This window comes from Schistocerca americana, chromosome 1 (assembly GCF_021461395.2).
Source record: "Schistocerca americana isolate TAMUIC-IGC-003095 chromosome 1, iqSchAmer2.1, whole genome shotgun sequence".
In the NCBI taxonomy this organism is placed as follows: Eukaryota; Metazoa; Arthropoda; class Insecta; order Orthoptera; family Acrididae; genus Schistocerca; species Schistocerca americana.
The window spans coordinates 683026416-683170594 of NC_060119.1; the positions used below are offsets into that span (position 1 = coordinate 683026416).

At 41.9% G+C, this 144179-nt stretch overlaps 1 pseudogene; it reads left to right on the plus strand.

Moving 5' to 3' along the window:
- The first annotated feature begins 34608 nt into the window (after window positions 1-34608).
- Window positions 34609-100214, plus strand: LOC124591264 (annotated as a pseudogene).
- Window positions 100215-144179: the final 43965 nt, after the last annotated feature.

The window sequence follows — 144179 nt, forward strand, 5'->3', positions numbered from 1 at the left end:
TTCGCGTCTATAGCACGTCATCTCCTTGGTGTAGTAATTTTAATGGCCAGTAGTGTATAAGGGACAGATCTTGCGGTCTTGCTGGTTACGAAAGTACCGCCACGTCACGCAGACAGTTCATTGTCTTGTAGACAAATGGTACTACCATACTGTCACATGAAAGGTAACACATGAGGACGCACGGTGTCCGTGACGTACCGCTGAGACGTCAGAGTTCCCTCGGTCACTAGCAGCTGTGGTCTAAAATCGTATCCTATGGCTCTCCACACCGCGACAACAGCCTCACTAAATATTGCAAGAATGTGTCCTCTCCCCATATTGCCGTCATACTCGCCGACCACAGTCACCTGGGATAGTGCCAAATCGCTATTCATTGCTGAACGCTATGCGATGTCATTCATTAGCAGTTCATACTTCCCAATCACATCATCACCCAAACGCAGCCTTCTGTATTGTGGCATTCACGGCAGCCTACACATGGGGCAGCCGCTGCTAGTCTCCGTCCAATGCCGCGGAACGACACAGAGTGTTGCCAGGAGTCCATTCCTTGCTCTCAGATTGCAAAAGTAGATGTGAAGAGACCGCGATACGCTTGCGGTACCGTACGACGATCGGTTCTTGTAGCGATCAGATGTGGCCAACCGGAACCATGACGAATATGAGTATACCTCCCCTTAGGTTCCCATGCAGTCCAACATCGGGCAACTCTCATATACGAATGCACCACAAGTCTGTATATTGCACTATTCGACCAGCAGGACAAATGGAGATCCACATTGGAAGCCCTTTCGAATTCTAATAATTCTGCTAGCTCTGTCTCACATGAGTACACGGCATCTCTGTGTCCTTTACAGTAGTCACTCAACATCGACTCTGTTCACGCTCGGCATTTACCCTACCAGGTTTTGTAACAACAGTAAACAGGAACAACACTAGTGCACTGTGTTGGCCATAATACATGTCAGAGAAGTACAGTTCTAATCTCCTGGTTTTATACACTGCCTGACAAAAAGATGAAGCACCAATGAGACCTGATCGCGTGCCTACACACCATCGTACAGCGTATCAAAACGGTTATGATCCAGAATTTGTTGACGCAATTAATATAAGTAAAAAATGAAAAAGAAAAATACTTCTTCCCTTAGCGGCTCAAAGGCAGATTTTATAAAGCGTAGACTAGGAGAGCAGACAAAGGAACGCTCCATTGTTTGTAGATGACCATATCTAGTTGGAGTATATGAAAAGTTGACAGGCATTGTTGGTGCTGTGGTCTTCAGTCCAGAGACTGGTTTGATGCAGCTCTCCAAACTACTCTATCCTGTGCAAGCGTCCTCATCTCTGAGTAAATACTGCAGCCTACATCCTTCTGAATATGTTTAGTGTATTCATCTCTTGGTCTCCTCTACTATTTTTACCCTCCACGATTCCCTCCAATATTAAATTTGTGATCCCTTGATGCCTCAGAACATGTCCTACCAACCGGTCCCTTCTTTTGGTCAGGTTCTGCCACAATTTCCTCTCTCCCCAACTCTATTCAGTAGCTCCTTATTAGTTACGTGATCTACCCATCTAATCTTCATCATTTTTCTGTAGCACCACATTTCGACAGCTTCTATTCTCTTCTAGTTTAAACTATATATCGTCCATATTTCAAATCCATACATGGCTGCTCTCCATGCAAATACTTTCAGAAAGACGCCCTGACACTTAAATCTATACTCTAAGTTAACAAATTTCTCTTCTTCAGAAATTCTTTCCTTGCCATAGCCAATCTCCTTTTCATATCCTCTCTACTGCGACCATCATCAGTTATTTTGCTCCCCAAGCAGCAAAACTGGTATACTACTTTAAGTATCTCATTTCCTAACCTAATTCCCTCAGCATCACCTGATTTCATTCGGCTACATTCCATTATCCTCGTTTTGTTTTTGTTAACGTTCATCTAATATCCTCCTTTCAAGACACTGTCCATTCCGTTCAACTGCTCTTCCAGGTCCTTTACTGCCTCTGACAGAATTACAATGCCATCGGCAAACCTAAAAGTTTTTATTTCTTCTCCGTGGATTTTAATTCCTACTCCCAATTTTTGTTTTGTTTCCTTTACAGCTTGCTCAATATACAGATTGAATAACATTCGGGATAGGCTACAACCCTTTGACAGACTATGAGAACGAAAAACATTATTCCAGCGTATTTTACATTTTTGGATCTAGGCATGAAACTCAAGCACATAGAAAAAGCCTTGGTAAATAAAATTAATGAAGCATGCGTACACTGCATTACGTGCAATGATTGTCCTAAGAAAAATACAGCGTGGTCCATTGATCGTGACTGGGCCAAATATCTCACGAAATAAGCATCAAACGAGAAAACTACAAAGAACGAAACTCGTCTAGCTTGAGGGTGGAAACCAGATGGCGCCATTTTTTATTACATATTCGTGTAGTACGTAAAGAAATATGAATGTTTTAGTTGGACCACTTTTTTCGCTTTGTGATAGATGGCGCTGTAATGATCACAAACATATGACTCACAATTTTAGACGAACAGTTGACAACAGGTAGGTTTTTTTAAATTAAAATACAGAACGTAGGTACGTTTGAACATTTTATTTCGGTTGTTCCAATGTGATACATGTTCCTTTATGAACTTATCATTTCTGAGAACGCATGCTGTTACAGTGCGATTACCTGTAAATACCACATTAATGTAATAAATGCTCAAAATGGCGTCTGTCAACCTCAATGCATTTGGCAATACGTGTAACGACATTCCTCACAACAGCGAGTAGTTCGCCTTCCGTAATGTTCGCACATGCATTGACAATGAGCTCACGCATGTTGTCAGGTGTTGTCGGTGGATCACACTTGCAAATATCCTTCAACTTTTCCCACAGAAGGAAATCCGGGGACGTCAGATCCAGTGAACGTGCTTCGACGACCAATCCACCTGTCATGAAATATGCTATTCAATACCGCTTCAACCGCACACGAGCTATGTGCCGGACATCCATCACGTTGGAAGCACATTGCCATTCTGTCATGCAGTGAAACATCTTGTAGTAACATCGGTACCTGTAATACACAGCAGCACGTCCTCTTGCATTGATGCATGCCTGTATTCGTCGTGGTGTACTATGCCCAAGTTGGCACTGTTGGTCCAGATTGTGCTACTCCTCAACGGCGACTCTGCGAGTGTCACGTCGTCCATAAACTGTCGTTTTCAATCTAGCCCAGGCATGTTCGATAGGGTTCATGTCTGGAGGACGTGTTGGCCACTCTTGTCGAGCGATGTCGTTATCCTGAAAGAAGTCATTCACAAGATGTGCACTATGTGGGCGCGAATTGTCGACCATGAAGAGGAATGCCTCGCTATTATGCTGCCGATATGATTGCACTATCGGTCGGAGGATGACATTCACGTATTGTACAGCTGTTACGGCGCCTTCCATGAGCACCAGCGGCGTACGTCGGCCCCACATAATGCCACCCCAAAACAACAGGGAACCTCCATCTTACTGCACGCGCTGGACAGTGTGTCTAAGGCATTCAGCCTGACCGGGTTACCTCCAAACACGTCTCCGACTATTGTCTGGTTGAATGCATATGCGACACTCATCGGTGAAGAGAACGTGATGCCAATCCCGAGCGGTCCTTTTGGCATGTTATTGGGCCCATCTGCACCGCGCTGCATGGTGTCGTGGTTGCAGAGATGGACCTCTACACTGACGTCGGGAGTGAAGTTGCGCATCATACAGCCTATTGCACACAGTTTGATCCGTACCACGACGTCCAGTGGATGCAAGAAAAGAATCATTCAACACGGTGGCGTTGCTGTCAGGGTTCCTCCGAGCCATAATCCGTAGGTAGTGGTCATCCATTGCAGTAGTAGCTCTTGGGCGGCCTGAGTGAGGCATGTTATCGTCAGCTCCTGTCTCTCTGTATCTCCTCCATGTCCGAACAACATTGCTTTGGTTCACTCCGAAACGCTTGGACACATCGCCAGGAGCGATGGGTATGGCTATGACCCTTTAACGCTGTGAGTATATTTATACATTCTATTATTAATTTTAATATCCACAAATTGTGGTAACGCTGAACTTTGGTTTTTACCATGCAGATTGCACCTGATGATGCAGCTTTTGGCCACAAAACCGGTTGTGTTTTGATAAACAATAAGATTACCAGCTCTTAGTGGAGTTCTTCTTAACATCATGCGTGTGTAATGTCAATACTCTTCGACTCCTTCACAAAACATTGCTCATGGAACTGCAGTAACTAAGAGAGTAGTTGTAGAGGTGTAAGGCTGTGGAAATACGCAGTCCTGAAGGACCGTTCCCTGAAAAATTTTATATCGGCAGAATAAACTCTAAGAAAATCGACTCTTTCACCCAATAGAACTTCATTTCCCCCACTGAAAGGTATCATTAAAACAAAAGGACATACATTGCTGCGGTTAGACTGGAAGGGGGCCTCATATCGGAGACTTTCATTAGTGCAAGGTTTCATTTCCTTAACGTGGCTAGCCGCGCGCCTTAGACAGACACGGTGGGACAACTCCAGGATATTGCCTATAATTGGCCGACAGGCTGATGCTAGGAAGTGAGGTAGGCTGTCACTGACCTCGGGATTTAATTATATCTGCAGACAAGCCTTCACACATTTAATTAGAGGATCCGCGGCGCTCGTCGAATCTCCGGCCTGCAACAGTCCCGGCCGCTTTGGCATTCCTCGCGAACTCAGATACCTGTTTGCCTGGCAAAATCTTAATTAAACGCGGCGCGTCACAGGTTAGTACGTGCACCGCGTGCCACCCACCTAACCAGACTCTCATCTGTATGCCGGCGGGGCGGGCCCGCAGCTGCCGACACAGCTCTAATTTACGGCACCGCTCACCTTACCCTGCAGACGCTCCTCACATCTTTCATACTGCGCACTAAGCTGGGACACAAGCTCTGACATTCTTAACGAGGCCTTTTATTTAACTTCGTAGCGCAGGATTTGACTGGAGTGTATGCAGTCATGGACTCTATAAAACTACTGAAATTTTGTTTTATAAATAATATGATAACACAATTGCCAGAGTGTGTGGCAGGAGACAAAACAAACCAGTGCTCATTTTTCCAAGTGACTTAATACGTGCTAGTATAAAATTCGGCAAAGTGATCTCCTGACCCCCAGTAAGAATAAAACCATAATGGAGCACCAATGAATATACACTACTGGCCATTAAAATTGCTACACCAAGAAGAAATGCAGATGATAAACGGATATTCATTGGACAAATATATTACACTAGAACTGACATGCGATTACATTTTCACGCAATTTGGATGCATAGATCCTGAGAAATCAGTACCCAGAACAATCAGCTCTGGCCGAAATAACGGCCTTGATACGCCTGGGTATTCAGTCTAACAGAGCTTGGATGGCGTTTATAGGTACAGCTGCCCATGCACCTTCAACACGATACCACAGTTCATCGAGAGTAGTGACTGGCATATTATGACGAGCCAGTTGCTCGGCCACCATTGACCAGACGTTTTCAATTGGTGAGAGATCTGGAGAATGTGCTGGCCAGGGCAGCAGTCGAACATTTTCTGTATCCAGAAAGGCCCGTACAGGACCTGCAACATGCGGTCGTGCATTATCCTGCTGAAATGTAGGGTTTCGGAGGGATTGAATGAAGGGTAGAGCCACGGGTCGTAACACATTTCAAATGTAACGTCCTCTGCTCAAAGTGCCGTCAATGCAAACAAGAGGTGACCGAGACGTGTAAGCAATGGAAACCCATACCAACACGCCACGTGATACGCCAGTATGACGGTGATGAATACACGCTTCCTATGTGCGTTCACCACGATATCGCCAAACACGGATGCCACCATCATGATGCTGTAAACAGAACCTGGATTCATCCGAAAAAATGACGTTTTGCTATTCGTGCACCCAGGTTCGTCGTTGAGTACACCATCGCAGGCGCTCCTGTCTGTAATGCAGCGTCAAAAGTAACCGCAGCCATGGTCTTCGAGCTGATAGTCCATGCTGGTGCAAACGTCGTCGAACTGTTCGTGCAGATGGTTGTTGTCTAGCACACATTCGCATCTGTTGACACAGGGATCGAGACCTCTCATGTGAGGTGATCACAATCAAATGCCTCACTGCTCAACTGGACGTCTCTGTCGGTAGTACTAACACGCTCGTCTACCAGGTGAGGTATTCATAGGTGCGTGCCCGCTGGGTTCCCCACCAGCTAACAGAAGACCGTAAAGAGCCACGCAGGACTATCTAGGCGAAGTTACTTGAGTGTTACGAGGCCGATCCAGACACGTTTTTGTCGAACATCTCACATGCGATGAAGCACAGGTTCATCACTTCGAAGTGGAAAGAAAATGGCAATCCATGGAGTGGCGCCTGCGATGCCACTACCAGAATTTACTGTATTATTATTAGACCATGCGGCATCGGACTTCCGGAAAGCGGCTCGCGCCTGTAATAGGTTTGAATAGACACCCTATGGTGATCCAACTACTACACGGAATTTTTGGAATAAATAATAATAATGGTGCGTAACAAACTTATTTTTACGTCTGTATTTGACTATTAGTAGCACTGATAATCTCTTTGAGGTGACTGAACATGGAGCACTTAATTCTGTATGTTTGATATTGCCTAACAGGAGGACATTATTCATTTAAAAGAATACCACAGCCTGAAATCATTTCACAATACATAAACACACATGATAAACACTTGAACTCGGAGGAGGAGGAGGAGGAGGAGGAGGAGGAGATTAGTGTTTAATGTCCCGTCGACAACGAGGTCATTAGAGACGGAGCACACAAGCTCGGGTGAGGGAAGGATGGGGAAGGAAATCGGCTGTGCCCTTTCAAAGGAACCATCCCGGCATTTTGCCTGAAGCGATTTAGGGAAATCACGGAAAACCTAAATCAGGATGGCCGGAGACGGGATTGAACCGTCGTCCTCCCAAATGCGAGTCCAGTGTGCTAACCACTGCGCCACCTCACTCGATCCCTTGGACTCGTTTTAGGTTAATGTAAACTACACAAATTGTAATTACTGAATTTAATGTTATTGAGCTTGCATTGTGCTGAAGGCACAATGTGTACTGTGGTGACAGCAATTTCCTTGAATGCTTAATTAAAGAACAATATAGATCTGCCTGTCAATACAGTTACTGAAAACACTAATTGAGAATCATATTACTCGGATGGAACCGAATAATTTTTGACTATGGCAATGTACTGAAAAGCCACCACATAGAGCTGGATAGTAATTAAGGTGACACACCACCTGGCGTCTTCCATCCATTGCATGAAGCGGCGTCTGCTGGCAATTTCGGCGTTGATTCCGACTATTTTCTCTTGTAATATAGCTAAGCCGATACTCACACACCATAACTTTTCACTGATGTTGCAGCACATAGAAATCACTGGGTATGGGGTAGTAATGAACTATTTCCTTAAAATAATTGATTACACTTGGGGAATACAGTTTAAACCACAAAATTATTATTGCTTCCAATCTTTACACACTGTGGAGAACTTGGTTTGACTGTTACACAAACTGATTCACAAAATATAAATGTACTGGTGATGGCGTCGGTATAACAACCACTGTTCATAATAATACTCTTGTAAGATAACTTCTAGTTCGTTGCTACCAAGGTGAGCTCACCAATGGACCTCATCAGTTATTGAGATCACAATACGCCGATGGATGCGGCTACTGGTCCCTTCACACCTCGCCGTTGGCACAAGCAACCAGTCGCAATTAACACAGCATTGCACCATGTACCTCAGAGCAGGAAACCATACTATTTTGCCGCTCACAGCCCATCTACGTCGAAATACCAATTAGCTTGTAGCTATACGATAAACGAAGTCCATCTCTGTTTTCAGCTCACTTCTGAATGATCTGTTAGCAACGTTACTGTAGCACACACTGGCAGTCACTTTTACGCCACTTAACACTTGTTCTGCCTCAGAGCTACGCCAACTTACTTCTACCGCCAATATTACGCGCCAACCTGTACACTGTTCTCATTCTCGGGGATTTCCCCCACACCTAAACATTATTTTACATTACGCCAAGTTCTCTATTTACAATTAATCATACCATAGCCTTACAATATTCAATTATAGTCATTTTCATATATTAAAGTAATATTGCGTTTATATTTTTACTACACATAACAATATTATTTAGTGTAATTCTTTTGTTATTTCACTGTCAGAGTGCAGCACAAGCCAGACACTGTCTCCCGCATAGTGTTCTTTAATTTAGCTGCCACCAGGTGGAAGCACTTCCGCTTTGCCTTCAATTCTGGCTCACAGATGGCATAAGCGTCCACTTTCTCTACCGTTGCGCCTTGACTATGCCTGGCATTCACTAGACAACACGTTGTCACATTACACGCCACACCACCTCTCCTCCAAAGTTCAAAGCTGCGCCCTTGGCCATAGAGTCATGGTGACGATCTTCTGTAACTCTGAAGGTGTTATTCTGTTTGATGTCCTCCCTCATGATGCAACGGTCAACACTGAAGTGTATTGTGCTACCCTCAGGAAATGGAAGAAAGGACTTTAGTGTGTTCGTCGCCACTTAAATGCAAACGAGTATCTCCTTCTCCATGACAACGCACACAGCTGAGAGCAGCCCACAGAACTCCATTGGACTGCTCTTCCTCATCCACCGTACAGTCCATATCTCACACCTTCTGACTCCCATCTCTTTGGCCCCACGAAGAATGCGCTCCGCATGGATTGTGAGGAAGTTACTGATGCAGCAAAACGTTGGCTCCGACGTCGATCAATAGAGTGGTCGCAATGGGTCAACACAAGTATGCATCTATCCTTGGAGATGACGTCCACCCCTAACTGCAGTTTGTTTTTCCTTGACACGATGCTTCTACCAGCAGGCTAATGCAATGTGTCACACATTACACAGTCAACATGCATGCTTCGATGAGAACTAGAATTAGTTCACCATTCTCCTATGACCACTAAACTCTCCAGATTTAAAACCAATCGAGAATCTGTGGGACTACCTCAATCAGGCTGTTCGCACCATGGATCCTCAACCAAGAAATCTAGCGCATCTGGTCACAGTGCCTTCCAGAACCTCATTAACTCTCTATCTGCACGTCTTCGATGCAAAAGGTGGTTATTCAGGCTTCTGACTGGTGGTCACAATAACATGACTGCACCGTTTCAGTGACATTCAGAGTCTCTCACAAACTGACGGTTCTGATCGCAACTTGTGCCAATAGTATATTGACTGAACTGAGTTAAAAGGGGGTGTAAAGGCTAAAAACATATAAAATCAAAAACCACTAGGAAAGGACTATGCCACTGAAATTGGATTTTATCGAGGCAAAATATTACAAGAGCTGTCGACGTACGATTTTCGATGCTTTACACTACTGGCCATTAAAATTGCTACACCACGAAGACGACGTGCTACAGACGCAAAATTTAACCGACAGGAAGAAGATGCTCTGATATGCGAACGATTCGCTTTTCAGAGCATTCACAGAAGGTTGGCGCCGGTGGCAACACCTACAACGTGCTGACATGAGGAAAGCTTCCAACCGATTTCTCATGCACAGACAGCAGTTGACCGGCGTTGCCTGGTGAATCGTTGTTGTGATGCCTCGTGTAAGGAGGAGAAATGCGTACCATCGCGTTTCCGACTTTGATAAAGGTCGGATTGTAGCCTATCGCGATTGCGGTTTATCGTATCGCGACATTGCTGCTCGCGTTGGTCCAGATCCAATGACTGTTAGCAGAATATGGAATCGGGGGGTTAAGGGGGGCAATACGGAACGACGTGCTGGCTTCCAACGGCCTCGTATCACTTGCAGTCAAGATGACAGGCATCTTATCCGCATGGCTGTAATGGATCGTGCAGCCACGTCTCGGTCCCTGAGTCAACAAATGGGGACGTTTGCAAGACGACAACCATCTGCACGAACAGTTCGACGACGTTTGCAGCAGCATGAACTATCAGCTCGGAGACCATGGCTGCGGCTAACCTTGACGCTGCATCATGGACAGGAGCGCCTGCGATGGTGTACTCAACTACGAACCTGGGTGCACGAATAGCAAAACGTCATTTTTTCGGATGAATCCAGGTTCTGTTTACAGCATCGTGATGGTCGCATCCGTGTTTGGCGACATCGCGACAACGCACATTGGAAGCGTGTATGATATGGGGTGCCATAGGTTACACGACTCGGTCGCCTCTTGTTCGCATTGGCGGCACTTTGAACAGTGGACGCTACATTTCAGATGTGTTACGACCCGTGGCTCTACCCTTCATTCGATCCCTCCGAAACCCTACATTTCAGTAGGATAGTGCACGACCGCATGTTGCAGGTCCTGTACGGGCCTTTCTGGATACAGAAAATGTTCGACTGCTGCCCTGGCCAGCACATTCTCCAGATCTCTCACCAATTGAATACGTCTGGTCAATGGTGGCCGTGCAACTGGCTCGTCACAATACGCGTCACTGCTCTTGCTGAACTGTGGTATCGTGTTGGAGCTGCATGGGCAGCTTTACCTGTACACGCCATTGAAGCTCTGTTTGACTCAATGCCCAGGCGTGTCAAGGCCGTTATTACGGCCAGACGTGGTTGTTCTGGGTACTTATTTCTCAGGATCTGTGCACCCAAATTGCGTGAAAATGTACTCACATGTCAGTTCTAGTATAATATATTTGTCCAATGAATACCCGTTTATCATCTGCATTTCTTCTTGGTGTAGCAATTTTAATGGCCAATAGTGTACTTAATCAACAGTAATTAAAACGTCGTCTTTTAAATGAAACTCTGCTTTCCAGTAAGGTGGTGTAACGCCGTTGTATTGAAAGGAAATTATGTTGAAAATTAGGGCTTTGTAGCAAAAAGAGTGGGGAGTAGTATGGTGTATTGGAATCCTGAATAGAACCTACACGCTTTCAGGAAGAAAATATGTTGCGTTATGGATAGCTCCTCGTACCTATATCATTCTGTGTCAGTACTTTGGCCCATTGAGAGCTCAACAAGATAGTACGAGGACACCCACTATGACTGACATCTTAAGCAGACGCATACAGACAACACGGATAACATTCGGAGACTATAGTGACACAATAACCAGACATACGTCAGTTTTCAAAGCGCATAAAAAGGCAACATGAATAATTTTAGTCCAACTGCTAAACATTATTTTATTTCCGTCATTGCTTCTTCGGCGTATTGGTTGAATAGTAGGGGTGAAAGGTACGATTCTTATATCCTTTCTAATCCAAGTACTTCGTTCTTGATCTTGTAACCATGTTATTCCCTCTTCGTTCTTTTCCTATAGCATATACTTGAGAATTTCGAACATCTTGCACCATTTCACGTTTTAAAATGCCTTTTCCAAGTTGACAGATCCTATGAAACTCTCTTGTCCTGCTTCCATTATTAGGCGCAACATCAGAACTTCCTCTTTTGAGCCTTCATCTTTCCTCAACGCAAACTGATCACTATTTAACATATCCCTAAGTTTCTGTTTGATGTTTCTGTATATTATCCTCGTCAGAAACTTGGCTGCATGAGTTTAAGCTGATTGTACGATAGTTTCACACTTACCTGCCCTTCTTGCTGAAACGCGTACGTTTCATATGTATTCATTACCAGCGATGGCGAGGCATGACAGAATCTCTGACCAGAGAGTTATTTATCGTTGCTAGTCTGCGCTTGACCGCACGAGAGTTCAGTAGTGTGAGACGAGTGGGCAGAGAGAGTGGTTGAGTTGCGAGTTGCACTCTGTCGGCAGTAGTTGTGGCGAGTGGAAGGTCGTACTGAGCAGCCGTCGGCATGCGTCGGCGGCGTGCTCTCCTTGCATCTCTGGTCACGATTCAGGACGAGGTATATTGTTTTATAAGATAATGAAGCAGCATTGCGCTCAGCTAATAACATATGTTAATTGTAATTAATTTGTTCAAGGATTACGCCAATAATAATTTTCTTATAAAGTAACTGTTTTAAACAAAAAGATTCATTTCAAGTCAAGTAATACTTCCTATGCGCTCCCTCCAAGAATTAAAATTAAACATGGGCCAGCATTGCACGGAGCTGTGCCGAAAAATAAGAGCAGATATTGATGCAGTTTACTGATGTAAGAATTTTGGTTTTTGTGTTCAGGTTTAATTATTGCACAAGGCCGAAGGTCAGCGCCGCTGCCCTTATAAAATTTGTCAGGTTTAATTATTTGTGTTCAGATGTTACACATAATTTATGCTTCATTATTTAATTAATTTTATTGTGGGTTTAATGAGCAATCTTCATTAGTTAATGTTTGTGGGGAGTTTACATTTGGGCCATTATTATTCTTAATTTTGTAAGCAGGTTACGCTTGGCACATTTTTATTATTAAGTTTTGTGGCTACACAACAAATGGCTCATTTTCATTAACATTGACTTTTTATTATTTTTGTGGGGAGGTTACACTTTTCACTAGTATTGACTTTTATTATTTTTGTGGGGAGGTTACGCTTGGCGACCCTGCCAGGATCGTATTTCTTTGAGAATCTTCTGATAAGTAGTCAGATATCTGCTCTTATTTACTTAAATATAATTAGCATTTGGCGCAACGCTTTTACTAATTTTGTGACTTTCTCTCACAGATCATCGGCTATTCGTTGCTCTTTGTTATATTTGTGTTTGTTGCTTTTTGCATTATGCTTATTTCATTTGTGATTAATTTGTTCTGAGGAAAACGCCGCGAAAAACTGTTAATAGTACATCGCGAGGTATAATGAGTGAAATAACTGACTTAAATAACTTCACCGATAGTACTTGCGACACACAGTGTATTGATGACAATCCTCCATTTACTAACAATCAGTACGTAGCGACCACTAATAATGATTTTGATCTTAGTGATGAACAGACGAATTCAATTGTGTCCTCTGTTAATTTGACGACAATTGAAGACGTGGGGCGTTCTGTCGCAATGAGCGCTGCCCAGCTTAACACACCCGGTTTGCAGGATTTACGTGACGAACAGACAAACCTTTCTAACGAAAATGAACAGTGTACTTAAAGCACGACAGAGTTATTTAAGTCTGGTGTAGTGACCGATAGTGCACATCCGATTGGCAAACCCTTTCAAAAATCACAAAATGACCGAATGGTTACACAAAACGTGACAATTGTAGGCACGTCATTAAACAGCACAGAGAATAGAGTAGGTAATATTGGCTCGGATGACATTATGGCACTATTGCTACAACAATTTGATGAAAAATTCAAACAACTTAGTGAAAAGTTAGACAGCAATTCCAAACAACAGAATGAAAGACAAGATTACGATCACGAACAACTTAATGAAAAACTAGACAACACTTCCAAACAGTTAAATGAAAAATTTGACAACAATTCCAGACAGCTTAGTGAACAGATTAGAACCGTTGCCGCGCAGTGTCACGATACTAAGGAACAATTACGTGATGAAATTGAGACTTGTGCTAGGAAAAGTAGTGAGGAAATTAGATCTGTTGCTCAAGAATTAAGGGATATGCAAACAGCTGCAACAGATACACTTAGAGACGAGATTAGTGCAGTCGGTAAACAACGCTCTGAGAAGGAAACACAATTACGCGACGAGTTTAAGTTAATGACAGCAGAACTTTCGCGCACAATGGATGCAAAGATAGACGCGAAATTTGAACAACAGAATAGTCAAATTGACGAGCGTTTTAATGACCACCTACAAAACAGTGATACGCGTTTCCGTAAATTTATACAGGAACAAAATAAAGTAAAACGACAAGTCATGGAAACGATCACTGCACAGAGACTGGAAGACAAACGTAAATTGTTCGCGAAAGCAAAAACATACGTAGACAACAATTTGCTACAGTATCCGACGAAATTAATACCATTAAACATTTGAACACAGAATTACGTGATGAAATTTCTGATCTTAAATCAAAAACAGATACGCACACAGTAGATATTCAAACAGTGACCGACAGACTCGAACAATTAGGACTGACACAGGATTCTGATGACATCAAAGCTGACGTTAAAAAACTGAACGAAAGCACACGTAAAATACAAAAACTAATTAATGCCTCTGACACTAAAACCGATGATCAGGTAAAAATACTGACTGAAAAATATGATGAATTGGCCAGTCGTATTGACGTTATAGAAAATAATAATGACAGCAAATCAGACGATACTGCACCGATCTCGTTTAACCAAACACCTGAATTTCAAAATCGACAACAGACAATCAGTGAGATAGATTCGTCTAATAATACATTACGTAGAAAGTTGTCAACCTTACAGCAAGAAGTAACAGAGATGAAAAATATTTCAGTTAATAACACGTCACAGCATACGGCGAATTCCGAACAATTATCACACTCACACAGCCAGTGTAATTTAAGTAATTTACAAAAAGTACATGACTTAAAATCCGAAAAGCTACGCGACTTAAAATCCGAAATGATATAGACAAACAAATTCTCACACGAACCTGAATGTGTTCTCAAATTCAGAGACGATAACGCTGATTATAAGCAATTTGTATGTGTAAAAAAATCTAAGGTATTTGTAAATGACGGAGCACAGGTACACGCTTTGAACCGTATTCGACAATTTATTTTTGTACTTTCACCGGCATTGCCTGTAACGCAAAAGCTAAAGTTTATCTGCAGCGCGTAATTGACCTCAGGGGATTCATTACGCTTTAATGAATATGTGCCGTAGCGTGCATAGGGCCCCGAGCTGTAGTAGTGCTGTTTCAGCTTTAGTTTTCTGCACTGCTGCCTTTTCTTCTACTATCCTTTATATCTATCAAAACAGCTCTTTAACTATTGCTCTACTTAGTATTAAGAAAAGTGAGTAAAGAAAACCTGATACGACAAATTTTACCGAAAGTGACAATTTTCATTAGACACTCTCGAAATGACAACTACCGCCGTAATTATAATAACAGATAAAATTTTAATCATCAGTATGTACAAAATTTTAAGCAACAGCGAACGCATTTTGGTAACAATACAGGTTTTTCACCGCAACAGCATGAAAGTCAGCCGGTTAGCATACCTAACCAACAATGCAGTCTACAAGGTCAACCAAACTTTAATGTTTCGCCGCGTGCACGTATAGCGGCAGCCTCAACAAATAGTAACGCAAAGCAACAAGGAAATAACAACGTACAGAAAACACACTATTTCAATCCCTATCGCAATGCGCCGTATAGAAATGACTATCACGACAGACGTAAAAGTAATGAGCACAATTTTCAGCGTACATTTAATAACAGTCTATCTTATCAGTAGCAAGAACATCCGCCACAACAAATAATCATGAATGAACCAGACAGTAGGTATCATCCAGAACGTAAGACGTCAGGAAGAAATAACAGAACAGTTCAAATAGTCGAAATGCCACAGGATCCTCCCGAAAGTAATAACACGTCAGATAGAATTTGACTAGATACAGTACAGGTTGTATATTCCAGTAACGCAAGCAATACTTTTGACACGCAGAATCTTGTTCACGAGAATGTCATTTGAAACATGCTTTGTTGAATGCACCACTTTTATCGCACCCAGATCTTACCAGAATTTTTTCCATTGCGACCGACAGTTCTAACACCGCTTTAGGCGTACACATTTTTCAGGAAATTGAAGAAGATGGCTGTACAGTAACTAAAAACATAGCATTTGCAAGTCGCATTCTGTCACCTGCTGAGCGAAATTATTCTGTTACAGAACTTGAAACATTATGTGTTGTTTGGGCTTTTATGAGATTTAGGCATTTTCTTTATGGAAGACACACCACCGTTTACACAGACCATAGGGCGATACAATTTTTACTTTCGGCTAAATTTACACACGACAGATTAAGCAGATGGAAACTTTATCTACAGGAATTTAATTTTACAGTAGTTCACATTCCCGGCACACAAAATATTGTAGCAGACGCACTATCCCGTTCTCTCAACAAGACATCGCAACCAACTTCTGCAAAGCAAACTTCAGCGTCATGTACATTCAACAAGTTGCATTTGAAAATTTCATTTCTTCGTCATTACAGGACATAGCACAAGAGCAGAGTAAAGACAACGTATGCAAAGAAATCAAACACCTTTGGCAAGATAGGAATAATGTTACCATTAGAAACCATTACATTGTACGCAATGACATTCTGTTTCGCCACTCTCATCCTGACAGCAACAATTGGTTATTATGCATTCCTGACGAGCTTGTTAACAAATTAATCTGGTATACTCATTTAAGTTACGCACATTACGTAGCTAGAAAATGTTTTCTTCTACTGAGACAGAACTGCTATTTTTCCAACATGGAGAAACGTATACGACGAGTTTTAGCGTCATGCAAAATCTGCCAGAAAGCTAAGTCAGACACAACTTCTCATATTCCTCCATTATATCCCTTTGTACCTGTTAAATTGAGACATATGGCCGCTGTAGACATCTTTGGTCCGATTCCCAGAACTAATAGAGGTTTTTGCTACATCTTTGTCGCTGTTGAACTCACTTCAAAATTTGTTACCTTCACCCCGTTACGCAAATCTATTGCTAAAACTGTCTCGAAAGCATTTGTAAAACATTTTCTATTTCATGTAGGGCATGTGATGAAAGTAATTTCCGACAATGGATCACAATTTGATCTGCTATATGGACATGTATGTTACGAGCTAGAAACATTTCTCCGATCTATATATCCAGGTACCATGCTTCTTCGAACCCTTGTGAACGATTAATGAAAGAAATTGGTAAACTGTGTAGAATATACTGCCACAAAAGACATATTGATTGGGACGCACACATACACTCATTCCAGGATGTAATTAATTCCATACCAAATGAATCCACTATGCTATCTCCGTCTGTTATACTGAAAAATGCTGAACCACCTAACAAAATTAAAGAATTGCTAACATTTCCTACATCTCGTCGACTACGACACCATGAAATAATTGACATTGTGCTGAACAACATCAAACGTGCCGCAGAGCGCCAAAGAAGACAACAAAAACAGCTTTGTACACGCCGTGACTTTCACATTGGACAGAAGATATTAGTACGTACACGCTATTTATCTAATAAAGGAAAAGGTAGGTGCAGTAAATTTGAACTTCTATACGCAGGTCCATATCGGATTCGCAGCATTCCTCACCCTAATGTTCTACACGTCGAAACTTTGAGAACCAGAAAATCTAAAGGAAACCACCACTGGTCAAACGTCAAACCTTTTATTGAATGAAGATACTTTATGATTTAACATGCTATAATGCCATTTGCTAATTTTATGATCACTTATGCAATTATATTCACATGACTACTTACTGATGACTGTCGTATTTTTCCTTGGCAAGTGCCCGGCAAGGTAAGGTTAGCAGGTCGCTTTTCTTGTCGTTACGCATTAGACAGTACACATTTTCCAGATAAAATTACGTATGTTACGAATAATTATGCAATTCTATCTAGTGATATATTAATTTTATCAAATTTTTCTCTATTAAAGTCTTCAATTCTCGCCTCTATTAACTACACAACATACAAGCTGAACACAAAGAAGGTCACATTTCTTGTCATCATTTTTGTTTGTTTGTACGATTGTTTTCATATTTTGTTTGTATGCACTATGAAATAGTTAAAATATAACAAACACCAGTTGACTTTGACATTTTGCCTTATGATATCTCAACATCGTGACTACTTTACTGCTACATTGTGATACTCTGGGTACATTTTTGCCTCTGAACACTATCTATGTTTTTTCATATGTTACGTTTTCTGCCATTTTATGCTGTATGCTTAATTATGTTACCATAAACCAGTCATTATTTAGTGAGTATATGATGTAAATGCAAGACATTAATCTTTGTTCATCAATTTCAGAAAGAAATGATGATTGAAAGAAACAAATTAAACAAAATGGGAATTTCACCTTAGGAATGAACGAAAGAGAATGCAATACTTCGTGATGAAGAGTAAATGGATCAGAATTAACAAGCATTAACAAGAATATACTATACACATCGTAGAATAGCAGTCTTAACTAATTTTTTCTTTCAGAATACGAGGCGATTGATGCAGGCTGTCAGACAGAACTACACATCTTAGTTTTAGTGATGAAATATGATAGAAATAAGGAATAGTTGTATAATGAGTAATGAAGTGATTTTTTTGCAGACAATAATGAATGTTGATGAATAATGATGAATAATGTGCTACTATGGATAATGAAGTTTTTCTTTACAGGTGATGATAATAATGTAGTTATGATAATATAGATAATGAAGTGATGGATAATGAAGTTTTTCTTTACAGATGAGGATATTGTTGAAGTTATGTATTTATGTTATGTAATTATTTAAGTATTTGTTGCAGTTCGCTTTTTACAGTAGGTATTATATTGCATAGTATGATGACTGAAGGTTTTGGAAGGGACAGCTATGGAACACAATTTTATACACATTTCATTACCTGTTAATTCGAAGTTCACTACTTTTCAGCATAAAATGCGTTTCTTCTTTCGGTTTAATAACCCATTTTTGTATATTTTGCAGGAGAAATTATTTTTGAAATTAATGTGCTATAAGCAGTTGTTCATTAAGTCTATGTCATTTATGAAGGTGATTGGATATACTCTGCTTGTTTCATAATCTGCTGACTCATGACGAAGGACGTTACACATTTTCATTTACAGCAACAACCCAAAAGCAATTTTTTTTCTTTCCCCTGTAATTACCCAACGCAATGCATTGCTAACACAAAAAAAGGGAAAGTATTACTAGTCCCAAATAAGGCTACCAATTTAAAAGAGTTATGAATAATACTGAATGATGTTTTCCAACCACAGACTTTGAGTAATAGTTACAGTATAATAATAATGCTTCGTAACTGGGAAATGAATGCTACTGATTACTGTATTGAGATGACCAATGATTAATTATGAACATTATTCTGTAATACTATGTTATTGACTACCTCCTGTTTTATGCTTTGTAACTGGGAAATGAATGCTACTGATTACTGTATTGAGATGACCAATGATTAATTATGAACATTATTCTGTAATACTATGTTATTGATTACCTCCTGTTTTAAGTAATGACTTCTGATGATTTGTAATTAGGAAATGAGTGCCAATGTTCTCTGTAAAACACCACATGAATATTATTATGTAATATAATTAGGCAATGAGTGCCAATGTTCTCTGTAAAACGCCAATCTATGAACATTATTCTGTAATACTACATACATGGTACAGAAATGCTCAATAACTGGACAATGAATGCCGCAAACTACTAATGTAATTCTCAGTGAAGACTAGTATGTGACTTAATGTCCTTCACCTTCTGACCTAACTACCTTGAATTACTGCAATATCCATTTGTCCTGTATATCCTCTTGATCATGGAGCACTATATTTGGTTTTTGCACTAATTCTACGTTGGTGTACCTTACAAGAACGTGGTGTTGACACGACATGCTGTCCACCACTGTAAGCGATGGAGATGTTATTATGGTCCCACTCTTTGGTGTACCTAATGTACTGCCAAAATGATAACATGGAATATTACTACGACATTTCAGTGTCTTGGCTACGCTTATAAATACTTCTGGGAAAAGAACTTCAGATTGTTTCACTTGGTGTTGTGCTCCAGTAGAAAGATATGGACTTTCAGTGCAGCTGCGTGCAACCTAAAGTGCTACAACCATGATGCAGTCCTTCCCTTTCCTATCCTAATTCTTGTAACATAGTGAAAATCATTTTTTTGCTAATATGATTTGTATTCATGACCAATACATTTTTGTGATTTGCTGATATATTCTGAATTATAGTGCGTGTGCACTTTTGTCATTTTTCTAACATGATTTCTACTCATTGTATGTACATTTTTTTGATTTGCTTATATGTTCTGAACTACAGTACATGTGCACTTATGTCATTTGTCAAGAGATTTGTACTCATTATGTCTATTTGTTGTGAAAACTTTGAAGAATTTTTCAGTGCATGTGCACTTATGTCATTTGTTAATATGTTTTGTACTCACATTTTGTTATTGCCTAATATGTTTTGTACTCGATGCATGTGCACCATATTTACTTCATGTTATATATCTGTATATATTCTGTATTTGTAAAGTTAATTAGTTAAGAAAAAATTTGTTGCTCATGGCAAGTCCAAATGACCCACCATCGCTGCCAAATTTTTGCCCCCCCAGTGGAAGGTTATGAAACGCGTACGTTTCATATGTATCCATTACCAGCGATGGCGAGGCATGACAGAATCTCTGACCAGAGAGTTATTTATCGTTGCTAGTCTGCGCTTGACAGCACGAGAGTTCAGTAGTGTGAGGCGAGTGGACAGAGAGAGTGGTTGAGTTGCGAGTTGCACTCTGTCGGCAGTAGTTGTGGCGAGTGGAAGGTCGTACTGAGCAGCCGTCGGCATGCGTCGGCGGCGTGCTCTCCTTGCATCTCTGGTCACGATTCAGGACGAGGTATATTGTTTTAGAAGGTAATGAGGCAGCATTGCGCTCAGCTAATAACATATGTTAATTGTAATTAATTTGTTCAAGGATTACGCCAATAATAATTTTCTTATAAAGTAACTGTTTTAAACAAAAAGATTCATTTCAAGTCAAGTAATACTTCCTATGCGCTCCCTCCAAGAATTAAAATTAAACATGGGCCAGCATTGCACGGAGCTGTGCCGAAAAATAAGAGCAGATATTGATGCAGTTTACTGATGTAAGAATTTTGGTTTTTGTGTTCAGGTTTAATTATTGCACAGGGCCGAAGGTCAGCGCCGCTGCCCTTATAAAATTTGTCAGGTTTAATTATTTGTGTTCAGATGTTACACATAGTTTATGCTTCATTATTTAATTAATTTTATTGTGGGTTTAATGAGCAATCTTCATTAGTTAATGTTTGTGGGGAGTTTACATTTGGGCCATTATTATTCTTAATTTTGCAAGCAGGTTACGCTTGGCACATTTTTATTATTGAGTTTTGTGGCAACACAACAAATGGCTCATTTTCATTAACATTGACTTTTTATTATATTTGTGGGGAGGTTACACTTTTCACTAGTATTGACATTTATTATTTTTGTGGGGAGGTTACATTGCATTCGGAAATGGGGGAATGACATCCTTCCGAAAGTCTGATAGTGTGTCTCCCGAATCGTCGATTCTGCGCTCCAACTTGAATAGTTGTTTGGCTGCCACTTCCTCCAATGATTTTAGGAATTCCAAAGGAATGTTATCGTTGAATTCCACCTTATTTTATGGTAGACCTTCCAAAACTCTGTTAAACTCTGGCTCTAATACTGAATTCTCTGTATCATCCATACAGAGTCCCATTTCTTCTTCTTATATCACGTCACCAGACAGTTTCTTCCTTTCGTATAGGCCTTTAATGAACTCTCCACTCTCTTCCCTACGTTTAACAGTGGAATTTGTTTCTAATTGACTTTACTATGTGCTGAAACAGTCCTTCCTAAGACCATGTCCTTTCGAATTTCTTCGCATTTTTCCCTCAGCCGATCGCCTCGTATTCCCTACGCTTCTTACTTAATCATTCATGTGTGTCTTATATTGCTGCATTCCTTGTCTTTTACAGAATACTGTCCACAGCTCGCGGTGTAGCGTCTGTGGCGTGTTAGCTCAGCGTCTTCGGTCACGAGACTGACCATCCTCTGCAATACAGAAAATGAGTGAAGTTATCATTGACGGGATTCAAAATATGTCGTGCAACATCCGCACAGAATCACGGAAGAAAAATGACGAAGAAAGGTATCTAAAGTGTGACGACAAGAAAAGTTAGTGGCGTCGCTGCCTCTATTTATCGCAGGGTCCTAAGTTCAATCCCCCGCTAGGTCGGCAATTTTATTCACTCGGGAACTGGGTGTTAGTGTTGTCCTAATCATTTCATTCCATCTTCATTGACACGCAAGTCGCCGAAGCGATGTCAACTAGAAAGACTACAACATTCCTTCATATTTATCTATATTCGTTGTCCAAATTCTGTGATTACCCGTTTGAGGAATGTCCATTTCTCTTCAGCTGAACTTTCTACTGTGATAGTCATAGTTTCAGTGTCCATAGACTCAGAGAACTTCAAACACACATCGACATTCCGCAGTACTTCAGTATTCCGCTGTTCTACTCACTGATTCTTCCGGATGATTATCTTAAACTTCAGTCTACCCTTCATCAAGTCTGCATCTACCCTTGTTATGCCTTATAATCGAATATCTCATCTCAGAATCTCTGTCTGATCATGATGTAACTCGGCTGGAATATTTCCGGGTTTCCAAGCATTTTTCAAGTCTTCGTTCTCCTCCTGTGGTTTTTGGGCAGTGTATTTGCTATTACTGACTGAAATTTCCTACAGACCTCAGTCTTTCTCTCCCCTCATTTCTACTGCCGAACACACAATCCCCCGCAACTCTGCCTTCTGTTCCTCCCCTAATAAAGCGGTCCAGTCACCTATGATTATTAGGTTTTCATCTGCCTTCACACACTGAATTAAATGTTCAGTATCCGCATACACTTTGTTTATTTCTTTCCCTTCTGCTTGTGACATCGGCATGCGTACCCGAAGTATTGTTGTCGGCTTTGGTTTTCTGTGAATTCTGGTGAGAACAACACCATCACAGAACTGTTGACATTAACACTGTCTACCCTATTTTCCTATTCTTTACGAATTACAGTCCCGTTACATCATTTCCTGCTGCTGTTGTTTTTGCCCTATATTCGTCTGACCAGAAATTCTTATCTTCTTTTCACTTCCAATATCACTGTTACAAATCACATCAAGTTTCTGTAAACCCTCCTCAGAACCACCATGAACTACTCTAAATGGTTCAAATGGCTCTGAGCACTATGGGACTTAACTTCTGAGGTCATCAGTCCCCTAGAACTTAGAACTACTTAAACCTAACCAACCTAAGGACATCACACACATCCATGCCCGAGGCATGATTCGAACCTGCGACCGTAGCGGTCGCGCGGTTTCAGACTGTAGCACCTAGAAGCGCTCGGCCACTCCGTCCGGCTGAACTACTCTCTTTGGCATGTTGGTTGTTAACTAATATCAGCAAGCATGCTACACACATGTCCTGTGCTTAGGTTTAGAAGTATTTTAAGAGCCATCTATTAGCTAGCAATTGAGCTCCATGCGTCCATATAGCTCATCATACAGTTTTAATGTCATAGCAATTGCATGCGACTACATCTCATCATTTGATGCGAATGGGTTCATAAAAGTAAACATATATAAATAGATGCTAGCCCCAAAAAAGTCTTGTAGAAACAGCTACAATTAGCTGGGATAAATGAGAGGGATGTACGCACTATCAATTAGTTAAACAAGATGTTCGAACTGGAAAGAGCATCTATCACATATGCAGACAAAGGGGACATAATTGCAATCATGGGCAATGAAGACTACATCTATAAGACAGAGCTAATAGAATCATTCAGTTGAAAAGCAAAAACCAGTTTATTCATTTAGACAGAAATTAAAAAAAAAAAAAAACAGATGGAAGAATCTGACTTCCTATTTGGGAATGACATGGTAAATAAAGACTGAAGATGATGAGTCCATCTTTACCAGAATTACGTTTTTAGATCAAGATACATAGGGGTGGCCACCTAATTCGACCCGTAGTAAATAACACATCTAGTCCAAGTTTTAAAGCTCATTCCTTCAAAAAATCGTTCAGTGTTAAGAAATGTTATGGTTTTGTGGCATTTGTAAATGAAACTGAACTCATAGATGGGGTAGTTATAGCATCATTTAACATCACAAACCTGTGTACAAATGTGCCCACCAAGGAATCTGTTCAAGCAATTAAAGAAAATTTATTGAAGTATCAGAAAACTATTAGAGGTGAAAGACTGAAAGTAATAGAATTTTTAGAATTAGTACATTCTTTTCACTCTTTTAAGTATCAAAACCGTAGTTATATGTATCAACAGATGGATGGATTAGCAATCGGCTACAAAAATGTTCAAACGTGTGTGAAATCTTATGGGAATTAACTGCTAAGGTCACCAGTCCCTAAGCTTACACACTACTTAACTTAAATTATCCTAAGGACAAACACACACACCCATGCCCGAGGGAGGGCTCGAACCTCCGCCTGGACCAAATGGGCTACAGTTTATTTGAACTGTAGCATAAGACAAAAAATTCTTTCACGCAAACGAGTGCGTGGAACTGAAACTCATATATTATAAAAATATGTGGATGGCATTATTTTATTATACAGAGGTAACGCCAGTGAAATACAAAAAGTTGCTAGAAAGATGAGAGCCATGTACCTTAAAATTAACTTCATGGTCGATTAAAAATAAAAAATAAAGTATAATACGTATGGATCTTGCATGATAGTAGGCTCAAAATAGATATGCACAGAAAAAAACCAGTAACAACGTGATCGTTAATGCTAGGTAATGTCATCCCAGAATGTATAAACACCGTTCTTCAAATCAGTGATACGAATACTCAGAATCTTGAAGTAACGTTTGTATGGCCCGCCCCGTTAGCTGTGCAGTCTAGTGCACGGTTTTCTGGACTGTTAAGGAGCGCCTGGTCCCCGGCACAAATCCACCCGGAGGACTTGTGTCGAGGTCTGGTGAGCTGGCCAGTCTGTGGATGGTTTTTAGGCCGTTTTCCATCTGCCTCGGCGAATGCGGGCTGGTTCCCCTTATTCCGCCTCTACTGCACTATGGCACTATGTTGGTGATTGCTGCGCAAACAAATTCTCCACGTACGCGTACACCACCATTACTCTACCACACAAACATAGGGCTTTCACTCGTCTGGTGTGAGACGTTCCCTGGGGACGGGGGGGGGGGGGGGGGGGGAGGGGGTGTCCACTGGGGGCGGAACCACACAATAACCAATAACCCTGCAGGAGTGGTTCGGTGTGGGGCGGCGGAGGGATGAAGTGGACTGCGGTAGTCGTCATGGGGTTGTGGACCACTGCAGCTGCGGCGGGGACGGAGCCTCTCCGTCGTTTCTAGGCCCCTGGTTAACATACAGTACAATACAATACAACGTTTGGGTGATGATGAAAGTGACAAAGAATTCCAGGTAATTACAAACATGGGATGTGCAAACGAATACAGGACTAATAAACTATGAACATCTTTAAGAAAATCGAGCACGAAAGATCTACTCGACTGGGGATACATAAGAATGATAGAAGATACATGGCATTTTCAGACGTTAACATCTGAATGTTGGAAGCTCTCTTCCCTCAGGAAACAACTGCCTGTGCTGCTCTCAATGTTGGAATCTTGAAAGGAAACAGTTTCCTCGCCTCGCCATTGCTCTCTCCATCATCACCATCACCAATAGTTATCACTGCCAGTCATAGCCTTTGCAGCCAGCTGTCACTCTTGTCACCAGTTATCTATCACCCTTGCTGTCAGTCATCACCTTTGCTGCCAGTCATTCACAGTTGTGCTATTTGCTGTCAGTCATCAACTTCACCAACCAGTCATCACCTTCGCCACTGTTTCATTGCTTTCCCGTCACCATTCTCGCTAAGGTTCTTTCACGTTCCAGCTTCTGTGGCACTGCCCTCTTAATCTACCAGATACCAACCCATGACTACAACGTATACACTCATCTATTCGCAACTATACACCATACCGACCTCCACTTTCTCATTTACAACCTATTCATTATTCCTACTTGTTCCCCCACTTTTCCCAACTTCCTCACTTCTCAAATGGCACAATCCATCTTCCTACTTATACTCACTGTGTAAATCTTACCGGACTCCTACTTTTCAGATAATGTCACTCCAGCATGCACTACTACTCCATCCCCACTGCCACTGCCACCGTCAATGCCACCAGCAGCACCATCACCATTAGAATTGCTCGATTCAGCAGCATCGCATACCGCTGCTACAGTGCCATATTGATCCAGAAGCAGAAACACCAGCCACAACTACTCCACCTACAATCAACCTTCAGCAACTCTATATGCAGCATCTGCGACTTCACAAGGCATTTCTGCATCAGTTTCTCGTCGACCACCTCGAGATGAGAGAAAAAACCGTGAAAAAACCCATCACACCTCCAATCAATGTCCGCACACAACCCATCCGCAAAAGAACCCCTGAAATAACCTAGCACAGGCAGTGTACCTATACCTGAAACACAAAAGCCCCCACAGCAGTCCTGTGGACTTTACTCACAACCCATCTTAAACGTCTCCTCTAACATACTATCATGTTCAGATGTCAAATTCCTCAGTCCTATGGCTTTATCTCTCGAAACAGTAAAGTATCTTCCAAAACTCAACATATCATAACTCATACCCCAAAAAGATGCCATAATAATCAAGTCCTCTACTCCTGACTTCCACAGCCACTGCTGTGTACACTTCCTGTTGTAATATTTAGTCCTCATCCGTCCTCAGCCTCAATTAGCCCAACCATCAGGTCCCAGACAATCCTAATAGCGTCACTGCCCGCCGACTCTCACTGCTGTGATCAAGGAGGTTGATCCCAAGATCACAGTCAAGTAGAAGCTAAATTCCGCTCCTGACTCTCAAATTCGCAAATGCCTCCAAATTCACCACCACTCTGATCCCGCATTCCTCATCCATATCTTCCATATCCCAAGCCCACGCCTTCCATTGCCAAAAACACCTCTTCTATTCTGGCGATTTAACTCCTGATTGCAAACATTCACTCACATGCCACAGCTGCACAGCCAACCACTTGTCCCAGAAGTATCCTAACCTTCAGTACCCAGCCTATTGTAACACCTGCTATCAGTCCCACCCACCTACTCCTATAAATGTGTATGTAAACTCCCTTCAACCAAACCTGAAGCGACCGTTCCAATCTACCCTATCAACACCCTACTTCACCCAAATAACTTCCTTGTACTGCTCCCACTACTGGGGACATCATCTACATCATTACCACCGTCCGTCAAAATACCCACCGACTTGAGGGTCTGCATATATTCCACCGACTCACCTTCGCTGCCTGTTCCATGTTGCATTTAAGTTTCACTGCCACATACACTTAAAACCATTCCCATTTCCTATTTACCCGACTACACACCCTCGTCTAATACTTTTCCACCTGGTATTCTGCAGCACATACAACGTCAAAGGGCCGGCCGCAGTGGCCGAGCGGTTCTAGGCGCTACAGTCTGGAACCGCGCGACCGCTACGGTCACAGGTTCGAATCCTACCTCGGTCACGGATGTGTGTGATGTCCTTACATTAGTTAGGTTTAAGTAGCTCTAGGTTCTAGGGGACTGGTGACCTCAGATGTTAAGACCCATAGTGCTCAGAGCCATTTTTTAGAGCCACAACGTCAAAGCAAACATCCACAGCATAAACAGCATAGCTAGATACCTTCCCTTAGCACAGTCCTCACAAACTTCGTCGAACATCCTTTTCTCCATATCTATAACGACAGTGTCAGCTCCCTAGTCTTATCCTCCGTCCATTCTCTACCATGATCGCTTCCCACCTACTCATTATTTGGAGCTGGTCATCAAGTACGAAAAGACATCAGCATCGCTCTATCAGTCGATAGGGTCCTGATGTATTATACGCAGCGAATTAATCAGAATTGCCAGTATGCCTGATATATGTCGAAGAGTCTGTTACTCAGATATATACGCAACAGCAAGACAAAGGGTGTGTAATTATCTGGGCATCGTTACGTAAATCTACAATCCAACTCGAAGCTGCAGCTCCAAATCGGCCCCATAAACACTTAACAGCAATGTAAATTAATATAGTCAGACCCACGTGGATTGATTGCATTTGCTCGCCATTGAGTTCTACCTTCTACTTCCTGCAAATATGACACCGACCGTGCACCAGGCAGACTTACTACATGTGCCGAGCCTGGGGAGAGCTGCATGCAAAACAGGCACACAAACACACACATCTCAAAGACTAACTGCAGTTAACACTCTCCAGTAAACGCACAGCATAGACTGCTTTACTCAAACCACCCGTTCGTGCCGTATTGCAACAGTCGAATAACACGTTCTTCTTCCCATCTGTCTATCACGCAACGGCAACACAAGTGTTTCTAGCAGTGCTTCCTGTTTGATCGTTCTGCTCTATCTTCTGATGGGCAACGTCCTCTGTCTGTGATGCTCGACGTTATGTCTGTGGTACACAGCGGTCTCCCACTGCTCCGGACGGCGTTGGTGTGGCGTTGCTGCATTAATCAATAGCGTGAACGTTTGCACAAAACTGAGCTATATATTTTCATTTAACACAAATGGAGACAGTTAGTACCATTGTCAATCATTTCTGCTCGACACAGGTCAAACGTATTAAAATGTCATTGCATGCTGTTATAATAATCTGTACACAGCATCCTCACTGGACAATGGATACCTTAAAAATATTGCTTATAATCTATATAGTGGTAATCCGTGATTTGAGGATGGTCGCTATATGGAAATTTGTAGCATGGAAATAAATTTTAATTACAGTTGTTTTTGAAAGTTAAAGTCCTCAAGGTGCAGCTGTAGTAAGAAGTCCCCAGTCAGCAAGAAAATATGACAGGTTATCTAGCCAGCTGTGGCCTGCAATACAAACGTCTAGAACAATGAATGCACGTAGACTCATGCGACCAATGAAAATTTGTACCAAGGCCGCGATTCGAACCGAGGTTTTCTGCTCACTAGGCAGATGCACCAACCACTGTGCCGCCCTGGAAGAGTGGCTTTGCACAACTGCACAGACTACCCTAGCACGTCTCCCTTCACAATCCAAATTCACATCCACTGCTCAGCCTACTTGTTATTCCCCTTAAAATCGAACAGCATTGCAGAGACTCTCCAACTGTATTGGAGTAGCACTTCAGCATCAAACGAAACAGGAGGTCCTTCCTGAAACCCAGGCATAGATTCTTTTAGTAAATGAAGTTATATTGTTCAGAGACCTATTCAGATTTCAGACATTTATGATATATATACCTGTATTTTCATTTTTCGCTTCAATCTGTATGTACACATCATAGGTGCTTGAGACTTGAAAAGGTCTCTGGAACAATATAGTTTCTTTTAGCACAAAATAATAAAAAGTTTGTTTTAACAGGAGATGTACATGAAAATCACACACTATTTGGAAGATGCACCAAATCCACACTTTTGAAGATGCAGCAGTGAAATTCTGTGCAATGCTTTACATGAAATTAACACATTTACTGTTAATTTCAATAATCATACATATTTAACTTTTCCAAAATTTTAGTTTCAATAAATTATATTTTTCCCCAGAAACTATTCAAGAGATTTCTACTAAATTTCTCTGTTTAATTCCTTTGAATGTAGAAGCTTCTCTCATGAGGTTTTATTGAATATTTCCAATAGGAGAGTTTTTATAATTTTTAAATTATGGTTCCGTAATTATAACATAAAATGCTTGGAAAGTTCCACGCACTTTGCACTATACTTAAATTCTACTCATAATTTTAAAATTTGCTCTTGAGACGACGTTTATTGGGTTTATAGAAATAAAAGTACAAAATTTCATAATTATAACGTTCACAGATTCCGAGAAAATGGTACATAAACTTAAAAAAATAATGTTCAGGAAATGCAATTTAATGTTCAATCTAACATTTTTTCATATGTCAGCTCTTCAGAAGGCGCCAGATTGGTACTCAGTTTCCTCTTTCCCTTCAAGGTTTCTCTTCTGGTTTCTAGTTTTGTGCCTTCTTTCCGTTACCAGGTCTTCAGCTGACTTTTCAGCTGCAGAGAGGCGCTGTAAACATATTTTTCACAAGACGTCTTTAACGAAAATTCCTATCTTAAAGCCCGTTCTCTCTAATACCTATATCCTCCCTGCTTTTGCATTATTAAGTAGAAAGACTGCATCATAAGTTGCAATTCTGACAACTGCTGAATATCAAAATTTGATTTTAAAGCATTGTTTCCATATGAGTAAATTTAGAGGCTCATTTGGCTTCTGGGTTTTGCCATGAAAACACTTTTTTAGAAGTTGAGGATTGGCTTGAAAACATCCAGGATACCATATGGAAGCCTCTGCTTGTGAATGTAATCCACAAAATCGTTGTTCACCGAGCCCGTATTAAAGTGTTGCTTCATAAAATGGGCGTGGCAGGAAGATCGTGTCATGTATTTAATTATTTTGCAGACTCTTAGAATGGGATTTCATCAGTGAAACTTTGGGAAGTTATTATCCGTTAGTTCTTATAACAAATAAAAAATAAATTGGAAATTGACGTTTCGGTCAATTTCATGAATGTCGCTGTGAAGCTGGCTCTTTTAGAATCTTGAAAGACGCAGAAGCGATTGTTTTGCTCGGCCTTTTTCTACTGGACAGCTGATACGAAATAAATCAGCATTCACCTCTCAATCTCCACATCCCGCGCGCCGACTTCCTACTTGCGCCCGTGCACACGTGTGGCACTTTCACTGGTAAACTCACCAAGACTTTCAAAAGAATGGCTAACTGAGTTTGGAGCTCTTGAAGCTGGGGAAATCCATATTCAGGTGACTTTATTCGTTAATGAGATATTGCGGTAATGTAGAGGTTATCTTTAGACTTACGGTGTCTAACAGATTCGAGAACTCGTAGCGCGTGTAATTGACCACTGTTAACATTTCCCTGGAGATAATTTTTATTTCAGATGGAGCCACGGTCTTGGTAAATTTTTTGAATGATACCACTGCCATTTGACTGCAATAATTTTTAATTTATTGTTGTACGATCCACAGTTCAGACTTAGGCCATTTTCAAGTAAATGTAAATAAGTTTTTGTACTTGAAAATGACTAAGGCCGAAACCTGAATCGTATAAAAATAAAATAAAAATTATTACATCCTTATTTTCGATACATATAAATAAATTTTTGTGCTTGAAAATGGCCTAAGGTCGAAATCTGAATCGTATAACAATAAAAAGAAAGTTAGTACAGTTAAATTGCGGCAGATTCATTCAAAAAATTTCTCTGGAGATTTGAAAATCAAATAAGCAAGTACTTTTTTGAATACGAAAGTATTTTTATAAAAATATTTTCTGTTGTAATAATTAAATTACTCATGTTTGGAAACAATTCTAAAAATATATCAACATCCTATTGTAACATCATGACTGATGTAGTCTTTGTGCGTATATTGTACGTAGCTTCATTAGTATGAAGTGTAGGCACAAGCAAACTAGTCACAATAATCTTATTTGAAACTTTTATTTTAAGGCTTGTTAGTTACGAATGTATTATATTTTAATGAAACGAAAGTAAAATTTGCCAAGTTGCTACAGTCCTTTTATCTCACATTTGCCTAACAAACATGCTTACATTTACAGTATGCTGTTTTTTAAAACTACTAGTTTCTGCAGGGTGTGTGTGTGTGTGTGTGTGTGTGTGTGCGTGTGTGTGTGTGTGTGGGTGTGTGTGTGTGTTCGTAGCAACGTTACTAAATCGTACTGAAAACCTCACCGATTTCAGTTATTTTTAATCTCGTCTATTCATTAAATTAGTTGATTATCATAAAGTTTTTCCCGATAGCATCCGCACCGCAGGTTCAGTTTAGGTGACTGTAGATCCTAAACACAGCGCTAGTAGCATGAGACACAGCTTAGAACTGACTGACACAACTAACGAGGCGTGTCTTGCAGTTCACACTGTAGTTATACGGCATCTCTTTCGACCCAACGTTTCAGGCGTGCCTCCCCCCCCCCTCCCCCACTCTGCTCTCTCCCTTGACCCAGTCCTTTATTGCACTCTTCACGCTTATTGCTTACTTGTAAAATTCTTGGTGAAGGCTGTACCGGATAGCAGTCGGCGGGTCAACAAACCGTAACTATGCACTGCTACAGCTGCACAGATTCCTGCAGAGACGCTCGATTAATTAAACGCCTGCCGCGGTGGTCTCGCGGTTCTAGGCGCGCAGTCCGGAACCGTGCGACTGCTACGGTCGCAGGTTCGAATCCTGCCTCGGGCATGGATGTGTGTGATGTCCTTAGGTTAGTTAGGTTTAAGTAGTTCTAAGTTCTAGGGGACTGATGACCACAGCAGTTGAGTCCCATAGTGCTCAGAGCCATTTAATTAATTAAACAGGACGCGACGAGTAGTGTAAAGTGTCGCTAACCCCAAATTCGTGTGGAACGCTGCGAGCCGCGCCGCTCGCCAGTTGACTATCAAATTTAATATCAAGTTGGGAGTTCTCGCGATCGGAACGCGCCAGTCCTGAGCCCTCGCCTGCTCTCCCCTTCCTCCGCCGCCCTCCCGCCGCCCTCACGGCGTCTCCGGCGCGCCCTCCGCTGGACCGAGCATCCTCCTCCGTCCTTCTCCGCGCCTCCCTTAATTTCAACAAAACGAGCAAAAGGCAATTTCCCTGCGTCGCTTCTCTGTCCCCTCCCGACACCGTCTAACTGGACTGAGAATCTATAATGAATCTGGTTCCAATCGGCGGGGCACATCGTCCGCAGCTAGGGACCTGATCCCGCATCAATCGCCCTCCTCTTCCTTCCCTTACCGGACGGGGTGGATCCTGGCTGGGGGAGGGCTGTTGGGGGGAGGGGGGGTTTGGATGGGGGTGTAGGGAGTGGTGGTGGGGAGGTGGGGGAGGGGGGGGGCACGATGAGTGGCGGCCAGTGCCCTGGAAACGCAGACAAGATACGCCAACAGACTCCATCGCGGTTGATTGATCGACTTACTCAGCCCGTCGATCTAAGGAACTGCATACTCACTCCGCTGTCAGTCGAGAGTTCCACATCGATGGAGCTGCCGGGAAAAAGGAGTTTTCCGGCGCCTTCACTCTCGTTGCCTTATCGAAAGAGTACAGTGAGGTCTGTTAAATACGGCGTACGCAGGATTCTCAGAATCAGAAAAATGACAATATGAGTCATAGAAATCGTAACCAGTTTCATGGGAATTCAAAGCTTACACACATGGTGTGTCGTGGGGCGATCACTCTGTTTTTAAAATAATTGAAAAGCCACGATCGCTACAATCGTTTATCAGATGACCGGTTTCAGCACTCTGAAGGTGCCATCGCCAGATCTGTGAAGGTATAACGTAACATATTTGAGGGACGGCTTACATGAGTTAACTATATGTACAGGAAATGTATACGCAAATGTGAGCTTTGCATGGGTATGTGACAAGCAGTTATAGTAAAGTTGTGTTTTAGTAGTAATGAGTGGTTATACCGTGGGACTGTGTACGCGCTGCTTGGACAGCGCTATCTGGTGGCCGGTTGTGAACCGCTAGAATCACAGCAGGTAAGCCTGCGCGGAATAGGGCAGTGATGATGCCGGCCGGTGTTAGGCGAGCAGTGGTAGTTTTATCTGATGACTTCAGTTTTATATTTTATGGGAAGAACGACCATGAGAGCAGTTTTTTATTATTTTTATTGGTTGTGACAATGATTTTATCAGATGGTCTGCCTCATATGCCATGATGTCCATATGGTTTTATAAATGTTAATCCACGTTTCAGGTATGTGGTTCTGTAATAATTGTAATGTATATAGTTAACTCATCTAAGCCCTCCCTCTAATCTGTTATGTTATACCTTCACAGGTCTGTTGATGGCACTGGTCATCTAATAAACGATTGAAGCGATCGTGGCTTTTCAATTATTTTACTTGTTTTATTTTCCGCAGCCAGTTACCGCGTATTTCCATAAATTATATACTACCCTTTATTCCAATGTCGTAAAAACCATTCTCCTGTTCTCTCAAAAGTTCTACTCCCCTTTCCCACGACTGTACCACACCGAGAATTCGTTCAACTTTGGAGACAACTCTAACTCGATACGCTGTTTGGGCTCATAAAAACCTCCATGTCTGATTCCTAGAATCCTTGTGTCTCAGGCGATGAGTGCGAACAGAAATGAACAAACTGCTGCCAACAGCCATTACAGAAATCTACAGGCATTATGTAACTACGAATCTTTCAAAGTCTAGCAGACGGAAGCCGCACCCTAAAGTATTCCTGGTCTAGTGAGTTTCGCGAATAAAGACAATTTGGTGGCTGAAAATAGGTGTAATACGAATTGTATGATTCCTTGACACAAAAGACATCTTTATATGTAAATTGAAGATGGAGAGGGGAAGAAAGGAAATGAAAGTGAGGGGGTGGTTGCTGTCAGCTGCATCAGGACGTTATGTGGTATCAGCGGCGACGAGTGAAAATGTGTACCGGATCGGGATCTCCCACTTACTATGTAGGTGCATCAGCCACTAGCACCATCCGGGACACAGCGTAATCGCAACCGCGTGGACTGTTTCGGCACCCCTCACGACCTATGTACATTCCCATGAGGCACCACCTATCCATAGTCCCTGTCCATTTCCTCCTTGTTCAGTCTCTGAGATTCCCACAGGAGGTCGTACGTATTTGCGCATCCGCAATGAAGAAGGCGGATCCGTTGCCCAGCTAGGCCAGTGAATTATATGAATGCATGGTGTCTGTATTTTCGGAGACGTCCGAAAAAACGGACACTACGCATTCATACGCAAGAGGTCTTATCAGAGAGACAACTTACATTGATTGTGTCTGGTGTGTTCTGCACAAGTATGAATGCTCTACACAGTTTGTAACAAGAAGCAAAAACAATGAAGAGTGCTAATGGAGATACGGGAAAGGCTGCATGTGCTACAAGCCTATGTCAGGCAACGGGCAATATACAACCCACTGCACGAAAACAATGTGTATTCGACAAACATTAAAGGGCCATCTCGCTAGGATTATGCGATGCGTCGGAAACCAGACACCAGGCATCACACGATGACAAGTTAATGGTTTGGGACAGTTACACAACAAACAGGGTGCCGCCATTCCTTTGCGTTCGGATTGGATTAAGACTTGAGCCTACGCTCCCTCCATGAGCGCCGGCCGGTGTGGCCGATCGGTTCTAGGCGCTTCAGTCTGGAACCACGCGACCGCTACGGTCGCAGGTTCGAATCCTGCCTTGGGCATGGATGTGTGTGATGTCCTTAGGTTAGTTAGGTTTAAGTAGTTCTAAGTTCTATGGGACTGATAACCTCAGATGTTAAGTCCCATAGTGCTCAGAGCCATTTGAACCATTTGAACCTCCATGAGTTACGTGGCCTGCAGTGGCCTGAACAATATTTTATAGATCTACAGTCTCAGAACGTGAGACTGAAATGTGCGTGTAAGTAGGAAATTACCAGGACACTCCGGTTAAGCAGATTGTCACCAGCGCTAAACGCATCCCATTAGCGTCATGGGATATCGAAACAAGACAGCAGTGTGCATCATTTATTGGACACATGTATGATTTGATGTCTCTCTTTCTTCGGTTATGCGTACATTTGTATCTGTAGCTTGTGGTGCTTCAGAAAAGTTGTGAGCATCAGAAAAGTGTAAGTAAACCTTTCCTGGGCTGCTCGTACTGTGGACAAGGGTTGCAACAAGTCCACAGTACGAGCAGCCCTTAGCGGCTCGCCATCTGACAAGTGTTCATGACGTCGCCTTTCCGGCTGAGATCTTTTTTAATATGTGACTTGTAAGTACTGCATCTTTTCGAGTCAGTACAAACTTTAATTTTATTAATTTACTATATACCTAATGTTTTAGTACAGTTAGTCTAATTCTGAAGACGAAGCTCATAGTAGCGTCGATACCAGGTCAATTTTGACTTAATATTCGTGACCGAGGGCTTATTTGTTACAATATAATTCTGACACGGTCACTGAATCTTAGCAGCTAATTATATTGTTTTTTTCTGTTGGGGGGTTACACTTGTCGACAACCGGCCAGGATCGTATTTTCTTTGTGAATTTCTGGGAAGTAGTCATATATCTGCACTTATTTACACTATTGTTGAATGCAGTTTGCATCTGGCGCAACGCATTTACTGATTTGTCACCCTTTCTTTCACAGGTTATCAGCAATTTATTGCTCTTTGTTGTCACTGTATTTGTTCCATTTTTGCTTTGTCTTTGTTTGATTTTGTGCTTATCGTTGACTTGTGAAAATGCTGCGAAAAACTGCTAACAGTACATCGCGATCCGTAATGAGTGAAAAAGCCGACTTGAATAATTTGACTGATAATACAAGCGACACTCAGTGTCTTCATGATAATCCTATAGTTACAATCAGTGCGTGCAGACCACCAGTAATGATTCTAATCGAAATGATGAGCAAACAAATTCAATTGTGTCCTCTGTAAATTTAACGACAATTGATGACGCAGCACTTTCCGTTAGAATGAACGCTGCCCAGTTTAACACACCTGATTTGCAAAATTTGTACATTGAACAGATAAATGTTTCTAACGAAGGTGAACAATATAGGCTACACAAAACACCTCAAATTTATTTGATTCCGATGTAGTGACCAACAGTGCACATCCGATCGGCAAACCTTTTTGTGAATCAGACAATGACCAAATGGTTACCGGTACACAAAACGTGACACATGCAGATACACCATCACACAGCACAGAGAATACAGCAGCTAATTTTGGCATGGATCGAGTTATGGCATTATTGCTACAACTTAATGAAAATCTCAAACAACAAATTAATGAAAATAATAAAAATCTCAAACAACAACTTAATGAAAATCTCAAACAGTCGAATGAAAAACAAGACAACAATTTCAAACAACTTAATGAAAGTTTCAAACAGTCGAATGAAAACCACGACAGGTCGTTCAAACAAATTAATGAAAAACTTGACACCTCTATTGAACAGCTTACTGAACAGATTACAGCCGTTGCGGAGCAATGTAATGAAACTAAAGAACAATTACGTGAGGAAATTAAGGCTAGTGCTAGGTACAGTAGTGAAGAAATTAGATCTGTTGCACAAGAATTAAGTAATACGCATGCAGCCACAACAAAATTACTTAGAGATGAAATTAGTGTAGTTGCTAAACAATGTTCAGAAAACGGAACACAGTTACGCGACGAGTTTAAATTAATGTCAGCAGAACTTTCACGCTCACTGGATGCGAAAGTAGACACGAAATTTGACCAACAGAACAGCCAAATTGACGAACGTTTTAATCATCACCTACAAAACAGTGAAACGTGTTGCCGTAAATTTATACAGGAACAGAATAAAGTAAAGAAACAAGTTACGGAAACAATTACTGCACAGAGACAAGAAGATAAGCGAAAGTTGTTTACGAAAGCAAAAACATACGTAGACAACAACATTGCTACAGTAACAGATGAAATCAGACAGTTGAACACCGAACTGCATGATGAAATCTCCGATCTTAAAACAAAAACAGACACACACACAGTAGACTTTCAGACAATGACCAGCAGACTTGAAAAGTTGGAACTAATACAGGATCCAGATGCCATTAAAGCAGATGTTAAGAAATTGAACAAAACCACACCAAAATGCAAAAACAAATCGATGCCTGTGACACTAAAAATGACGATCAGGTAAAAGCACTGACTGAAAAATTTAATAAATTGGCCAGTCGTATTGACGTTATCGAAAATAACAATGACACCAAATCAGACGATACGCCACCAGTTTCGTTCAATCAAACACCCGAATTCCAAAATTTACGGCAGACAATCAGTGAGATAGGTTCGTCCAATAACACATTACGTAGAAAATTGTCATCTTTAGAGCAAGAAGTGACAGAGATAAAAAATGTCTCAGCCTCTAACACGACACAGCATACGCCACTCCCCGAACATTTCTCACACTCACGCAGCCAGTATAATTTAGGTAATTTACAGAGAGTACGTGACTTAGATTCCGAACAGTCACAGACAAACAGATTGTCATACAATCCTGAACCTTTCAGACATTCAGAGACGAAAATTTTGATTACAAGCACTTTCTATCCGTTAGGAAATTTAAGATATTTGAAAATGACAGAACACAGATTCACCCTTTGGATTGGATACAACAATTTAGCTTTGCTTTTCCACCAACTTGGCCCGTAACACATAAACTAGAATTTATTTGCAGTTTTTTGGAAGGCGAACCGGCAACTCGTATGAGACCGGTAGGGAGACAAAGCTATTCGGTAGAAGAATTTCAAAATGCTTTTCTGTCAGCGTATTGGTCGAAGACGACACAGCGCGGAATCAAGGATCAATTAATTAGCTTACCGGATTATGAGAACTCAAATTTTCTCACTGTCGCGCAATTTTTTGCACACATGATCCAACAAAACCAATACTTAAGTGAGCCATACAGTGAATCAGCACTTATCCAATTATGTATTTCTAAATTACCACGATCGTTGAGAGTATCACTTTTAACAGGACAGCAGAAAGAAAATATTTCGGCATTTAGAGATCTGTTACAGCTTTTGGAAGTTGAGCAATCAGACTATTCCTTCATAAACAAAAATTTTTCACATCATAACCAAGGCCAACAAGCATACGGCAATTACGACCAGCCACGCTATTTTAATAGCAAAGGTGATAGACAATCCAGGAATGACAACCACCAGAACTTTAACAACAGACAAAATTTTAATTATCAGTACCCTCATGGTTATCAGCAACAGCAAAGACAGTTTGGCAACAATAGAGGCTTTTCCCCATATCATCAACAAAACCAGTCGGTTAGCATACCTAACCAACAATGTAGTCTGCAAGGTCAATCAAGCTTTAATGTTTCGCCGGCTACACACACCAAATAGTAACGCACAGCAACAAGGAAATCACTACGTACAGAAAACACACCATTTCAACTCCTATCGCAATGCGCCGTATAGCAACGATTATTATGACAGACGTAAAAGTAAAGAGCAAGTTTTCAGCGTACGTTTAATAACAGTCGGTCTTACCAGCAGCACAATCAACCACAACAACAGATTATCATGAATGAACCAGACAGTCGGTATCATCCCGAACCTAATACGTCAGTAAGAAATAACAGAACAGTACAAATAGTCGAAATGCCACAGCATCCTCCCACAAATAACAGCACGTCAGAAAGATTTTGACTAGATACAGTACAGGTAGCATCTTCCAGCAACGTAAGCAGTACTTTTGACACACGGAATCTTGTTCACGAAAATGTTATTACTTTTGACGACATCCGAGACACACTTTTACATGAAAAACCAGTTATACAAAAAACCGTTTCCCACCCTGTCTTTGAAGTAAAGTCTGGATCATACACATTTTCAGCAGTAATCGATTCTGGATCACCTATGTCAGTTATAAATGTAGAAACCTTCTACGAATGTAACAAAGAGAATATTTATCCTAGGTTACCATTAGGCAAAACTAAAGTAAAAGGAGCAGTATGTAGTAAAGGAGTAGATGTAAAATTACAGACACACTTATCATTTTGTATTGCAGGTCATACGTTCCACTCAAATTTTTGGGTTGTTCCCTTCTTGACAACAGACGTTATTTTAGGTACGAATTTTTTGGTACAACATGACGCAATTATTGACTTTCAAAATTCCTATTTAATGTTAAAGGATGAGAATGTACAACTGGCATTAGAGTTTCAGCACGCTTTATCTGCAGATGAACAGGCAGTTAATCGAACAGAGGTCTTTTCTACATCGCGTAACACGGACTGTCATTCTACATTGTTCTCAGATACGTACGTACACAACTATAATACTCCAGACGAAGCCGACTATGACGTTATGCAAATGATTTCTGATAAAGTAAAACAAAGCAGTGCAAATACAGACGACGAACGTACGCAACTACGCAAAATTCTTTTACAGCAAGCTCCAGTTTTTGACAAAATCCCTGGTACTATGTCCGGTTTCATGTATGAATTTCAAGTTACACAGCACGACACATTTAAGGCCAAATATTACCCTATTCCTTATATTCATAGAGAACAAGTTAAGAAAGAATTACAAGCTATGCTAGACCAAGGAATTATTGAACCGGCAGTTAGTCCGTACATAAACCCGCTCCATATTGTTAAGAAAAAGGATGGCTCACTTCGCCTCGTACTTGATTCGCGTCATGTCAACAACATTATTATTAATGAAACAGATCGCCCACAGACACTAGAAGAACTTCTACAGAAATTTCATGGTACTGCTGTTTATTCCACATTAGATTTGAAATCGGGATTTTGGCAAATTCAGCTCCATCCGAACTGCAGAAATTACACAGCTTTTCTCTGTTTTGGTGATTGTTATCAATTTTGCAAATTACCGTTCGGATTAACAATTTCTTCAGCAGCATTTATTCGCGGTTTAAATACTATACTTCCGACAGAACTCAAAGACAGAATCACTACATATGTAGACGACATCCTTATCGCAGAAGCTAACTGGTCTGAACACAATCTGATTCTTGAACAACTGTTGCAAACTTTTCGTGCACAAGGACTCACAGATAATCTTAGCAAATCACACTTTGACAAAACTTCTATAAAATTTCTTGGACATGTAATTTCAGCAGAAGGCATTCCGCCTGACCCTGAAAAACTTCAGGCTTTACGTGACATTACTATTCCAACGACAAAGAAACAACTACGCAGCTTTCTGGCTTTAATTAACTTTTTCCGTAAATTTATTCATTACGCTGCTTTACACATCCCTAGATTATGCCAGTTGACGAGTAAAAACACTATTTGGTCCTGGGATAGCCAAGGACAGTTAGTGTTGAACGCACTACTTTTATCACACCCAGATCCTACTAGAAATTTTTCCATTGCCACCGACAGTTTTAACGCAGCTTTAGGCCTACACATTTTTCACGAAAATGAAGAAGACGGTACTACAGTAATTAAAAACATAGCCTTTGCAAGTCGCATTCTGTCACCTGCTGAACGCAATTAGTCTGTTACAGAACTTGAAACATTGTGTGTTGTATGGGCATTTACCAGATTTAGGCATTTTCTTTATGGAAGACACACTACCGTTTACACAGATCATAGAGCTATTCGGTTTTTACTCTCCGCTAAATTTACACATGACAGATGAAGCAGGTGGAAACTTTATTTACAGGAATTTAATTTTACAACTGTTCACATTCCCGGTACACAAAATATTGTAGCAGACGCACTATCCCGCTCTCTCAGCAACAATCAGCAAGACATCGCAACCAACTTTTGCCAAGCAAATTCTAGCGTCATGTATATTCAACGAGTTGCATTTGAAAATTTCATTTCGTCGTCATTACGAGACAGCACAAGAGCAGAGTAAAGACAACGCATGGAAAGAAATTAAACACCTTTGGCAAGATAGGAATAATGTTACCATTAGAAACCATTATACTGTACGCAAGAACATTCTGTTTCGCCACTCTCACCCTGACAGCAACAACTGGTTATTATGTATTCCTGACGAACTTGTTAACAAATTAATTTCGTATACTCATTTAACTTACGCACATTACGGAGCCAGAAAATGTTTTCTTATACTGAGACAGAACTGTTATTTTGCCAACATGGAGAAACGTATTCGACGAGTTTTAGCGTCATGTAAAATCTGCCAGAAAGCTAAATCAGACACGACTTCACATATTCCTCCGTTACATCCCATCGTATCCGTTAAATTGAGACACATGGCCACTGTAGACATTTTTGGTCCAATTCCCAGAACTAATAGAGGTTTCTGCAACATCTTTGTCGCTGTTGAACTCTTCGAAATTTGTTACCTTCACTCCGTTACGCAAAGCTACTGCTAAATCTATTTCGAATGCATTTGTAAAACATTTTTATTTCATGTAGGACATGTATTGAAAGTAATTTCCGACAATAGACCACAATTTCGATCTGCAATAGGGACATGTATGTTACGAGCTAGAAACATTTCTCCGATCTGTATATCCAGGTATCACGCTTCTTTGAACCCTTCTGAACGACTGATGAAAGAAATTGGTAAACTAAGACGTATTGACTGGGACAGACACATACTCTCATCCCAGGATGTAATTAACTCCATACCAAATGAATCTACTATGCTATCTCCGACAGTTATATTGAAAAATGTTGAACCACCTAACAAAATTAAAGAATTAGTATCTCTTCCCACATCTCGACGACTACGGCATCACGAAATAATTGACACTGCGCTCAGCAACATGAACCGCGCCGCAGAGCGCCGGAGAAGACAGCAAAAACAGGTTTGTATACGCCGTGACATATACATTGGACAGAAGATATTAGTACGCACACATTATTTATCCAACAGAGGAAACAGTAGATGCAGTAAATTTGAGCTTCTATACGCAGGTCCATATAGAATTCGCAGCATTCCTCACCCCAATGTAGTACACGGCGAAACTTTGAGAACCAGAAACAGCAAAGGCAATCACCATGTCTCCAATATTAAACCCTTTATTGAATGTACATACTTTGTGATTTATCACACTGTAACGCCATTTCCTGATGTGACCACTTATGCAATTATATCTGTGTGACTACTTACTGATGATGATCATATTTTTTCTTGGCAAGTGCCCGGCAAAGTAAGGATAGCAGGTTGCTTTTCTTGTCGTTGTATCTCATACCGTGCACATTTCCCATTTTTTTTGTGTATGTATGATTGTTTTCCTATCGAAAGTAGAATTTTGTCTGTATGCACTATGAAATCATTAAGATATAACAAACACCAGTTGACTTTGACATTTTTCCTTATGATATCACAATATCTTGACTATTCTGCATTTTTTGCTACTACATTATGATACTGTGTGTACATTTTCGCACTTGAAAACTGTCTATGTTTTTGACCTAATACGTTTTCTGTCATGCTACGCTGTATGCTTAGCTATATCACTAGAAACAAGTTTTTATGTAATGGGTATATGATTTAAATGCAAGATATTAATCCATATTTATCATTTTCAGAAAGCATTACCATGTAAAAGAAATAGATCATACAACCACAGTGGTTTACTATGAAATGGAAATTTTACCATCAGAATGAAAGAAAGAAAATGCAATACCTTGTCATGAAGAGTAACTGGATCAGAATTAACAAGCATTAACAAGAATATACTATACACACTGTACAATAGCAGTCTTAACTAATTATTTTTCTTTCAGAATACGAGGCGATTAATGCAGGCTGTCAGACAGAACTACACATGTTAATTTTAGTGATGAAATGTGCTAGAAGTAAGAAACTCTATACTATATGAAGTAATTAATGATAATGAATGAAGTAAATGGTAATATAAATATGAATAATGAAGTGTCTATTTTTTGCAGATGATAACAAATGATGATGAATAGTTATATGAAGAATATTGTGATATGAATGATGAAGTTTTTCTTTACAGATGTTGATAATGGTGAAGTTTATATATTTTGTATTAGTTAAGAAATACTCTGTAGTTATTTAAGTATTTATTGCAGTTTCTTTTGACAGTATGTCATATGTCATGTAGTATAATGACTGAATGTTTTGGGAAGGACAACTAGAGTACATACATATTAAGTACACGTTTCGTTACCTGTTAATTCGAAGTTTACTACTTTTCAATATAATATAAATTTTTTTCTTTCAGGACAATAATCCATTTTGTATTTTTTCCAGGAGAAGCTTTTCATGATATTAATATGCTATAAGCACTTAGCTATGAAACCTGTTCTAATACTTGCATTTTTTTTACCCAGTTGTGTGTATCATCCATGAATGTGATCACATATACTCTGCTTGTTTCACAACCTCACTACAGCTGACTCATGACGAATGACGTTATTAATCCTTATTTCCAGCAAAAAAGTCAAAAGTAAATATTTTCATGCCCGAGGAATTGACTATTGATCTCAATGAAATGCATCACTACTACAAAAAATAGTTATTACCAGTCCCAACTATTACCAATATATAACTAAATAATGCTACCAGTTTACGATATATTTCTAGTCCTAAATATAATGCAAAATTTTCTGGTATATTGTTTCTATTATGTCTATGTATTATTGGACTACAGACCCTGAGTAATAGATACAATGTCTTACATTTTAAATATGTGATATCATATATGAACACTAGCAGCTTGATGCTATATGCAGTAACTCTAGTTTTGAATGATGACTTCTGAATAATACTGAATGATGTTTTGTAATACTGTGTAAATGCTATACCAATGATCACTGTAATGAGATGACTTACGCATAACTGAATGCTAATGATTACTGTAATGAGATGACATGATGCCAATAATTACTGTAATGAGGTGGGTTATGAATGATGTTTTGTAATACTGCATAAATGGTAGGCCAATGATTATTATGATGAGATGACTTATGCATAAATGCTATGCCAATAATTCCTGTAAATAATATTTTGTTATCCTCTATAAATGCTATGCCACTGATTACTGTAATGAGATGACTAATGCATAAATGCTATGCCAATGATTATGGTAATGAGATGACATGATGCCAATAATTACTGTAATGAGATGAGTTATGAATGATGTTTTGTTATACTCTATAAATGCTATGCCAATGATTACTGTAATGAGATGACTTATGCATAAATACTATGCCAATAATTACTGTAATAAGATAACTTATTACTCCATACTCCATACATACATAGAAATGTTTAGTAACTAGCCAATGAGTGCCAATAATTACTCAAATCGGTTGATACACTAGTGTAATTCTGAATGATGACTAGCATAAGACTTAATGTCCTTCACCTTCTGACCTAATTACCAGCAATTACTGCAATATCCGTATGTCCTGTCCATCCTCATGATCATGGAGCTCTATATTTGGTTTTTGCACTAATTCTATGTTGATGTAAGAGTATCGATTCTACAAGAATGTGGTGTTGACATATCAAGCTGTCCACCACTCTGACCAAAGGAGATGTTATTATGGTCCTACTGTTTGGTGTACCTAATGTACTACCAAAATGATAACATACAATATTAATACAACATTTCAGTGTCTTGGCTACACTGATAAATACTTTAGGGAACAGAACTTCAGATTGTCTCACTTGGTGTTGGGCTTCTGTAGAAAGATATGGACTTTCAGTGCAACTACGTGCAACCCACTGTGCTACAACCATGATACTATCCTATTTGCTAATGTATTCAGTTCTTGTACAAAAAATGCTAAAAACTTATACAGTGCATGTGCACATCATTTCATTTGTTAATATGAACAGTTGTCCTAAATATGCTAAAGACTTTTACAGTGTGTGTGCACTTTATTTCATTTCTTAATGTATTCAGTTCTTGTAAAATGCTAAAGACTTTTACAAGGTGTGTGCACTTTTAATTTGCTTCTTAATGTATTCAGTTCTTGTAAAAGATGCTAAAGACTTATACAGTGCGTGTGCACTTTATGTCATTTGTTAATATATTTTGTACTCATTGCGTATACATTTTGTCATTTCTTAATATGTTCTGAACTCAGTGCGTGTGTACTCTATTTCATTTCTTAATATGTCCTGCACTTATCAATACTGTATATACTCCGTGACTGTAGACTTAGTAACTAAACGGATTATAGAAAAATTTGTTGCTCATGGCAAGTCCAATTGACTCACCATCGCTGCCAAATTTTTGCCCCTCCCCCCCCCCCCCCCCCCCCCCCCCAGTGGAGGGTTATGTAAGAGTTCCATGATTAAGGAATTTGTTGCTAGCGCACTGGAGCAGATGTAATTTCGATGGATTGCTCGCTCTGCCTGCGATATGTAAGCTATAAGAGAATCTCAGACCAAAGAGCAGTGTTGCATGCAGTAGGAACTGTGCAGCAGTAGGAGTAAATAGTTGCTAGCAGTCTGATGTATGGAGTTGGCTGGACCAGTCGTGCGGAGCGATGGCGGAGCCTGAGCGATATAATATAAGGTAAAAGCAGCCTCGCGCATATGTAGTATTGTTATATCAAGTCCCATGTAAAAGTTTAAAAAAAATCACTTAATAATAATCTTTCTCATAAAAAGTAACTTTTGACAATCATTCATTTCAATTTAAAGAATTTACTAATTTCTCCAATCCTTGGTCATCCCGATTATTGAAAAGAAAATTCGGTTGTTTCTTTTTATACATGACAAATCTATCTGCCAACATTGCACTCGGCTGTGGCAGAAAAATTTCTTACAGGAGCAGATATATATGCGTTACCTGGCGACCTTATTGAGGTAAGAATTTTCAATTTATTCAGAATGATCTTTCAGAGCCATGACGCAGCACTGCTGACGTCCAAAATTTACCAGTTTAAATTCACAGTCAATTATTGAAAGGTTATAAGTGAGTCACATTTTTATTATTCCTAGGTTACGGAATAATAAACTGTTGGAAGGTTACGCTGAATGTGAATGAAATAAATAATTATATTGTTTTTACTGTTGGGAGGTTACGGAATTTTTCTGTTGGAAGGTTACAGTAGTATGCGACAAACTTTTTTCTTTCATTATTTTGTGGGGGTGTCAGCGACAAAAAGTTTCGAAAAGTTTGAAATTATGTCTTAAATTTGTTAGTAGTCGTTAATGGATGAAAATAATGTGGGTAATTTGCGCACCTTGAAGCTATGCTGCCTCAAAAGATATACACAACTTCTAACTTTAATACTTTAACGTAAGATTATACCTCTTAATTGGTAGATTATAACATTATTTTAGGTTTTTAAACTAAATTAATAATTATGTGAAGTACTGAAAATCAACCATTTTCCCTTGAGAGCTGTTAGATACGTAACCTGCAACTGTGATCATGTGACCGGCTGACCATGTGACCGTTTGAACCGTTCAGTAGTACATTGTTCACTGAAGAGCCAGAACACAAGGATCAACAGCTTAATAGCGCATTAGTGCACATTTGGAACGCTATAGAACCGCGATTCTGAGTGGCATGTATTCGAGAAGTCGTTGGTAGGATTCCGGAGGTGTATGACAAGATGCCTACGCCCATGAAATGCACTTTAGGTACATTACAGGTCGATGTTTTGGGGTCTCAGATGTGATCCATCTGGTTCAGATTAAGAGAATTTTGTGGCCGTGACATCATCGTGAGTATCACTGACACTCTCCGCCAACAACTGTAGTACGATTCGGACTTTGTAGGACAGACAGTTATCTAGCTGGAAGATGCCATCGCTATCGGGGAAGAAACCAAACATGAAGGGGTGCAAGTAGTCCACCACAATGATCATGCAATTCACAGTTGTCATCGTGAGTTCGATTACTTCCATAGATCCCTTGGGAGTAGAAGTGATTGTACTCCATAAGACGAACGGTGTCCATGCCACAGTACATGTTTCGAGCATCTCTTCGGCTGGATGTCGCTGAGTCTGGGCACAACCATAAACCTCTTGAACCAAGATAAGTCTTTCATCCGACTTAACGACGTGACTCCATTCATCCACGATGAATTCTCGATAATATTATGCTCACTGCTGTCGCCAACCGCCAGTGTCGTTGGCTCACCATCGGTACATGCCGTGGTCGTTTGATGCGGATCCCACTGTTTAACGATGTGTGTTGAACGGTGTATTCCAAACACTTACGCCTGCATTGGAATGGGAAATGAACATGCTATAGCTCATCAGTGTATGGGACATTAGATCTTTTCCGTTTTCAGATCCCAGTCACCTGCAATTGACTCATTATGAAGATTTTAGATATCTGTGTGCGACTGTACAGAGATCATAGGAAATAATTTACTGCTCCTCTAGCAGTAGTTTAGATTAATCGTAGGTGGCTGGAGCAACATAGGGTACCGAACGACTGGAAGAAAGCGCTGGTCATTTCTGTTTCGCAAAACGATCGTATGATATATACACACAATTATTGATCTATGTCACAGATATCAGTCTGTTGTATAACTGTGGAACATAATGTATACTAACGTGTTATGACATACATTGACGGAAAAAATCCTAACACCAAGAAATAATTAATGTAGAGAAGTGCTACTTTGTGAATACATTTGTGTACGTAACATATTTAAATGGTTAAGTTCACAGGTTGATGCAAGAATGAGACAAGCCATTGAAAATGTGAAATGCTGGTACCTTAATATTTGGTGAACCGCCAGAGTGTTGAATGCAAGCATGCAAACGTACGAGGGCTATTCAGAAAGTAGGGAACGTTTCCGTCTGACGCCGCTAGACGCACGCCGATCGCGTATATTTTGGTGTGTGCGTACTTGGCGCCTCAGTCGGCATCCAACTGTGGCAGTGGGAACGTCTCAGCGCGTCAGGTTTTTTCGATATTCGAATTTGAAATGTGCGCTACAACGAAAGTCCCACCAGTTGTGAGGTGCGGTTTGTGATACGGTTTTTGTTAGCAAAAAACCTAAAACCTACAGAAATTTATCGTGAAGTGTGCGAAGTGTACGGAAACAACGTAATGAGTGAATGTTCCGTCCAGAAATGGTCTATTCGGTTTAAAAATGGCCGAACCAACGTTCATGATGAAGAGGAGAGTGGACGATCTTGTCGCTAAAGTTGGTGAAACGATTCGTGAAAACTGTCGCTTCACAATAACAGAGCTTTCGCTTTCTTTTCCACAAGTGTCACGGAATTTGTTGTTTGAAATTGTCACTCATAAGCTAGGCTACCACAAATTTTGTGCACGACGGGTGCCCAAAATGCTTACAGCGCACCATAAAGAACAGCTAATAGGGGCAACGTTGACATTTCAGGAGGCCTAAGGTCTACCAAAAACATTGTGATTCATTATTGGATCGAATCGTAAACGGTGACGAGACTTGGGTCAAACGCATCAATTGCGAGACAGAATTACAGTCCATGGAGTGAGGGCACACAAGGTCCCCCTCAAAACCAAGAAAATGTTTGCAAACCTTGTCAGCAAGCAAGTTGATGGCGACAGTGTTTTGAGATAGGCAAGGTGTGCTTGTTATTGATTTTCTCGAACGTGGAGCAACCATAAATTCTGCCCGATACTGTCAAACTTTGCACTGCCTTAGAAGAGCAGTTCAAAACAAACGCCGAGGAAAGCTGACGTCCAAAATTTTGTTTTTGCACGACAATGCCCAACCTCACATGGCAAACCGCTCTAAAGAACTCCTTAATTCATTCAAATGGGAAATTTTCCCTCATTCGCCCTACAGCCCCGATCTTGCACTAAGCAACTTACACTTATTTCCAAAGATGAAGAACTGGCTTGCAACTCAGCGCTTTGATGACGATGCGGAACTCCAGGCGGGCGTGACTCACTGGCTGAAGTCTCAGGCGGCAGAATGTTACGATGAAGGTCTTTCAAAGCTTGTCCACCGCTACGATAAGTGCCTGAATGTGTTTGGTGACTATGTGAAAAAGTAGTATGTCAGTCGCTCTTTCAGTTGTATATAATAAAATGTATTTCTTATACTTAGCTTTTTTTTAATGTCAAAATGTTCCCTATTTTATGAATAGCCCTCGTATACGAATTGTGTTGTAAGGTGCCGGTTGTCAGTTTGAGGGATGAAGTTCCATGCCTCTTGCCCTCGGTCGGTCAATAGAGGGACGGTTAACGCTGGCTTTGGATGATGCTAGAGTCGTCGTCCGAAGACGTCCCATATGTGCTCGACTGGAGACAAACCTGGTGATCGAGAAAGCCAAGCTAACATGTCGACACCCTGTAGACCACGTTGTGTTAAACAGTGGTATGTGGGCGAGCGTCTTCCTGTTGAGAAACAGCAGTGCTGTTCAAGAATGGCAGCACAACAGGTCGAAACTCCAGATTAACGTACAAATTTGCAATCGGAGTGATCCTGTTCTCATATAAAATCGCACTCTGGACCGTAACTCCAGGTATAGGTCCAGTGTGTAGACGCTGCAGACAGGTTGGTTGCAGGCGCTCACCTGGCCTCCTTCTAACCAACAAACGGCCGTAACTGGCACTGAGGCAGAACCAGCTTTCATCAGAAAACCCAGCAGACCTCCAATGAGCTCCCACATGATACGATTGAAGTAACAAACGGAGATGGTTTGGGGTCAGTGAAATGCACTTTTCAGGGCTTCTGCTTTGGAGCTGTTCTTGAAGTAACCGATTATTTAAGTTCGCTGTGTCACTGTGGTGCCAACTGTTGCTGCAGTTGCTGCTGCAGACGCAGTACGATGCGCCACATCCATACACCGAACACGTCAGTCCTCCCTCCCGGTAGCGCCACGTGGTCTTAAAATGCCTGGTCTTCATGCGGCCCTACCTTCCATGACCACCGCTGCCAGCAATCACATACAGCGGCTACATTCCTGCCAAGTCTTTCTCCAATATCGAGGAAGGAACATCCAGTTTCTCGTATACCCATTACTCGACCTCGTCCAAATTCAGTGAGCTGTTGATAATGGTGTCTTCGTCGGCTTATAGGCTTCCTTGACTAATATCAACTCACTTCGTCCAATCTGAAAGGTAACTAACGCTCACACCCGTTACAGCGCGTATGTAAAACAAAGCTGATTTGCATCCTCATAGTAGTGCTACTAGTTCCACGCTTATACGACTGGTGTGAAATTGAAGTAGACGTCTTCGTGTAGATTTTGAAATACGCCTACCAACTTTCGTTCAGGTACACGACTCTTTCTTGATGTTGGAATTATTTCCCTTCATTGTATTTGGAGAACGAAAATCTTCTCTTTAAAGTCAACATGCATTCCACATAGGATCTTGCGAAACTCAGCTCGTTCTGTTCGTCCATGAGACAAGGAGCGCCTTAGACATCGGTGCCTATGTTTATGCCGTTTTCCTTGGCTTCAGGAAGGCATTTGACACCGTTCGGCACCGTCGTTCAGTGGAAGAAAATACGAGCTTACCGAGCAGATCAGACTTATGGTGGGTTCAAGACTTCCTTGCAGACAGGTCTCGAACCGTCACTCTTAAGGGAATAAAATCAGAAATAATTTCAGGAGTAAAATTGCCCTGGCAGATTAAAACTGTGCGCTGGACCGAGACTAGAACTCGCAACCTTTTGATTGCAAGTGCTCTGCAGACTGAGCTTTACTTCCATCAGTACCTCATCTCCTACCTTCCAAATTTCACGTGCCCGCGAAAGGCAAAGGTCCCGACTTCGAGTCTCGGTCCGCCACACAATATACATCTCCCAGGAAACTTTCACATCAGTACACAGTCCGCTGCAGAGTGAAAAACGCGTTCTGCAAATTTCAGGAGAACCCCAGTAAACTACAATAGAGCCATCACTGTTTGCAGTACACATAAGTGATTTAGTCGTGGTTAACTTCGGAAGCTCCGTGAGGCTGTTCGCAGATGATGCTGTTGTCTGTAAATCGGCAGCAACGCCAGAAGACCGCATCGAACTGCAGGAAGGCGTCCATTAAACGTTGCGGGGACTAGAAGCTCATCATGAATAAATAAATATAATGTGTTGCCCATAAATACGCGAAAAAATTCACTACTGGGGGATACAGTGTTAGTGGCCGATCAATGGACATAGTGACTACCGCAAAATTCAAATGATTTGGAGCGACCTAAGTGGAATGACCACGTAAAACAAATTGCAGGAAAAGCATTGCCAGGATGAAGTTCACAGAATCTTACGGAAATGTAACTCATCCGCAAAGAAAGTGGCTTCAAAACACTTCTTCGTCTGATCCTTGAGTACTATCCGTCAGCTTGGATTCTTACTATGTTGGATTAATGCAACCAATGAAGGTAAAGAAAAGAGGTGATATTCGTCGCTGTGGGAGCTTTACGGAGATACTCAACATACTCCAGTGACAAACTCTACCAGAGACCGGTTATACATCACGGAGAGCTTAACAAAATTCCGAGAGAGTACGTACCGGGAAGAGCTGGACAACATAGAGCTGTGTGAGAAAAATGATGTGACTGACAATACCGTGAGCGATCTGGCAACGCTGTGTTGTTCTACTTGCACAGATCGGTGTGTTCATCCCTTCCAGATGTTCAGACCGAGTTTCAGCTCTGTACGGCCGTCACGTGATTATTGAGAGCACCTTCAGTGAAGTAGTGTTTTTGTTGTCACGAAAATGGAACAGCGGAATGTAGAGCAAATTATGTCATGAAGTTTTTTGTTAAATTTCAGGAATCGGCGGGTGTGACTTTCGAAAAGTTGAAAGAGGTTATGGGGAACATTACTTATCCAGTTTTTCTGCAGGCACAAATTCTTTTTCGAATGCTGAGAACACGTTAAGATTGAACCTCAGACAGGGAGACCTCCAACTTCAAAAACCGACGAAAACGCCGAACGTGTGCATGCTGTTGTGAGACCAAACATCGAGGACAAATCATCAACCAATTGTTTAGTGTGTATTGTGTATTAAACTGGGAACGTAGAAATGAGACAGAGGCTTCGTCCCGCCTTAGCCCTCAGTGGTTCACAACCCCACAACAGGCCACAGCAGCCCACCCACCTCACCACCGCCCCACACCGAATCCAGGGTTATTGTGCAGTTCGGCCCCCAGTGGACCCCCCCGCATCCCCCCCTCCCCCCCCCCCCCCACTCCCCTCCCCAGGAACGTCTCAAACCAGATGAGTGTAACCCCAAATGTTTGTGTGGTAGAATAATGATGGTGTACACGTATGTGGAGACAGTGTTGGCACAGCAATCGCCTACATAGTGCAACTAAGGCGAAATAAGGGGAACCAGCCCGCATTCGCCGAGGTAGATGGAAAACCGCGTTAAAAATCATCCACAGGCTGGACGGCACACTGGACTTCAACACTAATCCACCGGGCGGATTCGTGACGAGGACCGGCACACCTTCCTGCTCGGGAAGCAGCGCGTTAGGCCGCGTGGCTAGCCGGGTGGGCTAATCAAGTGTTTTACAAAGATATCCTTGAAAGGCTCAGGGAAAGGGTGAATCGAGTAAGATAATACATTGCAGACAAGTGGATGCTGCATCACGCCAACGTCCCATGTCACACGTGCACTTCCATCAGAGAACTTTTGACTTCAAAAGGCATCCCTGTTGCTCCACAGCCCCCTATTCACCTGATCTGAGACCATGTGACTCTTTTCTTTTCTCGAAGTTGAAAAATATCTTAAAAGGACGTTATTTTGGGACACTAGCGAACATTCAAAAGAATGTGATCGATGTGTTAAAGGCCTTACCAGTTGTAGCCTTTGTGCGCTGCTGGCAAGGTCGAGAATAACGACTCCACCGCTGTATAGCTGCCAAATGGAGCGACTTGGAAGATGACCATATTGTTGTGAAACTTCCTGGCAGATTAAAACTGTGTGCCCGACCGAGACTCGAACTCGGGACCTTTGCCTTTCGCAGGCAAGTGCTCTACCAACTGAGCTACCGAAGCACGACTCACGGCCGGTACTCACAGCTTTACTTCTGCCAGTATCTCGCCTCCCACCTTCCAAACTTTACAGAAGCTCTCCTGCGAACCTTGCAGAACTAGCACTCCTGAAAGAAAGGATATTGCGGAGACATGGCTTAGCCACAGCCTGGGCGATGTTTCCAGAATGAGATTTTCACTCTGCAACGGAGTGTGCGCTGATATGAAACTTCCTGGCAGATTAAAACTGTGTGCCCGACCGAGACTCGAACTCGGAACCTTTGCCTTTCGCGGGCAAGTGCTCTACCAACTGAGCTACCGAGAACAGTATTGTAGGGAAATATGGTTCTGGCTTGAGCAAACATAATTTTCTTGTTTCACTACTCATACAAGTTTTGGAGAAATTTCTCCGTCTTCAGTGTGTTTTATTTATTGTCTTCTGAACAATATGCAAATAATTATGCATTAAGATATTTACCATTTTTGAAATTATAGTATTTACATCACTGTAAGTCTTGAAAGAAATAATAACAGACTCACATTTGGGAGGACGACGGTTCAATCCCGCGTCCGGCCATCCTGATTTAGGTTTTCCGTGATTTCCCTAAATCGCTCCAGGCAAATGCCGGGATGGTTCCTTTGAAAGGGCACGGCCGGCTTCCTTCCCTAATCCGATGAGACCGATGACCTCGCTGTCTGGTCTCCTCCCCCAAACAATCCAATCCAATCCAAATAATAACATGAAAAATACCTTATAGACCGCATTATTACATGTTCATGTTGACAAGTCTGTTTGGTACTTGTAGCACAGATATAGTTATTGCCTTCAGTATGTCATCTGCAATTAATAAGAGTTTATACATGTGTTAATGTGATTTTTCAACATTTAGGCCTAATGTGATAGACTATGTTTATAAATGTGTGTACTTACTTTTTGTGCATCTCGCTGGTTTTTTTTCTCTCTTTCTTTTGCTTCGGTAGCCTGTTTGACTGGAGCTTCCTAACACACAAAGTTTCAAATGGTTCAAATGGGTTTGAGCACTATGGGACTTAACTTCTGAGGTCATCAGTCCCCTAGAACTTAGAACTACTTAAACCTAACTAACCTAAGGACATCACACACATCCATGACCGAGGCAGGACTCGAGCCTGCGACAGTAGCGGTCACGCGCTTCCAGACTGTAGCGCCTAGAACCGCTCGGCTACCCCGGCCGGCCACACAAAGTTTCATTGTTTGCATGATGTTCACTTGCTCTGCGTCTTGAATTTTGCAGTGAAAGTAGGTTGTGTGTGTGTGTGTGTGTGTGTGTGTGTGTGTGTGTGTGTGTGTGTGTGTGCGTGTGTGTGTAAATTTTATATACACTGAGGTGACAAAGTCATTGGATAGCCGTATGCACATACACAGATGACAGTAGTATCACATACACAAGGGTAGTGCATGGTGGAGCTGTCATTTCTTTTCAGGTGATTCATGTGAAAAGGCGTCCAACGTGATTATGGCCATACAACAGGAATTAACAGACTTGGAAAGCGGAGTGGTAGTTGGAGCTAGACACACGAGAGATTGCATATATGAAATCGTTGGGGAATACAATATTCCAAGAGCTACAGTGTCAAGAGTGTGCCGTGAACACCAGATTTCAGGCGTAATCTCTCACCACGGACAACACAGTCGCCGACTGCCTCCACTTAACGACCGAGAGCAGCGGCGTTTGTGTAGAAATTTCAGTGCCAACAGACAAGCAACCCTGCGTAAAATATCGGCAGAAATCAATGTGGGACGTAGACGAACGTATCCATTAGGACAGTGCGACAAAATTTGATATTAATGGCCTATGGCAGCAGATGACCGACACGAATCCCTTTTGCTAACAGCACGATGTCAGCAGCAGTGCCACTCCTGGGCTTGTGACCATGTCCAGGTGGATCCTAGACAACTGAAAAACCGTGGCCTGGTCATATGAGTCCCGATTTCCGATGGTAAGAGCTGATGGTAGTGTTCAAATGTGGCGCAGACCCCATGAAGCCATGGACCCAAGTTGTCAACAACGTACTGTGCAAGCTGGTGGTAGCTGCATAATGGTGTGGGCTGTGTTTACATGGAATGGACTGGGTCCTACGGTCGAACTCACCGATAATTGACAGAAAATCGTTATGTTTGCTATCGAGTGATTCGGCCTCAAAGTTCACCCAACATGAATTACAAAAAAAAAAAAAAAAAAAAAAAAAAATGGTTCAAATGGCTCTGAGCACTATGGGCCTCAACTTCTGAGGTCATTAGTCCCCTAGAACTTAGAAACTAGTTAAACCTAACTAACCTAAGGACATCACACACATCCATGCCCGAGGCAGAATTCGAACCTGCGACCGTAGTGGTCTCGCGGTTCCAGACTGCAGCGCCTAGAACCGCACGGCCGCTTCGGCCGGCAACATGAATTCCATTGAACATTTATGGGGCATAATCGACAGGTCAGTTTGTGCACATAGTGCTGCACCGGCAACACTTTCGCAATTATGGACGTCTATAGAAGCAGCAGGGCTCAATAATTCTGCAGGCGGCTGCCAACGACTTGCTGAGTCCACGCCACATGAGCTGATGCACTACACTGGGAAAAAAGGAGTTCGATACGATATTAGGAGGTATCCCAAGACTTTTGTTGCTTCAGTATGTGCGAAAAATCATCACTTGAGGATGGCTCGATCGATTTGACTGATTCTAAATGGTAATTTCGTATGAAAATCTCAATGAGAGAAATGTGGCAGTCGGTTTGACAAATCTGCTGTCACATGTTTTCATAAATGAAGTGAAGTTCAGTTTGAGAGTTCTGCTGTAGCGTGATTTCATATCAACAACAAATTCTGTTTTGAATATTGATTGAAAGCTATATTTCAATTTGTTATCGGTGATTATCATATCTTCCTTGTGTTGCAAATGTTATTGATGTCAGTTTGTGATAATTTGGCGTGTTACAAACATCCAACTGATTTCAGTTCGTGTTTTATTTCTTTGGAACAAATGCCACCAGCGCAATGCGGGCCAGCTATATGGTCGTCGAATCATTGAGACTGAAAAATAATGTAGACAGCATTTGGAGCCAAATCGAATAAGAATTTCTCAAGCACGATCCATTATGACTCTGGAACAATGGATACAGTCGACTTCGACTTGCTTATTTGGAGCTTATGCGCAAAGTTATTTGGAACTTCGACAAAACAGAGGGCCAAATGCAACAATTCGAAATTAACGTTTGGCGTTCAGACACTACCCAAAAGTCGATTACGCAGCAGATGTATTGGTGACTTCGGAAGAATGAACAATATTTGTCAACTCTGCAATGCTTTGAGGTTTCGACACGAACCACCAAGATTATGTTGTGCGAGCGTAAAGGTCCAATTACCACAACTCATACCGCCACCACAGCCACTGACATCATTGCTTTCTGGCTCAGAACCTCAATCGAAGCATTTATTGCGGAATATGCAAGAGAACGACAGTTCCTTCCGAATGACAATAGCAACAAATAAGTTGAGAGAGAGGGGGAGAAGAAGTTGGACAGAGAAAGGGGGAGGAAGTGGATATAAAGAAGGAGAAAGAGAATATGGACACAGAGATGATGAAGGAGAAAGTGGATAGAGAAACTTTGGGATAAGATATAACAGAGAGCTGGAGAAGGGATGGACAGAGGTAGGGGGAGGAAGGAGACAAAGGGAAGGAGGAGGCGGAGAGGGATGGGAGGGGGCAGGAGGAGATTAGGATGTATACCCAATTCCCGTACAAATGTAACAATTGTGAAGTATTTCCGGGATCACTAGTATGCATATATATGTATGTATGTATACTCAGTTAATCCTATTTCCCAGATATAGAATATAGAACAAATATGAATTTTACGAAGAAATATTATGTAAATAATGAATGGGAACTTAGTATGTATATTATTTAAGAGAAATGGTATCTCTCTGATATATCTATATATCTGTTTATTCTAGTGAAGTACAAAAACGATTATTGCATTGTAAAGTAGCTAGTACATTGGATGTCACCAGTACATTGAATGTAACCAGGTACATTTCTACCTTTCTAAAGTTGGCCAAGTCGACTCTTGGCGATGTGACTGTGAAGTGGAAACGCGAAGGAACAACTACAGATAAACCGAGACCAGACACACCTCATACTGACGGACAGGGACCGTCGAGTACTGCGCAGTGTGGCTGTAACAAATCGTATGAAATGAGGGGGAAGAATTGCTAGTGAGTTTCTAAGTGCTACTAGTGGTCCATCTAGCACAAGGATTGCGTATAGTCAGTTAAAAAGAATGGCGTACAGTGATCGAGTAGCTCCATGTAAGCCACACGTCTGTAGTCAGTGCTAGGCGACGCTTGAGGTGGTGTAAAGAGCGACGTCACTAGGCAGTGTATGGCTGGAAACAAGGTATTTGGAGTGGTGACTGATGCTATAGCCTGTGGCTATGCGATGGGAGGGTTTGGGTCTGGCCAGTGCCTAGATAACGTTAAGAACCATCATGGGTAATGCAAATAGTGAAGTTGGAAAACGCAAAATTATGGGGGCGTTTATCCGTGGTTAGGTTGTGAAGCATTATTACGCTTAAGAAAAGGCTTAATGCAGAAGGGTACGAACATATTTTACAGCACTGCGTTCTGTGTGCAGAAAAGGAACAGTTTGTAGGCAATAACTATTTGTCAGAATGCAGCATCTGTGAGACAATGGTTTGTAGCCACATATATGCCTGAAAAGGACTGGCCTTCTCAGATCTGCACCTGAACCCAATGGAACCCCTCCAGGATGACTTGAACATCCACGTCGCTCCAGATCCTATTGTCCAATATCACTACCTTTTCTGGTTTCAGCTGTTGAGGAAGAATGGTCTGCCATTTTCCATAGACATTCAGACATCTCACTGAAAGCATTCCCTGCACAGTTCAAGCCGCCATAAAGGCGAAGGATGAATAGTGTAGCAGAGCGGCTTCTAGTGTCAAATTCAAGGTCATCCCTTCCCCAACATGTGACGAAATCATCAAGCACAGTGGGCATACCAGATCCAAGGTCTCCACCCCCCCCCCCTCCCCCTCTTTTCAGCAAATGGCGACATCACTGAACCAATGTACCAGTCATGGAACAGATAACTTGGACATATCCACCCCACAGGCCAATAGGAATCCACTTCCCCCTCCCCCTTGGTATTGTAAATCCAATCATCATTTGTGCACTGTATTCTATAGTAGGAGGATCATGTTTGTAAGGGTCAAGGTGTAGCCATTTCTTATAAATAACAGTAATAACAATTTAATATCAGCTTTATTATAAACAATAATATTCATTTCCTCCACTCCTCCTCTCCCTCTCTCATTCTCTGTCTGTCTGTCTACCTCCATAGTGAAAGTATAATGACCACTATGATAGTCGAAGTAGAGAGGATATAAAATGTAGACTGGCAATGGCAAGGAAAGCGTTTCTGAAGAAGATAAATTTGTTAACATCGAGTATAGATTTAAGTGTCAGGAAGTCGTTTCTGAAAGTATTTGTATGGAGTGCAGCCATGTATGGAAGTGAAACATGGACGATAACTAGTTTGGACAAGAACAGAATAGAAGCTTTCTAAATGTGGTGCTACAGAAGAATGATGAAGATTAGATGGGTAGATCACATAACTAATGAGGAGGTATTTAATAGGATTGGGGAGAAGAGAAGTTTGTGGCACAACTTGACTAGAAGAAGGGATCGGTTGGTAGGACATGTTCTGAGGCATCAAGGGATCGCCAGTTTAGTGTTGGAGGGCAGTGTGGAGGGTAAAAATCGTAGACCGAGAGATGAATACACTAAACAGAAGGATATAGATTGCAGTAGGTACTGGGAGATGAAGAAGCTGGCACAGGATAGAGTAGCATGGAGAGCTGCATTAAACCATTCTCATGACTGAAGACCACAACAACATACTAACAGGCATATAAAATTTTAACACTTTTCAACAGTTTTTTCCACGTCTCCGACGCATTCTGCTGTTACTGCTTATCTACTAACAGCTTTATACTCCCTATAGTCGTTGTAGAACGGAAACGCTACGTTTCTAGACAATTTGTTTTTTAAAAAATATTACATACTTACGCCCTTCTATAAGTCCTAGAAGCTTGTAACGGGAATTTCTGAACACCTTGTAGAGATTGATCCTGAAAGGTTCTTTTTTTCTAATGAAGTATAACTGCATTTATCGCGGTGCATGAACTCGCACAACAGTCGAGATCACAATTCTGAAAATCCTCACCAGCTACATGAAGATTCTCTGCAGTATGTGAACACAGGAGGGTGGTGCGCAGTTAGAGTAACATAAATTATTGGTAGGGCCTCTTTTGGCAAAATAAATTTGTGGCAGGTATGTGAACAATGTAGTGGGTATCATAATAAAAAGCGAAAACTAACGATAGCAGTTGCATTGAACTTGGATCCGCATGCGAGCTGTTTGCGAGATAATTGCAAATGTTTGATTACGCCTAGCCACTGACTTCAGTACGAAACACTGTCCTAGCTGGTAGAAATGTATTTGAAATGTAAACACATGGTCCAGTCATATGAGACCACCAGTCAAAAGCTTGAACAAACACATTCTGCAGTGTGGATGGGCAGGATGAGAGTCAGTGAGATTCTGAGAGGTACCGACAGGGGTGTGGAACCGTGCCGACTGCAGTGCTGTGGCCACCTGCATTAGGATCCTTGCTTGAGAATCCATGGCATGAAAAGTCAGACTGAGATGGTCCCATAGGTCCTCGACAGCGTTAAATCTGAGGTGGTGGCCAGGGGAGTACGGTAAATGCATCCCGGTGCTCTTCAAACCAAGCACATCCACTGAGAACTGTGTGACACCATGCATTGTCCTGCTGGTAGGTGCTAATGCGCTGAGGAAAAAACATACTGCTTGTCGAGGTGGACATGGTTCCCGAGGATTTATGCATACTTGCGTTGTTGAACTGTGCCTTCCAGAGTGACGAAGTCAGCCATGGAATATCGCGAAAACATTCCCAGACCACAACGGTCCTTCCTCCAGCCTGGACCCTTTTGACAATTGTTGGAGGCCCGTACACATCAACGGCAATCTGTCCGATGGAGCATAAAACGTGATTCATATGAAAATTCCACCAGCCGCCACTTAATGGACGTCCACTTATGGCACTAGCGCGCAAATTCCAGTATTCGTCACCAATGAATAGCAGTCAGAATGGGAGTATGAAACAGACATCTGCTACAGAGGCCCATACGCAGCAACTTTCACTGAATGGTTGTTGAGGGGACACTGTTGGTAGCCCCTTGGTTCATCTGGGCAGTCAGTTGCTCAACAGTTGAAGATCTGTTCACCTGGACACATCTCTGCAACTGAAGTTCACTACTTTAATGTACGGTCTGTGGTGCATCACAGTTGCCTTGCCACTGGTTTTGCATGGTGTACCTTAAACCCAGCAACGTGCGAACAGTTTACGAACTTAGCCGTTTCGGAAATGCTTCCATCCTAGGTCCAAATACCAGTGATCATGCCCTCTTGGACATTTTCCCCAACACGCTACTGCTTCCAACTGCCGTATGTGAGTGGTTATTGCACGTCGACTTCTAGCATAGGCGGTAGTCATATTGGTTGGACCTAATTGGTCTCAAATTTCACCTGAGGTCCATGCTTGGGGAATGTGGTGTGTGTTCAATGGGAACTGGCAATTTTGCCAAGGAATGAACGTGGTCCTAATGGGACAGATCGTGCAGGGCTCTAAGGTTAAATGACCTCAAACCTCTGGGTTTTCCTGGTTGGTGTGATCTCAGAGATGAAGTATACAGCACTGACACGGTTGAAGAAATGAAGCAACGAATTGTGTAGTCTTGTCCAGATTCACAACATAGTACTGGATTGCTTGAAGGAATGTCTCATTATCTGCAGAAATGAGTGCGGTATTACGTCCAAATATGTAAGGCGATACTTGAAGTTCCTCCTTTAAAGGGTGAGAGTGTTCAGTAAGACGTTATGTGCTGGAGTGCGCATTTTTTGTTAAGGTAAGCCGTTTGTGAAATTTGAGACCAATTAGATTCCAATTAGATCTCCGTTTTCAAGAAGGGATGTCGAACAGATGTGCAGAACTATAGACCTATATCTCTAACGTCCATCAGTTGTAGAATTTTGGAACACGTATTCGAGTATAATGACTTTTCTGGAGACTAGAAATCTACTCTGTAGCAATCAGCATGGGTTTCGAAAAAGACGATCGTGTGAAACTCAGCTCGCGCGGTTCGTCCACGAGACTCAGAAGGCCATAGACACGGGTTCCCACGTAGATGCCGTGTTTCTTGACTTCCGCAAGGCGTTCGGTACAGTTCCCCACAGTCGTTTAATGAACAAAGTAAGAGCATATGGACTATCAGACCAATTGTGTGATTGGATTGAAGAGTTCCTAGATAACAGAACGCAGCATGTCATTCTCAACTGAGAGAAGTCTTCTGAAGTGAGAGTGACTTCGGGAGTGCCGCAGACGAGTGTCGTAGGACCGTTGCTATTCACAATATACATAAATGAACTTGTGGATAACATCGGAAGTTCACTGAGGCTTTTTGCGCATGATGCTGTGGTATATGGAGAGGTTGTAACAATGGAAAATTGTACTGAAATGCAGGAGGATCTGCAGCGAATTGACGCATGGTGCAGGGAATGGCAATTGGATCACAATGTAGACAAGTGTAATGTGCTGTGAATACATAGAAAGAAAGATCCCTTATCATTTAGCTACAACATAGCAGGTCAGCAACTGGAAGCAGTTAATTCCATAAATTATCTGGGAGTAGGCATTAGGAGTGATTTAAAATGGAATTATCATATAAAGTTGATCGTCGGTAAAGCGGATGCCAGACTGAGATCCATTGGAAGAATCCTAAGGAAATGCAATCCGAAAACAAAGGAAGTAGGTTACAGTACACTTGTTCGCCCACTGCTTGAATATTACTCAGCAGTGTGGGATCCGTACCAGATAGGGTTGATAGAAGAGATAGAGAAAATCCAACGGAGAGCAGCGCGCTTTGTTACAGGATCACTTAGTAATCGCGAAAGCATTGCGGAGATGATAGATAAACTACAGTGGAAGACTCTGCAGGACAGACGCTCAGTAGCTCGGTGAGGTCTTTTGTTGATGTTTCGAGAACATATCTTCCCTCCTACGTATATCTCGCGAAGAGACCATGAGGATAAAATCAGAGAGTTTAGAGCCCACACAGAGGCATACCGACAATCTTTCTCTCCACGAACAATACGAGACTGCAATAGAAGGGAGAATCGATAGAGGTACTCAAGGTACCCTCCACCACACACCGTCAGGTGGCTTGCGGAGTATGGATGTAGACGTAGGTGTAGATGTACAGGATGATCAAAAAGTCAGTATAAATTTGAAAACTGAATAAATCGTGGAATAATGTAGATACAGAGGTACAAATTGACACACATGCTTGGAATGACACAGGGTTTTATTAGAACCAACAAAAAATACAAAAGTTCAAAAATGCCCGACAGATGGTGGTTCATCTGATCAGAATAGCAATAATTAGCATAACAAAGTAACACAAAGCAAAGATGATGTTCTTTACAGGAAATGCTCAATATGTCCACCATCATTCCTCAACAATAGCTGTAGTCGAGGGATAATGTTGTGAACAGCACTGTAAAGCATGTCCGGAGTTATGGTGAGGCACTGGCGTCGGATGTTGTCCTTCAGCATCCCTAGAGATGTCGGTCGATCACGATACACTTGCGACTTCAGGTAACCCCAAAGCCAATAGTCGCACGGACTATGGTCTGGGGACCTGGGAGGCCAAGCATGACGAAAGTGGCGGCTGAGCACACGATCATCACCAAACGACGCGCGCAAGAGATCTTTCACGCATCTAGCAATATGGTGTGGAGCGCCATCCTGCATAAACATCGTACGTTCCAGCAGGTGTTTATCAGCCAGGCTGGGGACGATGCGATTCTGTAACATATCGGCGTTCTCTCACCCGTCACGGTAGCAGTTAAAAAACCAGAATCACGCATTTCCTCGAAGAAAATAGGCCCGATAACGGTAGATGTGGTAAACCCAACCCATACCGTGACTTTCTCGTCGTGCAATGGAGTTTCCGCGACAGTTCTAGGATTTTCGGTAGCCCAAATTCTGCAGTTGTGGGCGTTGACAGACCCTCGGAGCGTGAAATGAGCTTCGTCGGTCCACAACACGTTACTCAACCAATCGTCATCTTCCGTCATCTTTTGAAAAGCCCACACCGCAAATGCCCTCCGCTTCACTAAATCGCCAGGTAACAGTTTATGATGCCGGTGGATTTTGTACGGATAGCATCGGAGGATACGCCTCAGTGCCAACCAAACAGTAATGTATGGAATGCCGGTGCGACGTGCGACTGCACGAGCGCTGACTTCCCCGTGCATAGACGAACCCGCTACAGTCTCCATTTCTTTCTGAACTGTCTCCACAGTATTACGCCTTGTGCTCGGTCGGCCACTACGGGATCTGTCGTCTAAACAACCCGTGACTTCGAACTTCGAAATCATTCTCGCCACAGCTGCATTTGTCAACGGACCTTTCCCCGTTCGAATCCCCTTCATATTGCGATAGGATCGTAATGCTGAACTAGCACATTCCCCATTCTGATAATACAACTTCACTAAAAGCGCCTTTTCAGGTAACGTCAACATGCTACGACTGCTGGCGCATATGATTCTCTCTCTCATTACAACTCCTTTTATACACGATTGTCATGCGCAGTCACTGACGTTTTGCTGTCCAGCGCCATCTGTCGGACATTTTGTGAACTTTTTTTTTTTTTTTTTTGTTCTAATGAAACCCCATTTCATTCCAAGCATGTGTGTCAATTTGTACCTCTCTATTTACATTATTCCGTGATTTATTCAGTTTTCAAATTTATACTGACTTTTTGATCACCCTGTAGATTAGATGGGTAGTTAATCGAAACACGTTGATACTAACTAGACCAATACTTCGCACAGAAATCGGTGGTGTTTGGTACCCACACATTTGTACGCTATTAATTATGTACAGTACAACTTTTGTTCTGAGAACCAACAACCAAAGAAAAGACCGACGGTTATTTCACGTAGGACAGTGCTAAAACACACACCGGCTATACATCTGTGACATCATCACGAGGTCTTTTTGGTGAAAGGAACTCCTATCATCAGACACACCTGCAAGTCTTGGCTGTGGGTCAAGGGGGCTGAAGGAAGGCAGGCAGGTTCTCCTCGTTTTTCAGCAGGAGGCTCGCCTTCTTCCGTAGGCATGCCACGCTTAGAGTGGTGACTGCCGCCTCCAGCCACGGCGCCCCGCCGCCTTATCTAACCGCTAATTACCGAACGACACATTAATAATCCGCCGCGGGTTTTCTAGCCGCCCCAGCGCTGCACGGTAATTAGTTCTCCTATCGGTAATACATCCCGCCAGGCGGCGGCGTCTTTTGTTGCTTTTGCCTCGTTGCTCAGGTTACCAGCCAAGTTTAGGAGCGAAATTTGCGCGTCCTGAACATCGGCTCCACATGCGCCCCTTCTCTCGTCGTGGGCTGACGTGAGAACTACGATGCTCCCACTTTTCGAGCATCTGCGAGTATTGAGAGCTGACTAGCAGGCTCGATACTCGACAAAACCAAATGAATCTCGCTAGTCGCTGTCTCCTCGTATCGTATTAGTTTCCCAAATGTAAATATCAAAAATATTTTTCCGTTATAGCTACGACAGTTGCAATGTTAGGCCAATAATCGACTGCCTGACTTGAAAGCATAGGGCAACATGCAGATCTTTAGCTGGCTCTGAGCACTATGGGACTTAACTACTGTGGTCATCAGTCCCCTAGAACTTAGAACTACTTAAACCTAACTAACCTAACGACATCACACACATCCATGCCCGAGGCAGGATTCGAACCTGCGACCGTAGCAATCGCGCGGTTCCGGACTGCGCGCCTAGAACCGCTAGACCACCGCGGCCGGCAACAGATCTTTAGCTCACAATTGTCGTAATGAATACGTCAATTACTATTACTCTGGAAAATCTGATAGCATGAGTGTAGTTTTAAGGTGTGTGGCTCCCATTTGTGTGACTGGAACTTTTTCACCTGTGTGAGCAGCACAGCTTCAATAAAAAATGATGGCATATAAGCTGATGATCGAAAGTACTTTAGAAGGAAGGGAGGATTTAACGTTCCTTCAACCAACAAGTCGATATAATATCTAACGCCAAAACAGGATAAAATATGTATAACGTCATAAGTTATAAATTTCAGTAGCAACCCATGTGAATAGCTGCTATACGTGCAGTTAATTTACATTATTATATGTCCGCAGCTCGTGGTCGTGCGGTAGCGTTCTCGCTTCCCACGCCCGGGTTCCCGGGTTCGATTCCCGGCGGGATCAGGGATTTTCCCTGCCTCGTGATGGGTGTTGTGTGCTGTCCTTAGGTTAGTTAGGTTTAAGTAGTTCTAAGTTCTAGGGGACTGATGACCACAGATGTTAAGTCCCATAGTGCTCAGAGCCATTTGAACCATTATTGTATAGTGAAAGATTGGCAACATATACAAGGTGCTTTAGCTAAGCTGTTCACCCGAGGAATTTCCTACAACGTCCAAGATACCGTTATCAGTTTTGACCCAAAATGAATTGTGAAAATTTCGTTACTAAATGGCATGTAGCCTCTTTTCACAGCTGTATTAGTTACAAAGTATAGTGAACGTTTTTGATTCATAAAAGGTCGTTTCATGCATGGACTACTCATACTCTCACTTTTCACGATGTGAGCTATCCACCTCAGCTTTGAATAAGGCGGTGAGAGAATGTTTACTGCTGCAGCGCCTTGTTCGCACAGTTGTAAAGTGTTCACTTTCTAATACAGTAGCTGCCTTCGAAATCAGTTCCAATTTTTCAGTAGAATCTGTATCTTATTACTTCGTTTCGCCACTGATTTAACTGAGCTGCTAACTATCAAAAGCAAGCGATGAAACGTAACCCTCGGTGTTATAAGTCTCCTGCCAACTTGGCAGGAGCAGTCATAGTTGTCTTCTTCGCAAATACTAATTATATCACCAACGATGTCATATGTCTCCTGTCAACCTTGCAGTAGTCATAGCCGGCGACTTCGCGAATATTAACTTACATCACCAACAAAACAACAGAAAGTCTTTCAACATATTCAAAACTACTGTCAATGACAAGAATCTGCTTCATACTCGTCATATCGGTACCAAACAAGATGGGACAAATCACTGAGCAAGCTTGTTAGTACGCATTAACTATGGTAGATCTGCAAATGAAAAATGTATGGAAGAGCACAACTGTACATTTGCCTATTTCTTCTGTTTGTATCTGCTTCAATTATCATACATTCAGTTTTTCCCTGTGAATCCACAATTTCATTTATACTCCGTGGCATCGATATACTAGTCTATTATCCACAATATATCCACATTCTGATGGTATGCTTGATATTATAGTTGTGTATCACACAAGACTAGAGGTCTTTTGAGGTCAACAGCGGGTACTTTCTTACTGTTTCTTGACATTTTGGACAAGGTCGTTTTGCACTCTTTTTTAACTTTGTTAACGGGCTGAAGTGTGTAACTCATCTGTACTTTTCAGTGGCATAATCTGCTGTCGGTTTGAAGCCGTCTCTTAGAGAGGTGTCTGGTGGCGGAGCTCGCCTGAGGGTGCCTGGAGCCAGCTATTGGTAGCAGTGAGGACGTGCGAGCTATCCATGAAGTTCTTCATATTGCTAGTGCAGCTAAGACTGGGCAGTGTTGCTGATGTATGGCACCTCGTGATACGTCACTCGCTTTAAGGATTGGCACCGAGTGATCATGCTAAATACTCGTAATAACCTTGTCATATTGATGAAGTAATCTCAGTAGTCATCGCATTTATATGACGTCGAGATCATAACTTTAATTTTGCGACCTTTTTTTTTTTTTTTGGTCATCAGTCTACTGACTGGTTTGATGCGGCCCGCCACGAATTCCTTGAATTCCTTTTCTGTGCTAACCTCTTCATCTCAGAGTAGCACTTGCAACCTACGTCCTCAATTATTTGCTTGATGTATTCCAATCTCTGTCTTCCTCTACAGTTTTTGCCCTCTACAGCTCCCTCTAGTACCATGGAAGTCATTCCCTCATGTCTTAGCAGATGTCCTATCATCCTGTCCCTTCTCCTTATCAGTGTTTTCCACATATTCCTTTCCTCTCCGATTCTGCGTAGAACCTCCTCATTCCTTACCTTATCAGTCCACCTAATTTTCTACATTCGTCTATAGCACCACATCTCATATGCTTCGATTCTCTTCTGTTCCGGTTTTCCCACAGTCCATGTTTCACTACCATACAATGCTGTACTCCAGACGTACATCCTCAGAAATTTCTTCCTCAAATTAAGGCCGGTATTTGATATTAATAGACTTCTCTTGGCCAGAAATGCCTTTTTTGCCATAGCGAGTCTGCTTTTGATGTCCTCCTTGCTCCGTCCGTCATTGGTTAGTTTACTGGCAAGGTACAGAATTCCTTAACTTCATTGACTTAGTGACCATCAATCCTGATGTTAAGTTTCTCGCTGTTATCATTTCTACTACTTCTCATTACCTTCGTCTTTCTCCGATTTACTCTCAAACCATACTGTGTACTCATTAGACTGTTCATTCCGTTCAGCAGATCATTTAATTCTTCTTCACTTTCACTCAGGATAGCAATGTCATCAGCGAATCGTATCATTGATATCCTTTCACCTTGTATTTTAATTCCACTCCTGAACCTTTCTTTTATTTCCATCATTGGTTCCTCGATGCACAGATTGAAGAGTAGGGGCGAAAGGCTACAGACTTGTCTTACACCCTTCGTAATACGAGCACTTCGTTCTTGATCGTCCACTCTTATTATTCCCTCTTGGTTGTTGTTTGCGACCTAGGAAGGTAATTACGCTCTTAAATTTCATATTGTGAGCTGTCTGCATTTCACCAGAGTAATGGCAGAGATGTGTAGCGACCTAGCCTACTCAGGGTAGCTACACATCAAGATGGAGGAAAGAAATGGTGTGGGTGAGTGACTTATGCTGGGGTGAACATTGAAACAGTGTAAGTATTAACAAGTGTTTGTCTGTAACAGCAATGTACACCCTGACGGTCGTCCTCTAGGCCACCCAGCGTGAGTGCCAGCACAGCCAGTTGCAGAATGCACTGATGTCGGCAGCGCCCGTGGCATCCGTAGCCCCGGATCGTGGGTGGCTGCTACTATGTCACTGTGTGAACTGCAAACAGGGGAAGAAATGTGCAAGGGCCACTCATGGTCTGCAGAATTTAACCGGCTAAGCACGAATGCGTTTACTCGTGTTCCCCGTGTAGTTTGCTTGGCTACGATTGCTGACACTGGCTGTTCGATGCCTACAAGCAGTGGCTCCAGTGACCCGCCAGGGATCGATCTGGACGGTGACCAATGACATCGAGGCCATGAGGGCTTGCCTCCAGAAGCCGGATTGTGGATAGCTCTCAGTCCGTCGGCCGAAGTCCCTCAGAGGGTGGAGTCTGACCGCACACCTGCTTATTGCCTCAGTGAAGTTTCAAAGTCCAGCAACTGTTACACCATGGGTGTGGTGCGCCTTGGGCCGGAACTTGATTAGTTCATCAGTGGGCAGGCAGCCAGCAGATCTTCATCACCAGAGTGCTAGTCGCGGTTTCTTGAAACTAAAAAATCTCTTATTTTCTCCAGTTCGAGACGCAGACAGAATGGCAGCGTGGCTGAATATCCTGAGCCTCTAGGCTCGATTATTTATACGCTTGTTATTGCGTGGGCTTCAGCGGTCAGAGTCAGTTGACATAAAAGTTTTCTGAGTATCGTACCGCGTCATAAGATAAACTACTGTACTGGGGAAACCAACGTTCCGGCCACAGTTACAGTGGCCTTCTTCAGGAAGAAGGCTACCGTAACCGTGGCCGAAACGTTGGTATCTCCAGTAAGGTTTTTTTTTTTTTTTTTCCTTACGTTATGAGGCGCTGCGATACTCACAAAACTTTTATGTCAGCATTTGTAGGCTACTCTTATTACTACGCTTCTGTTGTAGCCTTACAGTGGGGACGAGTGTCTTTTTTCCACATTACTCGTCCCGTTAGCTTTTCCTGTCTCGCTCCCAGGCTCCCCACCGAGACTGGCTGCTAGGAGCGGTTATATTTGCACCCTGTGAGTTTTCAGCGCCACGCAAGTGCTCGAAGTTACAAGACGTTATTTCACTCTTTGTCACACAGTGCTGTGGTGTTAGTTGTTCTATGCGCTTTATCCGTGGGCGGTGTCACAAACCTGTCCTGCTCGAGAGTTTGACGTCATGTCAGAAGTACTGCCCAGTGGCCTATTTGATTCGATCACTGGATCGAGCGAAGTTATTAGATCATCGTATCAAGCTGGTTGCTACTGCCTGACAGCCGCACGCTGTGACCGAGTGGTTCTAGGCGCTTCAGTCCGGAACCGCGTTGCTGCTACGGTCGCAGGTTCGAATCCTGCCTCGGGCATGGATGTGTGTGATGTCTTTATATTAGTTAGGTTTAAGTAGTTCTAAGTCTAGGGGACTGATGGCCTGAGATGTTAAGCCCCATAGTGCTTAGCCATTTGAACCATTTTGAACCATATAGCCTGACAGCGGAAAAAATAAAACCTTAAAAAGTTTTTACATTTCCTGCGCTGAACTTTTTGAGCTGTAGCAGAGCTAAATAAGGCAGTGTCCTGTTTGCTCCGGTCCCCATGCTCGTCTCATGATACAAGGCAAGGATAATTGCTGATACAGATCACGTTGAATTACCGATGTGTATCGTTTCAGTTTTTTTTTCTTTTTCTCTGCAAATAGCGCGAAAGAAATTCAGTACGAAATGTTAACGAAACCTTTGCATTTTGCGCCAACCGAACGATCTTCCAATTTTTATTTACTTTCATTTTTAATCGTCAAACTTCTTTTGTAATGCAATAAACTTGATGCATTATTAGTTTGTTACTGTTACTGTTATAATCATTATTCGCTTACTCTCAAGAGCTTTTCTATCAGTATTTGATACTGATGCGCATGACCAGTGAATCTGGAAAAATGTCTTCTTAGATATTTCGCCACACAGAATACGGAGAGTTACCTCTGCATCTCGATACCAAGGCAATAGCAAGAGCCCAATAACAAAATGCGGCAACGAGAGGCCGGTGACACAGGCAGGACTCTGCAAAATTTCTGTTTCTCCAAACCATAACGACAGGTTAATTCCTGTCACAATATATTACTCGACAATCGGATATGTAGTAGGGCCTCTACCATTGCTACCGATAGCTATGAATTTGCGGCCACGATCATGGTTTACCATTGGCTTAGGTGCTGGTTATAGTGTTACCACTGTAAATGGAAGAGCTATTCCAATCTACACTGTAGCGCCAAAGAAACTGGTATAGGCATGCTTATTCAAATACAGAGATATGTAAACAGGCAGAATACTCGTACAGCGCTGCGGTCGCCAGCGTCTCTATAAGACAAGTGTCTGGCGCACTTGTTAGAGCAGTGGCTGGTGCTGCAATAGCACGTTGTCAAGATTTAAGTGAGTTTGAACGTGGTATTATAGTCGGCACAAGGGCGATGGGTCACAGAATCTCCGAGGTAGCGATGAAGTCGGGATTTTCCCGTACGATCATTTCACGAGTGTACCGTGACTATCAGGAATCCGATAAAATATCAGGAATCTCCGACATCGCTCCAGCCAAAAACATCCTGCAAGAACGGGACCATCGACAACTGAAGAGAATCGCTCAACGTGACAGAAGTGCAACCCTTCCGCTAATTGCTGCAGTTTTCAATGCTGGGCCATGAAGAAGTGTCAGTGTGCGAACCTTTCAACGAAACGTCATCGATATGGGCTTTCGGAGCCAAAGGCCCACTCGTGTACCCTTGATGACAGCACGACACAAAGCTTTACGCCTCGCCTGGGCCCGTCAACACCGAAATTGGACTGTTGATGACTGGAAACATGTTGCCTGGTCGAAAGAGTCTCGTTTCAAATAGTGTCGAGCGGATGTTCGTGTAAGGGTACGGAGACAACGCCATGAATCCTTGGACCCTGCATGTCAGCAGGGGACTGTTCAAGCTGGTGGAGGCTCTGTAATGGTGTGTGGTGTGTTCAGATGGAGTGGTATAGGAGCCCTGATACGTCTAGATAGAACTCTGACAGGTGACACGTACGTAAGCATCCTGTATGATCACCAGCATCCATTTATGTCCATTGAGCATTCCGACGGAATTGGGCAATTCCAGCAGGACAATGCGATACCCCACACATCAATAATTGCTACAGAGTGGCTCCAGGAACGCTCTTCTGAGTTTTAACACCCGCTGGCCGCCAAACTCCCCAGACATTAACACTGCTGAGCATATCTGCCGTGCCTTGCAACATGCTGTTCAGAAGAGATTTTCACCCTTCGTACTATTACGGATTTATGGACAGCCCTGCAGGATTCATGGTGTCCATTCGCTCCAGCACTACCTCAGCCTTAGTCGAGTCCATACCACATCGGTTGCGGCACTTCTGCATGCTTACGGGGGCCCTACACGATGTTAGACAGGTGTCTCAGTTTCTTTGGCTTTTCAGTGTATAAAATATAATTTTTTCTTGCTTTTAATACGATGTAAACTAGTATGCAAATTCAAGATAATCAAGTGCGTGTGTCACTTGTGACATTCGATTTGGAATACAATTGTAACTGTTCTGGCAACCATGATGCAATACCTAGTGGGAACAGACACAGTGATCTGCTTTACGAGTACCAAGCAACAAGACACAAAAACTTCGCTGGAAAGATTCGAAGGAACCATCAGTGACTTGGGTTTGGATTCTTTTCGCCATTTAGAGATAAAACATGAAGTACACATTACAAAAGCAATGAACAGGCTAGACAGTATGCATTATGTGAGTAGATCTCAAGGTGAAAAGCATATGAAAGTCAGAATTGCACTTTGCCCAAATTTACGGTTTAGTTTCTGTGTTAATGAACATAATTTTCAGTTTCACTCTTCAGGATCCTCAAATGATTTTATTACTATGTGTGATGACATAATTTCTTAACTGTGTTTCTTCTTGCTTTCATTCCCACCAACAAACTTCTGTATTGCGTAGCAGTCGCGAAATTCTATTTGTATGTGGCCAAAGACTGCTCGTAGACACAGCCGATTCCGAGGTGTAAAGTGTTTGATATCTTAGTCTTTCGTGACGTGTGGAGGAAGGTTGATTTCCAATTACTTTTTGTTACGCTGAAATAAGTTTTCGTTGCAGACTGTCAACGTAAGTGTTTCACTCGTTTGTATTTTGAGGAAATTGTAATCGTATTGGAAAATTATATACTTCAATATTTCGCAAGCTGTATGCTGCGTGAGCGTAAGCTAGTATCACGAGCTTTGCTACCCTCGTTCTGAAATTATATAACACCGCGTTAACAGTCCCCTTGCACCGCCGAAAACCCTTAAAAATGAGGAATTCTGGAGATAACACTGCACAGAAACCAAACGCGCTCGCACCTCCCCTCTGAGAGCCCTTCTTGAGACGAACACGACAAGCATTTCGCTATATGGCTGCCCTTAGAGCAGATAAAACTTGGCAACGCGGTTGCAAATATTTGGCAACTCTGTGACAATGTATTAACTTCAGTATGTGGTCTTGAATTCTTCCGCTAAATTCACTTGGCATTGTCCTTTGCACTTCGATGACTTACGCTACACAATGCTCATGTAAGGTGAGACACTGAGAAAGAAAGTAAGAATTGTTCGTATCTTTAACGTTGCGTTATTGGATTCAGTGGCCAATACTGCGACGAGAGAGATCTGCTCCCAACAGCTCTCGTTAGGTCAGAGATTCTGCACATGTCTTGTGACGCAAAGGCGACGATGCAGACTAGCATACCGTAGGTTTCTATTTTCCGTTTTAGCTGAAAATTATTAGAAGAAATTCTTTAACAAAATCTGAAGAAAACCTTTAGCCGTTAAGTCTTCTCACAGGCTCTAATCAGTAAGCAGTGTTAATGGCCACTGACGTCTGTTTTGTAAATTACAAGCTTTCTCACAATAGAAACGTCTCTGAAGAGCTTCGACTCGACCGTCATCTACACGAATTTGAGTACGTCACGTAGGACCCATGCGTCAGGAAACTGTTATGAAGTGAATGCAGTTCCTCTGCGCTTAATCTGTGTAACAGCAATGAGACACTCCTGTAGACGTTTGCTAACGTCGGCGTTATCAACTTCCTCCCACTCTGGGTAGCTTCAATAATGGAAATTTTGTTGTTTTAAATCTAATTCAATATCTTAAATATCACTTTCAAGTAGCATTACATTCTCCAGGACCTCATAATGTGCATTGTTCTTGCCTTGCTATAGAGCGTGCACTGCCGGGTATTCACACAGTTTATCGCATGCATTTACAGTAAGAAACCAAACAACAACGGTAAAACCATGGCCTGACAGAAAAATAGCAAGAAGAATCGCTTCTAAAGGGAAGAGGAAGAAATAACATTAAACAACATAGTTAGGCAATCTGATTGAATCAGAAACTATAAAATTAATTTTGAGCCATACTAATGTGTTGCATATTAGTAAGTCAATGCTCATCATATAAAAACGAGTGGTCTGACTCCATTGCTATCATGCGTGAAATGCAAATCATAGAGTTCTTTGTGAACCATCACTCAACAACCGTGAAGCATTTTATACTCTCCAAAGCGTTGAGCGGTAGTTGTGGCAGTCGCTGAGGGATGCCAGCGAATGAGTCCTGGAGAGATTTGAAGCATGCTGCGTTCCAGGGTAGACAGTCTGCCAAGAGATCTCTCGCAAAAATTTTAGTGGACGCAAGAGGCAGAAAGTGAGATACACTATAGTTGTACTATTGTTACATTCAGGACTTCCGCAGTCAGACAAAAAGCGCCATAAAAGTCCGTCCCCGGTAGCTGAGTGGTCAGCGCGACAGACTGTCAATCCTAAGGGCCCGGGTTAGATTCCCGGCTGGGTCGGAGATTTTCTCCGATCAAGGACTGGGTGTTGTGTTGTCCTAATCATCATCATCATTTCATCCCCTTCGACGCGCAAGTCGCCGAAGTGGCGTCAAATCGGAAAGACTCGCACCAGGCGAGCGGTCTACCCGACGGCAGGCCCTCGTCGCACGCCATTATTATTATTAAGCGCCATAAAAATGAAGACAACGAGCAGTTTCGACCTCGAAATATGGCAGTCAGACGACGCGCCATTTACTGAGAGATGACGGGCATAGATGTTGTATAACATCCCCAACGGAAGACAAGAATCCCTCCAGGAAAGGCGTCCGCAGCTGGTGGTCTGCTGCCGGCACAGTAGCTCAGCGTGTTAGGTCAGAGAGGCGGTGGCCCTCTGTAACAAAAAAACTGAGTAAAGGAATCAACGATCAACTTGAACGGATGTCATGCGACGTTCGCCCAAACCAAATGAAACGAGCAACACAAAAAAAGTGGCTAGCGTTGCTACCTCTGGATCATATGGTCCCATGTTCGATTCCCGGCCGGGTTGGGGATTTTCTCCGCCCGGGGAGTGGGCGTTGTGTTTTGTCCTCATCATTTCGTCATCATCATTCGTGACAATGGATAGATTGGACTGTGAAAATAATTTGACTGTGTCAGAACTGGGACTTTGTATGGGCTCTGATGACTGCACAGTTGAACGCCCCACAAATCAAACATCATCATCATCATCCAGGAACTGCCGCAGCCTACGCTCAGAACGCTGGACTTTGTGTGTTATCAGCTTGGCCACGTTATTTGTCGCATGTCGAGAGCAGCGCCGACTTAAGACTCCGCTGCGGCCGGTCGCCGGCCACGTTTTATGTAAGAGAGTGTAGACACATCCGTCTAAATTGAACAGTAGTGACAGAGGTGATAATACCAGCTCCATCTTTAGCCGAGTATCACAAATGTACCACCGTTGTATTCAATTCACATCGGACAGATGGTGTTGGTGTTGCAACCCGTGAATTCATGTGATGTAAAAAGTACACGTAGGTGTCGGTATCTCGATCTCAACATTTAAACTAAAACCAACAATATAAAATTTTTACGTGTTCTGTTGTTGTCGTTCTGTGTTAAAAATATACGTGGAAGATTGTAAAAACACGAAAAAACGAAAGGAAAAATATTTTAGAGGGCAGTCTCCAAATAACTCATCCTGCCCAAGGTGGCTTTGCACACTACGTAAATTGTGCAGTGTCAGTAGCACTAACTTTAATTCGTCTTTGCTCTTGCTTGGCATCCAGTTGCATATGAATATCAGAACAAGGGCTATGTCAAGAAATTTATGTGTACGATCGCATATGTATGTTGTTGTAAATACGCTGTAGGTGCATTGATCATGTGATGAAACAAGCAAGCTGACAGACAGCGTAGGTGGCACTACGAGGTTGTGCGGATTATTGGTTCTTAATACCTTTTACATGACAGAGATTGGCAGTCCAATTTGAATTAATGTGGAAGCCTGTTCATCTGGAGAAGGGAGGTTACAGCCAGCCTTGGCTGAGGGTACAGTTGGTGTCTGATGGGGCCAGGCCTTTTGGTGAGCAGGCTTACAAGTTCGATGAGTCGGTTTCTAAAGTGAATACTGTTAATGTACATAGCTGCGCCGTGTCCCCTAAGACGGAGCTATGACTGATTATATTCATGTAGGTTTCAGTGGTAGAGGTTTGCGCATGGTAACTGATTTGAGTCGGCAAGTAGTATCTTGCAGACAGAACTAATTACTTGCGGTTGATGTATAACGCTGAAGCATCAGTAGAATGCGAGTATTTGTATGATAGTATGAATTTATTGAAATGATAATATTGGAATGTTATTCGATTAAGTCAGTAATGTAATGCTAGTTAGCCGATTGCGCTCCCAGAGGTAACTGGGTTGCTGCCATTTGTTACTATGAATTATGTGGTTTTTGTGGTGCCTCGAGCGAGGTATTGACTCCAGGGCTTATTGTATCGGTTTTGGCTACAACAGCTTACAACGGAAACCACTTGGCTTAGTAGTTTTCAATTCGCCCACAAGGATTCACGTAGATCATTCTCTTGGCCGCGAATAAAGTAAACTCCTGTTAAACAGAACCATTAACACGGACGGCACGTTGCAAAACTTTGACTTAATTATTAACAGTGACAAGTGACGTTTTTTCGAGTAGGGAGTTGTAGTATTGTAGTGAGACGCGTAGGACCAACATCTGAAGAGGCATACCTTTTCATGACTGTTTAACTTTCAGGATATGTTCTACAGTTCTGAATGGATACTGTGCCTGCATATTAACAGAGAGTCACCTTCAAGGCGAGGCGACGCGTTATACAGCGACGTGATTTGCTATAACGTCGCAGAAGTAGAATGTGCTAGTGTTTTCAAGCTACACAGTACGGAAGTCAATGTCTGCCCCATAAACACAATACCTACAAAATCAAAATACCTAAGACACAGAGCACAGTTTTCATATATACAAGTCTAACCAACAGGTTCTGCTCCGACAGCTTATATTAACGATATTTTAGGATATCTGTCTTTTTACTATTTTCCTATCACCCTCCATCTCTTTCGATCTTTTCGTCTCTAGGCATCTACTTGATACAACGTTCTCAGTAGTCTATTTTATATATTCACATCTTTCTCTGATATGTACTACTGATTGTAGCGGCAACTAAATGTCCTACGAAGCAGTCTTTCGTCAAGTGTTATCCACAGACATACTGTTTCGCCTATTCATTCTAGTATCTATTTTATGTGTTATGTCCTCTTAACTTTACCTTCTTTCTTTACACCATATTTCAGATTCTTTCCTCATTTCATTTAAGTGTTCCAGACGTGCAATTTGTAAAATTTGTTCTTCAATGTTGAGTCAGTTTTGTTTTCAGTAAAGCTGTTTTAGCACCTACGCTACTCTTCGTGTGACAATTTTATTTCTTTCTTCTCCTGTGGGAATTTTTTTTGCTTGCTGTGCTATGTTTTTCTGAGTTCTGATGGTTAGCTAGTCGCCATTCTCCTTTTATTTGTCTTCATCACTTAAATCTTACGTTTGCTTTGTTTGCCATAACCTCTTTTTCTTTAAAATTAGTCTCTCCGTTCATTGTAACAATTCATATATTTGGCCAAAAGAGTTATCTACCAATCAAAGAATTTTGGTTCAAATGATGACAGTTGTGCTAATTAAAGTCCAGAAAAATGATAATGTACCTTCCAAGCCCAAAGAAAACATCTATGGTAATAGCTTCCACTGACAAAGCAAAGGCCCTAATTTTTTTGGTTAAATTGAGGAGGGAGCAAACGCTTAAACTTACGCAGTGTGAAAAGCTGGTTTCACTTCGTAAAATCTAAACATGAATGTAAAACAATAAACTGATAGCCAAGATCGCAGGAATTCTTTTTATTCCATGATTACCGGTTTCGACGAAACTAAAGCCGCCATCATCAGATCTTAGGACATATACAGGTTACAACATCAAGGCAGACAATGGTGATATTAATAGTTGCCTACAACATGCATGCATTACAAAATTGTCATTCGTAGCACATAGGCGTCCAAGAGAGATGACATTGTAAGTGTTAAGTGTCTGCATCACACACAAACGCAAGCTTGTGATGGAGACACTTAACATTTATAATGTCATCTCCGATGATGGTGGCTTTAGTTTCGCCGAAAACGGTAATCATGGAATAAAAAGAATTCCTGATATCTTGGCTACCATTCATTTGTTGTCTCGTTGACTAGTGACCGTGTTGTGGGAAGGGGTGACAACCTTCTGTTGCCACGCTAGTGATTATTTTCTTTTCCATTATCTTTCTTAAGATTCTGGAGATTCATTGCCCTAGTGAGCTGGAGACCGTTTAAATATAGACCGTTTATATACTTGATAATCAGTATTTTTGTATTAAAAATATTAAGTGGTAACCTTTTGCCGCGCGGGATTAGCCAAGCGGTCTTAGGCGCTGCAGTCATGGACTGTGCGGCTGATCCCGGCGGAGGTTCGAGTCCTCCCTCGGGCATGGGTGTATGTGTTTGTCCTTAGGATAATTTAGGTTAAGTAGTATGTAAGCTTAGGGACTGACGACCTTAGCAGTTAAGTCCCATAAGATTTCACACAGATTTTTTTGGTAACCTTTTCCTTCTTGTGTAGTTCGTGTGTGATTGCATTACATTCCACCCATTTCAAAATTATCATTAATATTTAGATTAGGTTTAGAATAGATTCGTCCTTCAGAAGGGCCTGTAGTACATTTTCCTCCTACTAACCAACACCATTTTCCTTCGGTAACGATAGCCTTACTCACTGTAAAATTTCATTAGACATACGCGACCACAGTCAATTGTATCGCAATCAACTACGCCGGTTAGGAAGGGGGAGGTTACATACAACTTCCTGGAAAATTCTTTAGTCTGTTGAAAATGTTTTTTTTGAATCACGATATTAGTTCCGGGTGGAATATAAATATATTAATCTTTTCGTCGTCCTAAAGACAGAGATATCATTATGTCCATGCCAAGGGCCCAGCACAAGCAATGAATTATTTTCTTCAAATGGCAACAAGACGTTTCGGATGTAACACCGAAAACTAATCTCTTCCAGGAGTTAATTATGTCGATTACAAATATTTTGCAATTGAACTGTCTTTCTTTCCATTTTTGTTTCTAATTTACCTTGGCAGAGTTAAAGTTGCGGAAACAGTAATTCACTGATATTTGGCCGGCCGGCGTGGCCGTGCGGTTCTAGGCGCTACAGTCTGGAGCCGAGCGACCGCTACGGTCGCAGGTTCGAATCCTGCCTCGGGCATGGATGTGTGTGATGTCCTTAGGTTAGTTAGGTTTAATTAGTTCTAAGTTCTAGGCGACTGATGACCTCAGAAGTTAAGTCGCATAGTGCTCAGAGCCATTTGAACCACTGATATTTCTCACTGGCATTGTTGTGTACGAATGTGTCAAAGCATTCATCGACTGCACAGGCGCCTCTGACTTTTGCTCATTCGTGATGATAAAAGTGCGGTTTGCTCGAAATCTGTCTGAGTGGCTTTATACGCAGCTTTTAGGGGTTAACAAGAAGCTTCATGACGTCAGCTCCGAATTTCTCTGTAGTATTACCTATTAATGACATCTGTCATGTTTACTTGAGGTAAACTTCATAATTTTGGGATTTTGTTTTCCGTACAATTTCCTGATCGAAGAAGCCTGGAAATCAGCAATGTTCATTTCACTTGCAATGCAGAGCGCCCAGTCTCGTAGATCTCTCCGAGTAACAGGGCACTGACTTTCAGGAACATTTATAAATCTTTCAGATAGTTTCTTTTTCGCATTTTTTCGAGTTTCACTTTGACGTTTACTTCGTACTTCGTGCAAATCTTTCTTTCTTTCATTCATACAATTCATGTTCAGTAGGGAGCACATTGTGCTCATGTGGGAGCGATCTAGATGGTTGTAGAACATTAAACAGGTAGCCAAGATCGCAGGAATTCTTTTTATTCCATGATTACCGGTTTCGGCGAAACTAAAGCCGCCATCATCGGATCTTAGGATCCTTGTAACCTGTACGTGTCCTAAGATCCGTTGATGGCGGCTTTAGTTTCGCCGAAAACGGTAATCATGGAATAAAAAGAATTCCTGCGATCTCGGCTACCAGTTTATTGTTCTACAACCATCTAGATCGCTCCCACATGAGCACAATGTGCTCCCTACGAAAGCACTGAGTTTGCAGTTACTCAACCCGAAGTACTTAATTTTGAAGGTAAAGTGAAATGAAGTTGTTGGTTAAATAAATGACTGACTGTAACTTTATTTCGTAAAAAATGACGTTCTATAACCTCAGCGTAACGTAATGCTGAATTTGGAAAAAGGCAAGCAATTTACTTTTAATTATTGAAAGACTGAATTTAATTTACTTTCAGCAAATGAGCAACTGATTTATTTGTAACATAACAATAAGGTACGTACCAAGCCAGCAGAAGTCACTCACTAAGCTAAATACAGAATCAAAGAAAGTGCCGACTCTTAATTTGTGCTGTATCTTTAGTTATTAATTTCGCCAGTGAAATTTTACGTTACTTTAAGTGAATGAAATACTCAAAACTGCAAATTAGTTAAGCCTCTGCCATGTAATACAACAATGAACAGTTACTGAGGCAGCAAAATTTAGACAGAAGCTGGTCATTAGCGAACAAACAAAACTGGCAGTGAGTTGTTGTTGTGTTGTCGTCTTCAGTCCTGAGACTGGTTTGATGCAGCTCTCCATGCTATTCTATCCTGTGCAAGCTTCTTCATCTTCCAGCACCTACTGCAACCCACATCCTTCTGAATCTGCTTAGTGTATTCATCCCTTGGTCTCCCTCTACGATTTTCACCCTCCACGCTGCCCTCCAATGCCAAATTTGTGATCACCTGATGCCTCAGAACATGTCCTAACAACCGGTCACTTCTTCTTGTCAAGTTCTGCCACAAACTCCTCTTCTCCCCAATTCTGTTCAATACCTCCTTTACTACTTTAAGTGTCTCATTTCCTAATCTAATGGCCTCAGCATCACCCAACTTAATGAGACTACATTCCATTATCCTCGTTTTGCTTTTGTTGATGTTCAGTGGTAAATCAACTTTTATGTTTTCACGACACTCGGTGATTCATGGAAAGGTGAGGGACCACGCTTGGAATAATGTCTGAGGACAATGACAGCACAGATGCCCTACAAGTTTTAAGTATTGCAGATTGTTATTGACGAATATTGGTTACGTTCGTGAAAGATGCCACTCGGTAATGTCTGTACAATATTAGTTAACAGTGTTACGATGTTCTAGCTGTGGCGTCGACGAGGAATGTAGTCGATGACAATCCTGCGCTGCCGCTGTTGCTGCTGCTGATTGAGAACCACGAGTCGTCTCCAGAGCCACGGATTTTTATGGGACAGGCAACAGTCAGAATTGCAGCTTCCTTCTCCTGTTCACTCCTCCCGTCCTCTCAGTACTCGCAGATTAACGAATTAGGTGCGCCTACATTTGCGCGATCATAACCGCACACCGCGGCTGCGAGAGCTCTGCTCGCAGCGCCACAGACTCTCCATATGCAAAGATGTACAACGGCACAGCTACTGCCGTTTCGTCGTTGCTATCGATACATTAAAATGAAGCTCCCATGGTTATTACCCATCAATTTACGATATTTACACTATAATTATATTCCGTTATACACATTCACAAATAAATACACTATTACATCCATTATATATCAAATATAGTTTCTGTAATAACACCTACAAGTTCAACATTTGCGGCAAAGTACAAGTTATCAGCGGATATTAACCCTAGCATTACCAACGGGGGGGGGAAGCAAAGGTAATTGTTCGTTATTGAATGTACTATTGAGTCATTACAGAATTTCGGAATAAAAATGTAATTAAAATTCATTTACTTGATTTAATTCTCTGTGGGCCTTAGAAGCCCACCCGTTGGTAATAGCAAGGAAAGATTTACGAGGTTGAGTCTCTCGTTTCAAATTCTTACCATGAAACGATTTTTGGCATTGTTGCCTTCAGACATATTATTATGAAGCGGACCATTGTTATTTTCAGTGTTTCTGCTGCTGTTGAACCAGCAACATGAGTAGACATCGTTTACGTGATAGTTCCATTGAAAGAGTGCTAGAAGAAGTTTTGAACGAATCAGATTTAGAGGAAAGTGAAGTGGATGATGATGTGGAAGAAATTAGAACTGATTCATCGTCTGAGAATGAAGATGAGGTTGAAGCCAATCCACCAGATGATAATGATACGGAATGTGATAAATTCATTGCAAAAAGTGGACGAGAGTATATTACGAAGCCATCTCGACAATATCGGCGTTCTGTACAAAATATAGTGCGAGAAAGAATGGGGCTAGGACAACAAGGAAGAATTGCGTCTCCGAAAGAGGCTATAGAGCTCTTTTTTACACCTCAAATTATGAATCTAATAAAACTACACTCAAATGAAGAGGCTTCTCGACTAGGTATTCAGCACACAGATGAAGATGAGTTATTTTGTTATATAGGACTCTTGCTAATCATGGGTTCAAATCATGACAATAAGATACCTGTCCAAGATTTATGGTCTTTGCTTCAGGGCCGACAAGTGTACTATGGATCAATGAGTCGGACCCGATTTTTCGAATTGACTAAAATATTGAGGTTTGATGATAAGAACACAAGAGAAATTCGTCGCCAGACTGACAAGTTTGCTCCAATGAGGGAAATTTTTGAAAGCTTCAATTCTTCACTTCCATTGTATTTCATTCCTGGTCTACATACAACAGTGGATGAGATGTTGTCTTTGTTCCGTGGTCGCTGTCCATTCAAGGTGTTTCTAAAAGAAAAACCTGGAAAATACGGCATTCTAATTCGAATGCTGTCTGATTCTGAGACTAGATATGTGATTAGCTTGGACATCTATACAGGCAAGTCAGGAAATACACAGCATTCAAATGGACCGATGGAAATTGTAAAGAGACTAATAAAACCTATTGAAAAATCAGGCCGTAATGTTACCACAGATCGGTACTATACTTCAGTGGAGCTTGCTGAGACTCTATGGAATGATTTTCACCTCACACTTGTTGGCACCCTACAGTCTAACAGACGACACATACCTGAAGAGCTGAAGACTACAACTGGCCGCAGTTTACACTCTTCCATCTTTGCTTATACTGACCCTCAGACACAGAGGCCACCAGTTACTCTTGCATCAACGCTAGTCCGCGAGAAGCCAAAACGACTGCTGTTGATGCTTTCAACTTATCACTCAGAAGGAGTGTTAAATGAAGACTCAAAAAAGACTAACATAAATCTTTTTTATAATTCTACAAAGGGAGGCGTGGACACCATAGACCAGACGGCAAGACACTACAGCACAAAGAGAGGAACAAGAAGATGGCCTTTGTCCCTCTTCTACACACTCATTGACATAGCAGCAATAAATGCATATTCACTCTTCCTCCTCAACTTTCCGAATTGGAAAAAGAATTTGCTAAACCGCAGAAGAGTTTTTATCACTAACTTAGGTCTCGAACTAATAAGATCTCAAGTAGATAAACGGGCACAAAATTTGTATGGACTTCAGAAGCCAGTAATAATGGCAATGGAAAGCATCACACAACGGAAGCTCAGCTGCTCTGTAGAACCATCATCCTCAACAGCAGAACCAGGGACACGTGGACGGTGCCACCTATGCTGCCAAGAAGCTGCATCTAAAAAGATCAAGTACAACAAGCTGGGAAAGTCAACTGTTACTTGCTCTCAGTGCCACAAACACGTCTGTGGGAAACACTGCAGGAAGACAGTGTTGTGTGAAAAATGCGTTGCAGAATGAGACAGTAAATTTTGTTTGCTTCATGTAGTGTATCGAATTAAAAAAGTCGTTTTTGTAAGAAAACACTATTTTGAAACATTATTCCAAAAAATATATAAACTGAATCTCGTGATTTGTTCATTTTATTCCTATTATAATAACATCTTTTATTATCCAGTATACAAAACAATATCTAAGCATTTTGAGTTGTTATTAGAGGTATCAGAAGTAAATAAACTTGATTTATGATAAAATAAATTGTGGTATTCTTTATGGGCCTTTGAGGCCCCCCCGTTGGTATTACATGTAACAAAAAATACGTTGGTAATGCTAGGGTTAAAAGACGAAAAGTTTTGGGTGGTCCAGAAGATATTTTATCTGCATTTTCGGTGTTACAGTCGGGCTACATAATGTCCGTTACCTTTTTGTCTTTTCAGGTTTGTTAAACGTCAGTCATTTTGCGTTTTCAGTTTGCGTCACCGCATATTACGAATCTGATCAAATACATCTGGTATGCAGCGGATATGCGGAACAGCGGCCACGACCATTTCTTACTCCATTCCAGCTCTGTCTAAATATAACCAGTAATTACTGTGAAGTGTCTGAACGCATTATTTCTTTATTTAGAACGCGTGCGCTGGTGTAAGGAAAATGTTTCTTTTCGTCATCCAACAGTCACCTAGCGTGTTTGTGATGACCACAAGAGAATAAACAAGGAACTGTTTAATTGTTAGCAAAATATACATTATTCAAAAATCATCATAAGAATGTGCTATAGAAATCGTTATAAAATAAGTAATGTCAACTAATTGAAGTCCCGATTGATAGAAGTCGTCTATAGTATAAGATCGTATATTCCCTTTATCATCTTTCCTCTGCTAGTCAGCCGCGTAACAATTAAATCTTCAACAGTTAAACTGTCGATATGGACCGCAAGCTATTCAAAAAATTAATGAAGTGAGACTTTTTGGTAGGGTTAAAGTGCTTAAAATTCCTGTGTGTGCACTTCCGATTTCGCGCTAGGCGGAGCGACGACGCGGCGCAACGTCCTCTTGTCACGGCTACGTCAGCTCATACTTATCAGCCAGAACATTATGACCAGCGATATACTATCGCTGTAAACCCGTCCAGAAGGATAGCAACGTCACCTGGCGAGCAATGACTGCTAGTAAGAGGCACGCACGGCGCATGTAGTATCAATGAGCGTGTTGTCCGTGTTTACAATGGGAAAGGCGCGCGATCTATCTGAGTTTGTCAGAGGGCAGATTCTGATGGCTCGGAGGCTCGACACAAGCATTTCGGAAACTGCACACTTGGTTGGGTGTTCGAGAAGTGCTGTGGTGAGTGTCTTCAACACGTGGCGAATCCAAGGTGAAACCACGTCCAGATGTCCTTGGGTTAGGCGGCTACCCCTCATTACAGGTGTCGAACGTCGTAGGCTGGACAGACTGGTGAAAGAGGACAGGCGACGAAATGTGGCGGAACCACCATCAGACTTTAATGCTCGGTAGAGTACAAGTGTGCCTGGACACACAGTGGACTGAGCACTCCTAACGAATGGGCCTCTGCAGACGGCAACCCATGCACGTGCCAATGGTAACACCACGGCATCGGCAACTACGACTGAAATGGGCACGTGACCATCGGCACCAGATGCTGGCGCAGCGGCAGAACGTTGCTCGGTCTGATGAGTCCCGACACCTTCTTCATCATGGCGATGTGAGGACACGAATCAGTCGTCTTCCAGGGTAACAGCTCCTTGACGCCTGTACTGCGGGGCGGAGACAACTTGACGGAGGCTCCATTATGCTCAGGGGAACATTCAACAAGGGCATCCGTGGGTCCAATGGAGCTCTTACAAGGCACGATGACGGCCAAGGAGTACCGTACCCTGGTTGCAGACCACGTACACTCCTTCACGACGATCATGTTTCTTGACGGCAGTGGTATGTTTCAAAAGATAATCCTCCATTTCACAGATCCAAGAGTGTGATGGAGTGATTCGAGGAACACAGGGCAGAGTTCCATTTGAGGTGTTGGCCCCCCAACTCGCCAGATCTGAACCTCATCGAAAACATCTGGGATGTGATTGAGCGTGGTGTCAGATCTCAACTGAAAGAACCAGAGGTTGTAGAGAGCTTCAGGGAGAGCATTAGGGCACGACTGATAAGAATGAGGGAAAGAAATACAGTAGAAGAAGAATGGGTAGCTTCGAGAGATGAAATAGTGAAGGTAGCAGAGGATCAAGTTGGTAAAAAGACGAGGGCTAATAGAAATGCTTGGGTAACAGAAGAAATATTGAATTTAATTGATGAAAGGAGAAAATACAAAAATGCAGTAAATGAAGCAGGCAAAAAGGAATGCAAACGTCTCAAAAATGAGATCGGCAGGACGTGCAAAATGGCTAAGCAGGCATGGCTAGAGGACAAATGTAAGGATGAAGAGGCACATATCACTAAGGGTAAGATAGATACTGCCTACAGGAAAATTAAAGAGACCTTTGGATAAAAAAGGACGACTTGCATGAATATCAAGAGCACAAATGGAAACCCAGGTACTAAGCAAAGAAGGGAAAGCAGAAAGGTGGAAGGAGTATATAGAGGGTTTATACAAGGGCGATGTACTTAAGGACAATATTATGGAAATGGAAGAGAATGTAGATGAAGATGAAATGGGAGATATGATACTGCGTGAAGATTTTGACAGAGCACTGACAGATCTAGGGCGAAACAACGCCCCGGGAGTAGACAACATCCCACTAGAACTAACGACGGCCTTGGGAGAGCCAGACCTAACAAAACTCTACCATTTAGTGAGCAAGATGTATGAGACAGGTGAAATACCCTCATACTTCAAGAAGAATACAATAATTCCAATCCGAAAGAAAGGAGGTGTTGACAGATGTGAGAATTACCGAACTATCAGTTTAATAAGCCACAGCTGCAAAATACTAACACGAATTCTTTACAGACGAATGGAAAAACTGGTAGAAGCCGACCTCGGGGAAGATCAGTTTGGATTCCGCAGAAATGTTGGAACACGTGAGACAATACTGACCCTACGACTTATCTTAGAAGCTATATTAAGAAAAGGCAAACCTCCGTTTCTAGCATTTGTAGACTTAGAGAAAACTTTTGACAATGTTGACTGGAATACTCTCTTTCAAATTCTGAAGGTGGCAGGGGTAAAATACAGGGAGCGAAAGGCTGTTTACAATTTGTACAGAAACCAGATGGCCGTTATAAGAGTCGAGGGGCATGAAAGGACAGCAGTGGTTGGGAAGGGAGTGAGACAGGGTTGTAGCCTGTCCCCGATGTTATTCAATCTGTATATCGAGCAAGAAGTAAAGGAAACAAAAGAAAAATACAGAGCAGGTATTAAAATCCATGAAGAAGAAATAAAAACTTTAAGGTTCGCCGATGTAATTCTGTCAGAGACAGCAAAGGACCTGGGAGAGCAGTTGAACGGAATGGACAATGTCTTGAAAGGATGATATAACATGAACATCAACAAATGCAAAACGGGGATAATGGAATGTAGTCGAATTAAATCGGGAGATGCTGCCGGAATTAGATTAGGAAATGAGACACTTAAAGTAGTGAAGGAGTGTTGTTATTTGGGGAGCAAAATATCTGATCATGGTCGAAGTAGATAGGATACAAAATGTAGACTGGCAATGGCAAGGAAAGCGTTTCTGAAGAAGAGAAATTTGTTAACATTGAGTGTAGATTAAAATGTCAGGAATTCGTTTCTGAAAGTATTTGTATGGAGTGTAGCCATGTATGGAAGTGGAACGTGGACGATAAATAGTTTAGACAAGAAGAGAATAGAAGCTTTCAAAATCTGGTGCTACAGAAGAATGCTGAAGTTTAGATGGGTAGATCACATAACTAGTGAGGAGGTATTGAATAGCATTGGGGAGAAGAGGAGTTTGTGGCACAACTTGACTAGAAGAAGGGATCGGTTGGTAGGACATGTTCTGAGGCACCAAGGGATCACCAATTTAGCATTGGAGGGCAGTGAGGAGGGTAAAAATCGTAGAGGAAGACCAAGAGTTGAGTACACTAAACAGATTCAGAAGGATGTAGGTTGCAGTAGGTGCTGGGAGGTGAAGAAGCTTGCACGGGATAGAGTAGCATGGAGAGCTGCATCAAACCAGTCTCAGGACTGAACACCACAACAACAGCATGTGACTAGTGTATACGGATGTGGTGCCAAATGCCTCTAGCGGTGTACCAAGGCCTCGTTGCTTCCATACCACGGCGCGTCGCCGCTGTTATCCGTGCCAAATGTGGACATAACGCCTGTTAGTTAGGCAGGCACAATATTCTGGCTGTTCACTGTATTTGTCAATTCGAGCGCTAGGCAGGAAGCACTGTACACACAGGTCTTATAAGCGGTTGTTCGTGCGGTAGAAATGAGGAACTTTAACATTTTTTAAACTACTTGCAGTGCGCCTTAGCAATTAAAATTTTGATAGTGCATTTCTCTCGGTGAATTCTACCTGCACGGAATTTTCGGGGTAGGTTTCGACAGGTCAGACTGGACCATTCCCTGATAAGTACCGCCTCAGCAGAGTTGGAAGTACCAGAAAGCATAATTTCAACACCTCTAAGACACAAAAATACTTCTCGTAATGCTATACACGTTTGACGACAGGCAGACAGAAACCAGTCGACTGTACAAAACGAAAAAAGTAAAGGAAAATTACTCATCCAGACATCCACAACCTTGCCAAGCTAGGTGGCGCAAATATGACACAGGACTCGCATTTTGAAGGAGCAGGGTTCCAATCCTTGTCTGGCTACACAGATTTACTTTTTCCGTAGATCCCTGCTTAGTCAGAGACGAATCCTTTTAAAAGTGCACGCCCGGTTTTCTACTCTATCCGACTCTGTACCTTGCTTTCGAGGAACTCGCCGTCGACTGACATTAAGACATTATCATCTTCATACCGTTTGATTACTTGGCATCTTGCTGAACCTGGAGGTAGTTTTGCTCTGATATATGAGTGTAGTGTTACCGTCCATCTACGAATTAAAAATGAGATTGGTCTACGGGAGAATTTGAGACAGCCAAATGCGTCCAGTGGTGTAGATTTTGCTTCATAGGAACTACAGGGTCGTCAGAGATAATAATGCCCCCACTTTACACCGGAATCTTCCATCGTCAGATAATCCAAAGCAACTTTCTGTCATCTCTGAGAAAACGAGAGACCGCACTGTAAGTTGAATGGTATAGAATTCCTGCGGGAACAAGTACCGGACGGGATGCATGTGTCCTGCGACGACATGTAGCTACTTTGGAGGCCGGAGGTGGCGCACTTCTGTAGAAGTCTCTTTGTTCATGAGTTTTCGTTAGTTCACAGCCACCTGTATGTTTAGCTAAACGAGCGGTCAGGGATTAGCAGCACGTAGTTACTATTACAAAAACACCAAAAAAATTACAAAGAAAGTTTGAAGTAACAGTGGTTAAGCCAACTATTTCCTCGCTAGATTGTATGAATGACAGGAAAAGAAGATTTTCCCACTCTAAAAAAGGCCATAAACCGGTGGCTGCAATGACGCAGCAAACGCAATGAAATAATGGGCCTGTTGCGGCTTTCAGCGCTGAGCGGCTGATTAAAACGACGCTTCCCCGAGAACGCCCATTCAGCTTTGTGGTTATTGATGCTGTACGTGTCAGGCTTTTGTGGTCTGCGCGTGCATATTGGAGGTCGGCTTGCGATGCGTGACGATTGCGCCTGTGAAACACGAACTCCATCGCAATCCTCGCTGCGCCTTGCCGCTTCTAGTTGTCGTTCCTGCTTCGTGAAAATAATGTAAATAATCAAACTTGTTTTTCAGATGTAGCCAGTGATTCTTGTGGCTCCAATGAATAGACGTTGGGGTTTCTGTTACTATCTTGTCTCACGGCCTCAGCTATTGCGTCTCTTTCATCCGCGTCTCTTATAACTGCAGTCTGGTTTCTATGCAAGCTGGAGATAACTTATCGCTCTTTGTATTTTATCCCCACTACCTTCAACAGTCGCACTGTTAAAAGCCTCTATTAAATCAACAAATTCTACAAATATTTATTTTTCCTTTTTCAGCTTATTTTTTTCTGTTGCATATCGAGATCCAAATCCGCCTAGGGCGGTCGGTGTGCGAGGACGTGTCGTACGTTCCAGCGACACAGCGGCGGTCGGGAGGGACAAACACATAGCAGGAGAGTAGTGAAGCTAACAGCCGAAACACAGCCTGAAAGTTTTCATACAGGAAGACAACACCCAAAAACACGCTCAGTCAAAATTTTAACTGCTAAGGCGCTCTGCAAGAATTATTAAAGATATTGAAGTTATTCATTCATTTTTGCCGCAGAAGGAATCGCTTATAACAGCGGTCTGTACAGCCCTTCCCGCCCAGCGCCGAATCGCAGAATAAGCCGACGCAGCCGTGACAAGGGGAAGTAGTGCCGCGAAGCGCGAAGTCCAAGGTGCACACACGGGAATTTTAAGCACTCAACCAATCCGAAAATATCATACTTCGTTAATTTTTTGAATAACTTGCAGTTCATATCGATAGCTAAACTGTTGAAGATATAAATGTTACACAACTAACCAGCAAAAGAAAGATAATAAAGGCATTGTGTGATTTTTATTACTGAGGACTCCCATCCATCGGAACTTTTAATTCATCAACAAAATATTTTATAACGATTCCTGTCGCACATTTATTATGATGATTTTTGAATAAATTATTTTGAATAATTTTGCTGACAATGAGACAGTTCCTTTTTTATTCTCGTTAGTCGTCACAAAAATGCGAAGTGTCTATTGGATGAGGAAAACAAACCATTTTTTCTTACGCCAGGCGCACGTGATAAATGAAAATTAATGCATTCAGACACTTCACAATAACTGATAGTTATATTTAGACAGAACTGGAACGGAGTAGGAAATCGTCGTCGCCTTATTCCGTCAAATTCATAATATGCGATGATGCAAACTGACATCGCAGAAATGACTGACGTTAAACAATACTGTTCCGCTAATAAATCGGAAAAGACAAAGAGGTAATGGAAATTATATTGCCTGGCCATTTTCTGAAAAGTGCTTTAGACTGTTGAAAATGTTTTTTATCGAGACGTGAATCACACTATTAGTTCCAGGTGGAATCCGAATTATGTTAACAAGGCCTCTATAATGTCACTCCTTAAGCACAACAACTAGCAATTCAATAAATAAATTAACAATGTATTTAGACCACATGAATCAAATAGGTAACACACAACCAACACGTGGCCATCATTAAGATAATATCGAAAAACGGCAGCTTCCTTCTTAAGCAAGCAGCAAATTACAATTACTTAACGAACAGTAAATTACATCAGAAGTGATTTAAAGAAATGTGGAATGTGGTACCAAATATATACATATATATCGATAGCTAAACTGTTCGAGATGTAAATGGTACACAACTTACTAGCAATAACACAAGTAAGACGTTGTTGTTGTTGTTGTTGTGATCTTCAATCCTGAGACTGGTTTGATGCAGCTCTCCATGCTACTCTATCCTGTGCAAGCTTCTTCATCTCCCAGTACTTACTGCAACCTACATCCTCCTGAATCTGCTTAGTGTATTCATCGCTTGGTCTCCCTCTCCCATTTTTTTCCCTCCGCGCTGCCTTCCAGTGCTAAATTGGCGATCCCTTGATGCCCCAGAACATGTCCTACCAACCGATCCCTTCTTTTAGTCTAGTTGTGCCCCAAATTTATTTTCTCCCCAATGCTATACAATACCTCCTCATTAGTTATGTGATCCACCCATCTAATCTTCAGCATTCTTCTGTAGCACCACATTTCGAAAGCTTCTATTCTCTTCTTGTCCAAACTATTTATCGTCAATGTTTCATTTCCATACATGGCTACGCTCCATACAAATACTTTCAGAAACGAATTCCTGACATTTTAATCTACACTCGCTGTTAACAAATTTCTCTTCTTCAGAAACGCTTTCCTTGCCAATGCCAGTCTACATTTTATATCCTCTCTACTTCGACCATCATCAGTTATTTTGCTCCCCAAATAGCAAAACTCCTTTACTATTTTAAGTGTCTCATTTCCAAATCTAATTCCCTCAGCATCACCCGACTTAATTCGACTACATTCCATTATCCTCGTTTTGCTTTTGTTGATGTTCATCTTACATCCTACTTTCAAGACACCGTCCATTTCGAAACTTCCTGGCAGGTTAAAACTGTGTGCCCGACCGAGACTCGAACTCGGGACCTTTGCCTTTCGCGGGCAAGTGCTCTACCATCTGATCTACCGAAGCACGACACACGCCCGGTCTCACAGCTTTACTTCTGCCATTATCTCGTCTCCTACCTTCCAAACTTTACAGAAGTTCTCCTGATACTGAGACTCGAACTCGGGACCTTTGCCTTTCGCGGGCAAGTGCTCTACCATCTGATCTACCGAAGCACGACACACGCCCGGTCTCACAGCTTTACTTCTGCCATTATCTCGTCTCCTACCTTCCAAACTTTACAGAAGTTCTCCTGATACTGGCAGAAGTAAAGCTGTGAGACGGGGCGTGAGTCGTGCTTCGGTAGCTTAGATGGTAGAGCATTTGCCCGCGAAAGGCAAAGGCCCCGAGTTCGAGTCTCGATCGGGCACACAGTTTTAATCTGCCGCGAAGTTTCATATCAGCGCACACTCCGCTGCAGAGTGAAAATCTCATTCTGGAACCTGTCCATTTCGTTCAACCGCTCTTCCAAGTCCTTTCCTGTCTCTGACAGAATTACAATGTCATCGGCGAACCTCAAAGTTTTTATTTCTTTCCATGGATTTTAATACCTACTCCGAATTTTTCTTTTGTTTCCTTTACTGCTTGCTAAATATACAGATTGAATAACATCGGGGATAGGCTACAACCCTGTCTCACTCCCTTCCCAACAGCTACTTCCCTTTCATGTCCCTCGACTCTTATAACTGCCATCTGGTTTCTGTACAAATTGTAGATAGCATTTCGCTCCCTGTATTTTACCCCTGCCACCTTCCGAATTTGAAAGAGAGTATTTCAGTCAACATTGTCAAAAGCTTTCTCTAAGTCTACAAATGCTAGAAACGTAGGTCTACCTTTTCTTAATCTTTCTCCTAAGATAAGTCGTAGGTCAGTATTGCCTCACGTGTTCCAATATTTCTACGGAATCCAAACTGATCTTCCCCGAGGTCGGCTTCTACTAGTTTCTCTGTAGTCTAGTTTCGTCTGTAAAGAATACGCGTTAGTATTTTTCAGCTCTGACTTATTACAATGATAGTTCGGTAATTTTCACATATGTCAACATCTGCTTTCTTTGGGATTGGAATTATTATATTCTTCTTGAAGTCTGAGGATATTTCGCCTGTCTCATACATCTTGCTCACCAGATAGTAGAGTCTTGTCAGGACTGGCTCTTCCAAGACCGTCAGTAGTTCTAATGGAATGTTGTCTACTCCCGGGGCCTTGTTTCCACTTAGGTCTTTCAGTGGTCTGTTAAACTCGTCACGCAGTATCATATCTTCTATTTCATCTTCATCTACATTCTCTTCCATTTCCATAATATTGTCCTCAAGAACATCGCCCTTGTATAGACTCTCTATATACTCCTTCCATCTTTCTGCTTTCCCTTCTTTGCTTAGAACTGGGTTACCATCTGAGCTCTTGATATTCATACAAGTGGTTCTCTATTCTCCAAAGGTCTCTTTAATTTTCTTATAGGCAGTATCTATCTTACCCCTAGTGAGATAAGCCTCTACATTCTTAAATTTTTCCTCTAGCCATCCCTGCTTAGCCATTTTGCACTTCCTGTCGATCTCATTTTTGAGACGTTTGTATTCCTTTTTGCCTGCTTCATTTACTGCATTTTTAAATTTTCTCCTTTCATCAATTAAATTCAATATTTCTTCTGTTACCCAAGGATTTCTACTAGCCCCCGTCTTTTGACCTACTTTATCCTCTGCTGCTTTCACTACTTCATCCCTCAAAGTTACCCATTCTTCTTCTACTGTATTTCTTTCCCCCATTCCTGTCAATTGTTCCCTTATGCCCTCCCTGAAACTCTGTACAACCTCTGGTTTAGTCAGTTTACCCAGGTCCCATATCCTTAAATTCCCACCTTTTTGCAGTTTCTTCAGTTTTAATCTACAGTTCGTACATAACCAATAGATTGTGGTCAGAGTCCACATCTGTTCCTGGAAATGTCTTACAATTTAAAACCTGGGTTCTAAATGTGATACCTTCTAGTATCTCCAGGATTCTTCCATGTATACAACCTTCTTTTATGATTCTTGAACCAAGTGTTAGCTATGATTAAGTTATGCTCTGTGCAAAATTCTACCAGACGGCTTCCTCTTTCATTTCTTACCTACTAAGTTTCCTTCTCTCCCTTTTCCTACTCTCGAATTCCAGTCACCCATGACTATTAAATTTTCGTCTTCCTTCACTACTTGAATAATTTCTTTTATCTCCTCATACATTTCATCAATTTCTTCATCACCTGAAGAGCTCGTTGGCATATAAACGTGTACTACTGTAGTAGGCGTGGGCTTCGTGTCTATCTTGGCCACAATAAGGCGTTCACTATGCTGTTGGTAGTAGCTTGCCCGCACTCCTATTTTTTTATTCATTATTAAACCTACTCCTGCATTACCCCTATTTGATTTTGTATTTATAACCCTGTATTCACCTGACCAAAAGCCTTGTTCCTCCTGCCACCGAACTTCACTAATTCCCACTATATCTAACTTTAAACTATCCATTTCCCTTTTTAAATTTTCTAACCTACCTGCCCGATTAAGGGATCTGACATTCCACGCTCCGATCCGTAAAACGCCAGTTTTCTTTCTCCTGATAACGACGTCCATAACGACGTCCTCTTGAGTAGTCCGCGCCCGGAGATCCGAATGGGGGACTATTTTACCCCCAGAATATTTTACCCAAGAGTACGGCATCATCATTTAACCATACAGTAAAGCTGCATGCCCTCGGGAAAAATTACGGCTGTCGTTTCCCCTTGCTTTCAGCCGTTCGCAGTACCAGCACAGCAAGGCCGTTTTGGTTAGTGTTACAAGGCCAGATCAGTCAATCATCTAGACTTTTGCCCCTGCAACTACTGAAAAGGCTGCTGCCCCCTTCAGGAACCACACGTTTGTCTGGCCTCTCAACAGATACCCCTCCGTTGTGGTTGCACCTACGGTACGGCCATCTGTATCGCTGAGGCACAGAAGCCTGCCCACCAGCGGCAAGAGCCATGGTTCATGGGGGGAGTAAGACGTTACAGGTAATATAATTCATTGGCAAACATTTTTTTTTAAATTATACATGGGAGTTTATCAAACGGGCAGTGACGCCAGGCTGACCTGGGCAAAAGGAGACATAACTTAAAATGCCGGAAGCAGCAGATCAATCGTCCAAAACAACACCTAAGTGCCGGGGCCCAACCGGGAGTCACTTCCCATTAGAAGACACGTCACAGCTTCTGTGCACTGTAGCAGAATGTGGCGCCGTTCCCACACACCCCAACGCGCAGGAAACTGGAACACAAACAGACCTCAGAAAACAGGGTAAACACCAAGCAAACATCAATTAATATAAGTTAAGAGATCAATAAGCAATATAAATTAAAAAACCAATAAGTGCTATTAATAGTAGTTACAGATTTTGCAGCAATATCAATGCTGTAAAACATTTAAACTAAGAAATGTACACAAATCCAATACTGAAAATATAGTATTAAACCTTTACACCCTCATAGTTTCCCAAACAATATTTCCACAGCTGATTAAGACCGGTAGTGTGTACAAAGATGAAATGGAAAAATTTCAAGATACTATCACGTTATTCAAATGCACAGCTTTGCTGTAAAACATTTAAACTAAGAAATGTTGAAAGGTGGCTACACTGAGCCACAGCGCCAGAGATTGCGCCAAAGAGTATTATTCAGCCGCCTCCACTGGCAGTTCCGGTCGAGATGTGGTAGTAGTGAGTGCTTGCTGAGATGTCGTAGTGAAAAGTTCTTGTCGAGAAGTCGTAGTGGAGAGTGCTTGTTCCATGTTTTATGCAGTTGTTTGATGGGCTAGACAGCAGATGTTGTTCTAATGGAGATATTGTAATGATTAGAGTGCTTTGCATCAATATACATGAAGGTAACAAAACTCGCTTTTTTTCCTTATTATTTTAATGTCGTAAATAATGCGTCATTACAGGTTCAGTCAACAAAGCATCTGGCTTGTGTTCTTGTATTAGAGTGTAATTCTGGTTTTCTTGCGCAATTGTAGTATTTCTATTTTCTTTTAATTACTTCAGTATAAATGGTATTTAAAATTTCTTGTCTTGTTGAAGAAGAACCGTGCCAGATGTGTACGTTGAATCACACTCCCACACACAGAACAACTACACTTGTGCTTTGGTTTCGTACGTTTTATAGTTGCTGGGGACTTAATTAATTAATTGTATAAAGGAAATTTTCTTTCATTCCTTGTTGTTATTCTATGCAGTCAGATTGCGTACAAATACTAGTCAGGGCCAACCGTTTACGAAACAGCGTAATCGGACATACAGTTACGAAAAATAAAAATTATTTTCGTAATTATATAATTAAGCCCCCATGCACGTGGCGACCGCTGCTTCGGATCGTCCCTTGGAATTCTTCTGATTGTAAAAATAGTAGACAGTAGTATTGTTGCAGTAATTTGTAGCTTAGTAATTGTAGTCTATATTGCATGTGTAGATTTGGTAATTGGCATTCTTCTAATGGTATTTTTCAAAATTTAATTTTTGTTGTCTTGTCTACGGGTTTGACAATTTAGTGCAATTATTTCAATTGTTCGTTAATCGTGTTTGAAGGAAACATTTCGTGTAAATGGTATTGTTGGAGATAAAGAGTCATTGTGTGTAATTTTCGTACAGTGACGAGTTTTGTATGTTTTGGAAATGATTACGCGATCGATGAAAAAGGCAAAAATGATGGATAGTCAGAATGACGAAATTGTTGACATGGCGAACTCGCCAACACAGGAGAACAGTATGTTGAATAATGAAGTGGAAAACAATTTAATAAGTCGGGAAAATAGTCCGGAACCATTTCAAAATTTTTCTCAATCAGACAATTCACAGAATCCGAGATTAACGACAGAAGATTCTGGAATAGTATCGAACACTGATAGCTTTAGGGCTATGCAGAAGGAAGTTAGTTTTGCGGGAAATGTTAGGGGCGAAAAGAATTTTGAACCATTTAATATGGAGCAGTTGATGGGTGCAATATTAAATTTGGGATCTCGGTTAGACTCACAAATGGGAACAATGGAAACACGGTTAGGATCTGAATTTAAAACAGAGATGGGAACTTTGGCAACACGGTTAGACTCAGTGGGATCACAAACAGGAACAATTAGAACTGAGATGGGAACAATGGATATAAGGTTAGACTCACTGGGATCACAGTTGGGATCTGATTTAAAAACAGTGGGATCACAAATAGGAAGAATTAAAACAGAGATGGAAACAATGGAAACACGGTTAGATTCACGAATAGGGACATGTTTCAAAAACATGAAAGATGAATTAAAGAAAGAAATTAGAGAAGAAGTACAACCGATTTTGAATGCTCACAATAATAGATTGATTGCAGTAGAGATTAGACAAAGGGAACACGATAGAGAACAGGAGGAAAGAGATCGCGTGATAGTACAGAAATTTTCAGAGTTAAATTTACAACGTGTACACGATAAGGAAGAAATATTTGAGAGAATCGAGGAATCCGTACCAAATGACAGAATAAATAATCTAACACAACAATATGAACAGTTAACTTCCAAATGTGTCAATACTGAAACCCGAGTCGCGACACTTACGGAAGACGTAAATAAACAGAAAGAAAAAATAGGTGACTTATCGGAAAGAGTTGAGGAGATTTCAGATAAATTGACAAATCTTAGTTTACATGGGGACAGAGATTCGGATGATACAGCTCCATTACCATTTGCAGAAACCGAAGAGTACCAGAACATAAATAAGCATGTTGAAAATCAGGGAAAGTTTAATGAACGCGTGAAAAGGGAATTTGAGGCATTAAAAAAGCAAGTCAAACAAATTGAAGGCGAAATCGTAGGAAAAGACAGCAAAAGAAATTTAGAATCACAGATACCAGAGGGGTTTGAAGAAAATAATTTGTTTCATTTACGGGATCCAACAAGAGAGCGCCAGGCGCGCGAACTTGACAATAATCAACATTGGGACTGGGACAGACGCGGTAGGTCTTTGTCGCCACGAGGCGAAAACTTTGACTATAAACACTTTTTGACTGTTCGGAAATTTAAGATCTTCCGCAATTCGAAGAATGAAATACATCCATGTTCATGGTTAGATCAATTTATGTACGCACTCCCACCAAATTGGCCACTAAGTCACAAACTGGAATTTATGTGTGGATATTTAGAAAACGAACCGGCGACGCGGATGCGCGCACTCATTAGAGATTGTAATAATCTAAATGATTTTTATCATGCATTTCTATCGGCATATTGGTCCGAAAACACGCAAGACAGAGTCAAACACAGTCTTATTATGCAGCGTAATTTTAAACAGTCTGAGTTCCGCACGCCGGCAGAATACTTTGAAGACATGATTCGAAAGAATCAATTCCTGTCCAACCCTTACAGCCCGACTGAATTAATTCGCATTTGTTTAACTAAGCTGCCACAATCAATAAGACAAATTGCTTTAGCCGGAAGATGTAAAGACGACATTGAGACTTTTAAGACTTTGCTACAAGAACTTGAGTATGACAACGTCGACGGGACTTCTTGTAATTTTTTCAGTAAAAGTAATTACAATAGATTTTCAGAGAAAAGGGATAGTGATCGGAACGGACGTTATAGCGGTAATTTTGAGAATGACAGACGAAACAGACAGGACAATAGATACCAGCCTTATGACAATAACAGACGTTCTAACAGAAATTACACAGACAATTATAATAGCGGTAATTCCTACCGGAATGATCAATCATACGGAAACAGTAATCGGTATCATCAAGACAGAAATTATTCATACAGTAATAGAAATTCTTACTTCAGAAATAACCAGGGTAGTAGATACAACAATAATTTCAGAAGTGACAGTCGAAATTACACAAGAAGTAGTTATGCAGACAGACAGGAAAACAGAAATTTTAATAATAGACACAACCAAGAATTTGCGTCTAACAGGCAGGAAGGACCTAATTGGCATCCTCCGCGTGACAGAACTTCAGAGAGACAAGTGCAAATCGTAGAAATTGATCCGCGAAATGACGTGAATAATCAAAGACGTGACGCAAACAATCGACAATGACTTGCAGCTTCGGCTTCTGGCAGCAATATAGACGGTTCAGAAAGTAATGACACTACGACTTTACACTACGTACGCCTTGAAGACATGAGAGACATTTTGCTAGACGAAAAGGAAAATAATGTAGACGCATTTTTACATCCTGTTATTGAAGTATGTGTGGGTAAGAATAAGTTCACTGCAGTTTTAGATTCTGGGAGCCCACTGAATGTCATTAGTGAATCAGTTTTTCGTATATGTGTAAGAACTATTGCTTGTCCTGTGTTACCTGTTTCTAAAACTACAATTCGAGAAGCGATTTCTGGAAAAAGTGTGGAAGTCAAACAACAGACCAACTTAAATTTCATTTGTCAAGGATACGAATTTTCTGCTAATTTTATTATTGTTCCATTACTCAACACACAAATTATATTAGGTATGGAGTTTCTTAACGCACATAAGGCAATTTTGAACTTTAAAGAAGGAAGTGTGAATTTGACTGTTACCGGAATGCCGATATGTTTGAAATTTTTTGAGTGTTTAGCAAGATCTGAATCAGATACAAAATGTTTAAGGTTTCTTACTTCTGATGTTTTCGTTGAGCATTATGACGACAGTGTGTTTATTCATGACAATGACAATAGATACAGAGACGCGATGGATGATATAATTAATAGTGAAGAATTAATTAATGAAAAGGTTAAGAAAGCTGAAGTGCCAGATGACGTTGCACGAGAAGAGCTGTACCACATTTTGACTTCACATGCTACAGTATTTAATGTGCGCGTCATATATCTTGGCGGCCGAGTTTAGGTTCGTTCTGCGCATTTGACGTCACAAATCACAGTCAGCCAATGAACAGAGAACGACGTTGCCAGATCTCGACTGCAGTGCAGATCACGGACGAGTGTCTTCAATTTTAGAAACGTTCAGTCATAAATGAAGTAATTGAACAAAAGCAATGTCTTGATAGCAGACTTTCTTTTATAGAAAGTTTGGAAAAAGCATTCTTTACACCAATTGCTTCATATTCTATTAATTAATTAAACCAAACAAACAATAAGCCTCCTAATTCAGGCGATAGCAAGGAAAGGTTTTTGTATCAGTCTCATGAACCGCTTTTTCGCAATAAAGAACAGCGGTAATTGTTTATTTCCTATTGTACTTCGACGCAACGTGAGTTATTTATAGTCAACCCAACAGTGTTTGTCGGTATTTTGCAGACGTTTAGAGTGCTCCAGGAGATGCCAGAAATGAGTAGCTGCGTAGTTGATATAAAGACCAAATGTGCAGCCCTTCTACTGAAACGAACGCTCGCCATCTAGGACAAAAACCCTGACAGCGTCACAGCCAAGATAATTGGAAGATACAAGCCCGCATCACAAGAAGCGCCGGTCGACACGAGACACATTCCCTGCAGAATGCGACACGTCAGGCTGCACTACGCCAACAAAAGTTACGTTCTGGACACCGTGGCGAATCCCAGCCACAGAACAGCCAAGAGAATATACTGGGCCCTCAGGGGGAAGCCGGAAAAAAACAAAACTGAACAAAAACTCCCGCAATACAATTGGAAACAAATATGGGGGAACGTCTCAGAAAACGTGTTACCTAAACATGCGAAGGAGACATGGTACAAAATAATTAACAGAACGGTACCAACCAACCAAAGACTGGCGGAGATAAAACTGGTCGCAAGTGACAAGTGTGACGTATGTGGCATGACCGACACCCTCGAGCACCGATTCACGTGCGGGAGTGCCATCAACATCTGGGAAGCGTGCCAGCAGATGGTGGCCCACATCAACAGAACGGCGCCGGGAAGCATCACAGTGGAAGCAATCACCGCCCCAGACTGCAACCCATTTCCACGACCCAAGCGACTGGCGACTCTCTGGATCCTCGCCATGACGGCACACGCCATCGTAGCGCGGAGGCAGACCGACCGGCTGGCCTTCCTGATGGACCTCTGGGAGGAGAACGAGACGGCCCAGCAGCACAGGCGATACCACGAGAACTTCAAAAACTTCCTGCAGATTCCACTGCAGACAGCAATCGCCAGAGTCCTCCCCAGCCTGTGACCCTCAGCACCGCCACCAGCCACCTCACCACACTCACCACAAGAATAACGTGTGCAGTGATAGTGAACAAGTGCAACACAAAAGATAAAGAGCTTTCTCTTCTCGCATCAAATAGTGAAGTATAGTAGTATAAAGTGTTTCTTCCTAGTGGAATCAGTGACACAAAGTGCTCCCTAGTGGAAAGTGCCAACTACTCATTATTATTAGATATTTTGATTTCCTTTACTTCGTGCCTATAAAATTCTATTGATTACTCACACTATCCTTTCTGCTTCTCTTATGTAATATGACAAAATTTTCTCTCTTCTTCAATTAGGTATATTCTGTAGTATATGTAAAAAAAAAAAAAAAAGTTTCTTCCACTTCTGCTCCACCTATCATGGTGACGTTCCTTCATGCTGTCCCACTAAACAGTGTAACTAGAGGAAGAGATCAAACCAGAATACACAATGTGCCTGTGTCATCACATAAACTCAAATCAATGCAACGATGCCAAATATAAACTGTTATGCCTGTCCTGCAATGTCTACCCCCCTCAAAAAAAAAAAAAGACGACAAATGGCCATGTAAAAGGGTTTAAGGAACAAACAATAAGAGAAAAACGAAAAAGGAAAATATAAAAACGACAACATATAAAATGACAATAATATTAACCATCACTAGGATAATAGATTAATAGAATAAAATGTCTTTTTTTAAATGTATCGTTGTTAAAATATTTAAATAAATATATATGTTTACAAAAAAAAAAAAAAAATTGGCGTAATGGTTAAGGTGTTGGGCTGCTAATCGGAAGATTCTGAGTTCAAGGCTTGTTGCATACTAAATATTTTATTTATTTAAAAACAATAGCGAAGTGTCTTACTTAATGAATTTTATTCGTTTGAATGTAATGTTTTGAAATTTCCTGTGCTTCATTATAATCATAATAAGTTTTCAGTTTTTGTAATTTTCTCCTCCAATATTTCTTTTCACAGCAATTAAAAACAACGAAAAGGCACACATACAATATTCATGTTATCCGTTTTGTTTGTATATCGCCTCTTCCGCAGTCGCTGTTTTACTATTCATATTGAGATATATTCTTTTGCGGCAGTATTAAAAGTATTATTTAGAGCAGAATTTCGGCTCGTACGTTGCCGAGCTATTTGATTGTCTGACGGAATTCTTTGCTTCGCTGCTTTGGCAACATCATATTCAATGGTTTCGTCGACTGATCTATGTTTTGGCAAGTATTTGCTGTCCGTTGTGACAAAAACAAAATGTTTGCGCACTGTGCCTCACTGGCAATATATTTTAGTTTTATGTTTTATTACGTCCAAAATTCAGTTTTGTGTACTTCGCCAACTTCGTTTTAATCAGAACGTTTTAGAAAAAAGCGAAATGACTCTGGTATAAAGAAAGTTTTGTTACAGTTGCTAAAGATAGAATATTTCCCAATTTATAAACACTGTTTATGTTATAAAGGGTGTTCATTTTATGGGGACATTGAAATCTCTTGAAAACGACACACAGAGCCAAAAGAAATCCTAATGAAAATTAGTTCCTTCCGGAAGGGGACATCCAACTATAACAAATTTGACTACAAATTCGTCGAATTTGGTATCATTGGATGCCCCCCTCTGAGAGAAAAAAAATTTAGTTATAAATTTGTTTGATCCGATGTGTAGATTTGCGGATATTTCAATGTCTCCAATTAAAATGAACACTCTGTATAGTTGGAACCATGAACGACTGCGGTCGATTTAAGGCTCGTTCTACGCACCTGACGTAACGCATCCGCTGACAGCCAATGAGTGTTCAGTAGTTTTCTGAACGGTCTGCTGGGAATGTCTTGGCGAGTGCGAGTGTTAAATGTGATTGTAGTTATTCTTTGGTGAATTTTTATCGCATTTTTTGCAAGTTGTCATGGCTGATAATGGTGGTAAGCGACAAACTCTCCATAAACAGGCGAGGGACATAATTTACCGGATTCACGCTTTTTTCAAGCGCGAAGCAGAAAACGGTGGACCTATCACGGATGTCGCCAGATCTCAGTAACGCACTGCAGAAGCGACAGGCGTTAGCTTGAGAACCGTTCAGCGGATTGCCAATGAAGGAAAGTTATCTACGGAGACCTGTGGAAGCCCACTTTTCAGATCGCCAGGGAAATATCGCACTCGTGAGAGGACTGTAACTAATTTAGATAATTTCGACAAAGATGTTCTAAGACGAGAAGTGCTCAACATGTACAACACAGGCGAATTTCCTACTGTAAAAAAAATCACTGTGAAAATGCGTGAAACCATAAATTTTAAAGGTAGCATGACTTCAATGAATAGAATACTTAAAAACATTGGATTCAAATATGTACATACAAATGACGGAAGAAAGTTTTTAATGGAACGTAGTGATATCGCTGCTTTAAGGGCACAGTTTTTAAGACGTATTATTGAAGTAAGAAAATCCGGGAATAAGAACATTTCTTTCTTGGACGAAACATGGGTGAACCAAAATCACACAAGGAAAGCGTGTTGGAAAATGAGTGATGGTTCGGGTGGGTTTAAAGTACCAGTTGGTAAAGGTGGACGAATAATTGTGCTTCACGCTGGTTCTGCTTCTGGATTCATTCCAGAAAGCAAATTAGTGTTCCGGGCAAAAAAGAGAAATTCAGGGGATTATCATTCCGAAATGAACTCTGAGACATTTAAATTGTGGCATTTAAATTGTGGTTTAGGAATCAGTTTCTCCATTACTTGCCTGCAAACTCGGTGATTGTAATGGACAATGCGAGTTATCACTCTGTTGTTGTTGACAAGACACCCACAACAAGTACAAAAAAAGCCGATATCATGTTATGGCTTGCAAGTAAAAATATTCCACATACTGCCAACCAAACTCGTGCTGAAATGTTGAATCTTGTAGCGCTTCATAAGCCTCACACAAAAGTTTATGAAATCGATTGTATTGCACAGGAACATGGACACATAGTTTTGCGTTTGCCACCGTACCATTGCCAATACAATCCGATAGAGTTAATTTGGGCACAAGTGAAAGGGTATGTCGCAGAACGAAACGTGACATTTAAAATTGCCGATACAGAAAGGCTTCTGCACGAAGCACTTGACAGAATTACTTCTTCAGCATGGGCTGAATGTGTTCGGCATGCACAAAGGCTACAGGAGGAGGACATGGACAGGGAAATTGTTATTGACAGTCTGCTTGAATCCATCGTCATAACTCTAAGACCTGATGATTCGGACTGCGACACTGACTACAGCGATGCAGAAGACTATCGCAGCGATTGACAACAATGAAGGGTAAAGCACATACACAATAATACTCATGTTCTCTTTCTTGTTTTTGTTCCACAGTTGCAATTTTACCAATGGTATTGAAATATATTCCTCTTCTGCAACTGTAATAAGCGTCTTATTTAGACCAGACGCGGTTTTCTCTTTTGAAGCATCTTCATTGGACAGCATTTTGTCTCCTCCATTGCCAAGTCACCTTTCGTAGTTTTGTGCTGAGGTAACACAATATTCAACGTTTGTGTCGGCCGATCAGTGTTTTAGCAAATAAATGCTTTTTGTGTGTGCCACACACAAAAATTATGTTTGACATAGCTCAGAGCACTGATACACAGTATATTCAAGTCCTAATGTTTTTGTAAGTCCACAGTTTTGTTTAACGTATTTTGTGTACTTCCTTTTGATTGACTGAAGTGCTTTAAAATAAAGTCAAACGCGCCCGGTGTAAGTAAAACTTTTATTACAGTCGCGAAAGACGGAATATTTCTCAATATTACATACGACACCAATCTGGTACTTAAATTAAATGAGATGTTGTTATACAGTAAATTTTATATGTAATTTAGGTATCTTGTCCACATTTCATTCTCAACATTGTGGTAACTACAATCGAACATACGGAAAGTATACGCTATGAACTTTACCTCTGCAAACTCTTCAAAATTTCGTGCAATGGTTTACTACATTTAATGCTGCAATATAACTGCGTTGAAAATCGAAACAAAATTAAGTCATTTATGGGGGGAAGGTATCAGTCAAGAAGATGTGTCAAAATCAAATTTTTGGGCCAAATAGTTTTTGTGAAATCGAATGATAAGTGTGTCAAAGCAGTCGGAACACTATGTGTCTGCACAGGCGAGCAGTGCAGTGGTTACAAAATCGCGCACGGCGTGGAATGCGGGGAGCACGTCTCTGTAGCAGCGAAAGGTTTAATGCGGCCGTGGTGGCTTTACTTCATAAACTGCGCGCTCCCCCCTAAACGTAAGTTTGAGAACTACACTGCTACGGCGCTGCTTCTCTTGGCGCGTACAACTGGCAACGCTGCAATCTCCCGCGTCTGGGCGGGCATGCGCGAGCCGCCAAGATAAATGAATTGAACTATAGTCATCACACAGTAACTATACAAGGCCTACAATATCTATTTAAAGTAAAAGAGCACACACCATTTCGAGGAAAAATGTACGCTATTCCTTTGGCTTACAGAGACAATGTTAAGAATGAACTTCAATACATGTTAGATCAGGGCATTATTGAGCCAGCAGTCAATCCTTATACCAGCCCATTACACGTCGTTCTTAAAAAGGATGGGTCAATTCGTTTGGTTCTGGATTCCAGACAGATAAATAATATCATCAATCCTGAAACTGACCATCCACAAAATTTAGATGAACTTCTTCAACATTTCCATGGAGTTAAAGTTTTATCCACGACTGATATGCGCGCAAGTTTTTGGCAAATAGAACTCCACCCTGATTGTAGAAAATACACTGCCTTTTTAGCCTTTGGTAACTGTTACCAGTTTCGGAAATTACCGTTTGGACTTACTGTATCTTCTGCAGCATTCATTCGTAGTTTAAACGAAATTTTACCTGTTTATCTTCGTGACAATATTACTTCATATGTTGACGATATTCTTATTGCTAAACGTTCTTGGAGTGAGCATAACAAAATTTTAGATTCATTATTACGTATCTTTGTAAGAGTTGGCATTACAGTGGACTTGGAAAAATCTGAATTTGGTCGTTCTCAGGTGAAATTTCTCGGTCACATTATTTCTACAGAAGGTATTCTTCCTGATCCAGAGAAACTAGACGCTATTCGTAATTATGCTGTTCCTACCACAAAACGTGATGTTCGTAGTTTCCTTGGTGTCTGTAATTTTCTTAGACGCTTTGCTAGAATGGACAATTTGGTCACACCTCGTTTATGTGAATTATCTGGAAAGAATTCTAATTGGTGTTGGGATGAGGAAGCTCAGTCAGAATTTGAACTACTTCGTGATGCTTTAGTTGCTGCTCCACTTCTTTCACATCCGGATTTATCTAAAGATTTTTGTTTGGTGACGGACTCATCATACAAAGGCCTAGGTGCACATTTATTTCAAGAGATAGAAGAAAACGGCGTTGTAGTGCAGAAGACTATTGCATTTGGAAGTCATGTTCTCTCTAAATCCGAAAAGAATTATTCGATTACGGAACTTGAAGCTTTAGCTGTTGTTTGGGCTTTCACAAAATTTCGAACATTTTTGTATGGCAGACATACTAAGGTTTACACCGATCATCGAGCTCTGGAATTTCTTATGTCGACAAAATTAACTCATGGAAGATTGTCACGATGGGCGCTGTACTTACAGGAATTTGACTTTAGTATTGTTTACATACAGGGTTCTTCTAATATTGTTGCTGATGCTTTATCACGTGCACCTATGGGTTTGAAACAAAGTGCTGAAGAGGACTGCAAGAAAAACAATTATTGTTTGATGTATATTCAAGGTGTTGCGTTTGAGAATTTTATTTCGTCTTCGCTCCAGGACATCGTTAAGGAGCAAAATAAGGATCCAATCTGGAAGGACATTAAAGAGAAGTGGAGTAGAAAGGAAAGCGTAGCGATTAGACAGCATTATTTAGTTTGCAATGATATTCTTTTTAAACGAAAATCGGTCGACAACTCTGTTTGGTTAGTTTGTATTCCTGATGAGTGGGTCAATAAATTGATATGGTACACACATTTCAGTTATGCACACTTTGGTCCCAGAAAATGCTTCCATAAATTACGAGAAAATCGATACTTCAGTAATATGGAAAAAAGTATTCGATCTGTTCTTGCCAAATGAAAATTATGTCCAAAAGGCTAAGCCGCCAACTATTTCTCACAGAGCACCGTTGTTACCTATCATTTCCGCGAAATTAATGGAGATGGCTGCAGTCGATTTTTTCGGTCCAGTGGTTCGTTCTACTAATGGTTTTGCGTACATTTTCGTAGCAGTGGAATTGACATCAAAATATGTGTGTTTTACACCTTTACGCAAAGCAACAGCTCGTTCAGTATCTAATGCTTTCATCAAACATTTTCTTAAAGAAGAATGTTGATAAGATTATATCAGATAATGGATCACAGTTTTGCTCTAAAATTTGGCTTCGTACTCTACGGCGTCGTAAGATTAAACCAATCTTCATTTCACTTTTTCACCCTCAATCTAACGCTTCAGAGAGATGGATGAAGGAAATCAATAAATTGTGTCGTCTATATTGTCAACAGAATCACAGAACTTGGGATCAGTATCTTCATATTTTTCAAAACATTCTGAATGAACTTCCTAATGACTCAACTTCTTTACCGCTTATACTGATATTAAAAAACAAAGCACCGACAAATCGCATTTCTGAAATCGTTCCTTTTCCCCCTACACGGAAACTGCGGCATTCTGAAGTTGTGAATCTGGCTCAGCAAAATATTGCATCTGCGGCTGCTAGAAGAGAGAAATCTGCTAAACGTCCTGGTCCTTCAAAAACCTTGTTAGTTGGTCAAAAGGTGTTGATTAAGTCTCTTCGTTTGTCTCACAAAGGAAAAGGCTTGTGTCGCAAATTTTTTCTGCTTTATAACGGTCCATATAGAGTTCGCAAAATTATTCATGATAACACTGTCGAAGTAGAAACTCTTAAATCTCGACGCTCTAAGGGAATACATCATATATCAAACGTTAAAATTTTTGTGGAATGACATACTTTTGAGTCATCAACAGTTATACGTAAACACATGGAGAATGCAAGGATACCGCGCTGTGTTTTGGGGGCGGCACATACTCAAAGTAACAGCCAAGTCTGCGCGCCGCACAAGGCAGTCATTCACCGCAAACAATTACTTCCTACGTCACGCGTACCTACAGCAGATCGAGCGCTCAGTGCGAATGCACTGACAGCCGTAAACAAATACACAGTCTAATTTCTCCGATTAAATTCAGTAGAAAGCTATAGTGACTTGAAAAATTATGTTATTAACCTTCAGTATTTTTCAGGATATGGTTGTATAAAATATTTAAGACGTTCAGGTAAATTCTGTGTGTGTCCGACGTTAAGAGGACTTGCTATCGAGAAAATTTCAGGAAGAATGTAGTTTCGAAGAAGAATCTAATAAACTAAAATGGTAACTATTAATTGAGTTTATTTTCCAGGTAACATAATTCCACTTAGGTACGTACTTTAGACGTAATTTGCTGCTCGCGATTAGGTGATTCAGACTTTGTGCTAAATTTCATGTTCTATGAATTTACTTGTGAAGCGACGTGCTTGCGTACATTAACTGATTTTGACAATGATTGATTAATGAATAGGGTTGTTACTTGTGTATATTATGCATCGCTTGGCTGCTATGCTCTTTTACTGATGTCACATTTTTTTATTATGTGCCTGCTGTGCTTATTTATTTAAATTATAATTGTCACCTGATTAATTGTGCTGATATGGTTATGTATGTAAGTTATACTTTGTGATTTATCTGCTTGCGCCTTTATGTTTACTTATTAAGATTACATATGAACATTTATTTGCTTATGCTGATATGATGCTAATGACCTGTTTATTATGTTAGATAACATATTTGCTGCCTTGCTTATGGATTGCATATTTACACATTTCTGTTTTGTCGTCACAGTTACTCTTTAATTTGGTATATAGAAATGCTAATATACTGTGTATGAACATAGAGTTTAGGTCACATTATGGTATTAATTATAGATTGTTCGCTTGGCAGAGCCTCGTTGTAGGAATTGTGCTGCATCCACTTGTTGACATTATGTTCTCTACTGGTATATTTACTCGCTATTGCATGTTTTGCTTACGCTCAGTGCCTTATATTTACCGAGCGAGGTGGCGCAGTGGTTAGACACTGGACTCGCATTCGGAAGGACGACGGTTCAATCCCGCGTCCGGCCATCCTGATTTGGGTTTTCCGTGATTTCCCTAAATCAATCCAGGCAAATGCCGGGATGGTTCCTCTGAAAGGGCACGGCCGACTTCCTTCCCTAATCCGATGAGACCGATGACCACGCTGTCTGGTCTCCTTCCCCAAACCAACCAACCAACCAACCTTATATTTTTAAGATAAGTAAATGAACTGCTATAATTCGACGAACAACATTAGTACAAGAAACTTCATAGAAGTCACATGAGCTGGAGGTTTTATGAAAGCTGTATAAATGTATGCTAATAGGAAGGAAGCTAACGACATGACATACCAACACTAGGTTTAGACCATTGACAGTCATTACACTGCATTTTTCGTGAGCAATTGAAATAGTAAGTGACACTTGACACAAAAAATACTCCGCATGTTTGCTTCTGCCATGATTCTTGAAGTGGTGTACACACTGTGAAATATTATGATCATTCACACTCCGTAATCGTACTTAATTACTGAGAGTTATTCGAACTAAAGTCTGTTAGAGGTCATTTATGCATTTCTTTTGTTTAATGATGGACAAGGTAACCAAAATGTATCTTATAATTTATAATGAGTAGAAGATTTGGGTCGGATGGATTACACAGAGGTTGTGTGTTGACAGTGTGTCTTCGGATTGTATGGGATGATGAGGTTTGCATTAGGATTTTATCTGTACTTGTTCGAGGAGACTGACTAGAGGAAAGAGTTGTTATGGAAGTGAAATGATATTGGTAATAAGGTTTATATGTATCGACATATTGAAGAGGTATTATTGAGGTATTATTGAGATTATGTGAAGTTGATGATTATTGGAGTTGGTGGACAAGAGGTAAGGTAAATGATATTGATGAAGGTTTATATGCATCGATGTAAGAGGTATTATTGAAGTATTGAGATTATGTGATGCTGATGATTATTGGAGTTTTGGTGGATAAGAGGTAAAGTAAGTGAGGAGCATATTTTTGTTTTGTTTTGTTGGTCTATATGGAACAAGGAAGATGAAGTTGGCAGACTAGAACACTCAAGTAGAAGGAAGATAGTTTACACACACACTTTGTTAAATCACTAAGCAGTATATACTTTTTTTAGAGAGAGGAAGTATTTGCACATCTTGGCACACTGACAGTTGTTCAGCAACCGTACATTTTGATCTGGCTTCGCAAACATTGGTCTTGACATGATGACTATGACGTTGACTAACTATTATTGACTGTTATACACTGTGCCACTACTACTTGATACACAAGTTGAACACCAAATCTTTGACAGAATTGTATTTACACAGTTAACACTATTCAGTTACACAGTAGCACTAATGTGGACGAAAGATGAGGGAGTGTGTTTTGTGTGTTTTCCTTTCCCAATCCCAAATTGGTACCGACCTATCTCCTAAATATTATTTTACTTGTTTGTAGTGGCTTGCACTGACACTCATAAATATTATAGGTTACTGATATTTGTGTATTTGTAATAGTTAATATGACAATTATCTGATATGATTTGAGTGTTTGTTATAATTTGTATGTTTAGTGTAAGAGCATTGAGAATAATTTTGTAAAAGCAATTGTGTGTGCGTTCAAACTATTGTTCATGCCTGAACTGTCTGATTAGTGATGGTGAATATTATGGACTGTTACCTGCACTTGTTCAACATAATGCGTGCCACTTAGAAATGTTTAATTTCTGCTGATGAACTGTGTGATCAGTGATAGTGAATATTATGGACTGTTACTTGTACTTTTTCTACATGATTGGTGCCACTAGGACATGTTTAATTTCTGCTTATAATCTCTGATGAACAGTGTGATTAGTGATAGTGAATATTATGGACTGCTGTCTGGACCTGCTCATCATTGCTAGGTGCCACTGATGAACTGCTTCTACTGACATAATGTCATTTGTTGGTGTCTGCACCTGTTCAACATTGCCGGGTGCCACAGATGGAACTGTTTCTGCTGAATGATGTCACTTGTTGGTGTCTGCACCTGTTCAACATTGCCGGGTGCCACAGATGGAACTGCTTCTACTGAAATAATGTCACTCGTTGGTGTCTGCACTTGTCAACAATACTGGGTGCCACTGATGGACTGTTTTTACTGAAATAATGTGACTTGTTGCTGTGTGTACTTGTTCAACACTGCTGGGTACCACTAATGAACTGCTTCTACTGACATAATTACTGAAATAATGTCACTTGTTGGTGTCTGCACCTGCTCAACATTACTGGGTGCCACTGATGGACTGTTTCTACTGAAATAATGTCACTTGTTGGTGTTTGCACCTGTTCAACATTACTGGGTGCCACTGATGGACTGCTTCTACTGAGATAATGTGACTTGTTGGTATCTGCACCTGTTCAACATTGCTGGGTGCCACTTATGGAACTGCTTCTACTGAAATAATGTCACTTGTTGGTGTCTGCACCTGTTCAACATTACTGGGTGCCACTGATGGACTGCTTCTACTGACATAATGTCACTTGTTGCTGTCTGCACCTGTCAACATTACTGGGTGCCACTGATGGAACTGCTTCTACTGAATGATGTCACTTGTTGGTGTCTGCACCTGTTGACCATTGCTGGGTGCTACTGCTGGAACTATCAATTACTTGTTTTTTTTTAATAATTGAAAGCATTTTATGTGAACATTTGTATAAACTGATTTTTTGTGTATTGTGTAAACTATTATGTAAAGTCACATGTATGAAAGAATTTGTATTGCTTACTGTATTTTATATATTAGGTTATTGAAAGGTCAGTGCAAAGCCAAAATTTTATCTAATTATGTGATATTTACGTATTAATATTATCTTTTATTTTTGTCTGTATTTTTGTGGACGAATTTGGTGGTATTTTCACCACCAATGCTGGCAAAAATACCATCAAATTCTGGGCCGTGGAGACAGGGCATATGAAAGGTGGCTACACTGAGCCACAGCGCCAGAGATTGCGCCAAAGAGTATTATTCAGCCGCCTCCACTGGCAGTTCTGGTCGAGATGTGGTATTAGTGAGTGCTTGCTGAGATGTCGTAGTGAAAAGTTCTTGTCGAGAAGTCGTAGTGGAGAGTGCTTGTTCCATGTTTTATGCGGTTGTTTGATGGGCTAGACAGCAGATGTTGTTCTAATGGAGATATTGTAATGATTAGAGTGCTTTGCATCAATATATATGAAGGTAACAAAACTCGCTTTTTTTTCTTATTATTTTAATGTCGTAAATAATGCGTCATTACAAGTTCAGTCAACAAAGCATCTGACTTGTGTTCTTGTATTAGAGTGTAATTCTGGTTTTCTTGCGCAATTATAGTATTTCTATTTTCTTTTAATTACTTCAGTATAAATGGTATTTAAAATTTCTTGTCTTGTTGAAGAAGAACCGTGCCAGATGTGTACGTTGAATCACACTCCCACACACAGAACAACTACACTTGTGCTTTGGTTTCGTACGTTTTATAGTTGCTAGGGGCTTAATTAATTAATTGTGTAACGGAAATTTTCTTTCATTCTTTGCTGTTATTCTATGCAGTCAGATTGCGTACAAATACTAGTCAGGGCCAACCGTTTACGAAACAGCGTAATCGGACATACAGCTACGAAAAATAAAAATTATTTTCGTAATTATATAATTAAGCCCCCATGCAATGTACACAAATCCAATGCTGAAAATATAGTATCAGACCATCACACTCTTCCCAAACAATATTTCCACATATAATTTTTCCGACTATGTGTACAATGGTGAAATGGAGAAATTTCAAGATAATATTACGTTATTCAAATGCACAACTTCAGCAAAAACTAGATTTTGTGCACCTTAATTTTCTTGCGCAGGTCTGCAAGTGTAACCGAATTGTTTAAGTTTGATATGCAGTAAATTACAACTAGACTATGACCTAATATCTTCAATAGCTTACAGTCACTACATCTTTCGGGGATGCTGATTTCCTTAAAGGAAGTATTGACTGCTGGTCTGCTTCCGGTCACACACCTTGCCGCCTGCACTTACTTCATCAGCACATGCACTAGACCAACCAATCAACCCACAAGTGACACTCGCTACAACGCAAATAGTTCCACGAAACGAAGGCACCAAAACCACTAACACCTCCGATGGAGAGCGTTGCTCGAGATGGTCTCGAGGAAATGGTCTGTTCGATAAAACAGGTACCAAGGCAAGGCGACGATCAGCGCCCGGAGTTGAGATCAGGCAGGTGCACCACAAACTCGTGACCGTCCTGCAAAGTAGACCGGCCGCGCCACTGCTGGCCAAGCACGCGTGTTTTGCTCCTTCGTTCCCTGAAGCACGTGTTAGCGCCTCGTAGCGAGTCCGACGACCAACTCCCCTACCTCAAATACCCGCCTCCAGATAACAACAGGGGCAAAGATCGTAGTACAGCCGGGTAATCGATAGTAGTGCCACATAACTGGTGTGCCAGAAAAGGCGCACCAAGGCTCAGATACAACTGATGAATGCGACTACCAGCACATTAGAGCAGCAGACTACAGACCAAACACAAAGACATGGAAGCGAAGACAAACCACCATGCTCACAATCTAACCACATAGTGCACAGTCGAAAGAGTCACTTCGTTCCATTTGCGACCAAAATCATAACCAGGAGATTTTCAGCAAAGGACGGAAGACACCTCCTTTCACGATGTAGACATGGTTCATACTTAACCAATAGAGGGAGACCAAATCCCAATAATTACTAAAACTCAGAAGGGTGCAATCCAGAAAATAGATGAAACAAAGTCTTTAGACTGTATGTACAATGCTACTTCTTTTTCTCAACCGGATTCACATCAGAGACAATCGAGATCTAAACGAGCCCTGGCATCACAACAAGAGGTTACTTTCAAAGAAACAGGTCATAAAACAATCAAAAATAAGGAAATCAAGTAAGAAATGAACTGGAGATCTTCCGATGTCAGTTAAAAAACGATACCAAAATGAATGCAGGTGTAAATACGCTTTCGCTAGTCAAGAACGACAAGCGAAAAATAAAACTGCACCCCGGAACTTGCAGTGCGGTCCAAAGATTTCCTGGTCTGAAGAAATGTCATCTTAGGCAACACTCATGAACGCCCAAACATATCGTTTAGCTCCTATAAATGTAAAAAGGATATCTTCTGCTACCAAGATACTTGAATTGTGGGAGTATTTACAGGAAACAGATCTCAATGTTGCCTTTTTGCAGGAAGTATGATCTCCTGACTTTGCACACGCCACCGGATTTGGCTCAGTTATCAATATCGGTCCAGGGGTCGGTACAGTGGTCCTTTTCAGACAGGGAATACCGTGCACACCATTAGTTTTGGTTCCCCCTCATAAAGGAGCCAACTCTTTGACGTACAGGTTGTATACGTTGATGCCCCGTCAGCGTCAGGAGCTCGGTGATAGAGAGAAGAATTGTTTAAAGTGCAGCTAACCTAACTGCTTACAAGTTTCAAAAATTGGCTCTCAACACTATGGGACTTAACATCTATGGTCATCAGTCCTTACAAGTTTCGGACCGCTTACGTATACAACGGACGATTTTAATTGCGGGATCGACCGACGGGATCAGAGCCCTAATTTTAATTTTTGCGCCGAACTGCAACAAATTACGAGCGAACTGCAGCTGGTGGACGTGTGATGCCGACGGCACCCACTACAGTCGGCTTTCACCTACGTCACAGCTATTGCGGTTAGCTGAGTTGATAGAATATACACTCACATGCAAATTCTGTCAGATACAGTACACTGTGAAATACTGCCTGTCACTTTCTGTGACGTCGTAAGCGACTAACTACACTACTGGCCATTAAAATTGCTATACCAAGCAGAAATGCAGACGATAAACAGGTATTCATTGGACAAATATATTACACTAGAACTGACATGTGATTACATTTTCAGGCAATTTGGATGCATAGATCCTGAGAAATCGGTACCCAAAACAACCATCTCTGGCCGTAATAACGGCCTTGATACGCCTGGGCATTCAGTCAAACAGAGCTTGGATGGCGTGTTCAGGTACAGCTGCCCATGCAGCTTCAACACGATTCCACAGTTCATCAGGGGTAGTGGCTGGCGTATTGTGACGAGCCAGTTGCTCGGCCACCATTGACCAGACGTTTTCAATTGGTGAGAGATTTGGAGAATGTGCTGGCCAGGGCACCAGTCAAACATTTTCTGTATCCAGAAAGGCCCGTACAGGACCTGCAACATGCGGTCGTGCATTATCCTGCTGAAATGTAGGGTTTCGGAGGGATCGAATGAAGGGTAGAGCCACGGGTCGTAACACGTCTCAAATGTAACGTCCACTGTTCAAAGTGCCGTCAACGCGAACAAGAGGTGACCGAGACGTGTAACCAATGGCACCCCATACAACCACGCCGGGTGATACGCCAGTATGGCGTTGACGAATACACGCTTCCAATGTGCGTTCACCGTGATGTCGCCAAACACGGATGCGACCATCATGATGCTGCAAACAGAACCTGGATTCATCCGAAAAAATGACGTTTTGCCATTCGTGCACCCAAGTTCGTCGTTGAGTACACCATCGCAGGCGCTCCTGTCTGTGACGCAGCGTCAAGAGTAACCGCAGCCATTGGTCTCCGAGCTGATAGTTCATGCTGCTGCAAACGTCGTCGAACTGTTCGTGCAGATGGTTGTTGTCTTTCAAACGTCCCCATCTGTTGACTGTTACAGCCATGCGGATAAGATGCCTGTCACCTCGACTGATAGTGATACGAGGCCGTTGAGATCCAGTACGGCGTTCCGTGTTACCCTCCTCAACCAACCGATTCCATATTCTGCTAACAGTCGTCGGATCTCGACCAACGCGAGCAGCAATGTTGCGATATGATAAACCGCAATTGTGATAGGCTACAATCCGACCTTTATCAAAGTTGGTGATGGTACGCATTTCTCCTCCTTACACGAGGCATCACAACAACGTTTCACCAGGCAACGCCGGTCAACTGCTGTTTGTGTATGAGAAATCGGTTGGAAACTTCCCTCATGTCAGCACGTTGTAAGTGTCGCCACCAGCGCTAACCTGGTGGGATGCTCAGAAAAGCTAATCATTTGCATATCACAGCATCTTCTTCCTGTCGCTTAAATTTCACGTCTGTAGCACGTCATCTTCGTGGTGTAGCAATTTTAACGGCCAGTAGTGTACTTACAGAGCCACAAACTCATGGCGGCTAATCACAAGCTGCCTCACAAACGGGGAACCACGCCGTGGGGCAGTAGCACGTAGTGACAAATGCGTTTCTTGCCAATCGAGATACAGAAGCGGAATTGAACAGTGGCTCCATTGTGCCAAGCCGAAAAATCACTCCATTTGTAAAGCTTTAGGCTTGGGTGAAGGCTCAACAGCGGCGATCTATTCGGTGGTATTATTTCAGAGCGCTGAGAGGACTGTATGAAGGTTCCGACCAGCTGCAACAAAACCTATTACGTAGCAAAACAATAAAAGGCTAAGATTGCCCACGTTAATAGCGTAGAAACAAAAGGATATTCAGTTAAGTCGAGGAATACAGCGTTAGAGTTGAAGCAAACAACAACCATATTCAACGTAATTAGAGAATACACTCGAACAAAACAGGGGCGTTACACAAAAAGCCATTACAGATTGCATAACTCGGCACTACCAAGAAAAGTACACTAGCACAGTAGCTCATGGTATACAAGTTCCGACATGACTTGCTCGAAGCCCTAACAATTGCGCAAGATGGAGGACGTGACTTTCTCAACCATTCGACCTTGAAGAACTAACGCAAATCGTACACCAAGCCCCTATTAATAAGCCATCTGGAGCAGACGAAGTCCCCACGAACTTTTATAAGAGACTTTGACACTTATTGGGACCACACCTCCTACAGATCTTTAATGAAGTTTTAAATGATATGCACCATTGCCTGATATTTTCACTGAGAGAAATATCATCCTTATAGCAATATAATCCAAGCCAACAATGTTACAGTATTATCGACCTAACACGTGCCCTAACGCTGATTTGAAGCTGTATACCAAGAAATTTAATTCACTAATGCGGTGGTAACCCCGATAATACTTGGCAGTATCAGTCTACTGCGGTACCACGTAGAAAGAGATTCTTGCACTATATACAGAAGTTGTATCAATGGTGTGGTATACGAACACTACCTTGCTCTTTGCATTTTCATACTTAAAAAAAAAGCCTTCGACCGCATCGAGTATTCATGCCTAAGACAGTGTTTACTGCCCCACCGCTTTGAGCCCTACTTCGTTCATACTATAATGGGATGGATCTTGCGCGCCAGAACCAGAGTTAGGATTTATCTGTCCCACATATCTCTCGTTGCTTTCCATCGAGGTATCAGGCAAGGAAGCCATCTATCGGCAACGTTACATACGTTAGCCACTGAATCACTTCTGCAACGCCTATATTCTAGCCTCGAGTGCCTCATATTAGTCGGATATACATATGGAGTTCAGGCATATGCAGATGGCGTCAGCGCTTTCCTTACTGGCGAAGAAGGTCCTCGTCTCACGCAACAAATCATACAGGAATATGAAGAAGATAGCGGCGCCATCCTCAGTTGGTAAAAATCTGCCCTGCTACAGGTGAACCGTGAACAAGTCGCACACCGGTCGGAATGGCCCTCAAATGTCACGCGCCGTAACCAACTGGGTTTTTACATTTCGGTCAACCGCAGGGATATGTTACACAAGAACTGGATGAGCAAAATGCAATCCTTTCGGATAACCTTACGAGAGCACCGACTGACGCATTTTGACAGCTTACAAACGGCCCACTCAGTAACGTCTGTGCTTTACTTAAGCTCCACCATGTTCCATCATCATATGCCACCGCGGTCAACATCGAAACAAATTCTGGCAGCTGCCACTTGGCCGTCTAACATCTTTCCACTGACAGCTACAACTATTTCCGAAGGCGCTTTGGCTTTGCGCAATCCTCTAAACCATTTCAAAATTATTTACGACAGATCTGTTTTTAGTTTCTTATCAGTCACTAGAAATTCTGTAACTAAAACCTTGTACCAGCTCCTCTAGGCCCCCTCCACCAATATTCACACCTGAAACAGAACCCCCGTCACATTATGTGTAGATGTATTTCATTACGGCGAGTCACTTGGGGGAGGAATCCCTCCACCGATCCATACCTTTTTTTTTATAACAAGCATTTCACCGTTCACGAGCACACACACTTCACAGGTGTCGCCCATCGGCAGACTGCAGTAGAGTTTGTGCCCGTGAAAGATTCCAGCGGTCAGATGTTAAATCTCCTTGGTTGGATGTAATCTAAGGGAAGGTCCAATTAGAGTGAAACTGCACAACATCAGAGAAACACGCTCTGCAGAAAGTGTCAGTTATGGGATACTCTTGCACATACATTCATTTGTTCACATCAAAAGGCAATTTGGTCGTTGACAAGGAACAGATTAGAGTTAATTGCCACTAATTGCTCGTCACTCGATTACCATATCCGCCCCGGACATATCAGAATACCAATCTTATGTGCAACAGCAACATTGGACCATGTAACTAAGGTCCGGCAGGAAATACGTTGAGCGGTTCTAAAAGTTTCTCGTAACCTCCCTTGGCTTGTAGTGACGAAGATTACAACTTGAAATTCAATAAGGAACAACGATGCTCTTGAAGTGCAAATAGCATTTACTAGACGAGAACCCATAATCCCAAAGGAGGGACTTTTTTGTCTTTCATTTTTCCCCATTTTGAACATAAAGGAATTTAATTTCGAGACTGAAGATTATACAAAGAAAAGGAAGAAAAGAGAAAAGCAAAAAAGAGAAACACGTTGAAGACTATAGCGTTAGGCATTTATGGAGAGAGAAATGATGTGCTGTAAGGGGAGATAGGAGCCCCCCCCACCCCCCCCCCCCCCCACCCCCCGCCCAAAAAAAAAGAAAAAAGAAAAAATGTGGTCTAGCTGTAAAGGCCATACCTGGAAAACAAGAGGTTGCGTGTTGGTATCGTGGTTGGACCACAGTTTATTCATTTTGCGTTTTAACCTAGCCTTCACCTCTCAACGATGAGAGGAGTCGTCAGAAATGACACGTTCTTCGGTTTGCACCATAAGCTGTAGGTCGCCTTTCACCGATTGCGTAACGTAGGTAGGTTAGGGACTCGCAGTTCGCCGAAATGGCATCCATTTGAAAGACCTGCACCAGGTCATTCAACGACACGAAATTATTAATAACCTATCCTCTAAGTCGTAGGGTCATCATTGTCTCACGTTTTCCTACATTTCTCCTGAACTCTTGAGCTCAGCTTCTAACAGCCTTGCCATTCTTCCGTACGTAATTCGTGATAGTATTTTGCAATCAACACTTATTAAATTGGTGGGTCCGTAATATTCGCACCAGTCAGCACTGCCTTCTTTGATACTGGGATTATTACATTCGTCCTGAAGTCTGAGGGTACTTCGCTTGTCTGATATATCTTGCATACTAGGCGATCTCAACAATTGAGAAAATACCTTCCACTCCGAGCACCTTTTTTCGCCTTAGGTTTATCGGTGCCGTGTCAAATTCTCCTCGCAGTATTTTAAACTTTAGTATACCAAGCCACACTGAAAATGACGCATTTTGGAGAGCTCTTTAACGCAGTGTACCACTTAAACAACTTATTTTCATAATATGCAAATGTAATTACGAAAAGCACCAGATATGTCCAGTCAATTTTATAGGCACTTATATCAGCACGGCTACTATACGGTCTGCTTGAAAGACTTCCTGTAATCCTAAGAGCCTCATGAGTAATGAAACGTCTTTCGACAAGCTTCCCACATAGAAGAAAGTTCAGCTCCCGATCGCTGACGAAAATTCGATCTTCATATCAAAATATAGCAAAGTTCAAAAAATCAAATATTTCCTGTATTGTTTATCAAAATACGTAAGGATTTATTCCATAAGAGTACGAAACATACGCGCCTCGCTTATTGACACAACTCATCTAACTTACGGGTTAAGGTACACTTGTCGATGACAACCGTTTGAAATTGTTTGTTTCATCAAAGTGTCAGGTAGTTTTCACTGTACAACAGCGTAAGTCAGTATTACCAGCACAATATGACAAACGTTTTGTACTGCAAGATAAAGTTAGTAGAAGAACCTGGGTCACTTTAATGTTTGGCTGACTGAAAAGCAGTTTGAAGAGGGTAGCTGAAAGCACAGCAACCCTCGTTTCTTATCTATACAAATATGTGTTAAATTCAGATATCAAAACTACTGTTCAGTGTGTTATATCATCGAAGTGTTATGTGGTTCCAAAGTTTGATCATAGTGCCAATAAGCGAGCCACATGTCTGTTGTACTGTTATAGAAGAAATATTTACGTATTTTGATAATTAATGTAAACATTTTTTTTTTATTCCTTTGAAGTGCTGCTTTACTTTGGCGCAAAGATCGAAAACTGTTCTTTGGTCAGAGACCAAGTTTTGATTTGTGTGGGACCTTCTCGAAAGACAAAACTACTAGTGAGACTCGCAGCAGTACGCTACGTTGATCTAAATATCCGTAAACCAACGTGCGTTTCGTGCTTTTTGTAATTAATACTTGCTTATTATGAAACTATCTGGTTTAAAGATCGTATTAAAGATCTCTCCAAAAACTGTCCTGTTAGTACTGTTTGTTGCGCTAAAGTGTCGGAAGAAGTGACGCCCGTGGCTAAACATGCTATAGATCTTACCTTGGTACGAGCTATTAGTATTCTTTAGTAACTCATTATGAATAGGAAAAGAGACACAGTTTGCAAACTTTTTAGAGAACCTTCACGCAGTAGCTAGGATCGGTGAAGGTAACTGCTTTCCTCGAGTATTTGTTTTTGTACCAGCAGTGGAACATAGCCTCTAGTAGCCCTAAGGTCGACAATAACAAAAATACCTATACTATGCGGTCTACTACATCAGTTGCGTCTTTCTGGTGTAGAATACGATGCATTATCTTCTTTGCCCCAAAAAATGTGCTTCGTTCGGAGAAACACTATTGAAAAACTTGTAAAAACGTCAGTTGATGAAAGTTCGATCTTTGAACCACCAGTAAAATAACCCAAAGTAGGCCTAACATCTAAATTCCAATATCTTATTTTGGTACTACAGGCAATTTAAATGTGCGATTAACATTGTGTTTCTTTACCTGGAAGTTACACCAGCACTACCAGTAAATGAGCCACATGCATTTTGTACTATTATAAAATAATAATACAGACAATTTAGACATAGAAATAACATTGTGATATTTAATTTGAGGGCCCATTGTGCGTTGCTCCAAGTGGTGTATGAAGACCGAACAAGTGTCATATATGGTCATCATGTGGCGTACAGAGTTCAAGAGAGATTCTGATTGGCTGTTTAATTTTAACGGCAAGTGAAATATAGGGCAGTGATTGGAAGTGCAATTTTAATGTCTGGTAAACTGTTGGGCACTGTGTTTGGGAGAACCATATACATATATTTTATATATACACTGAGGAGCCAAAGAAACTGGTACACCTGAATTATATCGTCCAGGGGCCCCGCGACCACGCAGAAGTGCCGCAACACGACGTGGCATGGACTCGACTAATGTCTGAAGTAGGGCTGGAGGGAATTTACACCATGAATCCTGCAGATCTGTCCATAAGTGCAGATCTCTTCAGAACAGCACGTTGCAAGGATCCCAGATATGCTCAATAATGTTCGTGCTTGGGGAGTTTGGTGGTCAACGGAGGTGTTCAGACTCAGAGTGTTCCTGGAGCCACTCTGTAGCAATTCTAGACGTGTGAGGTTTCGCATTGCCCCGCTGTGACTGCCCAAGTCCGTCGGAATGCACAATGGATACGAATGGGTGCAGGCGATCACACAGGATGCTGAAGTACGCTTCACCTGTCAGAGTCATATCTAGACGTATCAGGGGACCCGTATCACTCCAACTGCACGCGCCCCACACCATTACAGAACCTCCACAAGCTGGAACAGTCCCCTGTTGACATGTAGGGTCCATGGACTCATGAGGTTGTCTCCATACCCGTAGACGTATATCCGCTCGATACGACCTGAAACGAGAGTCGTCCGACCAGACAACATGTTTCCAGTCATCAACAGTCCAACGTCGGTGTTGACGGGCCCAGGCGAGGCGTAAAGCTTTGTGTCATGCAGTCATCTAGGGTACACGAGTGGGCCTTCGGCTCCGAAAGCCCATATCAATGATGTTTCGTTGAATGGTTCGCACGCCAGCACTGAAATCTGCAGCAATTTGCCGAAAGGTGGCACTTCCATCACGTTGAATGATTCTCTTCAGTCGTCGTTGGCCCCTTTCTTGCAGGATCTTTTTCCGGCTGCAGCGATGTCGGAGATTTGATGTTTTACCGGATTCCTGATATTCACGGTACACTCGTGAAATGGTCGTACGGGAAAATCCCCACTTCATCGCTACCTCGGAGATGCTGTGTCCCATCGCTCGTGCGCCGACTATAGCAAAACATTCAAACTCACCAAAATCTTGATAACCTGTTAGTGTAGCAGCAGTAAACGATCTAACAAATGCGCCAGGTACTAGTCTTATAAAGGCGTTGCCGGTCGCAGCGCCGTGTTCTGCCTGTTTACGTATCTCTGTGTTTGAATACCCATGCCTATTGTAGTTTCCTTCGCGCTTCAAAATGGTTCAAATGACTCTAAGCACTATGGGACTTAACATCTGAGGTTATCAGTTCCCTAGACTTAGAACTCCTTAAACCTAACTAACCTAAGGACATCACACACATCCATGTCCAAGGCAGGATTCGAACCTGCGACGGTAGCAGCAGCAGCACGGTTCCGGACTGAAGCACCTAGAACCGCTTGTCCACACCGGCCGGCTTTAGCGCTTATATATACGTTTGGTTTATCTAAAAAGCTTAGAGTTTTCACACTGATCTATTTCCAAGAATGAGGAATGGCTTAAAAGCGAGTTTTTGTCAGCTCCCCTCGCCACAGGAACCTGCCCCTGTATCTCGACAACTGGGGCATGCGTCGTCACAAGGTTACTGCGGCGCTAGAGACACAGTGAGCCAGAAAGACCACAGATATGCTACTGAAGTGCTTCAAAGATTCGTTCGTAAGCAAATTGTTTTTGTTAACCACGTAATGGTGAAGTATCAGCGACGGGCAAAAATTTTGTAGTATTTACTGCCAACAAAGTAGCTTCGTAACTATATTGGTCAAAATTATATTCGATTTTGGTTATTAATCATAAGAAATCTCGTGAAAATATTCTCTAGAGCACGATGGTGCTTCACCGTTCGTCCAGCACCTTTCGAGAGCATTTGAAGTCCGATGTCGCTCTAACGTATAAAGGAGGAAATAGGACACGGCAGCAAATATCATCCGCCACCAGTCATCAACAGTTCAATTTCAGTACTGTTGAGCAAATTCAAGTATTTCTCTGTCGCTGTTAATGAATACAGCCACCTTTCGTGTACTTCAGAGATGAGTAAACAGGAATATTCCCAGAAAAGCTGTGGTGGATGTAAGTCTGCATGTCTCATTGTTTATCTCAACGGTAAGTTGTTGCATTGTGGCACATTGGTTACCTCGACATTCACCAACGATATCATTGGTACTGGGTTTGAGTTTTGTCGCTATAAATTGGGTGCATCCCTGCTGGCAAACTTCTCTGCTGCCGTGTCAAAGCGAACTGCGACGATTGTCGCCGTGCTGAAAGTCAGTGTCACAACACCTGTCGTAGCACTGTCATCGTGGATAATTGTCTTGCTGCTAACAAGCCCATTTCCTGTCTCAAGACACGTGACCTGGTTGTACGATCCCCCATTGTTGATTCAAAAGTATGTCTCTCCTCTGGAGCGCTTGATGTGTAGTTCTGAGTTCCCGAATGTTGTGACTTGGCAAGACAGCCAAGTCACCATGAGAGGAAGCCGAAAGGCACGCGTTTAAGCTCACGCAGGCTGGCGTGAGGTCTGGAACAGGTAAAGTAATTGAGACTAGCAAATAAAGTACGAAGCTGCTGGAATACTTAACTTTAATCCATAAGTGGTGAACATAGCTCTTGACGGTACATGCATCACAAGATAAATAGCAAATGATAATGGCGCCTTGCTAGGTCGTAGCTAATGACGTAGCTGAAGGCTATGCTAGCTATCGTCTCGGCAAATGAGAGCGTAATTTGTCAGTGAACCATCGCTAGCAAAGTCGGCTGTACAACTGGGGCGAGTGCTAGGACGTCTCTCTAGACCTGCCGTGTGGCGGCGCTCGGTCTGCAATCACTGATAGTGGCGACACGCGGGTCCGACGTATACTACCGGACCGCGGCCGATTTAAAGGCTACCACCTAGCAAGTGTGGTGTCTGGCGGTGACACCACACCGAATACCATTAAGTATGGCCCTCCTGAACACATCGATTCCATATTTGCATGACATTCGTGAGATCCTGACCAACAAGATCAGCATTATTGCGAAAAGATAAATCGCAGTCTCAGTAGGCCGTGGCGCTGCCACAGTTATACACAGACATGCTGGATGCGTATATCCTTCTGACACGTGGTACAACATTAGCCTTGAAATGCGGTTTCTGAATGACTATATTTCCCTACACACACACTTGTGCGGTTGTCCTGATATGTTAATCATTTGTTGAATCAAGCACGAAATACGCTTCAAGCCACTTTGGCGATAACTGTATGCCGCCTTTGTAGTGCTGCAAATTTATTGGCCAGTAATGTTGTTCTCACTTCTAGGTCAGCAAAATAGCCTAACTCACCAGTGTACAAGCAATCGGAATTTCCATGTTTCCTCCACAAGCGGAATGGTATTCACGCTTAGCAGTATAGGAGAATGAAAATTAATGAGCGTTTTTTAAAAGGTCGACAAATTCTAAGTTGTACGACGTTTAGATTTGTGTAGTTATAAAACAAGTTTGTTGCTATGCATGACCTACTGACACGGTTTCGTCAGAAGTCGATATTTGTTGATATAGGGTGATGAAAATTACAATTTTTTGCAGAACTCGATATTTGCTCTCAGTCAGTTGAAGTTAAAGTCGACCAACGGAAAGTGTGCTTTGCTTCTGAGAGAACTGAAGGGAGAATAATAATGTAGAAAGTCACTGTCAGTGATAATGTGATCTTCCACAAAAATAGAACATAAACTGAAGGCAAGCACTTGCAGTCAGAACCAACAACAGAAGTAAATTAGGGGTTTACACAACAACATGAACTCCTGATTATTGCTCAGTACGAGCTAGCTTTGTTAGGGAGAAGGAATATTAAGATAGAAGCGAAAACGAAGAACCGGGTTTTCAGAAAACAGGGAAAATTGTGGCCAGACAATACCTGTATCTGCCGTAACGTTTCAAACATGTCATGTCCAAAAACAGACTATCAAAAGGAACAAGCTCTAGAGAAAAATCTAGAGAAAAAGACTCAATTACCAATAACTAACGAACCACAGGTTGCACGTACACGGTGCAAAAAGTTATAAGCAGTAATGAAGGAGGAAAATACGAATGTGGTTAAAAGTGTTTTGATATACGACAGATTCAGCCAATACCAAAGTTCTCCGTAGGTGAAGTATTCTATTCAAAACATGTTTGGCTATACAGTTTGTGCATTAGGATTCATTCCCGAGCACAGACAAAAGAAAGAATTGCTTCTTATACTTGGCTTGAAAGAAAAGGACCGACTGGATGCAGCCAAGTAGCCTCTCCTCTATTGGATTTTCTCAGAAATCTTGAGGCATTCATTTTCTTACTCCTGTAACAGTCGAAATAAAATTCCATAGTGATATGCACACTATAGCCTTCAAGGAAGAAAGCAGAAAATTTAATAAGCTGGCCATTATTTTCTTATTCGTTGTCACAGTTATAATCCTGACAGAGTCTTTGGGAGAGTGGATTAAGACCAAGGGCGCCCAAACCCGTAGGGAAGTTCACCCTCCCCCCTACCCCCCGCTCTAGGGAAATGGAAAATTAGTGTACTCAGGTATTTTTCTTTCTAGAAGATGAATTAAAATTCGGTGTGAAGCAGGTTTTTGGCTTTAGCGCTTATATATATATATATATATATATATATATATATATACGTTTGGTTTATCTAAAAAGCTTAGAGTTTTCACACTGATCTATTTCCAAGAATGAGGAATGGCTTAAAAGCGAGTTTTTGTCAGCTCCCCTCGCCACAGGAACCTGCCCCTGTATCTCGACAACTGGGGCATGCGTCGTCACAAGGTTACTGCGGCGCTAGAGACACAGTGAGCCAGAAAGACCACAGATATGCTACTGAAGTGCTTCAAAGATTCGTTCGTAAGCAAATTGTTTTTGTTAACCACGTAATGGTGAAGTATCAGCGACGGGCAAAAATTTTGTAGTATTTACTGCCAACAAAGTAGCTTCGTAACTGTATTGGTCAAAATTATATTCGATTTTGGTTATTAATCATAAGAAATCTCGTGAAAATATTCTCTAGAGCACGATGGTGCTTCACCGTTCGTCCAGCACCTTTCGAGAGCATTTGAAGTCCGATGTCGCTCTAACGTATAAAGGAGGAAATAGGACACGGCAGCAAATATCATCCGCCACCAGTCATCAACAGTTCAATTTCAGTACTGTTGAGCAAATTCAAGTATTTCTCTGTCGCTGTTAATGAATACAGCCACCTTTCGTGTACTTCAGAGATGAGTAAACAGGAATATTCCCAGAAAAGCTGTGGTGGATGTAAGTCTGCATGTCTCATTGTTTATCTCAACGGTGAGTTGTTGCATTGTGGCACATTGGTTACCTCGACATTCACCAACGATATCATTGGTACTGGGTTTGAGTTTTGTCGCTATAAATTGGGTGCATCCCTGCTGGCAAACTTCTCTGCTGCCGTGTCAAAGCGAACTGCGACGATTGTCGCCGTGCTGAAAGTCAGTGTCACAACACCTGTCGTAGCACTGTCATCGTGGATAATTGTCTTGCTGCTAACAAGCCCATTTCCTGTCTCAAGACACGTGACCTGGTTGTACGATCCCCCATTGTTGATTCAAAAGTATGTCTCTCCTCTGGAGCGCTTGATGTGTAGTTCTGAGTTCCCGAATGTTGTGACTTGGCAAGACAGCCAAGTCACCATGAGAGGAAGCCGAAAGGCACGCGTTTAAGCTCACGCAGGCTGGCGTGAGGTCTGGAACAGGTAAAGTAATTGAGACTAGCAAATAAAGTACGAAGCTGCTGGAATACTTAACTTTAATCCATAAGTGGTGAACATAGCTCTTGACGGTACATGCATCACAAGATAAATAGCAAATGATAATGGCGCCTTGCTAGGTCGTAGCTAATGACGTAGCTGAAGGCTATGCTAGCTATCGTCTCGGCAAATGAGAGCGTAATTTGTCAGTGAACCATCGCTAGCAAAGTCGGCTGTACAACTGGGGCGAGTGCTAGGACGTCTCTCTAGACCTGCCGTGTGGCGGCGCTCGGTCTGCAATCACTGATAGTGGCGACACGCGGGTCCGACGTATACTACCGGACCGCGGCCGATTTAAAGGCTACCACCTAGCAAGTGTGGTGTCTGGCGGTGACACCACACCGAATACCATTAAGTATGGCCCTCCTGAACACATCGATTCCATATTTGCATGACATTCGTGAGATCCTGACCAACAAGATCAGCATTATTGCGAAAAGATAAATCGCAGTCTCAGTAGGCCGTGGCGCTGCCACAGTTATACACTGACATGCTGGATGCGTATATCCTTCTGACACGTGGTACAACATTAGCCTTGAAATGCGGTTTCTGAATGACTATATTTCCCTACACACACACTTGTGCGGTTGTCCTGATATGTTAATCATTTGTTGAATCAAGCACGAAATACGCTTCAAGCCACTTTGGCGATAACTGTATGCCGCCTTTGTAGTGCTGCAAATTTATTGGCCAGTAATGTTGTTCTCACTTCTAGGTCAGCAAAATAGCCTAACTCACCAGTGTACAAGCAATCGGAATTTCCATGTTTCCTCCACAAGCGGAATGGTATTCACGCTTAGCAGTATAGGAGAATGAAAATTAATGAGCGTTTTTTAAAAGGTCGACAAATTCTAAGTTGTACGACGTTTAGATTTGTGTAGTTATAAAACAAGTTTGTTGCTATGCATGACCTACTGACACGGTTTCGTCAGAAGTCGATATTTGTTGATATAGGGTGATGAAAATTACAATTTTTTGCAGAACTCGATATTTGCTCTCAGTCAGTTGAAGTTAAAGTCGACCAACGGAAAGTGTGCTTTGCTTCTGAGAGAACTGAAGGGAGAATAATAATGTAGAAAGTCACTGTCAGTGATAATGTGATCTTCCACAAAAATAGAACATAAACTGAAGGCAAGCACTTGCAGTCAGAACCAACAACAGAAGTAAATTAGGGGTTTACACAACAACATGAACTCCTGATTATTGCTCAGTACGAGCTAGCTTTGTTAGGGAGAAGGAATATTAAGATAGAAGCGAAAACGAAGAACCGGGTTTTCAGAAAACAGGGAAAATTGTGGCCAGACAATACCTGTATCTGCCGTAACGTTTCAAACATGTCATGTCCAAAAACAGACTATCAAAAGGAACAAGCTCTAGAGAAAAATCTAGAGAAAAAGACTCAATTACCAATAACTAACGAACCACAGGTTGCACGTACACGGTGCAAAAAGTTATAAGCAGTAATGAAGGAGGAAAATACAAATGTGGTTAAAAGTGTTTTGATATACGACAGATTCAGCCAATACCAAAGTTCTCCGTAGGTGAAGTATTCTATTCAAAACATGTTTGGCTATACAGTTTGTGCATTAGGATTCATTCCCGAGCACAGACAAAAGAAAGAATTGCTTCTTATACTTGGCTTGAAAGAAAAGGACCGACTGGATGCAGCCAAGTAGCCTCTCCTCTATTGGATTTTCTCAGAAATCTTGAGGCATTCATTTTCTTACTCCTGTAACAGTCGAAATAAAATTCCATAGTGATATGCACACTATAGCCTTCAAGGAAGAAAGCAGAAAATTTAATAAGCTGGCCATTATTTTCTTATTCGTTGTCACAGTTATAATCCTGACAGAGTCTTTGGGAGAGTGGATTAAGACCAAGGGCGCCCAAACCCGTAGGGAAGTTCACCCTCCCCCCTACCCCCCGCTCTAGGGAAATGGAAAATTAGTGTACTCAGGTATTTTTCTTTCTAGAAGATGAATTAAAATTCGGTGTGAAGCAGGTTTTTAACGGGATCAGGAAACTGAACTTTTTTATGGCTACTCAAAATCGCTATTCGTCTTCCAAAATATTAAAAATACCTCAACCACCCCTCCCCCTGGTTTGCCCCCCCCCCCCCCCATTCATACAAACTATCGCGTGGGTACTCTTGACAAAGACTACAGTAAAAAGGAAGATATTGTTTCACAGGCAGAATACTATAACGTTCAGGAACAACACGTCATCAAGAAAACTGGAAAGCAAAGAATCACACGTTTAGTGGATTAAAATCCCTACAATCTAAGGTGGCTTTCAAAATTACTGCTCAGCAAGTGATTGCCCATGAAACGTTTAAAGAGATGGTATTGTTGTCAGTAACAGACACTTACAATAGAAGTCCTGTAGAGGTTGAGGTACAGAAATCAAGAAACTGCAGCCTGGAAATAAAGAAAACAGCTACCTTGCAAAAGAACAACTTGGTCAGCAAAAAAAGAAAAAGTATGTCTTAAAACTTACGAGACAATCAATGTACCAGAAGCAGCAAAGGACATTGTTGAAAGCGATCAATAGATTTCCAATTTAGTATTGTTGCGCCAGCATTTTGTGTTGTATCTGCACATTTACTTCTCAAACATTTCTATAGAAGTGTGATACTAACGTGCTATATAGTTGTGCATTATTGTATTACTATGCAAAATAAGCAATGAGGTAGTTTTCTTTGTAATTAATGTTAAAGAAAAAAAAAGAAACGGAAGTAGTTCTGATATGTATATTAAAAACCTTTTAACTACATCTCAGCATTTAGCTACTTTTGAAAAAACTTGAAAACTTTATCCCTCTGTTGTGCAGTAAACAACGAAAATTTTAGAAAGTCAAACACAAAATTTGAATCGTCCCTACAAAAGCTGTGTAAATGCCAAATTATCTCGTTTAATTAATTATTATTTCGGTATAATATTTAAAAATGTGTTCCCTAAAAGCTTTGCTTTTTAAATTTAAACAATTTTGAAAAAACGGTCCTCAATTGCCCTGTGCTACACAGTACACAGTTAACTGGCGAGAGAGGTAGATATTCTGCGCCATCGTGGCGTGAGATCTCGACAGGTATGCCATTGTTTCCTGCAGCGGCACAACAGCAGAGCAAATCCGTAGCAGAAGGACACCGCTGCTCCTGTGCCGGCATTGTCGCGGTATTAAGGCCGGCGCCGCGGGCGTTCGTTGACCCTGGAGTCGACTGCCGACAGTGGCGCGGGCCGCGGCTCACTCTGGGAGGCAGTGCTGACAATTGGACTTGTCTCCACAGTGGAGAGGCTCTTATCTCGCCCACTGTTGCCTCGCCGCCCTAATTAACCGACCGTGTGACGAACTCCAGGGCGTCTTTTGTCGCAACTGCCTTTTGTCGACCACTAGTGTGCAATCGAAACGCGCCGACAAAAGCGAAAGCTGTCGATTACGACTGTAACAAAGTACCACTTGTTAGTGTGCTGTAAAAACTGAAGACACTTTTGATGCACCGATTCGAGTTTTCTATACACTGTGCCGTTCGCCTGCAGAGGTGTTCTTGCTTTGAAGAGTAAAAACAACGCAAACAGACTTAACTGTTTGCAAAAAATATTTCCACACCTCTTTCCTTGAACCCAGTAAAGTCAAGTGCCCGATGCTTCATCATCTATCAGCACGTTCAAAGAGAAAGGCTGAATGGCTTATCTACAATGTAACATCCAGGAAGGACTAAAATCATTTTAGTGAGCCGGCCGAAGTGGCCGTGCGGTTAAAGGCGCTGCAGTCTGGAACCGCAAGACCGCTACGGTCGCAGGTTCGAATCCTGCCTCGGGCATGGATGTTTGTGATGTCCTTAGGTTAGTTAGGTTTAACTAGTTCTAAGTTCTAGGGGACTAATGACCTCAGCAGTTGAGTCCCATAGTGCTCAGAGCCATTTTTGAACCATTTTAGTGAATTTCATCAGAGTGCCGCATACAACTGCTACACTTCCTCGAAAAATCTTAATACAGGGCGTTTATAAATGAATATCGGGATTTCGGGAGTTTAACGCTTTGTAATATTTATTACATTAAATTTACAGTTATAAATGGTATGTCAAATGAAAGAGCAACTCAAACAGTTGTGTTTGGCACCAGTGCGCATCCGCAGCGAGCAATGTTTCCGCCGCAATCTTGGTTGAACTTCACTGTACCCAGGCGCTGGATAGGCCGCAACGGGCCCATTGACAGGGTTTGTTCTGCATGGCCTCCACGTTCACCCGACCTAACGTCATGCGATTTTTTCCTTTGCGGCTTTATCAAGGATCGTGTGTATGTGCCTCCGCTACCAGCAGACCTCCCTGAATTAAGAAACCGGATTGAAGCAGCTGTTGCTACAATCACTGAAGACACACTTATCAACGTTTGGGAAGAACTCGGCTATAGACTTGATGTGTGCCGTGTGACAAATAGTGCTCACATTGAACATTTATAAGGTTCTTGGTAAAACTGTGAGATATTCTTTCATTTGGCATATCATTTATAACTGTAAGTTTAATATAACAAATATTATAAAGCGTTAAAGCCTCGATATTCATTTATAAACACCCTGTATGTTGACTGGTTTACCGCCATCTTCGAAATCTCGGCATCTCGTACACGAAGACTGCATATATATTCCAAGACAAAAAACAAAAAAAAACAAAAAAAAGACACACCACGAAGGAATTATACATATGGGACGAAAATTGGTAGATGTGACGTATAGGTACAGACAAACTATTGATTACAATTTCAGGAAAATTGGATATTTATTTAAGAGAAAGAGCTTCACAGACTGACCTACCGAATAACGGGTTGGCCCCTATGCAAGCACTTATTCGGCTTGGCAATGATTAATAGAGTTATCGGATGTCCTCCTGAGTGATATCGTGCCAAATTCTGTCCAACCGGCCCATCATACCATCAAAATCCCGATGTGGTTGGAGGGGCGCTTCCCGTAATGCTGCAAACGTTCTCAGTTTGGGAGAGGTCCGGTGACTTCTTGCTGTTCGAGGTAGGGTTTGGCAAGCATGAAGTCAAGCAGTAGAAATTCTCGCCGTGTGCGGACGGAAGCCTGAAATGTAAGCCACGAAGGGCAGCAAAACAGTGCGTAGAATATCGTCGACGTATCGCTGTGCCGCGCGTGGCAGCCAAAGGAGTCCTGCTATGAAGAGAAGTGGGGCCCCAGACCATCACTTCTGACTGTCAGCCTGTATGGAGGCCGCCAGTCAGGATGGTATCCGACCGCCGTCCCAGGCCTCTCCAGACACGTCTTCGCCAGTCATGAAGGCTCATTTCGAGGCGGGACGCACCACTCAAGGCAATTCTATTCCAGTTAATGAGATACCAGGTCGAAGATGTGTCTGTAAACGCCCCGAATACCAACCCGACGTTCGCCCACCGTACGGCTCGACAACCAGGAGTGATGGTCTCGCTTGCCATTTCTTTTCACAGCAGCACCCCTTTGCTTGTCATGCCCGACACCGTTAAAGCATATCGGTACCTCGACGAAATTCTAAGCCCAGTTTTGTTGCCATCCATGGTAAGTCATCCTGGGCTTCCATTTTAACAAGACAATGCCGGCCCGCACACGGCGAGGGTTTCTACCGCTTGTCTTCATGCTTGCCACACCGCCGGGTCTCACCTCAATCGAGATTGTTTGGAGCAGTGCCCCGCCAACCAGCTCGGGATTTTGACAATATAACGGGCCAGTTAGAGAGAATTTGGCACATTATCCTCAAGAGACCATCCAACAACTATCAGTAAATGCCAAGCCGAATAACTGCGTGCATAAGGGCCATAGGTGGACCAACGCGTTATTGACTTGCTCAATTTGTGAAGCTCTTTCTCTTGAATAAATCACCCACTTTTTCTGAAATTGTAATCATTTGTTTGTCTGTACCTAGCCAAGGAACTTTTCATGTCTTCCAAGTCCATTTTCGCATCAAGGTCATTTTCTAGGACTAGTGCAGATAATTACTCGTCCTCTCCCGAATTACTGATTTCCTCAGACACGCAAGGGTCTAAACAGCTTTATTTCCTTCTTCAGTGGTTTTGGTTCCGGACCAGATTGTCCGCACTTAGAAGCTGGCTTTACTGCTCGCATAACCTTGTTCACGTCTGTCAAGAACTTCTTTAAAAGTCATTTATTGCACTTCGTGTGCGTATTTTCTAACATTAGTGACACTGAAACGTAAAGCAACTGAGTTCAAACAGTATTTTTAAATAATATTCCAAATAATAAAACTTCCTACGTTGACACAGGAATTACATCGCTACAAATGGAAATTCAGTTCCAAGCAGCGTAAACAGTATTAGAATGTTCTTTGCGATACTTTCCTGGCTCAAAGTAAGATATTTACCAATATTGAGACCATGCCGGCCGGTGTGGCCGAGCAGTTGTAGGCGCTTCAGTCCGGAACCGCGCGACCGCTACGGTCGCAGGTTCGATGGATGTGTGTAATGTCCTTAGGTTAGTTAAGTTTAAGTAGTTCTAAGTTCTAGGGAACTGATGACCTCAGATGTTAAGTCCCATAGTGCTCAGACCATTTTTAGACCATGAAAGCCATTACAGTGAACACAGTTCTTCTTCTACTACTTTATTCAAAAGTCAAACTGTTGTTGGCAATGAAGATAAATTACCGGCCTCTAACGAAGTGTTTGCTTACTTGACACTGCAACATAATATGATATACACTCCAGAAATATTATCAAGGTGAATATAGGGAGTAAAAGTCACAGTAACAATGTTATGTGGAACTTTGCGCTCACGTATCTTTTTTAAAATAATTGTTTCAGTTCTGTTTTCTGGAAATTAATACTCCAAATGCATTAAGCTAGAGATAAAACTCAAAAATGGTTCAAATGGCTCGGAGCACTATGGGACTTAACATCTATGGTCATCAGTCCCCTAGAACTCAGAACTACTCAAACCTAACTAACCCTAAGGACATCACACAACACCCAGTCATCACGAGGCAGAGAAAATCCCTGACCCCGCCGGGAATCGAACCCGGGAACCCGGGCGGATAAAACTCAACTACCAATACATACCGTGAAAGCGTCCGATAATTTAAATTAACATTATATTCAGGAGGCGATACCTTACAATTTCTAGAAATTTTTAGAAAAGCATTCTTCCACCACATTCCACTTCAGTCATGCCAATATGCGTCGTCATAGATCTACCATAGCTGAATTAACAAGCTGGTTTATGATTTTTTAAACGCAATGCATGGATTATGCTCTAGGCCGAGTCCGACTGCTACCTCCAAGGCGGTATTAGAAGCGATCTTTGATCGTGCAACATCTCCATCAGTATGTTGCCAGCCCGTCTATCCGTCATTTTCGCTGCTTCTTTATTCAAGCACCTCCTCATCTGGCCCCATGACGCTGAAAGGAGCTTGTTCCAGACCTCTGCACCTCAGATATAATCTGGGGAGGCACAGGGAATCGAACCTGGGCCCTTCCGCAACAACTTCTGGCTTGTTGAATATAGAGGCGTCCAGAAAAATGTAGACACTCTTTGATAGTTATTATCCTTGGAACAAAATGACATATCGTTGGAATTTTGCTTGATAGCGTAGTCCATCAGATCTTGGCACGCTTTTTCCAGCAGATGACAGTGGAGCAATGAATGTAGTAAGACTGTCGTTTGAGCACCGCAAGCCCGAATTGGAGTGATATTGGAAGTACGGAAACATAAAGGAAGTACAATGGCGATGGCGTAAAGTGTAGGAAATCAGCCACCACCACGTACAACAATTTGTCATATTCGGGATAAATTTGAAGCCGACGGTACTGTTCACGACGTACGTAAGGAAGGTCTGGCCGACCAAAAACATCAACAAGTCCAGCTTCCAGCGCTGCTGCATTTGATGCGGCCCGGCACGAATTCCTCTGCTGTGCCAACCTCTTCATCTCAGAGTAGCACTTGCAGCCTGTGACTTCGATTAATTTCTCGATGTATTTCAGTCTCTGTCTTCCTCTACAGTTTTTGCCATCTACAACCCCCGCTAGTGTCATGGAAGTCATTCCTAGATGTCTTAACAAATGTTCTAGGCGCTTCAGTCCGGAACCGCGGTGCTGCTACGGTCGCAGGTTCGAATCCTGCCTCGGGCATGGATGTATGAGATGTCCTTAGATTAGTTAGGTTTAAGTAGTTCTAAGTCTAGGGTACTGATGACCTCAGATGTTAAGTCCCATAGTGCTTGGAGCAATTTGAATTTGAACCTTCTCCTTCTAAATATTTTCCTCTCTGATTCTACGCAGAACCTCCTTATTCCTTACCTTATCAGTCCGTCTCATTTTCAACATTCGTCTGTAGCATCACATCTCAAATGCTTCGATTCTCTTCTGCTCTGGTTTTACCACAGTCCACGTTTCACTACCATACAATGCTGTGCTCCAAACGTACATTCTCAGCAATTTCTTCCTCAACTTAAACCTTATGCTTGATGCTAATAGACTTCTCTTGGCCAGGAATGCCCTTTTTGCCGGTGCTAGTCTGCTTTTGATCTCCTTCTTGCTCCGTCCGTCTTTGGTTACTTTGCTGCCTAGGTAGCAGAATTTCTTAATTTCATCTACTTTGTGATCACCAGTCCTGATGTTAAGTTTCTCGCTGTTCTCTTTTCTGGTACATCTCATTACCTTCGTCTTTCTTCGATTTACTCTCAGTCCATGCTCTGTACTCATTAGACTGTTCATTCCATGCAGCAGACCATGTAATTCTTTTTCACTTTCACTCAGGATAGCAATTTCATCAGTGAATCGTATCACTGATACCCTTTCACCTCGAATTTTAGTCCCACTCCTGAACCTTTCCTTTGTTTCCATCATTGCTTCTTCGATGAGCAGATGGAACAGTAGGGGCAAAAGACTACATCCCTGTCTTACACACTTCTTAATCCGAGCACTTCTTTCTTGGTCGTCCACTCCTATTATTCCCTTTTGGCTCTTGTAAATATTATATATTACCCGTCTGTCCCTATAGCTTACCCCTATTTTTCTCAGAATTTCGAATATCTTCCACCATTTTACATTGTCCAACGCTTTTTTCAGGTCGAAAAATCCTATGAACGTGTCTTGATCACCTCAAAAATCTGTGAAACAGCATGCACTTGAAAGTTGGGTAAGCCGACCACGCGTACGACGAAGTCTGAAGGCTGCAAAGTGGAAAGCGTACATTCCAAGATCGCTGCACGCTATGAACGAGGTCAGCCCCGATCGAATGACGGAATACTGCGAGTGGGTTGAAAGAAGGCTTCGAGAGGATGAACTATTTGCAGGGATGGTTCCTGGTCTGACGAGACGCAATTCAAACTGAACAATACCGTAAACCGCATGAAACTTCTGACGTTCAGGTGGACAAACATGTTAATCTACCGGGTGATCATGTACGGTGCAGTCTGTCATCAAGTGATTTGATTGGCCCATTCCTCTTTGAACGTAGTGTAACTGGCGAGGTGTATCTTCATATGCTGCAAACATCGATTTTACTTGCCATCCGAGAGGTGTTTGGAAATTAATGATTTTACCTACAAGAAGATGGCGGTCCGTCTCACTACCTTAGGGATGTCAGATCCTATTTGGAAGAAAATCTACCTGGGCAATGGATAGATCGAAAAGGAGCTGCTGAGTACCCATCACGGCCTCCAAACCTTACACCTCTTGCCTTCTACCTATGGGGAACCTTGAATAATGAAGTTTATCAACAGAAGCCCGCTACACTGAACGAGCTAGGAGAAACCGTCGAGCCGTCCTGTGCGGCTTTCTCACCATCAACACTGACAGCCGTAGTTGGTGAACAGCTCAGCGGCATCGACGTTGTTTGGCTGCTAATTGGGGTCATTTCGAGCACATAAAACAACCTTCCCTCCGTGCAAGAATTGTAAGGGTATGTCAGTTTGTTCCGTTAATATTGATTATCAGAGAGTGTCTACATTTTTCTGGAGCCCTCTGTATTTATTGTTTGCCGTGAATTTAATTTTGCGATCACACTGAATGAATTCATTACGTTATTAATGATGATTTGCCTATTACGACTGTTTTTTAATTACTCACTGTGCCTTATTTTTGTCTTGTACAGGATATGTAAAAATCTGAGAATGATCCGTTTATGGTCGAAAGTAGTTGTTTAATAAACTGAAAATAGATGTAATGAAATTAGAATTACATTAATACCTTCAGCTGTAGACTGGCGTTGATATATGTCAACGGGGACAGGTGAAAATGTGTGCTCCGACCGGGACTCGATGCCGGGATCTCCTGCTTACATGGCAGACGCTCTATCCTTCAGAGCCACCAAGGGTACACAGGATAGCGCGATTGCAGGGACTATCTCGCGCACGCCTCCCGCGAGACCCACATTCTCACCTTGTATGTCCACACACTACGTTCGTAGTGTTCCACCACAACACACTCATAACTCGTGGAAGACATTCTTACCAAGTCCCGCAAGAGTTCGGGGAATATGTGTGCATCCGCACAGAAGAAGGAGGTCATGGCCGGTATTGCCAGAACGATATATCCATATCCATATAAAAAAAATAGATGTGTCTGCAAACCATTATTTTCCAAAAATTTGTCTGTATCTAGAGCTAAAATACGAAAAAGGAACGTCCGAAATAGATTTGCTTATTCTTAAAGTACGTACTGTAAATCGCCTTATTTATTCAGCACACAATAGACAACAGAACAATACTGTATTAGCATACATCTACATATTGCAAGGATCACGTTTCATCATTCGGCTGTTGGTGTTTAAATAACTAGGTGATGAGAGCCTAACTTTTGAAATACGTAGCAGTGTGTTAACATTCGTTTATCGTGTGCTTTTGTGCTGAACAAATGTGACTGACTTAACGGTGAATAAGTGGGGTGAAAGGAATGGAAAGCGAACGGGATTGGAAAGAGATAGAAAGGAAATAATGACTTCCAGCGGCACATGGCATTGCGACAATGCAACGGCAATTCTTCAAAATTTGTGCTCGACCAAAACTCGAATCCAGATGCTCCGCTTTTCTAGAATGTGTGTCTTTACCGCGTCGGCCATCCGGACACGCTACCCGTCATATCCAAATTCCCAGCTTCCCCCTCGCCGCCCTGCTAAGACCGCCGCCCATTAACCTCCTGGTCACAGATTTCTGATTCCCGTAGGATTTTGGACATTGGCTGCCGAGACAAATGCGGACAATTGAGTAGGACACCTAAATATGACCACATAGACATTATAGCACTGCAGAAGACACATACCGCAGATGAACCTCAACTCACAACTAGAGCGAGAAAATATGACTACAAAATTGTAGGAAATCTTCCATCTGACGTTTACGGATCTATGGTATATGTACGGAATGACATCCAGAACTACAAAGTGCTCGATTGCGCGATGCGGGAAGGTGTGAAATCCATGGTAATCGAAGTCTCTGGGATAAAAATAACCACAGTCTACAAACCTTCTAATGTTACATGGCCCAACCCTCCCCTACCAACTATTGGGTATCCTGGAGTCTATGTCGGCGATTTTAATTCCCACCATACGAACTGGAGGTACTCAACAAACAACGAAAATGGACACATCTTATCAGAGTGGATTAAATACCTAGGGCTCCACCTGGCCAATGATGCTAAAGACCTGAAAACATTCCGATCTGCCCGTTGGCAAAGTGAAACTAACTCAGATCTGTGCCTCATAACAACTAATCAAATGATGAATCCACTACTACATACTAAAAGAGTATCACCTGGTTTCCCCCGCACACAACACCACCCAATATTACTGAGCCTTGGAGTGCAACTCCCCCTAACTAGATCCACACAGAAACCAAGATGGAATTTCAGAAAAGCAGACTGGACAACTTATGCCAAGGAAGTGGACTCACACCTGCGATGGGTCCCACCCTCTGCAGAGAACTATACACGTTTTGTGGGTGTCCTTACTGCAGAAGCAAAACGTAACATCCATCGTGGCTATAGGAATGAATACATCCCTTGTTGGAATCGAGAAGCTGAAATGCTTTATAACGACTTCCAAAGAACTGGAGATCCTGACATAGGAAACCAAATACTAAACGCCATAAATGAAGGCAGAAGGGAAAGATGGGAGTATACAACAAAAAACCTGGACTTCACCCGATCTAGCAGGAAGGATGGTCTCTCTTACGCCTGTCTGGAACAGCAACACCCCTAATCAATAACAACCCTAAAATATCTCCTTCACAAGTAGCACTACAGACGGTCGGAAAATGTCTTAGTAGATATCTTCGAGAAAGAGATTAAAGCAGAGATTAAAACTATCGACATCCAACTCGAAGAACATATGGATTTCTCTATTCCATTCACAGATTTGGAAATGAATAACGCGATAAAATCTCTTAAACTGAGGAAAGCCGCCGGTTTAGACGGAATATTCCCTGAATTCATCAGACACCTGGGCCCCTCCACCCGTGTATGGCTTAGACAATTCTACTGTGACATCATGAACACCAGCCGGGTTCCCTATCAGTTCAAGATAGCCAAAATCCTCGCAGCCTTAAAACCAGGAAAGCCACAGGATGACCCAGCTAGCTATCGGCCAATTGCCCTACTGAGCATTTGTTACAAGCTATTAGAAAGACTGCTGTGCAACAGAATATATGACTCCATAGATAGACAAATTCCCGCAGACCAGGCAGGATTTAGGAACAAACGGAGCTGCTGTGAACAAGTCCTTGCCTTAACCTCATATATTGAGTCAGGCTTTCAAAGGTCCCAAAAAACTTGTGTGGCTTTTGTGGACCTCTCGGCCGCCTATGATACCATCTGGCTCGACGGACTCATACTCAAGGTGATAAAAGCGATCCCTTGCCGCAAGACAACTAAGCTTCTGGAAAACATGTTGAAAAATTGCTACTTCAGAGTGCACGTAGGTCAATCTACGAGTAAATCGTACTCAATAAACAATGGGCTCCCAGGGATCAGTGTTGGCTCCCCTTCTCTTCAACCTATACACGAGTGACATGCCAGCAACTAAATGGCAAGAATTCTGCTACGCAGATGACATTGCAATAGCCACTCAGAGCAAGACATTCGATGAGGGAGAAGCTACTCTGTCAACGGACCTTCAACTTCTTAACCAATATTGTACGAAATGGAGGCTCTGCCCAAATCCAAATGAAACTGAGGTAAGTGTATTCCACCTGAACAATCATGATGCAAGACGAGAGTTACAAGTAACATTCTGCAGTGAGCGATTGACGCACAACAGCCATCCAAAATATCTAGGAATCACTCTTGACCGATCACTAACCTATAAAAAACACCTAGAAATAACCAGTCAAAAGAAAAAAAATCGAAATAACATATTAAGAAAGCTGACTGGAACCTTCTGGGGAGCTCAAGCTAACACCCTACGCACCGCAGCACAATCTCTTGTTTACTCGGTGGCAGAATACTGCGCCCCAGTCTGGTACAAGAGCACACACTCGAAGAAAATACATGTCCAGCTTAATACCACCATGAGGATTGTCTCAGGAACTCTGCTATCAGCTTCACTTCCCTGGCTTCATGCCCTTTGCAATATAGCTCCTCCCTCCCTCACAAGGCGACAAGCAGCTATCCGAGAATGGAAGAAAATTAATGACCCCTCTGGCTCTGAAGATATACCTATCCAAAAAATATTGGACCATCTACCAACTACTCGCCTAAAATCCAGGAAACCTATATGGGAAGACGAAGTCCTCAAATTCCCAGAAAGGCACGACATAGCAAGGGAATGGAGGCAATACTGGTCGCTGAATAATCACCATCCTCCCTTCACTGATTTTGATCCTACGATAGCAGTGGAAGCAATGCAAATGCCCAGAAGAACTTGGTACAGACTTAATCGTGTGAGGACTAACCACGGCAAGTGTAAGACCATTCTCCACAAATGTAAACTTACTGATGATCCACGATGCGACTGTGGTGTAGAATAACAAACAATCCCTCACCTGATCTTCGAATGCCCTACGAGGAGGTTTGAAGGAGAATGGAGGGATATCATGAATGCTACTCCACGTGCTGTTCAGTGGGTGACCTGCTTAGATGTGGACTTGTAATAGCTGCAGTGGCTGTCTCCCTAATCTTTAGCATATCGTTGTTTGCAATCAATCATTTAATAATATATTTTTAAATCGTTTATTACATAAATTAATAGTACGTGGGCAATTTTACTCTGTAGATATCATACGCTAAATAAATGAAACCACACATATCTTTGAGTTAACAGTCACTACCTGGGGTCCACAGGGTGGATAATGCGGGTATACTGAAAAGCCCAGTTTTGTTGCCATCCATGGTAAGTCATCCTGGGCTTCCATTTTAACAAGACAATGCCGGCCCGCACACGGCGAGGGTTTCTACCGCTTGTCTTCATGCTTGCCACACCGCCGGGTCTCACCTCAATCGAGATCGTTTGGAGCAGTGCCCCGCCAACCAGCTCGGGATTTTGACAATATAACGGGCCAGTTAGAGAGAATTTGGCACATTATCCTCAAGAGACCATCCAACAACTATCAGTAAATGCCAAGCCGAATAACTGCGTGCATAAGGGCCATAGGTGGACCAACGCGTTATTGACTTGTTCAATTTGTGAAGCTCTTTCTCTTGAATAAATCACCCACTTTTTCTGAAATTGTAATCATTTGTTTGTCTGTACTTAGCCAAGGAACTTTTCATGTCTTCCAAGTCCATTTTCGCATCAAAGTCATTTTCTAGGACTAGTGCAGACAATTACTCGTCCTCTCCCGAATTACTGATTTCCTCAGACACGCAAGGGTCTAAACAGCTTCCTCCTTCAGTGGTTTTGGTTCCGGACCAGATTGTCCGCACTTAAAAGCTGGCTTTACTGCTCGCATAACCTTGTTCACGTCTGTCAAGAACTTCTTTAAAAGTCATTTATTGCACTTCGTGTGCGTATTTTCTGACATTAGTAACACTGAAACGTAAAGCATCTGAGTTCAAACAGTATTTTTAAATAATATTCCAAATTATAAAACTTCCTATGTTGACACAGAAATTACATCGCTACAAATGGAAATTCAGTTCTAAGCATAGTCATAGATCTACCATAGCTGAATTAACAAGTTGGTTTATGATTTTTTAAACGCAATGCATGGATTATGCTCTAGGCCGAGTCCGACTGCTACCTCCAAGGCGGTATTAGAAGCGATCTATGATCGTGCAACATCTCCATCAGTATGTTGCCAGCCCGTCTATCCGTCATTTTCGCTGCTTCTTTATTCAAGCACCTCCTCATCTGGCCCCATGACGCTGAAAGGAGCTTGTTCCAGACCTCTGCACCTCAGATATAATCTGGGGAGGCACAGGGAATCGAACCTGGGCCCTTCCGCAACAACTTCTGGCTTGTTGAATATAGAGGCGTCCAGAAAAATGTAGACACTCTTTGATAGTTATTATCCTTGGAACAAAATGACATATCGTTGGAATTTTGCTTGATAGCGTAGTCCATCAGATCTTGGCACGCTTTTTCCAGCAGATGACAGTGGAGCAATGAATGTAGTAAGACTGTCGTTTGAGCACCGCAAGCCCGAATTGGAGTGATATTGGAAGTACGGAAACATAAAGGAAGTACAATGGCGATGGCGTAAAGTGTAGGAAATCAGCCACCACCACGTACAACAATTTGTCATATTCGGGATAAATTTGAAGCCGACGGTACTGTTCACGACGTACGTAAGGAAGGTCTGGCCGACCAAAAACATCAACAAGTCCAGCTTCCAGCGCTGCTGCATTTGATGCGGCCCGGCACGAATTCCTCTGCTGTGCCAACCTCTTCATCTCAGAGTAGCACTTGCAGCCTGTGACTTCGATTAATTTCTCGATGTATTTCAGTCTCTGTCTTCCTCTACAGTTTTTGCCATCTACAACCCCCGCTAGTGTCATGGAAGTCATTCCTAGATGTCTTAACAAATGTTCTAGGCGCTTCAGTCCGGAACCGCGGTGCTGCTACGGTCGCAGGTTCGAATCCTGCCTCGGGCATGGATGTATGAGATGTCCTTAGGTTAGTTAGGTTTAAGTAGTTCTAAGTCTAGGGTACTGCTGACCTTCTCCTTCTAAATATTTTTCTCTCTGATTCTACGTAGAACTTCCTTATTCCTTACCTTATCAGTCCGCCTAATTTTCAACATTCGTCTGTAGCATCACATCTCAAATGCTTCGATTCTCTTCTGCTCTGGTTTTACCACAGTCCATGTTTCACTACCATACGATGCTGTGCTCCAAACGCACATTCTCAGTAATTTCTTCCTCAACTTAAACCTTATGTTTGATACTAATAGATTTCTCTTGGCCAGGAATGCCCTTTTTGCCAGTGCTAGTCTGCTTTTGATCCCCTTCTTGCTCCGTCCGTCTTTGGTTACTTTGCTGCCTAGGTAGCAGAATTTCTTAATTTCATCTACTTTGTGATCACCAGTCCTGATGTTAAGTTTCTCGCTGTTCTCTTTTCTGGTACATCTCATTACCTTCGTCTTTCTTCGATTTACTCTCAGTCCATGCTCTATACTCATTAGACTGTTCATTCCATGCAGCAGATCATGAAATTCTTTTTCACTTTCACTCAGGATAGCAATTTCATCAATGAATCGTATCACTGATACCCTTTCACCTCGAATTTTAATCCCACTCCTGAACCTTTCCTATGTTTCCATCATTGCTTCTTCGATGAACAGATGGAACAGTAGGGGCAAAAGACTACATTCTTGCCTTACACCCTTCTTAATCCGAGCACT